Below are 144,179 nucleotides of genomic sequence, written 5' to 3' on the forward strand. Positions count from 1 at the left end.
GACTTCAGGACTAAGTATTATCTAGACTATTTCTGAGAGGTGTTTGTCTAGCCTGCTCTTAAAAATCTCCAATGATGGAGATTCCACAATCTCTCTAGGCAATTTATTCCACTGCTTAACTACCCTAACAATTAGGAAGCTTTTCCTAATGTCCAATCTAAATCTCTGTTGCTGCAGTTTAAGCCCATTGCTTCTTGTACTGTCCTCAGGGGTTAAGAAGAACAATTCTTCTGCCTCTTCCCTGTAACAACCTTTTATATATTGAAAACTGTTATCCCCTCTCAGTCTTCTCTTTTCCAAACTAAACAAACCTATTTTTTTCCCAATCTTCTCTCATAAGTTGTGTTTTCTAGACCTTTAATCATTTTTGTTGCTCTTCTCTGGACTTTCTCCAATTTGTCCACATCTTTCCTGAAATGTAGTGCCGAGAACTGGACACAATATTCCAGCTGAGGCCTAATCAGCGCAGAGTAGACCGGAAAAATTACTTCTTGTGTCTTGCTTACAGCACTCCTGCTTATACATCCCAGAATGATGTTCACTTTTTTCTCCCACCAGTGTTACACTGGTGACTCATATTTAGCTTGTGGTCCGCTATGACCCCCAGATCTCTTTCTGCAGTACTCCTTCCTAGGCAGTCATTTCCCATTTTGTATGTGTGCAACTGATAGTTTCTTCCTAAATGGAGTACTTTGCATTTATCCTTATTGAATTTCAGCCTATTGAGACCATTTCTCCAGTTTGTCCAGATGATTTTGAATTCTAATCCTATCCTCCAAAGCACTTGCAACCCCTCCCAGTTTGGTATCATCTGCAAACTTTATAAGTATACTCTCTATGCCATAATCTAAGTCATTGATGAAGATATTGATGAAGCAGCTGTAACTTAGGCCATCAAGGCTGTGTGAGTTCCATCAGGGGCAAAGCAGCCCAGGATCAGGAGGGCATAAGGTGGTTTAAACTTGCCTTAGCCCCCACTCACCCTGGGCTGTGAATTACGTGCTGCCCCTCTTTGAAGATGAAGATATTGAACAGAACTGAACCTGGAGATGATCCCTGTGGGACTCCATTCATTATGCCCTTCCAGCATGACTGTGAACCACTGGTGTCATGGTATAATTCCCCACTCTGAACCTTAGCGTCCAAAAGATGGGGTACCCCAGCATGAATTCCTCTAAGCTCAATTACCAGCTTAGTACTTGTAGCGCTGCCACCAACCAGGAATTCCAGTGCCTGGTACACTCTGGTCCCCCCAAAACCTTGCCCGGGGACCCACAAGACCCAGATCCTTTGGATCTTAACACAAGGAAAGTAAACCCTTTCCCTCACCGTTGCCTCTCCCAGGCTTCCTCTCCCTGGGTTACCCTGGAAGATTACTGTGTTTCAAACTCCTTGAATCTTAAAACAGAGAGGAAAATTCACCTTCCCCCCTCCATCTCTCTCTCCCCCTCCCAGACTCTCCCTGAGAGAGAAAGTAATCCTGACACAGAGAGAAAATTAACCTTTTCTTCCCACCAATTTCCTGGTGAATCCAGACCCAGCCCCCTGGGGTCTCACCAGAATTAAAAAAAAATCAGGTTCTTAAACAATAAAAGCTTTTAATTAAAGAAAGAAAAAACAGTAAAAATTATCTTTGTAAATATAAAATGGAATAGGTACAGGGTCTTTCAGCTATAGACACTGGGAATACCCTCCCAGCCTAAGTATACAAGTACAAATTAAAATCCTTTCAGCAAAATACAAATTTGAACTCCTTCCAGCCAAATACACATTTGAACTCCTCCCAGCCAAATACACATTTGCAAATAAAGAAAACAAACATAAGCCTAACTCGCTTTATCTACCTAGTACTTACTATTCTGGACATATAAGAGACTGTATCAGAGAGATTGGAGAGAAACCTGGTTGCACGTCTGGTCACTCTCAGAACCCAGAGAGAACAATCACCAAACACTAACAGCACACACAAAAACTTCCCTCCCTCAAGATTTGAAAGTATCCTGTCCCCTGATTGATCCTCTGGTCCAGTGACAGCCAGGCTCACTGATCTTGTTAACCCTTTACAGGCAAAAGAGATACAAAGTACTTCTTTCTATTAACTCTTACTTATCTGTTTATGACAACTGGGAATGGTTTTCTCACTAGTTTTGCACCCACCTTATACTAACTCCATCTAGGTTGCATTTGCCTAGTTTGTTTATGAGAAGGTCATGCGAGACAGTATCAAAAGCTTTACTAAAGTCAAGGTATACCACGTCTTCCACTTCCCCCCATCCATAAGTCTTGTTACCCAGTGAAAGAAAGCTTGGTTGGTCTGACACAATTTGTTCTTGACAGATCCATGCTAACTGTTACTTATCACCTTTTTATCTTCTAGATGTTTGCAAATTGCTTAATTATTTTCTTCATTATCTTTTCAGGTACAGAAGTTAAGCTGACTGGTCTGTAATTCCCCAGGTTGTCCTTATTTCCATTTTTATAGATTGACACTATATATGCCTTTTTCCAGTCTTCTGGAATCTCTCTTGTCTTCCGCAACTTTTCAAAGATAATCACTAATGCTCAGATATCCTCTCAGAGAGCTCCTTGAGTATTCTAGAAGCATTTTATCAGGCCCCAGTGACTTGAACACATCCAATTTTCTCAGTAATTTTAACTTGTTCTATTCCTATTTTAGCCTCTGATCCTACCTCATTTTCACTGGCATTCATTATGTTAGATGTCTAATCACCAACAACCTTCTTGGTGAAAGCCAAAACAAATAAATCATTTAGCACTTCTGCCATTTTCACATTTTCTGTTATCCCCTTCCCCCTTCACTGAGTAATGGGCCTACTCTGTCCTTGGTCTTCCTCTAGCTTCTAATGTATTTGTAGAATATTTTCTTCATATCCTTTATGTCTCTAGCTAGTTTGATCTAGTTTTGTGCCTTGGCCTTTCTAATTTTGTCCCTACATACTTCTGTTATTTGTTTATATTCATCTTTTGTAATTTGACCTCATTTCCACTTTTTGTAAGACTCTTGATTTTTAGATCATTGAAGATCTCCTGTTTAAGCCAGGGTGGTCTCTTTCCAGACTTCCTATTTTTCCTGCACAGTGGAATAGTTTGCTCTTGTGTCTTTAATAATATCTCTTTGAAAAACTGCCAACTGTCTTCAATTGTTTTTCCCCTCTGACTTGCTTTCCATGGAATCTTATCTACAATTCCCTGAGTTTGCTAAAATCTGCCTTCTTGAAATCCATTGTCTTTATTTTGCTACTCTCCCTCCTACCATTCCTTAGAGTCATAAACGGTATCATTTCATGATCACTTTCACCCAAGCTCCCTTCCACTTTCAAATTCTCAAAGAGTTCCTCCCTATTTGTCAAAATCAAATCTAGAACAGCCTCTCCCCATGTAGCTTATTGCACCTTCTGAAATAAAAAAAAATTGTCTCCAATACATGCCAAGAACTTGTTGGATAATCTGTGCCCTGCTGTGTTATTTTCCCAACAGATATCTGAGTAGTTGAAGTCCCCATCACCACCAAGCCCTGTGTTTTGGATGATTTTGTTAGTTATTCAAAAAAAGCCTCATCCACCTCTTCTTCCTGGTTAGGTGGTCTGTAGTAGACTCCTACCATGACATCACCCTTGTTTTTCCCCTTTTATCTTTACCCTTATATTTTACCCCTTTTATCCTTATCCTTCAATAAGTCTGTCTCCTATTTCCATCTCAGCCTCAGTCCAAACGCACCCATTTTTAATATATAAAGCAACACTTCCTCCCTTTTTTCCCCTCCTTGTCCTTCCCAAGGAAGGTCAAAGCTATAGAAGAAGACAAAGGAAATGTTGTTCAAATTCCAATTCAGGAAATTACATTCTGCTTTCTTACATTCACTATCTATTTCAAGTGGATAAGTTATTCACTTTCATATATTTATTTAGATAAATTATTCACTTCCTCTTCAAGTGTCCTCCCATGATGTTCTCCCCCATTGTAAGTGTCCTCCCTTTCCAGCTAATGCTTATCTGTCTTCTTCTCCAAACAATTTGAGTGTGCCATCTACAATCACTGCCTTGAGTCCTTGTCCATCCTAGACCTTCTCCAAACTGGTTTCTGCACTTTCTGTACTCCAATGAAATGTCTATCAAGTTCTCCAAATATTTCTTCCTGGTCAGATCTCTCCAGACTTCTATTCCAGCCTCATCCTCCTTGACTACCATCCTTGAAATCTAGTCCTCCTTTGGTTTTTGCAACTATTTTCTTTACTGGTTCTCCTATAATCTCTTCAATTATTTCTTTAGAGTCTCATTTTGGTGTATCCTCCTTTTCTCTCTCACACTTTCAGTTGGAGTTCCACAGGATGCCTCATTTTCTCCTGCTACCTTATTGTGAACTGGTCTAATCTATTCATATGACCTCAGCTATCATCTTTATACTGACGATTTTCAAATCTCTCTATTCCTGACCCATAACCCTCTACCCAATCCCTCATCTAAGCCTGTCTGTCAAACATCTTCTTCACTTGAAATATCTCCTAATGTCTCAGTGCCAAGTTAATAAATTCCTTGTCTGCCCTGACCCTGACTGGGGCCTCTGGGCACTACAGAAATATAAATAATAATAATAATCTACCGCCTAAAAAAATTGTGGAGGAGTGGTGTTGGTTTAGAATGCCTGATGAACTCTTACCACAGAGATGGATATATTTTAATAGTGGGTAGTTTGATACCTATACAGCAGAGATGGGGCAGAGATTAAAGATAATCCAGATATGGTCCAACAACCATTTTTCAATAGGGATTATAAAATAGAAAGCAGGAATGGCTGTGTCCACATCCAAGATGGAAGCAAAATTCAAAGTTTAGTGCACTCAAGTCAGGGAGGGTTGGATAATCTCCATCCCAGAACACTGAAAGAACTGGAACATGAATTTGTAAATCCAGTGGTAAGAATTTGTAATAACACTGTCAAAATCAGGGATGAGGCATGCTATATGACTGGAGAACAGCAAATGTAGTACCTACATTTAAGAAAGGGAAAAAAGTAATCCAAGCAACTACAGACTTGTTAGTCTGACCACAGCTGACTGTCTTTTTGTTTTGAGTTTGTACAGCACCTAGCACAATGGGGTCTTGGTCTGTGACTGGGACTCTTAGATGCGGCAGTAATACAAATTAATAACAACAATACAAATCTTGAAGGAAAGAATAATGAAAGAGTTAGAGGTAAACAGAAAATAGGAGAAAATGCAACATAGGTTTACCAAAGGTAGATTGTGCCATACTAACCTGATACCGTTTTTTGATTAAAAAACTGAGTTTTTAGACAAAGGAAATGCAAGAACAAATAGGTATAAACTGGCCAAGAATTAATTTCTTGGAAATTAGAAGGTTTCTAACCATCAGAAGTGTGAGGTTCTGGCCACAGCTTCCTCTTTCTGTTTCCTATTCCCCTCTCCCTCTTTATAGTACACTTCTGTCCTCTATCAGGCTCAATCAAGGCTGTCAATGAAGCCTGGGGCAGAGAAGGCTGGAGCAGTTCCCTCATAAAGGGCCCAGTCCACCTTGTGACAATAAGATTATGAATGGGATTATATGCCTGGACTTGACAAAAGGGATAGCAGGGGACTGGACTTGATGGCCCAGAAAGTTGCCTTCTAACCCCACGTGCCATAATCCTGCATTGCCTGTGCTGTACATGGTCCATAAAGAGCATTGGAATGAAGTGCTATTAACTTTATCAACCATAAAAACAGCAACATAGAAAATCAGAGGAAAAACCTCAAAACAAAACTACCTAGAGAGTTGATACAGAGCTGGGAAGGGATGCTATATACATGGACTGGAACGAGGAACAAAAAAATACTAAAATAAGTAATGCAAAATATATCCATACAGTATATGAAATAGTGAAGAGAACTAAAAAGAAACATGACAAAATTGCAGCTGTAATTTTAAAAGCAATCCCATTTTAGAAGATCAGTTATGTCTCAGAGGGCTTATTCATTTACAAATTGCCACCAGGGCAAACACTACTGGAGTCAGTGGATTTTCTGGGCTCTGCTATGTCAAAAACAAAGCCTGGTTCCCTAAGAGAATCTTGAAAAATGTCCATCTTCAGAGGGGGCAAAATGTAGCATTAGCTATATTTACCTCCCATTTCTATTGCTATATATGGCATCTAAAGCAAATGCCAGTGACACCTGAAATATTTCCCAATTACACTACTATCCTTCTTATGAAAAAAGATTTGTATATTGTAGGTTTACAAAATGGACAGTACACATTATTTTTATATCCATTCATCTCCAGAGTGACCATCAGCATGGTACAATTCCTAAGCACTATTATAAAGTTACAAAACATCTTTTCCATGAAGCTAACAAAACTCTTAGCATTTTGCTGAGTTTATAGTCTAAACTGAGGGGGATAATGTTGGCAATTTGTCTAGGAGCTTGAAGCAAAGGTTGTCAGTAACTCCAATACTTGGGAAAGATTGAGCAAGGAGATTGGTCTCTCATAATGGCCTGAAAGTTGCAAAATTCAGGTTTATCCTGGACTTTGGTAGTAGGGAAATTCATCAAGAACTTGCTCCTTGGGGCCCAGGGAGCTTTATCTTGGAACTGTGAGTTTAATTTAATAGTTAGGGGTCAATTAGTTGAAGTGACTATAGTTGTTTCACTGGTTCATGGAGAGAGGGGTAATTCCTTACACCTAAATGTTTTAAAGATAAAGGCCAGTACCTTGAAAGGAATCTGGTATAGGACTGGGGACCAGTCCAGAGTGCAGAGCAGTGGCTGATGTTCAGTCTTCTTTCTCTCCCACTTTGGAGAAAGGCCATTGCATGATGGACTAGCATCAGCTTGTGAGACTTTTGCTTATAGTCAAAGATGAGGAAAACTGTAGTTGTCCAACCTGAAGGTGATGAAAATGTGGAACATCATGGCTAAACTCATAGTCAAAAAGAAAAGTGTAATTTAGGTAATTGAAAGAAGGTGAGGAGGTGGTTGTAGCAGAGGCAAGGAAGCTAGATCTTTGAGTGTGTTGTCATTGGCCGGGGGGCTCTGGTTCATGCTGATAGTAGGCAGGGTAAGGTGTGGGTGGCAGGGTTGTTTCTGCTGTCTGCATCTAGGGGCCAAGGTATATATACCAAGGGACCATAGTTTCTATCTGGAGTCCTTCAGTAACAAGACAGATGACTCCCTGCACTCTCTGAAGAGTTTACTCTCATCAAAGGGAGGTCCTTGATCATATTTTGGAACTGACTGGGGAAGCTAGAAGATGGTATCCATGAATCCCTGCACGTAACTACCCTGGCAGCTAAAGACTGAGAGGACATGTTGGCCACATCTACAGCTGTCTGGAGGGCCACCTTGGTGACCAATCTCCCTTTGTCTACCACAAAGTATCATCTCTCCACCCACTTAGGTGGGGTGACCACGAGGCCAGTGTGTGCCACAGAACCTGCACTGGTTCCAGGATGACCTCGTTGATATGGAGAGCCACATTGGACAGCACTTGGGGTTGAAGGATGTCCAGCAGTTGATGTTTGAGGGTTGTGAACCTCCTCTAATGGGATTCCCACGTCTGCAGCCACCTTCTGAAGCAAGTCCTGGTATTGCTGGTGATCATCTTGTGGAGAGTAGGAGGGGGATGATTGCCTCTTCCAAGGACAAAGATGCACTGGCCAGGACCAGCATAGCAGGCAGTACTGGTTCAATATCTTCCTCTTCTTCATACATCAATGATGCTGATGGGTGTAGAGGGGATGTCTGGTAGGATGCCTGAGATGATGCATGGCATCTGTGGTATGGATCCCAGGATCCCCAGTATAGCCAGAAGGAGGGGTCCATCAGATACTGTGGGCCCCAGAGCAAGTGGTGCCAGACCTCTTTTATTGTTTCATAGACCAGAGCACAGGGCAATCTAGATTGCATGCCGGAGTTCCAGCATGGCACTTGTGAAAATGATGGTTCCACCTCAGAGAATTCCTTGGAGTCAGAGAATGGTTCCAGGAATGGCAGGACCATTGGTACTGGAGGGCTGCAGTGCAGTGGCAAAGGGATGAGCTTATCTGGTAGAAGCAGCAGGGGTTCATCCTCTGGTGTATGGATGTCATGGGCGAGCTGAGGGCTTCAGAGAATACCCAACTATGGGTAGGAAACGTTTAACTCCTCCACCGTAAAAAATATGTCCATTTGGCCAGGAGTTCACGGAGCACTCATGAAAATCCTGGAGGGACCTGGTGGTGTCTGTATGGCTGCCCTGTCTGGGAAGGTGTGTAGGTACTAGTGGAGCAGGTGGTGTTGCGTGCACCAGTCAGCATTCTAGAGGCTTGAATACTAATATGATCATTGGTACCACTGGATCCCATTTGCACTTGACTTTACCCTCCATCCAGAGCATCCATCCAGATTCATACAACATCTCACCCAACCTGGCATGACTCAGGGAAGGAAACAAAGGGCTTGTGAGCAGTCCTTTGTGAGGACCTGCTCTTATGCCCGTAAGAGTGTGTTTTGCTTTTCTGCCAGGACTTGTCCTTGCATCTTGGTACCACTGGTTCTGAGCCATGCGAGGTGCTGGAGAGGTGTTAGTAGTGTCTGCCGTATAGGATGTCTCCTGAGCCAAGATCCGAGTGTGCCCAGGGGCCGCATTACCTCCTCTATAAGGTATTCCATCAGAGTGGAAAGGACTTACCTGAAGGTGATGAAAATGTGGAACACCATGCTCAATGTCTGCCAGGCACTAGAGGCATCACTGGAATTAGTGGCTCATGGAGAAGGAACACGGGCAGGAGATACAGTTTTTGAAGCCTGTGATCATGTACATAGTCCCTGGGGTTGCTGTCTCTGAATGGGGAAAGAGAACTACTAAATTAATTACACTATGCAAACTTACCTGTAAAACTATCTACAGACCATGTACAAACAAGAATAATTCTCTTAGCAGACTAAGAGCAGGAAGGAACAAGGGTTTCTGACTCAGGCCATGCGGCAGAAAAAGGGAACTGGAGGGATGTCAACTGGATGCATGAGGAGATGCACTATGCCAAGTCAGACACAGCTAAGAGAAACTTCTGGACTCAGGTGCATGGAATACACATAGGGACCATCACTTGAAGAAGAACATATGTTTCAGTAGAAAGTTTCAGTTTCACAAATCAGCATTTTGTGATGGAAAAAATGTTTCCAAACAGATCTATTAACACATTTTATTAATGTCAATACAACAGTACTTTTGGAAAAAAGATGGAGAATAAGTAACTTGCAGAATGGTGACAGCTGAACTGAGAGACTGAGAAGAAAACTGTTTTGTCCAGTTTGCAACTGATTCCTGAAAGCATTGCTCATCAGGGCTAGCTGCATGAATCCAGTTTCTTACACCAGCTTCTCTGTTCCTGCTGCCCAAGAAGCACTAAGGAGGCAAAGAAAACTATTTCCCAGCAAATCAATAAAAGCTATTTACATTTAGTGTTAAGTTCCAACCAGCAGAATAAAGACATTTTATAAAGTAGGGCCCTGCTGGAGGGTTGAGTTATATAAAGATGAACACTGGTTAAAACCAGAATTCAAAAAAACAATTAGTGTGCACAAAACAGTCTTCTTATTTGCAGCTCAATTTTTGACAGATTTTACTAGAATATTATTTTTCATATTCTTTCCTGCCTTCAATGAGTGAGTATAAATTGAAGACTATCCAGGGATATATAGCATGAATTTTAGCTACAGAAAAGATGCCATTTTTTACACAATTAAAGCTGATATGAATTTTTTAAAATATTTTATTTTGGGTGTTGACCTAAGTAAATTACCATCTTTTACAAAATGAAAGAATAATTTCATATATTTAAAAGAAAGAAGGATATTGGTTATATAGGAAATAGAAACTAGGAATAAGGAAATCTGGAACAACAAGAATGCTGATGAGAAAGTTTATCTTTTGCACGTGTTTTTTTAAAAGAATTATTGCTAGGATTAATGTGGCAATCTCATATGGACATATTGTTATTGGGACAGAATATATCAGTAAATAACAGGGTTGCTAATGTCTCAATTACCTTGGATTCTTTTGGTTCCTCCATGAAACAAATTGCCTAGGACAGTGACTCTCAACCTTTCCAGACTCCTGTATCCTTTTCAGGAGTCTGATTTGTCTTCCATATCCCAAATTTCACTCACTTAAAAACTTCTTGCTTACAAAATCAGACATAAAAATACAAAAAAGTGTCACAGCACACTATTACTGAAAAAAATCTTACTTTCTCATTTTTACCATATCATTATATAATAAATCAAATGGAATATGAATATTGTTCCCACAATTCAGTGTACAGTATATAGAGCAGAATAATCAAAATTGTCTGTATGCAATTTTAGTTTGCACTGACTTCGCTAGTACTTTTTATGTAGCCTGTAGTAAAACTAGGTAAATATCTAGATGAGTTGGTGTATCTCCTAGAAGGCCTCTGTATACACCCAGGGGTACATGAGAATCACTGGCCTAGGGAATCTATTAATTTCCTTTGGAGAACCTTTGAAGTCTTAAATTCTTCTACATTGCATTGTGTTATAGTTGCTACTAGAGAGGCAAGTACTCCCCAAAATATTTTTGCAATAGTTGCTAGAATTAAAAATGTATGGAATTTACTGCACACACCCTTCAGAGTTCATTTTCTATAAACATCTGATGTTGTAATAATGGGGGCATGAAGGATGTAACCCAACTGTGAGCTCAACTTGGGAATGTGGGTAAAGGTTCATAAAATGTCACAATAACCTTTGAACACTAAGTGGTGATTGGAAAAGATAAAAAAGGAAAACAGACTGCATGCATCCAAACAAAATGACCTATGGATATAACTGAAGGACTGTGTTAAGATGAACAGGAATACTTGTGGCACCTTAGAGACTAAAAAATTTGTTTGAGCATAAGCTTTCATGGGCTACAGCCCACTTCATCAGGTGCATGCAATGGAAAATACAGTAGGAAGATATATATATACATAGAGAACATGAAACAATGGGGGTTACCATACATACTATAAGAAAAGTGTTAGGATGGTAAACAAGAGGAGTGTGGGACTGGAAATCAGTGGTTGGTGTGTGTAATCAAAATTGGTGTGTGTAATGGGGTGCACTCACCTCTCATGAGTGCCCCCATCTCAGTGTGTGTGCCTGCACACTCTCTCTCCCTTTCTCTGTGGTGGGTCTTTGGTGACTCAACCTTCTGGCTGAGGTACAAAGTCTGTATGCGGGATAAAAATCAAAACTTATTTTAGGATATAGGTCACCTGTTGGAGATATCTGAATGCCCTCTGTAAGATCCCTTGATCTGCAGCCCTATCTTTGGGCTCGCTCCTCAATCAGTCCAGCAGGGCCTATCACAGTACCCTGGTTTGAAGTATCTCTCAGCCCCATTCTGGGCTCCCTCAAATTGTCCCTACTCTTCAAGCCGTTCCAGCCCTGGTGTGGGGCCATATCCCTAGGGCTGGTGGGAGGACCAGAGCTCATCTTCTACTCTGGATCCCAGCTTAGGGACCCTATACAGAGCAGCCACCTGCCATGTCCCTTTAAATAAACTGAAACAGTGCTACAATTCCCTGGGCCACTTCCCCATAGCCCCACTTCATTCTTTGCCCTTACCTCAGGACTTTGTCTGCGTTGAGTCCCAACAGCTAGCCCAAAACTCTATGTTCCCCGAGCCTCTGCCAGCAATGCTCTGTCCAGGGTCCTATAGCTCTTTCAGCCTGCCATTCACACCAGTCACACTCCTCCAGCTCCAGTAAGGAACTGATCTCACCCTTGCCCTGCAGTTGTTCTTATACTAGCCTGCTGGGCCCTGACTGGCTGCTTCCCATACAGCCACCCTAGACAGATTGGGTGAAATGAAAGAAGTGAGCTTCACCGTCATGGCTGCCATCCCACCTCTGACAATGGAACCTGGTGTCACAGGAGAGACCTCTATATTGTCCAAACCAAACTGGACCAGAGAGAGGAATCCAGATGAAATTGACACTTCCATCAGCTCCAGCTAAATCCCAAACATGACCTGGGATGTGAGACCTAAGTTCCTGCTGTCACCCTATTCCCTCTTACTTCCTTTTCCTTCCCCACTTTATTTTTCTCTTTCCTATCCCTCTACTTTTGCCTTCTGTTCAGTAGAAGGCTGGATCAACTGGGTAAGACTGCACATTTTGAAACACTGCTGTGAGCCTGCAAACAGAAAGGTTGGTAAAAGCAATGCTCTAAACAGCCTAGTGCTGGTACAAGTTTGCCTGGTCTTGGAGAGGCTGATAAGACCGTGTGCTGTGGCTATGGTTCTCCACCACTGAGGTTGCAAGTGAAAGTCAGTATCAAAGACAGAAGCTGTATTTTCTAATGTTGCTGTTCTTTTTCTCTCCCTTTTTGTATGTGTTTGTCTTTAGGCAAATAGGATCAGAGCAACATCAAAAGCTCCAGGCCATCTCAAATCATTTTTCTCTTTCCCACCCCCAAAAGGACAGCTGGAAGATGTAATTTCCAGCTCAGGTAGATATACTCACGATAGCTCTGATGAGCTAGCACATGAAAACTTAGTATAGCCATGATGGTGGTGCAAGCAGAAGGACGAGCTAGCTGCCCAAGTATTTACCTAAGATTTCAGATGAGACAATACTCAGGAAACTCTCACATCCTGCTGCTAACACCCTCATGGGTACGCTTCTAATTTAATGCAGTAGCATGATCAGAATTAGCATGGGTAGGATTACTCCAGCTCATGCAGACATGCTCTAAGAGTCTCTTAAACAGTTTTTTTTCTTTTTAAAAACTACAGCTAAAAGAAAAGGGAAAGAATATTGTTAAAATGAAAACCTTAATCCTTAACATTTTAAATGCTTCAACTCTTTTTCCTTTATTATCTTTAATGAAAGGTGAAAACAGATTTTTAATTGTGTGTTATACTAAGCAGGCAAAGGTCTTGGTATTGAAAACCCTGAATCTTAACTGTTTAGTGTTGTACTGTGTACTGTACTAGGGTTATGTTAACAACTTTGACTCTCTGGACCCTTTTATGCCATTAAAATTAATACAACTGTATGTGAGTTCTGTTTGCATAAATGAATGCTGAAGGCAAATCTAAAGCTTGCAAAGTGTATTTGCACTGAGGATAGAATACTTCCTATGAGATGAGAAACTGCTGGACACAGCATGAGGACAGGGTTTCCCATATACCTCGCCAGAGCCTGCTTCACAGGTAATTAAACAATCATTAAACTGACCTGATCAAAGTGTTCATAGCTAGTTCATGTACACATACAACTACATTGTGAGGACAGAATATTAAATGTAACTCTGTACTCAGCCAACACATCTTACAGCAGTTGAATCATTTCTAGTAATGATCCAAGAGCCGTATAGCCCCAAAAGAGATTTAAAATCTTCTAAAATTTCCTAATATCACATATCCACTTCTCTCTAAAGTGCTACCACCTCCTGAGAGACTCAAAGCCCCAGTGAGTTTTTCAAGCCCTCATTCTAATTAAGGGCAAGAAAGACATTTCATGTTTTATCCTCAGTAAGGGGCAGGGATATAGCTGCCTCATCTCAATAGTCACAATTCCTTGTGTAGTTCTCTCCCTGCGCCAGAGAGGAAATAATCTACTAGTGATCCACATGAGAAATACATTACTTCCCCAACTGTGCTGGATCTGCCAAGTCCCCACCCCTGTTGATTTCAGTGGGTATACTCAGCTGAGTAACCTTTTGCCAATGTGCATAAGGGATTCACAAACTGGTCCCAAGTGACAATTCACTGAGTGATATTCACTCAAATATCAAAAGCAAAAAGAAATACAGCAGACAGTAAAAAGTGATACATAGGTTACATTTATTTGCCCCACACATTCACTTAACAGTTTCAACTAGCAAATGGATGTGTAAAACAATCAGCCTGTTCAGGAACAATCTGAACAGGAAAAGGTGCCAGATTTACTAAATAAACTGTCCATTTGGAATCGCCATGGCAGAGTAACCTACTGTCACAGAATCATAGAAAATCAGGGTTGGAAGGGGCCTCAGGAGGTTAACTAGTCCAACCCCTGCTCAAAGCAGGACCAATTCCCAACAAAATCATGGATAGAGATCTCAGAATATTACAAGCGATGAAGAAACACAAAGTATTTTTAATTTAACAAAGATAGAAAGGACAGCATTGGGTAATTTGTCTAGGGATAGAGTAATCATTATATATCTGGCAGACACAGCTTGATCCACATTAATTATCTATCAGATAAAATAAAAGAACAAGATAATAAGAGGGTAAAATGATGACGTATACAGTCTGAGATTAACTATGGATCCACCTTTCAAATATAAGGGAGAAGAATTGCATCACATTTGGATTAACAAAGAGATATTTTCAACAGAAAAACTATCAAAAAATGGTATTTTATGGATGGCTGAAAAGGTTATCAGTTATTAGTTTTGATTAATGAGTACATTAGCACTAGTTTCCCTCAGTGAGTTTGCTGAGATAAGAGAAATAGATGTGAGATAATTTAGCTGAGTGCATTGAAGTCCATGGCAAAACATCCATGATGGCCCTGATGTACAATTTCATTGTTAGTGCTTTGCATGTGAAAGGCTTGCTACCACTCAACAATATTTGACATGAAGCTCATATGGGACCACAACTTAATTTTAGAGTTGACCTTGCCCGTTTGATTCTGAAGAAGAGATATTTCAAATTGGAAGGAACATTTTATCATCAGAATAGGAGTTAACAATGGACTTACTGCATGCTGGCTTATTGATATTTTAAAATCTCTGTTTTAGGTAACCCTAAGAGCCCTGATTCTGACCCACTGAATTCAATGGGAGCTTTGGGAATGAATGAAATGGGGGTAAGTTAGACATTATGTATGAAGAAAGCATAATAAATCCAAACAAACGTGTTTTCCTCTCTCCAGTGTCTAAGATTTATATAGGGCCCGAGGATCTGTTGCTACTAGTGTAGTTTCGTTTTTATGCTAAAAGATGTCTCTTAAGTTGCAGTCTAAAACAGTTAGGCTCAGGCTCATTTTATTTTTCTCTGGCATGGACTTTCATGACTGAGGACAAACTGCAAAGAGTGCTCTATCTCAGCATCCAGTACACTATACCTTGTTCTCTCCAGCTGCACAATGACTGCTCAACACAGCTGCTTTGGAAGACTGTAGAAGATGAGTGGTCTCTGAAATAGCTGAGTTTCAAATCACTTAGGACTTTATATTAGGACCAGGACTTGTAATTTTTTTCAGCCCAAATTAAAAGTGAAATTCACAACATGATGGTATACTATGTCCATGCCCATTAGGATAGTATTCATCTGAGGTGGTTACTGGACTGGGCAAAATTGTGTTCAGTTACAGTACAAGGGTAAAAACAGCTCTCTGGTTTTGTGTATGCTAATCTGATCTGGAGAATAATGAGGTAAATCGCTTAGCTTCTTCAGTTAAAGTGAACAGTGGAAAACACTGACTTTACTCAGCAGTGGGTTGACGCTCTGATCTGAGCAGGCAGGCAACCTATGCCATGACACACATTCCTTTTTACCAGTCAGCCCCCAGAAAGTTAATCTGCTCTTGTTAAACATAAATACTCTTAAATTTGTAAAACTTAATTCTTACAAAGGGTTAAATACTAGAATGTTAGCATGTGGTTAATCTCAGTGGGTTACTGGAACTGGCAGAGGTGTGGAAAATAGATGTTTTTGTAATCTTGTTGATATTTCAGTTCTAGCCTGTTGTATGGAAGCAAGCTACCAAGTCTGTTGTCTGGGAGCAGATACTGCTATGATAGGGACTATATAGGATATGGATGGACAGTATGCAGGAAATCTGCCTCTGTTGTTTTTAATGTGTTTCTCACTAGAGGTCATACATAGTTCCTGCTAACACTTTTCTCTACTGGTTTCTATTGCACTCTGTTAAGGCATGGTGGCCAGAAAGTCCTGATCTTTGTTGGTCAATACTGGACCAATTGCAGCCGTCCCATGTTAGCTGTGTTCAATTCAGGTGGAGTACTGAAGCCCACTGAAGTCACTATAGGGACATAATTTCAGTATTTTATTTTATTTTATTGAGAAGGAGCTTTCAGAATTAAAGGAATATACAGGATATATTCACCTTATATATGAGATTGTTACGGTGACTGTGGTTTGTAGTCCTGTGAAAATGGATTAACAGGATGCTACAGTGAGTGTAACGAAGAGGAGAATACAGCCCATACTATATAAGAAATAGAAAGAATTCTGTTTTGGTTTTTAGGTTCTATCAAAAATCTATTATTAGCGGTTTTCCCTATATTCAATTTTTGAGGATGAGGTATTTTGTAGTAGTAAAGACTGAGTATGCACTAGAAAAGGATGTATTATTTGAGTAGTTTAATGCAAGGAATATGTTGAAAAGATTCTGAATCATGTGGTAAAGCTACTGTATGCAAAGGGATAGATAGGAATCATTGGGGAATTAAAACTAAAGATATAATAAGAATCTAATTCCATTTATAATATCCTATATTTCTTCTTTTTTTTTTGATATTTATAGATACATACGTAAACACTGGTATATATATATCATTTGATATAAAGTATAAACGGACATTTATTGATCCTTTCCTGACATACTGAAGAGATGAATCTTAGCTCTTTGGATGTATATAGTGCAATGAAAACACAAACTCTAAAACATAAAGAAACTACTGTGTTTATAGTTGCACAACTATGAAAATGTCTGTGGAGTAAATTCAATTATCTGATCCACATGCTGATTTCTTGATTGTGGATCTTAGAAGCCCCAAAGCAAATTGGAGCTGCACTGTGCTAGGCACTGTACAAATGTATAGTAAGATGCCATTGATTTCAATCTAAATAGTCAGGAAAGGAAACAGAGGTGAAGTGATTTCTCCCCGTGTTACTTATACCTCAGGTTGGTGGCAGAACTGGGAAAAGAACTCAGGTCCCATTTTGTAGTCCTGTGCCTTATAAACTAGACTATGTTGTTTCTCTTATTAATCAAACCCCTTCCATACATGCATTGTGGACTTCAGTGCATTGATGTAAGTGAGGAAGGCTAAAATATATTCTGCTGTATCATGCTCCCATTGTAGTCAATGATAAAGTCTCTCTCGACTTCAATTGGTGCATGATTAAACACCAACAATGGACTCAATCAACAGCTACTGTAACTCTAATTTAGCTATATATGGCATTGGCTCCAATGTATTAGTTCCAGGTGCCAACCAGTGTCTCAGAATGGAGTAGGATTATTTATTGTGTGATATGCTTCATGGAGGGGTTTGGAATTTTGTAGGGATGCTCAACTATACAAGGTGAAGGTGGCTTCCAAAGATTGGGGTAATTTTGATGAGAATGTTGACATCCATTTTCAAATGCATAGAGGGGAATTAAGTACCTAGCTCCCACTAACTTTCAATTTTATTCCTACAGCCCTAGAAGCAGGGCAATAATTAGTAAGAGAAAAGGGGATTATTTTAGCTTGAATCAATCACAAGTGAGCAAAGCAAACTTGAAAAATGGAGAATACATTTTCTAATAATGCATAAAACCATTGAAAAAGCAAAACATGATGAAAGAGATTTTGACAAAGAGTCATTGGCTCAGCAAAAGAAAGAAAGAGAGACTTTGACTTTTAAAACACAATAAATTCAGTAAACAAACATAGTGAAAACAAGAAAATAAATTACAAATGACAAAGTAATTTCCCATCCCAAACAGTACTAGGTGCATTCAGCCCACTGCTCAATACATTGATCAAAATCGCTTATAAGAGTATAATATCTAAATGCCAAATGAAGGTGTAAAAATCACTAAAAAAAATCTAACTCCCCACCCAAAGAATATTAGCAGCTCCAGACCAAAACATTTACATTGTTGACTTTTACATTGTCTTTGATTGATCCACACTGAAGTTTACAAGGCATACCACAGATCTATTTGTGAACCTATACTTAATATTAAAAGATAAACAATAGGAGGAAAATCAAGGGACAATAATTGAAAAATACCCTGAAGTAAAACAAATAACGGCTGTAACCTGTAACATGTTAGAAACAAATGAAAAAAACAGTCTCCATGTCACAAAAAGGACACGACACAGAGTCAAATGATGCACAAACACATTTATGTCCATAATCCTATGAAGAATTCTCCATTGGAGTTCACCCATACTCTTTGCAGTTGGAGGCTTATATACAATTGGCCAGGCTGACTGGCTGGAGTGCATAACCAGAAGTTGTCTTCTCATACCATACTGGGATAATCAACAAGTGTCCAAAACTGACAAATCTTTAATACAAGCACATACAATGATTTATTGCCTAAGCTCTGAAAAGTAAATTCAGAAGACCCATTGAAGACAAGCAAGTTGCTAACATCACAATCCACAGCAGGAGGAACAGGCAAGGAACCATTAGGATAATTAGGAACGGCTTGCTCAAGAAGGCAGTTTTATAGACTGGCAATACCGACTCAGGCAGGAATGATTCCACCTCTGATAAAAACTGAGAAATCCAGCAAATGGAATGAAAACCAAGCTAGACAACCAAGATAGCCACTGAGACCCATGCAAAATTTGTATTATCAATTAAATAAACCAGTTTCGTTACACCTACTGCTACACGGGAAGCGGTAAGACTCTAGAAATAAGACTAGGAATCCTCACAGTAGAATTATAAACAAGGGATTCAGCAAGCAACCCTGGGAATTCCAGCTGCCTATCCTGCACCCTCAACGTAAAAAAAAAAGTGTTAAAAAGGGTTTGATAACATCTCTAAATTGAGCCACCCAGGGTCCAACAAAAAACGTTCCTGATTAAAACCCAAACCTTCTACCCAGTGAAGAAATGCAAAGGCTTTCAATGAACAGGGTCATCCACAAACAACAGCTGCTGCAGAGTCTGTAACTAAAAAGTAATGACTTTCTCCAAAGACTAATGATACCTTGAGTATGCACTAGAAGAGTGCATACCCTTTCCACAAGAGGCGGATACAAAATATTCTGCCTCAGCCAACGATGGACATGCCAGAAAAAGTCCAAAAGAGTCTCCTGAATTTTTTCTAAAACAAGAGAATGGGGATCTGAAACAATACACTTATGCACAACATAGTCATAAATAACTTAATTGCCTCTAACACCCGGCCTTGGAAGGAGAGTCGAGGCAAACATCACTTCCACCTCTGCAACTTCCCCTCCAACTTTTCCATATCTCCCTCCCAATACTGACCCAAAATATCAGCCAGTCACAGCATAATTCCCAGTATCTTAATGCCAGTTCAGCTTCACACTAGCCCCCGCAGCAAAATCAGGGGGCAGGAGATCACTGAAGCGCCCAGCAGGAGTATTGCCCTTCCCCCAATTTATGTGCCTTGAGGAAACCTGCTAAAAAAAAATGATGACATTCAGTCAAAACCTGGACATCATAAGCATGAGTAATAAACACAGTCAGATCATCAGCATATGCGGAGACTTTCACCCCAGCACAAGCTGGAAGAGGGAGAGAATGGCCAGAAAGGTGCTTTCAAACATGTATAACAGAGGCTTGATAGAAAGTGCATACAATAAGCCAGTCAGGGAACCATCCTGTCTGATTCCCATGAAAACTGGAAAGGGGTCATTCAAAATTCCATTAATATTATAAATATATATTATCATTATACAGTAACTGAATGCAGGAGACAAACCTGGGTCTGAACCCAAAAGCACAAAGGGTGTGAATCAAATAGCCATGAAAAACCTTCTCTTGATCAAGGGAAATCAACCTAATATACAAATCAAATATTTCTGAGGCTGAAATTACATTCCTCGTAGGAAAAGGTTATCAAAATGGATCTGTTGGGGATGCAATAGGTCTGATCAGGGTGAACAACTGAACCAATCACAGTTTTTGGTCTATTTGCTAAAGCTTTTGAAAAAAGTTTATAGTTGGAGCAAAGCAGGAACACTGGTCTTCAATTCTTCACCTTCCGAAGCTCCTCCTTCTTAAGCAGAAGGGTAAGAATTTCTGATGATTACTGAGTGGCAATATCTCCTCTTTGATGCTCTCCTGAAAAACCTAGAGCAACTCAGTTTCAAGAAGGATCCAAAAGGCCTTATACAACTTAATAGGCAAATTATCAATTCCTTGGATCAAAAACATTTAGGGGAGAAGTCAGTTCTGAGAGCATCAGATCTTGTTCAAGTCTGTTGTCATCCAACGTTTAGATCGTAGGAAGAGCCACAAGGAGCTGCCATTTCTTAGCTGGACATACCTACTCTGTGGTATACAGGTCTGAAAAGGAAATCATAGCAAAGTTCCTAATCCCCAGAAGATCCAAAAGGCCTTATACAACTTAATAGATGAATTATCAGTTCCTTGGATCAAAAACATTTAGGGGAGAAGTTAGTTCTTAGAGCATCAGATCTTGTTTAAGTCTGTCGTCATCCAACATTGAGATCGTAGGAAGAGCCTCAAGGAGCTGGACATACAGACTCTGTGGTATACAGGTCTGAGAAAGAAATCATAGCAAAGCTCCTAATCCACAGAGGATCTGAAAGCACTTGACCCAGAAATGTCTTGAAATGAACAATCATCTTTTGCTCTGCATGTTTCTTTTCCAGGCTGAACAAAACCTGAGTACGTGCATCCATTTGAGAAAGGACCTGAAGTTGAGCCCTAGCCAGTGCATCCTGAACTTTGCTATCTAACAGGCCCTAAAAGCTGATTTTTATATTTCAAGCTCTGATTAAACCCAGTATTCTAACTGCCATTAAAAGCTTTTTCAAGTTCCATAATCCTCAACTCTAGCAGGGTTGTCTGCTGACCAAAATATTTAATATGTAGACTTACCTCCCACCATTGCCTCAAGGAGGGAAAAATATCCTTTGAGGCAACCCAGGCTCCACAAAAATAATTGACAGAGTCCCAAAACTGAATATCTTGTAAAAGGTGAGCTTTAAAATTACAATCTGGATGATGGTCTTGAATAGAAGGAAGAAACAAAACAAATAAGACCAAACCATGATCTGAAATCCAGTAGGTACAATTCAGCTAGAAAGCAGATGAGACAAATGATGAGTAAAAATGTAAAAATGGTCCAAACATGATTAGAGAACTTGCTGGGACTAGCACTAAATCAGATGTAAAGCTGCTCATAAGGGTGTAAATGTCATCACACATCAGTGAGGTGAGAAGCCTGTAAACAAGTTGCAAGTCACTGAGTAGACAGTGGATATGGTTTCAAGCGGTTCCTCTCCAATTCTTCATTATCAGTAAAATTAAAATTGTCCCCCAAAATAAAAATATCACTTGTCAAACCATTCATCAAAAAAGCATCTAAGCTCTGGAAAAAAAATCCAACCCCCCCCCCATCTTTCCTTACAGGGGAAAACATAAACGTTATAAATAAACAAAAAATACCCCAAAACAAACAAACAAAACAAACAAACAAGACAGAGAAAAAGATATTGTGCAAGAATGGCTTGAACCATCACTAAACAGCCTGGAACAGCTTCCTGCACAACCACTGAATCAGCTTCACTCTGCCCACAAGGAGACAGGCAAGCCCTGTGCTTGCAGTGGAACCATGACTCAGGATAGCCTCCCCTCTCCAGACACAAGTTAGTTGGTTTGGTTGCCTGCATCTGCGTCTTGCCAAAATGAAATGTCCACCAGGTACTCAGGAAGAGGCATACACTTTTTAATGTCTCTTCACCCATTCACACTCAGAAATCCACATACAAAATTATCCATCAGCCCAGTACTCATCAGAAAAAATAAGAAAAAGATACAGAATAAACCCAAAGCTTCAAACAAAAACACCAAATTCCCTTATATCCAACAATTCCACTGGTCAGAAAGACATGCACTTTGGTCTTCATGATGAGGGGCATTTTTAGCAACCAGCCAGCTATGCAAGCCCAGTGGGGAATTAGCCACTGGGTCAATGGGGCTTGTGACCAGGGGCCCTGGCCAATTGTGGGGCTCCCAGAAAAATGGGCACCCCAGCACCCTGACCCACTCTGCCTGCCTGGAGCTCCTGCTGGGGAGCAGGGTCAGGGTGTGGGGTGGACAGGTCAGGATAAACCCCCGTACTCCAACCCTGCTCCCTGGCAGACGCTCCGGGAACAGGGATGGACTGTAGGCAGAAGAGGTAGGGAGGGGCCCCCAATTGCTCTAGCCCAGGGCCCCATAAACCTCTAATCTGCCTCTGCTCAAGCCACTGCCAGTTATTGCGGTGGAATATCGATTATTTTGCTTATTGTCAAGAGTAGCACCTGAAAAACCTTTGTACAGGCCTTAGTATCACTCAAGCAAAACCAGGAGAAAGTAGTGACAGCAATCACAAGGTGTGGGCTTAACTGTGTCCTCCCTGATATACTAGGGTAAGCACCTGTGAAAAATAGTAAGCCTACCTATATTTGACTTCTGGTGCTTATGTGCATCAGGGCCCTTGAGACTGTAGACTCTGCAAAAACACATCCGTATAACTAACTGCTTTAAAAGTGCTTAATTAATGGTTTTTCTTTGTTGTTGATGTAATTGTAGCAGTTACTAACATAAAAGGGGGACAGGTCTGAGGAATTTGGATTTGATCTTCTGGACAACTCTTGGAATCCCTGGTGGAAGGCAGATAGCTGGCCACTTGAACCTTATGCTAGCCGTGTAGAGGTGCTGCATCTCCTTTGGTTTGTTTCCTGATACCACCTTGCAGAGAGTAGTTACCAAGAGCTTTGGGTTTAGGGAACCTTGGGTAACAATCAGTTTTTTGACAAACAGGAGCAGTACAGATTGAAACTCAAACACAGTCACATCTCATAATATATTAAGCAGACGACAATAACAGATTAAGGTCAGGAAACTAATCTGTCACCTCTACTCCACATTTCCCTGTAGTCTCAACTAGAAACATATGACTAGTGTCTGGGGTAAACTCAGGGAGTTCAGGGCTATCCCCCTGCTCTCAGAGTCACTACGAACCTCAAGGGGGAGAACCTGACAGAGGCCGGAGGGAGGGGGCTTCTGGGATTAAGGGGGCAAAACTACCATCAGAAAGTTCTCCATGCCCCCAACCAAAGAACCTCCCTCAGCAGCACCCTCAAGAGTGAGTGCAGTGACCAAACTAGCTGCTTTGCCCTCAAAAACTGGCATCTCCTTCACTTTCAGTGGCCATTTTGACTTTGGGGTTTGCAGCAGGCCAGAACCCTCAGCCAAGGCTGTGGATTCCATAGCAACAGGCACAGCCGCCCTGTCACAGTCAGGTTCAGGCTGAGAGGCCACTGAGTCAGGAGCCATAGAACCAGTAATACCATTTCCCTAGTTTGTAAAGGGGGCACTAATCCCCTTGAACCAACATCCTGAGAGACATCTTGGGCCTGCTGAGAGTGTCTTCCACCGTCACCCCAACCTGTGCTTTACTCTCAAAAACCCCCGCATTCCTAGGCAAAGGGTCATATTCCCAGGGGCAGTCTGCCTCTTCTTAGGGCACTGATTAAACGTGTCAGACTCCCACAGTGAAAATGGGCCACATGCCCTCACTGGCAACAAACACACTGTAGTCATGCTTCCAAGTCCTATGCTTCAGGCAAACTTTTAACATTTTAGAAGCATTGTTTAATAGCATATATACCTGCTCACAAAAGGACAAGACTGACAAAGCTCTGGGGCTTTTAATCCCTAAGAAATCCTCCTAGTAAGGCTAGTGATCCACCATACCTCACCAGTTGCCTATTTCCTAAAAAAGGAGGAACACTACGGATAGTGACTTTAATAGCAAGTGTTGAGAGGGGCACTACAACCCTTTCCACAACCACCTGCTCAACAAAGCTAGGTGTGGCCACAAACACAACAGCCTTGCTTATGTGGGAGGCATACCTCACATTTTAAACCTCAATAATCTTCCCCACAGGTAGAACACAATTATCCACAAAGGCCGTGTCTGGAGGCAAAATCCATAACCCACAGCTATGTGTTAAACCTTCAGAATCAACAAACCAATGTCTCTGTTTCCCAGGGATAGAGATCCTGAACTTAATTCACAACCACCTAAAAAATAACCTAATTAAACACACAAAAACAGCCCCCCATTTACCCAACAGAAAGAAAAAAAGAGAACAGCAAAGCATGCCCATTCTTAGCCTCCCTCCCAAACACTCCCACAATCCTCTGAGAGAGAGAGATTCTTTAACCTGGTGTCTCCCTCCCATCTGGGAGGTGGGAGGCACAGGATCCAGTTCCTCTGCTTCAGTGACTATCCACAGTGAAACAGCTTCTACAGGAGAGATTGAGGGAGCCCCATATCACAATGATTTGAGCACCTCCGTCCTGAGAGGTGGAAGACTACTATTCAAATCCTCCCTGGCAGAGAGGTGAATTGAACATAGGTGTCTCACTTCCCAGTTAAGTGCTCTAATCACAGGGCTAAAAGTGATGTGAGCACAACCTTCTCTAGCCATTTTTTGACCTGAGTTTGTGAGCATGCCTACCGGATCAGGCACCACACATGAGATAGGTGTGCAAATGCCTGTCTCCCCAGTTCATAAATTGTTTTGGAGCTTAGGCAGGAGATTGGCATCTAAATCTGCTTGGAGGCAGAAACTTAGGCACTTAGGAAATTTTTACCCTGAAAATTTAGATACTGAGTAAGTTTAAGTACCTCTGGGGTTTGGCAGGAATTTTGTAGTGGATGCTAAAACAGGGACCTAGGCACCTGAACTCAGATTTCATTCCTAAGTTTGGGGTTTAGGTATGTAAGTACCTCTGTGCATCTAGCCCAAAGCATTTCAAAAACACCACCTGAAATTTGAGGCCCCCAAAATTAGTGGCCACTTTTTTAAAATATTGAAACTCAAAACTCAAATGTTCCTGACTCTCAGTCCTGTGCTTGCTTTTAATCAATGTATTTTTGTCTGTACAGTTATAGATTATTCATATTACAGAAGTGAGATGATCCAGTGCAACAGAAAGAAAGGAAGTGAAGAGAACATATATTGACCTTGTAGATCTGTTATGTGATTAATTATTAAATGGTTTGAAAATAGGAATACAGAAGGATAGTGTGTGAAGCATTTTATTTTTTTTTAAAAGAATCTGTAGAGTTTAGTATTTGTTTCTCTGCAGCTGTCATGATTCCCTGTACTGAACATACAGTGTGAAATTAGAATCTTATATTTGGCATTTCCTGAATGTGGCTGAGATTATAATGAATATGTATGTAAGCAGAGTCAGGATAAGCTCTACACTGACATCTGGTGGAAAGAAGTTCAGAGAGTGTATTTGCATAGGTACGCCCACCCTATCCCAGACTCCCAAGCTGTGGGATTGCTTGGTGACAAATTGCTCACCCTCAGTTGGATGGTACTGGCTAGACATGGGACATGGGTTCCAAAACCCAGAGAATTGAGAGAGGCTGGGTGTAGGTATTTGTGCCTGGTGGTGCAGTTGCCTTGTGGAGCCAAAAGCACCAGTTGCACCCCTTCCTCTCTCCACTGTGGAATGTCAGAGTTGATTTTTTTTATTCCCTTAAGAATTTAAATACAGGTTACTGAGCTGAAATCACTTTGGGCTAAAGGTGCACTTGCACTGGGGCTCCCCCACTAAGAGCTGAAATAACTGAGCTGAGAGCACTGAGTACTGTGCTAACTAGTGGGGGAGCCTGAAGATAGGCTGTGGAACAGAGCGGCCGGTGGAGTGGAGCAGTTGTGGGGATGGCTGGTGGCAGCAGAGCGGAGTAGCTGTGGGATGGGTGGAGCGGCCCACAGAGCGAGCGGAGCCGAGCAGTTTGCAGAGAGAACTGGAGCAGCTCGTGGAGCAGAGCAGTTTCTGAGGACGGCTGGAGGAGCAGCGTGGAGCGGCTGGTAAAGCGGAGCAGTTCGTGGAGAAGGCGGAAGCAGAACCCATGGAGAGGCAGGGCAGTTGGCCCTGGACCATGTAAGGTGCCCCTCTCTATCCAGGCTGGGGGGGAGGGACCTCTACAGATAAACTCTCGAACTCTGGGGTGGCATTGACCAGAGACTTTTGGGTTGTTGGACTTTGGGGTGATGGGACTAAAAACCCTAAGGGGAAAAAGGACAGTGCCAAACGTACTTGGAGGTGGGTTTTTGTTTATGGTTTGTGTTATAACCCTGTTTGTGGTGTTTCTCCAATGGGATGCCGCATTAATTCCTTCCTTTATTAAAAAGATTTTGCTACACTCAGACTCCGTGCTTGCGAGAGGGGAAGTATTGCCTCCTAGAGGCGCCCAGGGGGGTGTGGTATGTGAGTGTCCCAGGTCACTGGGTGGGGGCTCGAGCCGGTTATACATTGTGTTACTGAAATGGAACCCCTGGATACTGAACCCGGCCCTTGTTGCTGCCAACTCAGAGGGGCAGAAGGGTTACATGTATGAACTAATTTATTTATTATTTGCAAGCAGCAGTATTGGTGACATGAAGGAATGCAAGTAGTCATTCAAGGTAAAGAGAGATGATATCACCATTTTCCAGTTCAAGCACTAATATCTCAACACATTAAAGATGGCAACACAGTGTCAGCTCAGGCTGAAAAACTTAGGCAAACAGGGATAATACTAACTCTTCTACTTCACTAAGCAATTTTTTTTAAAGACAACCAAGGCCTATTGTAGACAAGACAAGAACTGAACAGCTTGCAGGTGGTGTTTGCATGAACGTTCACAGTCTGTGCTCAGCTAATTCGAGTCACACCGTGGTGTCTTTATTTAGAGCAGATTGGCACAAGTACCTTCATACACAGCAACTAACCTTTATCAGTTTTCTCCAATGGGCAAGAAAATTCACTTTTTGCCCGGTGTTTCATCCGAAAAAAAAAATCCTCATTGGCAAGAGATGCTTTTATCTCATGGAACAGTGAGACTGGGAAGAAAACTGTAATTCAAAGGTTAAGCGTACCTGCAGCATGATGGAGTAGCTTTCTGTATCTTGCTGAAGTTTTGCACTAGTAATCGGCGCTCTATCACAAAAGGACTACTCTAACTGGAACAAGTCCAGGAGACAAACAGTTACTTACAATGAACTAATTCAGAGCTCCTCATACATGTAGAAAATATGCACAATTGTACCAACATCCTGAACTAGAAGTGTTCAAAGTTCCCATACCTAGAGTTTCCCTTAAGCTCTCCCATCCAACTACTGACCCAGTTGAACCATGCTTACTTTTTCAGATCTGACAAGGTCACAGAGCAAGGAGGTAGAATAAGGTACTGTTCATACCTCTGGTGCTTTGAGTCTGGTGCTGCTTTAACAAGTTTAAAATGCCTTCTGCATACTTCGAAGTACATTTGTTTAATGTACAAAGACAATCTTATACTTTACTGTATATTTTGTATTCTCTGTGGTGTCCAATTTGAAAAGACTGTGTGTGTAAAAGACAATAAGTGCAATACTTAGCCTAGCAGACCATGCAGTGTATTATATGGTTTATAAGCAAGCTGTGTATATCAGGAAGCTTTAAAGAATGTCTAAATATTTTTTTATTTTACCCTTGAGGTAATGCACTCTTGATTTTTCAGGGAATACCCCTTTTAAAACATTTAAACCCAAAGCCACAAAGATACTTAGCTACCTAATCCCAGCCACTGTGATCCACACTAGTGCAGAGTAGAGTGGGACAATTTTTTTCCCCTGTGCCTTACATACAACACTCCTATTAATATACTCAACAATGATATTAGCCTTTTCCACAACTGCATCACATAGTTTACTCACATTCAATTTGTGATGCACTATAACCTCCAGATCCTTTTCAGCGGTACTACTGCCTTGCTATTGTGTAAGGATGCATTTGCTTTTTCCTTCCTAAGTGTAAGACTTTCCACTTGTCTTTATTGAATTTCAGCTTGTTGATTTCAGACCAATTCTCTAAGTTGTCAAAGTCATTTTGAATTCTAAAGCCTGCCCTCCAAAGCACTAGCAATCCCTCCCGTCTTGGTCTCATTTGCAAGTTTTATAAGCATACTTTGCACTCCATTATGTAAGTCATTAATAAAAATAGTGACTTGTACTGAACTCAGGATAGACTCCTACAGCACTCCAATAGATACACCCCCTCGGTATGACAGTGAACCATTGATTACTATCGCTTGAGTAGGGCTTGTCAAGCAGTTGTGCACCCACCTTATAATAATTTCATCTAGACTACATTTCCCTAGTTTCCTTATGATAATGTCAAGTGGGACTGTGATAATTGCCTTACAAAAATCAAGATGTACCATGTCTACTGATTTCCCCTATCAACTAGGCCAGTAACCTATCAAAGAAGGGAATTAGGTTGGTTTGGCATGCTTTGGTTCTTATAGCCTTAATATTCTCTAGGTGCTTACAAATTGATTGTTTAATAATTTGTTCTGTTAACTTTCCAGGAATTGAAGTTAGGTTGACTGGTCTATAATTCTTGGATCCTCTTTGTTCACCTTTTAAAAGATAGGTACTTTGTTTGCCCTTTCCCAGTCCTTTGGGAACCCACCTATTATTCACGAGTTCTCAAAGATAATGGGTAATGGTTCTAACAGGCTCAATGACAGCAATTCCAGGCCCCAGAGCACAACAGTCAGTGGACCCACACACACACACACACAAGCCACAGACACGGTCCACCTGACATTTGGGTGGTGCTGTGCCTGCACTGGCTGGTGCCCAGCAAGCTACCAGCTGCGTTGCTGGTCACGCTCTTCCGGCAGGGCCAGGGCTTCTACATGTCCATCCTGTAGGGTTGGCAACTGTCTAATCACTCAAACCCAAAGACCCTTGTCCTGCCCCCTTCTCCGAGACCATGCCCTTGTCCTTGCCCTCTCAGAGGCCCTGTCCCTTGCTCACTCCATCCCCCCTCTGTCCATCTCCTCCACCCTCACACACTTTCACTGGGCTGGGGCAGGTGGTTGGGGTGTGTGTGTGGGGGTGCAGGATGCAGGCTCTGGGGGGGAGTTTGGGTGCAGAAGCAGGCTGAGGGCTCTGGGAGAGAGTTTGGGTGTGGAGTGCAGGCTCTACGCTGGAGTACGGGGTTGGGGTGCAAGAGTTTGAGGTCAGGGGGCCGGCACTTACCTCAAGTGGCTCCCAAAAGTGATCGGCACACCCCTCTGGCATCAGCTCCTAGGCGGGGGACCCAGGAGGTCTCTGAGTGCTGCTGCCCACAGGTACCATCCCTGCAACTCCCACTGGCCACAGTTCAAGGACCCTTTTAAATTGCCTGGGCCCCTGGGCAATTGCCCCTTTGCCCCCAATGCCCTGTCGGTGAGCCTGAGTTCTGAATTGCTTAACTAGTTCCTTAAAAACCCTAAGATGAATTTCATCAAGCCCTACCAACTTGAAAACATCTATGTTATCTGAATGTTCTTTAACCTGTTCTTTCCCTATGCTGGCTTGTGTTCCATCTCCCTTGTTATTAATATTAATTGTGCTGAGTGTCTGGTCACCATTAACCTTTTTATAGAAGATGGAAGCAAAATAGGCATTAAACAACTCTGCCTTCTTGATGTCATCAGTTATTAGTTCTCCTTCTCTGCTAAGTAGAGGATCTACACATTTCTTCATCTTCCTCTTGCTCCTAATGTATTTAAAGAACCTTTTCTTATTGCCTTTTATGTATCTTACTAGGCGTAACTGGGTACGTCTACACTACCCATTGGATCGTCGGGTAGCGATCGATCTATCAGGGATCAATTTATCGCATGTAGTGTAAACACGATAAATCGATCCCCAATCTCTCTCCCGTCAACTGCTGAACTCCAGCAGTGCGCGAGGCAGAAGCAAAGTTGATGGGGGAGCCACAGCCGTTGATCTAGCGCCACGGGGATGCGAAGTAAGTAATTTTAATTCCATCTAAGATACATCAACTTCAGCTACACTATTCTGGTAGCTGAAGTTGCGTATCTTAGATTGATGCCTCCCACCTAGTGTAGACCAGGCCACTCAGTCTGTGCCTTAATCTTTCTAATTTTGTCCCTCCATGATTGTGGTATTCATGTGTACTCCTCCTTAGAATTTCATCCATGTTTCCAATTTTATAGGATTCCTTTTTGAATTTTAGATAATCAAAGACCTCCTGATGGAGCCCTATTGGTCTCTTACTATTCTTTCTATCTTTCCTTCACATCTGGATAGTTTGCATTTGTGCCTGTAATGTTGTCTCCTTGAGAAACTGCCAGCTTGCCTGAACATCTTTATCCCTAAGATTTTCTTCCCTTGGGACCTAACCTAGCAGATTTCTGAGTTTGTGAAAGTCAATTGTCCTTGTTCTGATGCTCTCACTTTCTCCTTTCCTTAGAACTATTAAATCTATCATTTCATGATCACTTTCAACCAAATTGTCTTCCACCTTCAGATTCATTTCCATTTCCTCTCTATTGATTAGAATCAAATCTAAAATAGCTGGGACCTGGGGTTACTTACTCCACTTTCTGAAACAAAAAGTTGTCCTCAAAAGCTTATTGCAAATTTTGTGTATTGCTGTATTACTTTTCCAACAGATGTCAGGGTAGTTAGAGTCCCCTATTAATACCAGGTCTTGTGTTATGGATATTTATGTTATTTGTTCTAGAAATGCCTCATCTACCTCCTCATCTTAATTTAGTGATTTATTGTAGACATCCTACAATGGCATCACCACTATTTTTTACCCCTTTTATTTACCCAGAGATTTTCAACTGGTCTGCCTCTCACCTCCTTCTGTACTCAGAACAGGTGTGCATATATATTCTTTATTTATAATGCAACAGCTCTTCCCTTTTATCCTATCTGTCCTTCCTAAACAAGCTATACTCATTTATACCAATGTTCCTGTCATGACACTTATCCCACCAAGTCTCTGTGATACCAATTAAGTTATAATTTAGGTTATGCGCTAATACTTCCAGTTCATTCTCCATACTCCTTGCATTTGTGTATAGACAAGAAGACTGAAGTGCCCCAGAGATACTCATCAGCTGACTAGCTCTCTTAGTCTCATTTTCCTAGCCATTAGTCGCCTTCATCTTACTAGTCCCTAGGCTAGGAGCCTGTGTGCTTTTTAAAGCCTGAGCCCTACACAGCTGGAATGGATGTCTCAACCTCTCTCACTCAGACACCTCTAATCACTGGCCTAGTTCAATCAAAGATGACACTGCTCTCACTCGGACACTTGACATTTGTTCTCGTTTGTTGCATCCTTCCATCCAGAATAAAAGACATTCTGAAAACATATGGAGAAAAATATAACTTGTAACTGGTTGCTGAGGAGCATGGTGGCTATTTCTTTTGATGCTGGCTGTTCCTCAACTGCACTCTGGAGTCTGAGCAGGCAGCAAGTTACTGGGCTCCAAGAGCCTATCCCATGAAGGATCATGAAGATGAATAGCTAGGATTTAATGCCTTGCTCTTGTTTGTCACTTGGACAATTTGCATATATTTAACTTTTTAAAAAAACTTTTCTTTATAAATCATTCCACATCCTGACTGTAGCAGGACTTTACCCAGTTTAACTTCAGGCCCTGTCACTGCCTCAGTTTCCCTTTCTTCCCCAGTTAAGTAAACTTCATACTGTGTGGGCTCTCAATACTGCTTTCCTTCTGGGCGTGGTTTATTAATATAAAACACTCAAACACTTGCAGGCCTTTCCCTTAGGGTTCATTAGTCAGTTTAGTAATTGGCTTCAGTAGACTGTCTGCCTCCAAGCTCACTGTACTTTGCTAGCTTAGCTCCTGAGCTAAAACATATCCCTTATAATGCTTTTATCTAGCACCTAAAAAAAGAGAGAGAGAATCAATTGTGCCCCAAATGACCACAAGCTGCCTTTTATCTTGCAGAAGCCTTGGTTTAGTCACATGTTCCCACCACATGACCCATGTCCTCTCATTCTCTTCACCTGTGGGCTACATCTGTCACTTGTCCAGCTGAGTCCCTACCACTTAAAGGGCCATCTCACCACGTGAAACTGATCATTTTTAGCAGCAAAGAGTCCTGTAGCACCTTACAGACTAACAGATGTATAGGAGCATGAGCTTTCATGGGTGAATACCCACTTCATTGGATGCATGTCGTGGAAATTTCCAGGGGCAGGTATATAAATGCAAGCAAGAAGCAGGCTGGAGATAACGAGGTTAGTTCAATCAGGGAGGATGAGGCCCTCTTCTAGCAGTTGAGGTGTGAAAACCAGTGGAGGAGAAACTGCTTTTGTAGTTGGTTAGTCATTCACAGTCTTTGTTTAATCCTGATTTTTACTATCTCTGAATTTCCTCCTTCCCTCATTAATTTCTTTCTTGCAACAAGATACCCAGAAAAGAACATAATGCTCCATGTATACTCACACCAGTGCTTTGTAGAGAGGGACTATTGCCACAATGCTCTGTTATGCTTACGTTCATTGGCCTTGTTTTCTGCCATGTCTCATTGTAATGCTTAAACATGTTTTCAACTATCTGCTATACTGAATTGAATCAATATGGAGTCAAATTAATGCGAAAGTATTTCTTATTCCACTAGATAAGAAAACCATATTCATTTGGGGATTACAAGATATGTTAAGATAATTGTTTCCATATGAGAGTTTTTTGTGCTAATTGGCACTAGATATTGTAAGAGCCAGCTGTCACCTCATCCAAAAAAACTAATGAAGCTTCAGAAGGTTACAGGTTAGATGGTGAAATGTATACTAAAAAAAAGAAAAAACTTGGAATCCATTTTTTTTTAAATAGCAAGCAGTGTTACAAGTACAGCCAGGACCAGATCAAAGGAAGATATTAGAAATGACAGGAAAGAATAGTAGAAATTGAAATTCTTTTGGAAAAATATGAGATTGACCCTGGGGAAAAGAAATGTATACAACAGAATAAATAGTTTCCTTGACACTGTTCTACCACATGGATCTTGCAGGATCTTCACTTCACTCTGTATCACTGCCTCAGCTGGTATATTATAGCAGAAAGCTTTAGGTAACAATGCTGCTGTTTCCTTCACTTTGTTTTGAAATGAGACTGGGGCTTGGATAAAGGCTAGGTGGCTGAGGCTCAACCCAGAAAAGAAAAACTGAGGTCATGCTTGCAACCAGGGGAACAGGCAGAGATGATGTCAGTCCCTGAGCTTGAGACAGTGCATCTGCTATTTGTTTCTCCTGCTCACAACCAAGAGGTGCTGCTCCTGGACAACCAAGTATCACTTTAACAGTTATGTGCATTTAGATAGCATGGTGATAGGTGCCTTGGAAGTACCGATAGAATGATTATAGACATCAGTGTTAAGACTGCATTTATTTGCACTTTTCATAAAGACTATGACCATTACTGTTGGCAGGGGTTACTATTTATGGTGGCTGAGTGGTTAAGGCACTTGTCTACAGTCCTGAAAGTCATAAGTTTGAGTCTTGCTCTATATCACATCAGAAGGCCACCTCCAGTTCACCCAGCTGCAAAATGCATACCTGAACTATCAAGGTCAGGTGGTCAAAGGTGGTTGGTATGCTTCCTGGGGTTCTGTCAGCTATGAACCTGATGCACCTTAACCAAATTAGTCCAATGAGATTGGCTTGGGGGAACTTTGATTATTATTTATGCCTTTGCCACAGCTCAGTTAGACTATTGTAATACACTTTGCATAGGGCTACATTCTTCAGTGTCATTTGGAAACTCCAGTTAGTGCAAAATACAGCTGTCAGCTTGTTAAGGTTTTGTGCAGAGAATATATTGCACCATTGCTCTGAACTACATGTTAATACTGGGCTGTAATTTAAGGTGTGATCTTTTACATATAAAGCCCTAACTTGTTTGGGCTTTGGCTATCAGAGTCTGATTCTATTCCTGAGTCATACCTGTCACGCTGCCTGGAGTGGCTCATGACTGTGTGTGCCTACCTCAGGGCAGACTGTCAAAAAGAGGGCAGACACCACAAACTGGTGGTGTGTTCTATAATTAGATTTCACCAAGCCACTAACAAATTTGAACTCCTGGATCACCTTAATAGTGTTACCATGGAATTGCATAGAGACTCCTTAGACTCTCCAGTCTATCTTGCCACACGGACAAACTGAACTTAGTGATAATTGGTTAGTTACATCAAAAATCACACAATATTCAAGTTGCTTCCAGTTCCAGGAGATCAGTCACTTACCCCAGATCAACTGGTACCCTGGATCTTACACCAAAGAGAATGCCTGTAGCCAATTCTGTAATAAACAATCTACATGTTTATTGACTAGAAAAAAGAAATGAGTTATTTACAGGTTAAAGCAAGCAAGTGTATACCCACAAATGAGTTATTACATAAATCCTAAGAGTGACAGAGTTGTAATGATCTGTCAGTTCAAAGGGTATTTTAGGCTGGACCCAGGGGTAAACCCTTGGCATCTCTGCCTCAGTTTAGAGTCTCTGGACCTGTCAGAGTTTACACAGTGAAGAGAGACGGAAATTTTTCCTGTGACTTTGTTTTATTTCTTTAATTCAGCTTCCAAGTCCACAGTATGAGCTTCCTTGCAGGTAGCATTTCAAAGGTGTGGTAGGGCAATTCACAAATTATTTGTATCGTGGTGTTCCTTGATGACCTTCTGATTTTAATAATCCTTTTGGATGGGTGTGGGGAAGAAGAGGGAAAAACGATGATTTCTGTGCCTTGGTTCACAAATTCAGAGCAAACATTTTCAAAGTTATAAAACAAAACTTACATATTTTCTATAACATGGAATACTGACATTACATGTGAGACTGATACATTCAGCAATTAATAAGCATTTCAAGCTATGAGTTTACTAGTTCTTAGCTAATGCCTGAAGTCTTGACAAGAGCTGGCACCTGGTTTGTCAGCATCACAATACTATGGCAGGTACCATCAGAGGTTCCTGAATTAATAACCCTCAATATAAACAAGGAGTTGCTGGCAGAATGTTCCATTCTAGAATCTTGATTCTGAAAGTCACTTCCCTCCTTAGGCTGACAGAAATACAGATTGGTTGACCTCAGGGCATGTTGGACAACTCATATTACATGGGCCTTTTTGGGCAGAGTGGGTTGAGGGCTTCAGTTTCCTTTACCGTGAGAATTTGTTCATATATTATGGACTAGAACGAACTGAAAGGCTCAGCCCCAAGTGATGGATAGTGCATAATTGTACCAATCCAAGACTCTTAATTCCTTCCCTACTTCCCTCCTGCACTTGGGGGAAACAAATTATTGCAGCTCATTATAGATTACAGTCTATTTTCCATCTTGGACAGGCCAGCTCCACTGGCTAATACATTAAAGTGGTGAACCATGGTTTTGTCTACTTTCCATGCTTCTCTACTTACTTGTTCATGATGGTGGCAATAGGGTAGAGAGATGGAGATGAATATCCACAGTGTAGGGGGGCTGTGCTCCACACCAGACCTGGACCCAAAATCTGGATAGATTTTACATGACTACATATGGCGGGAGCGGTGGCTTCACAGGACCTTATTCCCCCATAGTCCCAAGCATAACAATGCAGCCCTATACATTCTCAAACTGGAGGGGGGAGGGGGACTATGTATACTTTTTTTTTTTTACTCAATCTATCATTAACAGTGATCTTTTATGAAGGATAATTATCCTAAGATGTCACTTTTGTAGAAGGACCTAGAATCAAAATCAATTACTAAAAGTAGTACACTTCATAGTGTTTTCATTAGACTTACATTTGCCTTTCTTAAGATATAGATTTACAGAAAAGCTGAAATATTAAATATTGAGGCAATGCTCATATATATCCTGGCCCTTCTGAAGTCAAAAGGGCAGGATTTCCCTGTGCTGAATAAAATTAGAAATGTAAGGCTATTTAAGTGTCTGCCCCTCAAAACACTATATGTGATGAAAGCATGTCTACTTCTCACATGAAAGTTAAAGGTTGCTTATGAACGTACTTAGAGAATCTATTGGTAGCAATTAATTCATAAACTGGTATCCTTTTCTCTTTCATTACTTATCTGGGATTAGGCTTTTAGGTGTTTAACTATTGTTTTTGGTTCCTCATCTAAGATCAAAATTATTGGCCATGACTTATTGAAACTCATACAAAATGGATTACATCTAGTTCCATTCTTCAACCTGGAGCAAAACTCTTGTGAGGGATTCCTGTTTCCCATGAAAAATATTCCCAGAGGAAAAATATTTTCCTCCAGATTATTGGCTATTACACATTGAAAATAGAACAGATGCATGTTGCATTGGATAAAAACAGAAGCATGCATTTCCATCATGTATAGCTTACATTTCGAGCAACAGTAAATTATGATCTTCTTAAATTGGAATCCATAACAGATGGTTATATGTGAGTTAAAAGTGGTGTTCCTTTAATACAGCTTATACTGCTTAGTGATCTCTCACTATAACAGCTGTTTTATTCGCAGTATCAGTTTATTTGTTCCATTAAAACAGATTGAAGGAAATGGGAACTGAGGCATGTTTTACTACATAGATGGATTACCTGTAACAGGACTTCACTCTAAAATTCTTTCCTTGTCTACGAGAGAGAAGACTGCAAATGCAAGGTTCAAAATAATTCTCACGTTGCAATGACAAGAATGTTTTTTCCCCAAATCCCACGTCTTTGAATTTAAACTGGAATATATTTACATGTATATACATAGGGGTATATTGAGCTAAATCCATATCTCCTAGTAATCATTTGGGCTTAGAAAATGCAACAAAGGTTGCAAAGGTTTAGAAAACATGACCTACAAGAAAAGGTTTAAAAACTGTCTATGTTTAGTCTTGGGGGACAAAAAAAGACTAGGAGGGGACCGGATAACAATCTTCAAATATGTTAAGGGCTGTTATAAAAAGCACAGTCATCAATTGTTTTCCTTGTCCTAACTTCAGTGGACATGAAGTAATCAGCTTAATCTGCAGCAAGGAAGGTTTATTTTAGATATTAGGAAAAATGTTCTAACTATAAAAATGGTTAAGCACTGGAATAGGTGACCAAAGAAGGTTATGGAATTCCCCATTACTGAAGGCTTTTAAAAACAAGTTAGACAAACATCTGTGAGGGATAATCTAGATATACTTGGTCCTGCTTCAGTCTGGGTAGATGACTTCAGAGGCCTCTTGGGTGCGTTGAAGCCCGAAGTTTCTATGAAAAGTTGGATCTTTAAATCAAGCTAGATTTGGGATATTTACTAGCAAAAAGAAAACGTTTAGCAGAGAAATGCTAGTATTTTTGACATCCATACAGTATCATAAATAGTTGGTTGACTCCACATGAAGCCACATATGCAAAACAATCAGTTAAAAAAAAACTTTTCTTTTCTTTGCTTTAAGAAGATATACAATCAGAATTATAATGGCAATTTTAATTATTGTATCACAGTGTCCCATTCACCAGTGTAAAATGGAGTTGCACCAGCATAAAACTGCTGTAATGTAGTTTTGAATGGGGCATGATTTCTCTCTTCTTCTTTGCAAACAAAATACACCAGTGGTGAGATTCAGTGCTGTTCTTTTTAGAGGTGCAGCAAAGAATTTGCAACGCAGAAGTAGAGGAGGGTAACATGTCTTTCTGAATCTGAGCTGCTCCAATTATGCTCTGCTATAGCACTCTCCCCAGATAACCCTATGGGTAACAACATGGTGCAGAGTCTCTGCAGTGCTATATGCTGTACACCCATGCCCAGAACCTCCCTCTGTGCCAGGGGTCCTCAGTGTACAGCCTGCAACTTTCTCCCTCAATTTTTGCATCTGGAGAATTAACTCCCTACCACACCCAGGGCTTTTAGAACCACTTTCTGCCATTCCACCTTTTATCCAGTGGAAAGGGACCCTAACAGGGGAAGGAATCTCACCAAGTCTTCTTTTTCTGTTTCTCACATGGAAGCGCCTATGCCTCTAATAATTTTTCACTTCTTTGTACTTGTATCCATTTTTGCTACATTATTTTATTCTTAACAAGGTGGATAAAACTGAAGGCAGTAGTCAGAGGACATAATATACCATTCATTTGCCAAACTACATTATAACTTTATGTTATTCTTTATCCTTTTCTGAATACTTGATGGAAAGCCAATGTTCTTTCACACCAATGCCAGTGAGGGTAGTTATAAAAACTTTACTGTGATATTCCAACCTGTATCAGTCATCCAAAAGAATTAGCTCTTAAGACCCCTGTATTGCAATTCACTGCGTGAAGCTGACTGGCTGCACCTCCTTGTTGTAAACTGCAAGCAGCAGTAGCAGCTTCACATGGTTATGATATAGCCTCACTGGAATTCAGTATGGACTCCCATCTTGAATGGTCCCTTGCAAATTTTCTTTCTTCCACAAAAGTCACTATGGGAGGATTTAGGCTTCTTAAATCCCTCAAAATTGCATCTTTCTACCTCATTCATGGTCCTTTGACCTCAGCTCTATAAAACTTCTGTAAAAGTGTGCTTCCTTCTGCCTGTTAGACATGACCGCACCATTGCAGTCTTGCTATCAACTGGTGGAAGACTGCAACTTGCCAGGATCGTCTAAGTATTGACTTGTTTGTAACAAAATCAACACAAAGGATGTTATGAATATACTATAACTTTCAATATTGAAAACCAAAAATTTCCTCTTCTCAGCTGCTTTTAATGGATGGATTTCTTCCCCATATACAGAGCTGTCTTATATCTTAGTTGTCACACCAATATCCTGCTATCCAAACACAGGCCTTTGAATGTAATGAAATGCCATTGGTGCAAAACTGAGTCAACATGTGATTTCTGGAGTCATAGAATCTCCTTCTGTTAACCAGCTACCCAGATAGATAAAACTATTCACAATTCAATGCTTTTGCCATCTACATGCAGCATTGGCAGGTCATTCCTTTCCATTCTATAGAAGGCAGGCATAGCTTTGGTTTTATCCCCATTGGTCTTATGCTTTTGTCATCAGATAGTCTATTAGAACATTAAGCTATGTATGTAAGAGAATACAACAGCCCTGTCTCTTGCCGCAGCCGCTGACAGCTGAAGATGAAGTCATGCTAAAGTCATGGAATCTGTGACTTAATCATATTCTTTTTTATGAGCATTTTGTAAATTGCAAGACTAGGACCTAAATGTTTTATCGTTTACCTGAGTGTACCTAGAGAGTTAGAGAGAGACAAATAAGTTATGCAACTAAAATTTAAACTTCAGGCCATTACTTATAAGAGATATTAACAACATATCTTGCATTTTGTTTAAGAAACAATTATAAACATACTTTACATATATTGGTTTTAGTACTCAAATCTAAACACTTAGTCTTCTACATGCATATATTCCATCTGAAAGTAATTATCTGTCCACTTAAAAATAATTGTATACAGAATATTTTCTAACAATCAATACAATTATTAAAATTACTTTGACTAATGTTGACTTGCAGTGTGAATGTTTTAATTACAGAACATCTGCAATTAGATTAATTATGAATTTTCAAAGTTGACTTCATCATAGTAACTGACACTTAACAATAAAACTCATGCACTTAATAATACATTAATCAAAACAGCAAAATAAAATAAACAGTGTAGGGAGGCGCCCTGGCTCCCCGCCGCGCCTGAGAAGGATGGGCCAGAACTGATGCCGGAGTGGGCGGAGCCACCGCCACCTGTCCCTGCCCATCGGAAGTCCAGGGGCGGGACAGGAAGTATAAAGGCCCAGCCCCAGCGCTCAGTTAGGCACAGGCTGCCAGAGAGGACTGATGCTGGTGCTTGAGCTCCTGCCGGGCCCAGCCTGCCCTGTGCTCACTACCCTGAGGAGCACTGGCTGAGCCTGCCCCATGCCCGGTACCCAGAGGAACGGCCTGAGCTTCCCTACACCCGCTACCCAGAGGAGCGGCTTGAGCTTTCCTATGCCCGGTATCCAGAGGAGTTGCCTGAGCTTCCCTACGACCGGTATCCTGAGGAGCCCATGGTCTGGGACCCACCAGACGACGCCAGTGAGAGACAGATACCCAGAGAGGGGGAGGTCGGAAGTGGCCCGGGGTAGCCAACCCTGGTTTGGCTCCCAAAGAGCCTGAACCCATGTCAGTGTGTTGCAGCCAGGATCCCCACTGACAGCAGCGAGTCTTGGCTGCTGCTAGGGCCCCGGGCTGGATCGCAGTGGAGTGGGAGGGTCTTCGTTCCCCCTGCCACCCTTCCAAGGGTGGCAGACTCCCCCTCTCCCTGGCCTGAGGAGGCCTTCTTTATAGATTTACTGTGGAACTGCTGCTCAGCCTGCTGAAAGGCCTGAGCCTGAACTGTTTATTGCCCTGTCCTGAACCAGGGCTTAGGGCTCTATAGACTTCCTTGTGGAACTGCTGCTCAGCCCCCTTGCTGAAGAAGCTGAGCCTGAACTGCTCACTGCCCCGCCCTGCCCAAGGTCTGGGCTTATATACTGTGTTTGCTCAGCCTGGTGAAAGGCCTGAGCCTGAACGGCTTCCTGCCCTGCCCTGCCCAAGGGCCTGGGCTTATATACGGTGCTTGCTCAGCCCCTTGCTGAAGGAGCTGAGCCTGACTGCTTACTGCCCCGCCCTGCTTCAGGGCTTATAGACTCTGCGTTTACCTGACCCCTGCTGAAGGGCCGGGACTCTGCCTTGTTTAGAGACCATTTATTTGCTCAGCTCCTGCTGAGGGGTCTAGGCTCTGGACAGATTGCTGCCTGTAGGGAGGCGCCCTGGCTCCCCACCGTGCCTGAGAAGGATGGGCCGCAGCACCGGACTCTTACAACAGTTTTAATGAAAACTCCACCAATCAATTTGCAACATTTCTGGGCACTATTTACAGGAATAGAGTATCATGGTTATCAGTCAAACATGACAGCATTGGAAACATTGATTTATTGGCCCTGTAATGTCACTTGCGAAATGTCACCTTCTGACAATAGTGCTGCTAGGAATAGTATCATGCTACATTGAATCAGAAGGCACAGTGAACACTATTAAAAAGTAAACATTTGCAAGACAATCAGTTACCAGTTATTTCCTATTCTAGTTATGGGGGAAACAGTGGTATTGACTCTCAAAGGTCATATACTCAGCTCATGTAAATCAACATACCTTTGTTGAAGTCAGTACTGAGGATATCAGTATTGCCAACTCTTGCGTTATTATTCCCAGTCTCATAATATTTGGTTCCTTTTTAATGTATTTGCATGGATTTCTGAGTTTTGCCATTATTCCCATGGAGTTTTGCCCTTGCCCAAAATGGCCGCCCTCTGCCATTACTGTGAATGGGATTCAAGCCATAGATTGCAGCCACTTCACTGATGGCAATATCCCTTTATCTTTTAAAGTTGAATGTGATGCTCCCCAGCAAAGATGACCAGTCTTGCTATGGTTTTCAATGGAACTGAAGCCATGCTACTCCCAGAAAAAATGGCAGTCCCTTAATCATTGTGTTGAGGAGCTACTACGGGATAAGAAAATGCTGAGGTTCAGGTAATGAGATTATGGGAGCAACAGGAAGAGGGGATGTGTTAGAAAACTGTACAGAAAACTATTAGGATTCAAACCATGTGAGTAGCAGAGGCTGACTGAGGAATGCAGAAGAATGTGAGAATCAGGAAGCAGCAGACAAAGAAATGTAGGAAAGTGTAGGAAGCAGATGGAGGAGCTGTGGAGAAATGTGCCATGGCAGGGATGGAGAATATGGTGGGTAGGTGACTGTGGGGGTATATGGAGGGAGAATACAAGTGGGGCAGGTGTTTATCCTGTTTAGTTATAGAAGGGACTAGAGATGAATGGCAAGTCCCCACACCTCAGGGGACAGGAGAAGGTAAGAGGAAATATGTGTGAATTTCACTGAAGATTGAAGTTTGAATCTGAGACACATTGAGGTGGCCAGCCATATACCATGGTGAAAAAGCTGGTGGAAAAATTTTTTTTTTGTTTGCTTGTTTTTATTATTGACTTCTATGACCAACATGTCTTAATCATAGAGGGGATGAAAGGGAAGGGGAGTGATTAACCTGTACTTATGAGCAAGAATTTCATAGCTTTTTAATACCAGAAGAGATCATTTTATCATCTAGTCAGAATTCCTGCTTAACAGAGGCCGTATAATTTTAGCCAATAACTCCTGCATCAAGTTTATAATTTCTGGTTGAGCTAAGGTGAATCTTTAAACAATATATCCAGTCTTGATATCTCCGAGACAGAGAACACACCATAATCCTTGGCAAGTTGTTCCAGTGGTTAATTACCCTCATTTTATTTCTATTCTGAATTGTCTTACTTCAGTTCCTGCCTATTTGATCTTGTTATACCTTTGTCTTCCAGATTAAAGAGACAGCCACAATCAGAAATTGTCTCCCCATTTAGGTACTTGGTTGGTGATCAAGTCATCTCTTAACATTCTCTTCGATGTGCTCAATAGATTGAGCTTCTTAAGTACAAGACAGGTTTTTCCAGAATGATTCTGGATTTTTTTTTCTGAAATCTTTCCAATTTGTCCACATATTTCTTGAGGTGTTGAACGGACACAGAATTCCAGTAATACCTCACGTTGATCTGTATCTAAAACTGGATTCAGTGTCACATTGAAGTCTCCACAAATTCTTATGGAGCCATCCTTCTTGATCACTTGTATGATGGGTGTAGCCCACTCACTGAGTGAAACCAGTGACAAGACTCCAGTGTTCACTAAATGATCCAAATCAGCTTCTACCAGAAGTTTCAGAACATAAGGTACAACTCTGTACCTTATTTTATTTTAGCTGGCTGTCACACTTAAATGTGAGCTTCACTGACATGTAGCACTTCTGTCCAAGTTCTTTTTCAAAAACTTTGACATGTCTGTCCAGTATTCCTTGAAGATTTTGAGGGGCTTTGGTGATCACCTTGATCTTGGTCCAATTCACCTTCAGCTTCTCATGCCAATTCTTGCCAATTAATGGTGTATGATTTTCTTTAATCATGTCAGGATAAAATGACTGATTGTCCCTATGTTGGGATTCCCTCACAGACCTCTTCCATTCAGCTTTCCCAAGAATTTAGTTCAACTCCCAATTCTGTGACTCCAGTATCTTTATTAGGCATACAGCAAAGACTATGCAGAGTTGATCAGACTTTAACACAGGGTATAGGGCATACCAGAGATCCAAAGTAATGCAGCAAACCTTCTCCTTTTATGTACATTTACACAAACATTGCATTACTGCACATTACATCACATACTTCAGGACTGGCTGGGTTGCTTAACCAATCTTTGAACAGCATACTCTGCTTCTGCACTATGCGCAACTAATTTGCTCTCTTCCTCCCTATATTCTACAGTTCTCTCATCCAAGTATGTGGAACCAGGGTGTTCCCTCCTTACCTCAGCTAGTACTGCATTGCACATACATTTTGTCTCCAACTAAATGATCTAGTTATCACTCTAATTCTATCTCCAAGAAACAAGGCCCCTTCCATATCCAATTACTCAGGTTAAGAAAGCCCTATAATGTCAAGCACAGCTTACAACACACATACATAATTGAACTTTATTTGAGTATCGCTTTGGGGACTAACTTTTCTCTGGTATTGTCATAAACAGATAAGAAAAGTTAATGGCACAGAAGTACTTTATATCTCTTTGACTATAAAGGGTTAACAAGTTTAGTAAGCCTGGCTGTCACCTGACCAGAGGACCAATCAGAGGACAGGATACTTTCAGATCTTGAGGGAGGGAAGTTTTTGTGTTGTGCTGTTAGTTTTGGTTGTTGTTCACTCTGGGGGCTCAGAGGGAGCAGATGTGCAACCAGGTTTCTCTCCAATCTCTCCAATATAAGTTCAGACTAGTGAGTACTAGGTAGATAAAGCGAGTTAGGCTTATGGTTGTTTTCTTTATTTGCAAATGTGTGCAGAGCCATTGGCCATTATATTTAAAAAACTCATTGTGATCGGGGGAGATCCCGGATGACTGGAAAAAAGCTAATTTTTATATCCTTGGGGGCAGCCAGTTTAGGAAGAAATCACTTGAGGCCAGACAGCAGACAGCTAACAAAACTACCATTTATTTACAGACACAGAGCTCGCCTAACCGGCCAAAACTGGCTGGGCTATCCCCTAATAATCTAACTCAGTTGCCATAGGAACAAAAACCATGACAACCAAATACACAACATATTCCTCCCCCCTAATAAGAACATCCCCTAAATAAAACACACACTAGACTAGAGAAGGAGGGTAGACTGCCTCCATTCCCGGCTAAACGCTGGGGATTATTTTGCCCCATAACCGTGGGTTCACCCTAGCTAAAGATCCAGCCGATGAGGAGGCCTTCTGACTCTAGGTGGATTACAGCGAACTTCTGGTGTTGTTGCACCCAAAACTACCATGGGCTCAGGGTCCGCAGCATGAACAGGTGAGGAGACAGTATCAGCTAATGCTGGGCAAAGGGGTATCTCAGCCGCCGACAGTAATGGAGGAGAACAGTTGGGAATAGGTGATTCGTGATTCGGTGTCTCACCGGAAGAGGTGAAGTCAGACCACTCAACGGCAGATGTGTCCTGAGGACTGGCATGACCTGGCAACAGCTGATCTACATGTCGCCGCCAGGTAAGATTCTCTGCAGTCTGGACTGTGTAGGAAACAGATCCTGTTTGAGTGATGATCGTGGCAGGGACCCATTTAGCTCTGGAAGTATAATTCCGAGCCAAAACTGGCTGTCCCTGGCTAAAGGTTCGGTCTTTTGCTCTGGGTGCCCGTCTGATGACTTGATATTACTGCTGATGTTGCACAATTTGTCAGGGTTCAAAAGGTTTCAGCAGATCAAAGCAAGTGCGCCGCTGTCGTCCCATCATTAGAAAGGCCGGGGATGCCTGGGTCGTAGCATGAGGTGTGTTTCTGTAGGAAAGTAAGAAGGTATCCAGATGCTTTTGAATGGAGTGTTGTCCCCTTGCTGATTTCAAAGCGTGTTTCATTGTCTGCACAAATCTTTCAGCTAATACGTTGGTGGATGGATGATATGGTGCTGACGTGATGTGGTGTATCCCATTTGCCTTCATAAAATTTTGAAACTCCTGAGAGACAAACTGCTGTACGTTGTTGCTCACAAGTTGTTCTGGCAGGCCGAAACGACTAAAGAGTCCCCGCAGTTTTTGGATAGTACTCTCTGCAGTAGTGGACTGCATTATAGAGACTTCCGGCCATTTAGAATGGGCATCTACTGCCACCAAGAACATGCTTCCTTCAAGGGGGCCAGCAAAGTCAATGTGAATACATTGCCATGGGTTTTCAGGCTAGTCCCATGGGTGTAGGGGTTCCCATTGGGGTGCATTCCTCACACTCTGACATGACATACAAGCTTTTGCCTTCTCTTCAATAGCACTGTCCAATCCAGGCCACCAAAAATAGCTTCGTGCAATTTCCTTCATGCGCACTATTCCACAGTGACTGGAATGTAGCTGTTCTAACATCTGTGATCTCAGTGATGGAGGAATAATGACATGTCTCCCCCACAACAAACAACCAGATTGGACCGATAACTCCGTCCTGCTGGACATGTAAGTAATAAGGTTGGGTGAGACCAGAGAGGTTTGTCAAGATTTTCCATGCATCACCAGGTCCATAACTTGGGACAATACTGGGTCAATGCGAGTTGCTTTCTTTATCTGAATAGCAGTGATGGGTGTATTCTCTACCTGTTCAAAGTAGAATACTTCCTTTTGGGCACTATCTTGATGTTTCACTGGCAAAGGCAACCTTGAGAGGCCATCTGCATTGCCATGCAGAGTGGATTTCTGATATTTGATTTCATGTGTGCGTGCTGAAAGTAACAATGCCCAGCGTTGCATATGACTAGCAGCTAATGGGGGAATGCCTGTGTAGGGTCCAAAAATTGACGTAAGAGGTCGATGGTCTGTGAGAAGAGTGAACTTTCACCCAAACAGGTACTGATGAAACTTCCGAATTCCAAAAACAATTCCTAATGCCTCATGTTCGATTTGGGTGTAGTTAGTTTCTGCTTTGCTTAGAGTGCATGAAGCAAAAGCAATAGGTCTCTCTTTTTTCCCGAAGGCATAATGTGTGACACAACTGCTCCCACTCCATAAGGGGAGGCATCGCAGACCAATTGTAAAGGTAAGGATGGATCAAAGTGCGTTAGAACTTCAGAATTTAGCAATGCATCCTTAGCTTTGTTAAATGCAACATCACAGGCTTCAGTCCTCTTCCAGGCCTTGTTCTGCCCCAGGAGCTCATGAAGTGGTTTCAGCAGTGTGGCTAACTGTGAGATGAACTTTCCATAATAGTTCAGTAGTCCTAGAAACAAGCGCAGCTGGCTTACATTTTGAGGTGGGGGAGCCTCCACAATAGCTTTAACTTTTGCAGGGGCCTTATGAAGACCTGCAGAATCAATGACATGTCCCAAATAATCAACAGAGGGCTTGAAGAATTCACACTTGTCTTTGCGAACTCGTAGGCCATACTCTTCCAGTCTTTGTAGGGTAGCCTCTAAATTCTTTAAGTAATCCCCTTCATTCCTTCCAGTGACCAGGATACCATCCAGATAGCACTGAACTCCTGACAAGCCACACAAGATCTGGTCCACAGTCCTCTGGAACAGAGCGGGAGCAAACGTTATTCCGAAGGGTAGGTCACAGTATCGATAAAGCCCCTTATGAGTCATAATAGTCAACAGCTCTTGGGGCTTTTCATTGACGTGCATCTGTAAATATGCTTGACTCGGATCAATCTTACTGAACTTTTGTCCCCCAGCCAGGCCTGTGAAGAGGTCATCGATGCAGAGAAGCGGGTATTGCTCTGCACACAACACTGGGTTGACAGTCACTTTAAAATCACTGCAAATCTGGAGAGAGCCATCTTTCTTCACTGTTGGAACGATAGGAGTGGCCCATGAGCTACAGGTAACTGGTATTAGGACTCCATTGGTGACCAGGCATTCCAGGTCTGCTTCAACTTTTGGCCTGACGGCATATGGCACAGTTCGGGCTTTCAGATATTTTGGTGGACTGTCAGGTTTAATGTTCCATGTCACAGTGATTCCCTTCATACTTCCCAAATCATCTCCAAAAACAGCAGCATGTTTCCTTAGTATAGGGGTTAGACTGGTTTCTTCTTTAGTCATCCGGTGCACTTCTGCCCAGTTCAGCTGAATCTTCCCAAGCCAAGACCTACCCATTAAGGCTGGGTAGTTACCTCTCACCACAAACAGTGGCAATTTAGCAGCCTGTCCATTGAGCTCCACCTTAACATCAATAGTGCCCAACATGGGCACAGCTTCTCCCGTATACGTCTTCAGAACAGTTTTTGTTGCCTTAAGCGGAAGATGCTGTAGCTTTTCTTTATACACAGTCTCGGAGACCAGCGAGACGGCTGCACCGGTGTCCAGTTCCATGCGTATAGGTTTGCCATTCAACAACGGGGTTACCCAGTATTCATGTGAGCCCACCGCCAAAGACAAAACATGCAGTGGCACTTCCACTTGCGATGAGGTGTCACCTTGATCATCCTGGGTCTGCTCTAGGGTATGCAGGGTTCCTCTTTTTGTCGGCCAGACCACAGGCCTCTTTTTCTTTTGTTTACAGGCACACTTAATGTGTCCCTTTTTGCCACAGTGTCGACACACCAGGTCCTTACACCACCATTCTGATGCCTGGTGACCTGGCTTACCACAGCAGTAACATTCTTGACTCTGCAGCGTGGGGCATGGGTCACTTGCTGGTGGATTCTCTGCAGCTTGAGGTCTTCAAACCACAATTTGAAGACTTCAATAACTCAGACATAGGTTAGGGGTTTGTTATAGAAGTGGATGGGTAGGGTTCTGTGGCCTGCTTTGTGCAGGAGGTCAGACTAGATGATCATATTGGTCCCTTCTGACCCTAAAGTCTATGAGTCTATGAGGTTCTTGTGACACTTTTTGCACCCTAGGGGATGCACTGATGTATTGTGCCTCCCTTGTAGCCAGTTCCATGGAGACAGCAATATCAACAGCCTTCTGTAATGTAAGCTGAGCCTCTGTCAGTAGGCACTTCCATATAGCTTCACTGTAGAGGCCACACACTAACCTGTCATGCAGGGCATCATTTAACATCTCTTTAAATTCACAGTGTTCTGCTAGCTTTTTTAAAATTGCTACAAATTGTATAACTGTTTCATCTTCTTTTTGGTCTCTTTTGTGGAACCAATATCTTTCTGCAATTACCAGTGGTTTGGGGGAAAAATTTCCACGATGTCACTGTAAGATTTAGTCTCAGGCTTAACAGGGTGTAGTAAGCTGCATAGCAGAGAGTAGGTTTTAGCCCCTACAACACTAAGAGTATTGGCACCTTCTTCTCTTCTGTAATGTCATTTGCAATAACAAAAAGCTCAAAACGCTCAGTATACACATGCCACTGCACTATATTCTCATCAAAAGGTTCCAGTGGCCCGGTCAGAGTAGCCATGATTTTTAGTTTCACTTTCACAGTCAGTGCAAACAAGCAGTTTTTTTATTTGTTTGTTCTTTACCTTGACTTCTACTTCCTTCTGTTACTGGAGCAGCACTGGAATCCCACCCTTATCGCCACTTGTTATATCCTTGGGGGCAGCAGGTTTAGGAAGAAATCACTTGAGGGCAGACAGCTAACAAAACTACCATTTATTTACAGACACAGAGCTCGCCTAACCGGCCGAAACTGGCTGGGCTATCCCCTAATAATCTAACTCAGTTGCCATACGAACAAAAACCATGACAACCAAATACATAACACTAATGTAGTGCCCATCTTTTAAAAAGGGAAGAAGGAGGAACCAGGGAATTACAGTTCAGTCAGCCTCGCTTCAGTCCCTGGAAAAATCATGGAGCAGGTCCTCAAGGAATCAATTCTGAAGCACTTAGAGGAGAGGAAAGTGATCAGAAACAGTCAGCATGGATTCACCAAGGGCAAGTCATGCCTGACTAATCTAATTGCCTTCTATGATGAGATAACTGGCTCTGTGGATGAGGGGAAAGCAGTGGATGTGTTATTTCTTGTCTTTAGCAAAGGTTTTGATATGGTCTCCCACAGTGTTCTTGTCAGCAAGTTAAAGAAGTATGGGCTGGATGAATGGACTTTTAAGGTGGATGGAAAGCTGGCTAGATCATCGAGTTCAACAGGTAGTGATCAATGGCTCCATGTCTAGTTGGCAGCTGGTTTCAAGCAGAGTGCCCCAAGGTCCTGGGGCCAATTTCGTTGAATATGATCATTAATGATCTGGAGGATAGTGTGGACTGCACCCTCAGCAAGTTTGCAGATGACAGTAAACTGGGAGGAGTGATAGATATGCTGGAGGGTAGGGATAGCATACAGAGGGACCTAGACAAATTAGAGGATTGGGCCAAAAGAAATCTGAGGTTGAACAAGGACAAATGCAGAGTCCTGAACTTAGGACAGAAGAATCCCATGCATTGCTACTGACTAGAGACCGAATGACTAGGCAACAGTTCTGCAGAAAAGGACGTAGGGGTTACAGTGGACAAGAAGCTGGATATGAGTCAACAGTGTGCCCTTGTTGTCATGAAGGCTACTAGCATTTTGAGCTGTATAAGTAGGGGCACTGCCAGCAGATCGAGGGACGTGATCATTCCCCTCTATTTGGCATTGGTGAGGCCTCATCTGGAGTACTGTATTCAGTTTTGGGCTCCACACTACAAGAAGGATGTGGAAAAATTGGAAAGAGTCTGGTGGAGGGCAACAAAATCAGGATCAGGAGGCTGAAGTGCATGACTTATAAGGAGAGGCTGAGGGAACTGGGATTGTTTAGTCTGCAGAAGAGAAGAATGAGGAGGGATTTGATAGCTGCTTTCAACTACCTGAAAGGTGGTTCAAAAGAGGATGGAGCTCGGCTGTTCTCAGTGGTAGCAGATAACAGAACAAGGAGTAATGGTCTCAGGTTGCAGTGGGGGGGGGGGGTTTAGGCTGGCTTTTAGGAAAAAACTTTTTCACTAGGAGAGTGGTGAAGCACTGGAATGGGTTACCTAGGGAGATGGTGGAATCTCCTTCCTTAGAGTTTTTAAGTTCAGGCTTGACAAAGCCCTGGCTGGGAAGATTTAGTTGGGGATTGGTCCTGCTTCGAGCAGGGGGTTGGACTAGATGACCTCCTGAGGTCCCTTCCAACCCTGATAGTCTCTGATTCCTTGATTGATGGCTACTTCCTCAGCTACAATGCTTGACATAGCAGAGCCTGAGCAGGGGAAAAGAGGCAAAAATAATTATATAACTTTTCCATTCTCCCCCTGTCAAGGTATTATTCCCACTTTGAACTTTAGCGTCCAGAAAATGGGGACCTGCATGTACCCCTCTAAACTTAACTCCTAGCTTAGATCTGATAGCGCTGCCACCAACCAGAAATTCCAGTGTCTGGTACACTCCCTGTCCACCCAAAATCTTCCCTGGGGGACCCAGGGCCCAAATCCCTTGGGTCTTAAAACAAAGGGAAATAAATCATTTTCCCTCCTTTCCCCCCTCCCAGACTTCCCCTCCCTGGGTTACCCTGAGAGAGACACTGATCCAAACTCCTTGGATCCTAAAACAGAGAGGAATTAAGCTTTTACCTCCTTCTCTCCCCCCACCACTCCCTGGTGAGTTCAGACCCAATCCCCTTGGGTCTTACACAAGAAAAAAAAATCAATCAGGTTCTTAAAAAGGAAAGCTTTTAATTAAAGAAAGAAAAAATAAAAATTCTCTGTAAAACCAGGATGGAAAATGTTTATAGGGCTTCAGCTTTACATAGACTAGAGGGACTCCTTCCCCCCTAGCCTAAGTACAAGTTACAGCAAACAGAGGTAAAATATCCTTCCAGCAAAATACACATTTGCAAATTAAGAAAACAAACAAAAACTAATCTGTCTTTTCTAGCTAGTACTTACTATTATGAACATGAGAGACTGTGTTAGAAAGAATGGAGACAGATCTGGTTGCACGTCTGGTCCCTCTTAGTCCCAAGAGAGAACAAAGAACAAAAAAAACAGCACAAAACAAAGACTTCCCTCCACCAAGATTTGAAAGTATCTTGTCCCCCGATTGGTCCTTTGGTCAGGTGTTAGCCAGGTTCACTGAGCTTGTTAACCCTTTACAGGTAAAAGAGACATTAACCCTTAACTATCTGTTTATGACACCCCCATCTACTTGTGGTCTTGGGGCTAACCTGAGATCAAACAGGGCCCTGGCATAAGTTAGAGCAGCCACATGGCTGCTTTGAATTGTACTGAGTAGGATCCTTGGATCATAACATACTCTAGCCCAGGCCTGCACAACATGCAGCCCGGGGGCCGCATGCAGCCCGCATGGGCTCACTGTGCAGGCCGCGAGGGGTGAGTAGGTGGGATCACTGTGTGGCCCATGAGGGGTGAGTAGGCAAGTGACGGGTGAGGGAGGGGGGGTGAAGAGGCGGGAGGTGAGGAAGGAAGTTGGGGGAGTGGTGAGCTGAGGTGAGTGGGCGGGCAGTGGCGGCAGCTGGGCAGGCAGTGGCAGGGGCTGAGTAGGCGAGCCACAGGGGAGGTGGGGCTGAGGAGGCGAGCTACGAGTCAGTGGCTGACCTGTTCTACTGATCTAGTCTGGCTCCCATCGCTTCTCCAAGTGTTGCAGCTGTCTGGAGGTGCCTGCCTTCCACGCCATCCTCATTCACGCCTCATTCATTCAACAGGGCAATTGATTACAAAGTTGGGGGAAGGTCTTATTCTACTTCTAGCAAAAAGACATTTTTCTTTTACCTTAATTATACTACCTTAGGGGCCCGCTATAACATATTAACAAGGTTCAATACCGCTGTTTCCATGGGGCAGCACTGGGGAAGGAGGGTTTGATTCCGCGAAGCAGGTGGTGCTGAGGGGGGAGTATTTCAGGGAGGCTGGGCGTCACTGTGGGGGATTTGTGTTTCAAGGGGGCTTGGCAGTGCTGAGGGAGGGGGTCGGCCCTCAGGTGTTTTCTTTGGAGTAATATGGCCCTCGCCGCTTTACGAGTTGTGCAGGCCTGATCTAGCCTCATCTATTTATCCCTGTTACACACTCTGCCAGACCTGACAAACCTTTAGAGTGGATGGAATAAAGTCCATATATCAGTGGAATTACCAGCTACTACTTTAGGACAGCTTTAAGTCCTCTATATGCTACTGCATCCGTAGAAATGCTATTTAATCAAGACAAAACTAATTTGGTCATGAATACATTTTCCAGGAGGAAGAATTATTCCCACAATCCTAGAATGTTTGAAGCATCCCTTCAAGTTCTGAAGATCCCTGTCGTTCTACTGGTGCACTGCAGGCTCAGGACCAACGTTCTTTTTACATTTAGTACAGGTAGGTACATCATACAAGCAATTAATTTGAAATCTATTTTTTCTACAAAGCAAAGATATTATGCAACAGCTCTGTCTCCTCCCATCTAGCCGACCGATGGGATCAAAGGAAATAACTCTGCTTTTGCAATGTGATCTTCCTACTTCAGTTAAAGGAACAAAATCTATGTGTCTGATCTGTTTGCAAGCATTCACAGAAAGGGTTTCTTTTAAATCCTATAATGGTGTGTGTTATGTTACTGACCGTTCTGGTATTTGGTGTTATCTATCTTTGATATTACAAGTTTGTTCCCAATAAAACTGGAGAAAAATTTCTCTGTAAGTTGCTCTAACAGAGCACACATCCTTATTCAGTTGGTATATGAGTTTACTAGTAAAAGGCAAGCCCTAAAAGTTTCAAGGTTGTTTTAATAATCCCAGGAACATCAACATTGTTAATTACAGTCTATCTGAATTTAGCCAAACACTCGTTTTTTTTTCTGCCACCGTATCTCATCCTTTAGTTCATCTGCCTACAAGTTCTACCCACACCCTGAACGCCAGTCTTTAATCATCTTAAATTTGGGGTGGGTGTAGGAAAGTCTTTTGTCTACCACCTCTCTCTTCTTGGCTCTGAATGCAAATTCTTCAAACACCTTTCTAGTCCCCCCAGCATGTATAGTCCCATTTTAACTAGAAAAGCATGCAGCTAGAAAATAACAGCCAGAACAAAAAAGGTTGCCCAATATGCATAGCTCTCAGATAGCCATTTTGAAGATTGGGTAGAGGGGTGTAGTATTTGTCAGAACTCTTTATTTGATCTTAAAATAGGATATGTTTCAGTATGTGATGCCCAGTGGTTATTTAAGGCCATATAGAACAAAATGATCTCTGGATTTCACTTGGTCAGATGTTGTAAGAATTAAATAGAGAATTAATTCCTTACACTCATTCTTGGTAGCACATTGTATCACAGGTGGATTTGGTGCAATGATACTACTACAACGCTCATTATAAGTATAGCAAACACAGTTAATAAGTTATTGGATATAGATCACTATAATCTTTTGTTCATATTCAGAATGTGCAGTGAGCAACGTTGTCTGGATTTCTACCAGAAAACTATATCTCATAGGTTTTTTAGCACTGAAACAGAAACAAGTACTAGATTTAAACTGTTTTAAGAGTAATTCATGCATTGTATTTGAAGATCTGTTTTCCTTTCCTGCATTTCTTCTTCTCTTTTTATCCCACTTTAGATAAAACCTAGATATTTGTATGTGCATGAGCATAGGAATCTAAAAGAATGAATATTAATCAGTAACTGCTAAACCTTAAATTAATAGTTGTAGCTAACTGAAAAATAAGACCCATAATTATGACAAATCTCTTCCATGATGGTAATTCTGTAACCTCTTGGCATCTTCTTTCCATGGCCTAAATTGTTTTATATAGTCTCTCCCCACTCTTGTTATTGTATAATCTACGTTTTCCTTGATGTAATGTAGAACCATTATTGTTCTGTTCTTTTCTCACTGAATTATCAGAATACATGATCCCTGTCTTTAAAACATCCCTTTTTGGATTTGTAGAGCAATGTTTGCCTAAACATATTTTCTCTAGATTGAATATGCCCAAATCCTTAATTCTTTCCACGTGGGTCTTATCTCCTTTTGTTTACCTCTTTTGCACTTTTCCCAATTTGTCTATGCTAGTTTTAAATATAGCGACTAACCCACAAAACAGTGCATGAACTGAGGCCTAACTCATAACTAGTGCTGCAGAGCGAGTGGAATAATCTTGCCTATTTTACCTGTGCTACTTGCACTGATAAAACTAATTTCACTGACCTCCCTCGAGTCACATTAATTTATTCAATTTGTCCTAACTTTCAGGTCTTTCTCAATGGATAAGTCTACACTGTAATGCTTCTTTTGGCAGCGTAAACTGGACATACCAACATAGCCCCCAGCATGGGCAAAAATAGCAGTGTAGCTGGTGAAGCATGGCTTAGACCAGTAGAGTAAAGACACACCTGAGGGGGGCGGGTATATACTCGAGCACATACCTAACATGCTGTCTATTCACCCAAGCATTGCCTCCCCAGCCACACTTCTCTTTTTAACGATCTAGTGTCCTGTAGCCTCCCTCTTACTGGAACCTTTTCCCTCCACAGGAAAAGACTCCTCCAGCAAGGAAAGGCTGCAGGGAAAGGATCTAGAAGCTCCCTGCTGCTGCAGCCTTTCCTGGATGCAGGGAAAAGGTCTGGAAGCCAGTAAAGGCTCTGACAACAGGAAAGCAGTGGGGAAAGGAGCCTTTCCTTACTTCAAAGGAAGGCTGTGACAGTGGGGAGCTGCTGAAGCCTTTCCCTGCTGCCTCCCCTCTGCCAGAGCCTTTCACTGACAGGTGTTTCTACATGCCGCAATGTGGACGTAGCCTGCTTTTCAGTGCAGCATGTAGCTACACATACAATACACATTGCCACCAATGGTGAGTAGCGGAGACATATCTTTGAATGCTCTGGCATAATTGGCCTCCTTCCATTCTGTATGCCTTCCTATACTTTACATTTGTCTTTCCTGAATCACTTCATATGGAAATTTACCTCTCTCTTTCATTTAATTCTAACGCTTTCCATTTTTATATTATCTGAGTTAGAGTATTCTCCATTCCCTTCTCTGATTATCAGATTGCAATCCCCTTACCCAGGTAGACTTGTACATCACTGGAAAGTAATCTCAGTGAAGTCAGTTTTTTAATGTAACATTATTCTGCATGAGTAATGGATCATAATTTGGCTCAGAGTGAGACTACTCATAATTAAATCACTGAGGGACTCCACAGAACATCTTATTAATTGCAAATATATTTGACATCTAGGGAAGGCCTGTCCTGCCTTGTGGTGGGCAACTGAGACCTAAAAGTACTAATCCAGTCAATATGGAATCTTAAGTGAAGGTATGTCTTTTTGGGGGGAGGGTGGGGGGGGCTTTCCCCTGCCTATTATTCCCTCAGTTTACCATTTCCCCCTTAGCTCTTTATTCACTACCCCTTTTCTCTCATTACACACCAAAGCTTTTTTCTTTCCAAAAAGCAATAATTTAATCCTGTGCCTTGAATGTGAATTAGGAAAGGGAAGTCTACATTCTCCCAGTATAAACAAAATATTAAAGTTATCACTTGCTAACATGGAGGGAGGAAGCTAGACGCATGAGGCGGCAAATTAGCCAGAGGATTTCTTAACATTTTAAAACAGATATTTTCTTTTCAGCACTGTGGCAGCCCCATTTCTCTGCTTCTTAGGGACTCCCCCCTCCCAACATATCTCCCACCACACTTTCATAGAAAATGTGGAGTTTTTCCTTTCTCATGAATAAGCAGGAAATAGCTGGGGTGGCCATATTTCTGGCTTCTGCAGTTTGAAAGTTGCACGGAGGAGCCAATAAGAGCAGAGGAATTATAGCAGCCGTTTAGAAGAGAGATTTGTATACACACAGTGCAACTCCTGAGTAATAGCCATAGTGTGATCATAAAAACCAAACAGCCACAACCACAGTGAAGGGATTTGCATAGATTCAGACTTTAATGTCAGAAGAGACTATCATTATCATTCAGTCTGACCTCCTGCACATTGCAGGCCACAGAATCTCCCCCACCCATCCCTGTAATAGACCCCCTAACCTCTGGCTGAGTTACTGAAGTCCTTAAATAGCAGAAAAGCTATACAGCACAGTTCTTCCTGAGAAATTGGCAGCATTACTGCACTTTGGCTGAGTAGTACATTTCAGTATAATTTTACTGTAGTTTCTACTGCAATATTTATTTACAATTTCTTATTGGATCAGAGTTTAATAACTACATGTACTGTAGATGTACTTTCTGTAACATGTAACGTTTCTTATTTGCTATGATTTTTATTTCACTTTCTGTAATAAGTCTTCAATAATAATTATACTGTATATTGTGAGTATAAGGGCCAAATCTTCAGCTTGTGCAAATCAGTGTATGGCATAGTGCTTTGTATGGGACTAGATTATTCTCTTCTATGGAGAACACTACAATTTTTAAAATCACACACAAAAACTGTTAAAAGAACATTAATTCTTGCAAAGACAAATACTTAAGTTTTGTGTATATCTGTATTGTGATAGACTTTAATTTCATAATCACAAACTGTTTTTTCCAAAGAACTCCTGCCTTATTCAATGCACCAGGTGGATGGTGCTCATCTAATGAGCAGCTATTAAGTAGTTTATTTTCTCCTTATTGTTCAATGTGTGGCTCAGGCTTTATTTACAGCACACTATTCAAACACTGCTCTGAAGACAGTGGTGTTGATTTCCTCCTGGGCTTTTCTGTGTTGCTCTTCACTACAGTATCTGTGTCCTTCTCAAACATTAATGAATTTATTTTCACAACAGCCCTGTGAGGGTCTGAGGCACTACTATTCCCGTTTTACAGATGGGAAACTGAGACACGGTGAATTAAGGTCAAAAGTCTGAACTAATTTTGGGTGCCCAGTTTGAGACACCTGGGACTTGATTTTTCAGAATATGTAGTATTATATAGCACTCTCTATGTTCAAAGCACAGCTTTCACTGACTTCCCTTTCAGCTGTGAGTTCTCAGCACTTCTGCAAATCACATTCTAAGGTCAGGTGCCCAAGTAAATGAGCACACAATTAGTGACCACCTGTGGAAATTTTGGTTCAGGTGATTTGGCCAGAATCATGTAGGAACTCTGTGACAGAGGCAGGGATAGAATCCAGTACAACATTCAAGTGCCTTGCCCATGGGACCATTATTTCTATTTTCATAATCTCTTGCCTCATTCACTACACTCCTTCCTGATGGTGGGGTGCATTGCGACTGTTGGGCAGTTCTGAGTGGCATTCACTGGCTCCTAGGACTCTTTTGAGGAGCAGTGAGCACTGATTGAGGATCTCTGCTTGGTGACCACCCTCTGAATCACTTGTTGTGGCACTATGTTATGACCCCTTCCTCTTTGTTTCTCTGTGTTCATTTGTTGTCCCCATGATCATTTGCCTAGTGGTCTCAGTGGGCTGGCCTTTTGTTTCAGATGGGCCTAGATTCAGTACCAGCAATAGGTACACTTCCAACTTCTGCAACAAATGAAGCGGGAATCCTATAGCCCACAGTCTCCTTCACTACACAGCCCTTCATGATCTCCAGACCAACTCCATCCTGTGGAATGAGTAAGCCAGGAGTCCTGTGATAAAAACACCATATGATCAATGTAATTAAAGACTGTATCAAAACACATATACTTAAGGGGGTTGAGTTAAGACTGCAGAGGTAACCTTACTTTTGAGTGCATGATTCTGCAAACTTTGTAATGCTTTTTAACGGTATTTTATACGTTTTTAGAAAAGTAAACTAAAAAAAATCAATGAAATTCCATCATGTGATAACAATATCCAAGGATCAGCAAGGTAGGAACCTTTAGATCCACCACAAAAATGTCTGCCACATACAGGAATGGAGTAACTGATAGCAGTAGTAGGCTATCATTCTGTGTGTGGATCAGCCCTAGAGAGGGATGGGAAAATTTGCCAGTTTAGGTTAACAGAATGTAGCTAACAGAGGAATAGTGAGTCAGAATCTTAGGTTCCATTCCAGGCTCTGGAAGAGAGTGTGCTCTGGCGGGCACAGATTCTTCTGCCTGTTCCTCCCAAGCCTGATCACATTTGCCCCTTCTCCTTCAACCACTTCCTGTTGCAGTCATTTCTCTTCCCTACTCTGGCTCCTTATCCCAGGCCCATTTTCCTCACCCATCCAGTCACTGTCTTCATTACTCAGGCATCTCATACTAGGCCTAATCTCTTTGTTAAGTCCCAGTCTCCACACCCCAGCTCCCAATCTCCATGCCCAGCCACTCTCAGTCTCCCCCAACTCCCAGTTCCAGGTTCCCTCTCCTTGCCCCACTCCTCAATTCTCAGTCTCTCTGCCCACCCACCTAGCTGCTTCTCCAATCTAATCCCCCTACTCTCCATGTCCTGATCTTGTCTCTTCCGCATTTGAATAAGGCAGCTTCCTCCTCCATATTCAGCACTGTGGGCATTGAGAGCACAGGAGAGAGAGTCTCCTTGCAATCAGTTCTAGTCTCTGGATCTGACCCAGTCTGCAGCAGCCTCAAGCAGCAATTGCAGAGAAAGTCATGCTCGGCCCCATGTTGAAGATGCTCAGTGCAAATGGACTTTTCAAGTAATTTAGCTGTGGAAGGTCTAGGAAGTTTCTACTGAGTCTGTGCATACAGAAAATTTTCAACTAGGCCAAATTTGGGTAGACATTCACAGGGACACCTAAAGAAATCCCTGATTCAAAGGCCACCACCCTGCCAAGTTTCAAATCCCTGCTCCAAAGCAGAGGGATGCTAGAGCTGTTAAAAAAGGTCACTGGCACTAATTCAATATGGGCAAACAATGTATTTTTCCCTAGCCTTGTTCTTTGAAATAGCTGAACTGTTTTGGCTGAAGGCTTCCAAAACTATTCAGCCTGAGGGAGACACCTGGCATGAGACCATATAATTAAGTTTGTTAAAGATATAATTAGAGCCGGTGAGAAATTTTTTGACTGAACAATTTTTCAACAGAAAATACTGACTTGTAGACAAGGCCGGCTCCAGCTTTTTTGCCATCACAAGCGGCATAAAAAAAAGAAAAAGAAAAAGATAAAGCCGCGATTGCTTTATTCTTCGGCAGCAATTCAGAGGCTGGTCCTTCCCTCCGAGAGGGACTGAGGGACCCGCCACCAAAGACCCGGAAGTGCCGCCTCTTTCCATTGGCCGCCCCAAGCACCTGCTTCCCGCCTGGTGCCTGGAGCCGGCCCTGCTTGTAGAAACCAAAACTTTCATAGGTTTTGGTGAATTTCCCAAAAAGTTTCCAAGTTATCAAAACAGGACATTTTAACATTTTCTAAACAGAAAAGCTCCATTTTTTGTTTGTTTGAAATGATTTTTTGTTCAAAATTTGTTATAGTAAAAAATTATAAAGGTTGAAGTCTAAATAAAGCATTTTGATTGACCCAATATGATTTTTTAAACAAATTTTCAATTTGTGAAAAGTTCCAAGATTGATTTTTCATCTTGATTCAGAAGGTCAAGAAACTTTTTTTTGAAATCTCAAAAATTCTCGCATGATGGGAAAACACTCTCCCACCCAGCTTCAAGTGTAAGCAGATAAATAGAGGAGTCTTACATTAAGTATTGGGCAAGTATTTGACAATACTAAGTCAGTACTACCAGCCCTGTCTATAATAATAAATGTAAGTTTGGTATAATTACTATGGCACTATTACAACATTGAAACAGAGTACACTCTTAATACTATAATTAGAAGGCACTGAACCCTAATAATTCACAATGGAGGCTACAGGTAGTCAGCGTCTCTGAATACAAGTCCTTCATATAGTGCCTAGGTATAGGCACTTGAGGTTGAAAGTTCTGGCCTAGAATTGTACTTTAAATTTTTTTCCTCCATGGGCTACCCCTACATATGCTTATCAGACCTAGAAGAAATCCTCTGAGCCAAGGACTTAGACAGGCATTCCATTTCCTCCCATTAAGGATGGAAAGTTTGATTGCTTTGAATACTGCTTGAATTTGACTCTCATGATTTTAAAAAACAAAGATTGATAATACAGCCAAGATTTTAACTCGGACAGCCATAGCTCCCAAACCCCCACCTACCCACCCAGGAAATGCCATACCCCAAGCAGAGGTATTTAACCCCAAAAGAAAAAAGAACCAAAGATCACTAGGGGCTTTGCTATTGCTACTGATTTTAGATGGAAGGTATGCCTATACTATGGTGATGGGGTGGTGGTGTAAATCCCACAGAAGATAGACTGATTTTAAAAAGTGACTAGCTCTTTTGGATATTCAACTTTGGGTGACCAACCTGAGACACCTTTAAGAGAGTATTACATTTTACAGGAAGGGGCTCAGCACCTTCTGAAAATTAGGTCACCCAGGCCCACTAGCCACTTTTGAAAATTTTGGCCTTTCTACATCAGCCCCTTTGAAGATATAAAACAATTATTCTTTCAGTAATAGATACTCAGTTAAAAAACTTGTGATGTTCCACGAGCCCTATCCTCCAAAATCCTTGAGTAACATAATGTCCCTGATGACCTTCCAGATGGTGCAGCTTTCTGTATGGCACTCAGATGAACAACATCAAAATGTGTGTCACTCTTTTAAAATGTTGAGGTGGCCACACACGCATGAATGGTCATGTTGCTTCTCTCAGCCAGGTAATCCCCTTTGAGTGACCTATGAGGATGTTTGAAAAGCATTTGGTGGACAGGGAGGTTAGCCACATTGAAAAGTCTTTGCATAAACTATACTAAGATCAGAGGCACACATTATTCCTACAGTTTTAAAACTTTAAAAAGATACCCGTCTGTTTCTCTCCCACAGGGTGAGGCTACTACAAGAAGAAAAAAAAAGATTCTTAATTAGGTTGCCAACTCTGTGTCGGCAAGGATTACCGAGACAGAAAAAAGATAGAATAACCTTTTTCATTGACAGAGTTCCCAATAGTAAAGTAGGCAAAAAGAAAAATGCATTAGGAAAAATGGCTTAGTCAAAGCATGTGGACCCCAGTTCAACAAGGTCCTTAAGCACATGTCTAACTCTTTGCGCAAGTAGGTCTCATTGAAGTCAATGCTTAAAATTAGGCACATCCTCTGGTACCCTGTTGAGAAAGTGCCATTGGTGGGAGACAAAACTATGATGTTATCATAGCAGCATTACTTTGAACATATAACAATTAAATCTACCATCAGAAGGTGAACATCTGCTAGAGTTGACAGAACTTGATGTACTCTTGCTTGAGTGTAGCATGTTACAGGCCACATTCTGACCTCAATTACATCTGTGCAAAACCATTCAAATCACAAGTCTAACCAAAAACAGAATTTGGCCCTTCATTTTTAAATACAGATGTGAAAGGTCCTCCTGCTCTGGAAAAAGTGTGATGGTGGCTGATGGAAAAATCCTCCAGTGGGAGCATGGAAACACCAGAGTATATTTTCTTATTCATTTATATTTTTAAATGTGCCTGTTCAACACTCTGAGAAACCAAAATAGACTTCACCTTTTGCAAATGTAAATGAAACTGCAATTAGCTGGAACAGTGTAATGAGGGCCCTACACTGAATAGACAAGAATATATATACAGTAGCAAACATTTTAGAAGTTCTTTTTTTTAGTGGGCATGCTTGAAAATTTATTCTAATAGCAAAGATTTTGAACATATTCTTTATACTTAAAACAGAGCATACCACTACAACTAGTAACATCTCTAAAATCCCAGTGATTTTATTGTAAGTGCACCAACTGTACCTCTTTACAGATGGGTAATTTTACTGTTGGGGGAAGTGTTGCCATATTCTTATAATGATGAGTACTCTCAGAACTGATAATTTCTTCTCTACTAGTAAAAAAAAGAAATATTTTTAACTTCACTCATTTTACTTTAGACATCTACAACGGTAAACATTTTCAGAAAAAAGTGTCCACTAGTTAAGGGTGCCACAATTTTGGAGAATTCCTCTTGAAGGTCCTCTAGATCCTCAGTGGGGTGTGACGTACTGGTGTAACTCCATTGTTTTCTATGGAGTTACAGTATTATAGTTTACACTCCCTGAATATCAGGCTCCTTGCAACTGATTTTTAGCAGCGCTGAACACCACCCAAAATTCCAGCTGAAGACAGTGGGAGCTATAGGTGGTTAGGATCTCTGAGAATGAGGTGCAAGGTGTCTCAGCCTAGGAACCTAAAATTAAGGCATCCAAAATCAGTGGACACTTTTGAAAGTTTAGCTGAATAGATTTAGTCCTAGGGAGTTACAATTGAGTGCACTATTATTTTCCAGGAAACAGTCCCATTTTTAGTAACAAGCTCTAATCAGTAAAAAGCATGCCCAGAGCAAAAGTACAGTTTCTAAACTTTTTAACTTCAACTCTTCATCTACTTTTGAAGGATTACATGACAAAAGATCTTAAGGAATTACTTCATTCGTTATTATCCTATAATTAAGCCACAGCTTCTGATATCACCAACCTCAGTGACCTTGTGAATTGTTACTCCTGTTCGTCTCTTCTCTGTCTTTGTAGTATCATTCAGTTGAATGAAGGAGATGAATCTGTGGGCAGATATGTAATATAAGACAATACTACTGGTTCCTAATTTCCTGTACCTTTTTAGAGAAAATATTTGGGGGAATGTTTTCCATTGCATTTTCTTGTTTTGTTGTTGTTGCCAGCTGCTCCTCTGTTTACCCTTTCTCATTCAAAGAAGTTTTATAAGTTTGCCATAAAGTTGTTTCCCTGGAAACAATGTTTATGGCCCAGTTTTCTTTTCCTTGCCTCTTCAGTCGCTGAGAAAAGAAAACATTGCTCAGTGATTTTAACAGTACAGATTGTTGAATTAGAAAAGGATTTCTTTGTTTCAGTGAATCAGGACTTATGACTCTTTATACCTCTATTCCAAAGGACAATATATGGCAGCTGCCTATCCTATGAAATGAGATTCCATCTAAGGCCAAATGATGTCACAGCCAATACTGTTGTCTGATAGCATCAGATCTTGGATCAGCATACCAGAACAGTGTTAATGAGATCTCAAACAATACCCTGTTTTTTAAGTAAATGTAAAATCACGGTCCTACTCCTGCTATTAATTATTTGTGAGTATTAAGCATCCTATGGCACCTTCTGCCATGAGACAACATGTTAATGTCAAGGCCAAATCCTAACTTGGACAGTTACATTCTGCCTACCAACCCACCATCTCCCTCCCTCTGCCACCAATCCCATAGTAGTTCCAAATGAATATAGCATTCTTTGGATCCTGTACTAAACTACTGTGTAGTATTACTGTGTGCTCTTACACAGCTGAAGTATTTTTCATCAGGGTTCTTATCATTCACTGGTGGATGAATTAGTCTTTTGCATCCAGTTTATAAGTCAGTTGGTAAAGCACTTGGGATAAAGGAATTATATACATTTAAGACATCATTTTAACAAGCTAAATTTAAATCTGAACTTTCCTCCCTACTATGTCGTTTCCCCTCTGCTATATATCTTTTGATTTGATGGAATAAACTTTTCTGTTACAGCAACATTTCCAGTACTGCCATAGACTAAAATGTGTCATCTCTTTCTGTAAATGTTTCTTTTCATTCACCTTCTTTTCTACTTTAGTACTGTCACTTGTCAAACACTGCCAAATTGATCTCACTTCCATAATGTGGCTTTGTCACTGAAAATGTGAGCACATTTTCTTGGTCAGTAACATGCAAAACCTTAGGCATGGTATCCTTCCAAAAGCAAAATTTAAAACAAACAAAAAGTCCGACTGCTAAGTCAGTGCTTTACATCTCTAAATGACTGACAAAGAAAGACTGAGGTGAACATGAGTGCTTCAGTAATAAGAGTTTGATAAAATGTCATATAAATAAATGATTTGGGGGCTTTGGAGTGCATACGGTCTTTTTGTGTGGCATGCTAGTAATTTAAAGATGTTGAATGTAAATGGAATTGTCAGTTCCACCCGCTGAGAGCACATGCTTTGGACATCAAGGATGAAGAATTCTGAAAAGATTTAACAACTGCACTTGTTATTTTAAATATTGCAACTAAGCATTCTTAAAAAGAAAAAGACTTAACGAAAAGGAAAAGTCCTTCTTTTACCTTTAAAAAGAAGAGGAACATTATTTGTGTCATCCCTACTATAAATTCAAGCTTTCTGATTGGCTTTGTTTTGCATTTCTATTCCATGAAAAGGAAAAGAAACATTTAACAAACTTCACAAGCTGTGTAGCATGATTAAATCAGAAAAGACAACTTCAAAGAAAATGTTTTATGTTTTGGAGGTCATTATTTCTTAATTAGTTTTGTTAAGGGCGCACGTTTTAGAAGATGCACTTGGCCTTACCTAGGCTTACTTGTGCCATTGGAAGCACTATACAATCATTTTTTGAATGAAAGACTATTTGAAAGACTCATGAATATGTAAGTTCTCTATATTGGAGATCAGAATGAGCCCAAATCTTGGCCATTTTTAAGAATACCAGTAACAAAATACTGTCTACAAACATCTTCCTTTAGAAATACACAAGTCCAGACTACAGTCTGAGGATATTTCTCACAAAAGCAGACAACCATAGGAAACTGCAGGTTATAGTCAAATTTGCAGTGAGGGAGGGATAAAGATTGTCTTTGGAGACAAACTGTATGTATTTTTAAATGATTGCAAATGGCTAAATTGACTAATGCAACTTTCATACTGAGCTATACTTTCATACTGCTACTATACCTTAGCATGTTTATTTATTAGGAGTAGGTTTTGTAGATTTATTTATTTATAAATTTCAATGGCTAATACTGATGTTTGTTTTTAAGTTATAAAAGGAGTAGGACCTATCTTATAGCAAGCACTCCTTCCTACCAGACCAGTCTTTCTTTGCTCTTGCTAACTCAGCTCACTCCCTGGGCTAATTCTGTCTGAGCGCTCTGAAGGAACCTAGGGAATCAGTTTCCAGCAAGGTTAATTGTTTTACTTAATCCTTCTTAACAAACAAAATAAAAACCTTGCAGATTATTCCCTCAAGAGTCTGTACAGGCCAAATAGTCCCTTCCTCAAGTCTGTTTCTCATGCCAGTAACTCCAGTAACCAAAATTTCCTGCGTTTTTCCTCAGTCTCATCAATAAAGGACTCCACACAGTTTCTCCTTCTGTATGTTTGGTTTCTGGAGCAGTTCCTCTCTGCAGTAGTTCCAGCAGCAGTCCACTGGGTGCACTGACTCTAATCTTTCCAGAGGGTTTTGCACTCCACCCCCTTCATTTGCTGCTGCCTTCTTTGATAAAGATCAACTAATTAAGTTCTAGGTCTTTCTCAGGTGCAGTGGGAAGGGTAATCAGCCAGCCAACTCAGGCCTCTGTCCCTGAAGTACTAGTATTCCTTATACATTCACATAAGCAACTTTTTTCGATTTTTTTTAAATCTAAATTGTCACAGTGTTGCAAAATTATGGGTTTTAAGCATTTTTTCAGTTTTTAATCCAGTTAAATTTTCACAGTGGTAGTAAAATTATGGGAGGCAATTATTTAATGAGAATAGATGTTGAGATTCAAATAGCTAAAACTTTATAACCATTAAAACACAAAATGTCAATATCATGTCAAAATATGCTAAATCAAACTGTAGTTCTCAAGCAGCATTTTTCTCACTTTCCTTTTCTGTAAATTTTGATTATCATCCAGGGAACTATGTTTTTCATTGGTTTGTGGTACAGTGAAATCAAAGTTTACCAATATTTACAGAATAAAATCTAATTTTTTCAGGCCTCATTATGAGCTTGGATATGCTGGGGAACAAATCCTACTTTTGACCTTTCTATCGGAGGTTATCTAAAAGTCATCTGTCTTCCTTATCAGATTTCAGCTATTCAAGTACCCTTTCGAGATACATTCTTGAAATTTAGTACACATTACATGTGGATTGTTGGCTACAAAAGAGAATGAACATGACATTTGACATTTCTATCATAGGTCACTAAAGGTCATTTTAACAATTTACCAACAAAAAAAATCCAAACAGGAAATGGTCATAAGTGTGAAGCCTTCATCTCACATCGCCAGCTCTATTTAATGGATTTTAGCCAAGAAAATTGTCAGATAAACAAGTGTGTCAAAGATGCCAATGTTGATAGCTATGTCCACCCAACCCTACAAGCTGTCATATACTAGTTTAATTGCATCTACAGCAACTTTATACTGTGGTGATTGGTGCTTTATAAGTACAGATGAAATTTACCACTGAATGTTCAGATGCTCAGTTTACATATGCAATTTAGGTGTTTATGTTTGAAAATATAGCTCTGTCAATTGGACATGTTATGAAATTGATTTTGGGGTAGGTTAAGACAAAACCTGGCTTCTAAGATCTTCAAAGAAACATAAAATTATTTAATCCCTCGTAGGGTGGTCTTGGCCCATGAGGCTAATATTCCAAAATATGTTGTCCTGATTCTTCTGGCTGTTGTACATGGACAGATGACTCTGCCCATGCAGAGTCTTACTGACTTCAGATGGTCTCCGTGTTTTGTGCAGGAGGCCAGCAACACAGACCAGCTTCTAGAAGTGGGGCTTTGTAACAATATGATGTAATTCAACACCACCTATCTCCATCTCAAAGCAATACAAATTCATCAGACTGTAAGTATATCTTTTTAAGGAATCACATGATTTTGCTGCTGTAATCTTGTCCTGCTTTTGCTTGTTTTGTATTTTCTTGTTCTGTCATGTCTATTTAGATAGCAAGCTATGTGGAGCAATGACTGCAACATTTACATCTTCTAACAAATAGCCCACTATTAGGAGCTAAATATTTTAATAATTATTGTAAGCTTTGATTCCCATTAGAGATTAGAAAACACAACTAATGTTGCCTTTTACATACGTAATTAAGAAATGCAACAACACTCTTTATGAACTCATTATTAAGGATGTTACAAAATGTATTAGGAATGCAGAAGATGATAGTCTAGCAAGCATTCTTAATATAGGATGTTAAGTTTTATAAAGTATGCTATTAATTATTTGTATTACAGTAGCAGCCAAATGCCTTCATCAGCATTGGAGCCCTGTTGTGTGAGCCATTATACATGAACATAGGAAGAAACACACTCTACTCTGAAGATCTCACAAGCTAAATAGAAAAGACAGAAAAAAATGTGGGAGAAAGGTAACATTATTATCCTCGTTTTCCAGATGAGGGTATAAACCATGAGGAGATTAAGCAATTTACCCAGTCACACAGGAAGGTCACACAGGAAATTGGTGACAGAGTTTGGAAATGAATCTCAGTCTCTTGAATTGTAGTTCAGTGCCTTAACTATAAGATCAGCCTTCTTTTCTGATGTAGGAAACAGCATTCAGAAAAGTCGCTATCCCAACTCAGACAGGAGAAAAACACCAGTAGAAGGTGCTATAAGGTGCAGCTAACAGTGAATATTTATAAAGAAAACCTTGGGAAAGTGGTAACAGAAAAGTAATCCTAATGGCATATTAGCAGTACTGAACTCTAGGATATCACCTGTTTGTCATTGGCTCAAATGGAGTTATTCCATGAAACAGTATTGCAAACCGGTGATTATTCCCTCATAATCTGGGATTGCTGTAAATACATGGAATTTTCTATTGAGATTTTAAAAGCTCCTGCTCCTCATAGAAGATCCTTTTCCTGATGTTATAAATAACACTAGATTACCCTTGGAGATTTATTATATAAATTTTGGGTTAACAAATGCTGGTGTGTTTACAGTTTGAATGCCCTCAAAAGATATTCCTACTAAAGAAAAAAAAAGTATAAGTAAATTGTTCTTTTTTCTGCTCTGTAAAGAAGTGTTCTGGAAGAAAAAACAAACAAACAAAAAAACTTGTGTCACTGTCTTCATTTGTGATGAAAGGGCAGAGCTAAAAAGGTGCAGTGACATTCAGGAAAGTGCACAATAAGGCCTGTTTTTTAAATGTGGCACTTAGAGCTCATTCCAAAGCTCACTGAAATTACATGAAACTTCCATTTGTTTTCAACAGGCTTCGGATCAGGGCTTTAAGTCAGAACATTCACTTCCATATAAATACAGTAACTCCTCACTTAAAGTTGTCCCGGTTATGTTGTTTCATGGCTGATCAATTAGGGAACTTGATTGTTTAAAGTTGTGCAATGCTCCCTTGTAACTTTGTTTGGCAGCTGCTTGCTTTGTCTACTGCTTGCAGAAAAAGCAGCCTGTAAACGGGCGGACTCACCCCCGCGGAGCCTCCTGCTGGTCACTTTAGGAATTAGCTCAGGATCCAGTGGAGCACCCTCTGAAGGCCAGTGATGCGCCTTGTTTCCTGCTACAGGCCCTGTGTCCCTCCCTGGACCCCAGTGCCCCTTTTACATGGGTTTCTGCCCCCTGGCAGCAACCCCTTTTTCCTTGGAGGTTTCCCCTCCCTGGGAAACCCCCACCCTCTATCCCACTTTGCTTCAGTGTAGGCTACTGCCAGTCATTGTCTAGCCCCACGCCCTGGGGCAGACTGCAGTATCAGCCACTCATCATCAGTAAAGGGGTTTGGACCTGCTGCCTTAGCCTACCCCTGGGTTACACCCTACAACCCCAGTACCTCCTGGCCTAATTCTAGGCTGCAGCCTGGGACTTTCCAGGCAGGAGCTCCCCAGCTCCTCTGCCTTTCTCCAGCACTGCTTTACTATAGGTACCTTGTCAGTTCTATACAACCAGACCCTTCTCCCTCTGAGACAGAGCGGGAGACTATCTGCCCTTGGCTTCCCTGGCCTTCTTATTAGGCCCTGTCGCTCAGTCTGGGGCGTGGCTCCCAGCTGCAGCCACTTCCCCAATCAGCCCAGCCTAAAAGGGCTGCTTTCTCCAGCCCCAGCCCCTTTCCCGGGCTGTTTTTAACCCTTTCAGGGCAGGAACAGGGATCCACCCTGCTACACAGCCCATTTGAGCTAGCTGGTGGAGGCTTGGAATCAGGGTGGACCAGCAGCCCCCCCGTCAGCTCCCCACTCCCCTAAGTTCCCTGTGTGACAGCTGCACAGCAGGCTACCAATTGCTGGCAGTTCAGCTGTCCCTCCCCCCACTGCCATAGGCTGCCTCTCCCCCTGCCTTGGAGCTGCTCCCAGGAGCCTCCTGCTTGCTGTGCAAGGCTGGGGGGAGGATGGGTGCTAATGTCAGGGTGTGTCTCCTCCACCTTTATCCCATCCAGAGAGTAGCGGGGACACAGGACTCAGAACTGAGGGAGCTTCCTGGCAGCAGCTGCTGTCTCAACTTGCTGATCTACTTAAAAAGGCAATGTACTTAGAGTGGGGTCAGCGTACTTACAGGGGCAATGCATGTCTCTTTCTCACACACATGCTGTGTGTCTCCATCTCTTTCTGCCATGCTGTCTCCCCTCCCTCCATTTGTGAGGCTACAATAACAACATGTTAATCTCTGAGAGCTCAGCTGAATACTAGTTCATCATTTAGCAGTAAGGCATTCCCTGGGAAATATCCCACCCTAATCCATCCTCTGACTCAACCAAGCTTCACAATCATCATTGCTGTGTAAAGTATTAAAATTGTTTGTTTAAAACTTATACTGTGTATATGTGTATATATAAGAGAGAGTCTTTTGTCTGGTGAAAAAAAAATTCCCTGGTACCTAACCCCCCCTATTTACATTAATTCTTATGGGGAAATTTGATTTACTTAACATCATTCCACATAAAGTCACATTTTTCAGGAACATAACTACAATGTTAAGCATGAAGTTACTGTACACATATTGTTGCACCAGTGCCCCTCTTTGAGCACACTCCATTTGATCTGGAGGGTCAGCAGAAGGCATTTTAACATGATTTCAGAGAGACGAAATCTCTGCTTAGCTGCTCTTTCTAGTACAGTTTAATGAAAGCATGATTTTTAAAGTCCCTTTTGAAAAGTGACTACACACAGAAGAATCACAGTTTGTGTAGTTAAGGAGGAACTGGAGGGATGGAAAGTAGTTTTGTTGTTTTTCGTTTGGCAAAATTTTCACTCCAAATGCAAAAATTGTATTATTATATTTGATAGGGCACAGACCTCACAAAGGAATAGTGCAGTAACTTCAGCATCAGCAGAAGGCTAAGCCTGTGGAAGTGGCAGTGGTTTTGTATTATCTCTATCAATCAGTGTGTGAACCGTCACATTGTGATAACTATTTTAACCTCATGAAGTATTATTTTGGTCATGTCTATTCTTACTGTGCTGCTGCATAGAAACTCCTCATGATAGTTAATTGTATGATAATTGCGAATTTGAAGCACAGGGGTTGTAGAAGAGTAGGTCTTCTGCCTAGACTGTCACTCCCGAGGCTCTGAACATGACAATTTGGCACCTTCTGCTCTTTCCTCTGCTACTATGACTACCAGTGCCCCCCATTTAAAATGTATAATAGTTATATAGCTATAAATAAGACCTCTGTAGAAAGAATCATAACAATGTAGTCCTGGAAGGGATCTCAAGAGGCTATGTAGTTCACCCACCTGAACTGAGGTAGGATTAAGTAAACCAGCCCTGCCAGGGTCAGCTTTAGGAAGTGCGGGGCCCAATTTGAACAATTTCGGAGGGACCCTGGCAGGGATGACTTAAAAAAAAATAAAGTGGAAAAAAAAGCCTTTCATTTCTTTCATGTATTATTTACTTACCATAACTATATAAATAATAAAATTATATATTATGTAACAACAAAACATTAATAACCAACCAATCATATATGCTATTGGTTGGTTATTAATGACCACTGTTTCACATGTGTGGGTCCCCGCCACTCCCTGGGGGTGTGCATATGTGTGGTAGGGTCTGGCTGCAGGCAGGGCAAGGGGTGCAGGGCTAGTTGGAGACAGGGGGGGTGTTGGGCAGGCTGGCTTCAGGCAGGGCCCCAAGGGGGTGCAGCAGAGGTAGGTTGGCAGGGCTGGAGATAGAGGAGTGCAGGACTGGCTGGCTTCAGGCAGGGGGGGTACAGCAGGGGCTGACTAGAGACAGGGCAAGGGGTGTGGGCAGGGCAGGGTGTGCAGGGCTGGTGCGGGCAGCAGTGTGTGTGGGTCTGGAGGGCTTTGGGCAAGGCCGCAGGGGTGTGTGGCAGGGGTTGGCTGGAGACAGGGCAGGGGGTTTGGCAGGGGCTGGCTGTGGGCACGGAGTGCAGAGCTGGCTGCAGGAAGGGGGAGCGGGGCTGGAGTGGGCAGGAGGTGCAGCAGAGGCAGCTGGAGCCCCAACCCTTTAAATAGCCCCCAAGTCCCCTACTATCCCAGGGCTTAGGGGGCTATTTAAAGGGCCTGGGGCTCCCCAACTTTTACCCCACCCCGGACCTTTTAAAAAGCCACGGTAGCGCTGGGGAATGCATGGGGGTGGTGGGGCTCCAGTGGCTATTTAAAGGACCAGGGTGGCAGAGGCAGCTGAAGCCCCTCGCTACTCCAGGGCTTTGGGGGCTATTTAAAGGGCCCAGAGCTCCAGCCAGGAGAGCGGAGCTCCAGCCGGGGCTGGGGGGCTTGCCGCGCTCCTGCCAGAGCTCCAGCTGGGGCTGTGGAGCTTGCCGTGCTCCAGCAAGAGCTCCAGCAGGGAGAGAGGGGCCGCAGGGCTTGCTACGCTCCAGCCAGTGCTTTGGTCAAGGGAGTGGGACCACGGAAGATCCCGGAACAGACCCCAGCCGCAGCCGGGGTAAGTTAAAAAAATTTTTTTGAAAAGGTACCTAAGGCACGGGGCCCTCTTAGGCGCAGGGCTCGATTCCCAGGCAGGGGCGGCTCCAGGCCCCAGCACGCCAAGCCCGTGCTTGGGGCGGCAAGCTGAGGCGGGCGCTTTGCTGGCTGCCGGGAGGGCAGCAGGCAGGCTGCCTTTGGCGGCATGCCTGCGGAGGATCCGCTGGTCCCGCAGTTTTGATGGACCTCTCATGGGCGTGTCTGCGGAGGGTTCGCTGGTCCCGCAGTTTCGGTGGAAGGGAGGTCCACTGGAGCCGCGGGACTGGCGACCGGCAGTGCGCCCCCCATGGCATGCTGCCATGCTTGGGGCGGCAAAATGTCTAGAGCCGCCCCTGTTCCCAGGAATCGGGCAAATGGGCCTAAAGCTGGCCCTGAGCCCTGCCACAGCACCTGGTAGTAGCAATCAGCTTTTTGGCCACATAGAGCTTCAAAACCAGGGAGAACTATAAACCCTTGGCAGGTTCAAGAAGACCTTCATTAACAGGCAGAACAATTTTACTCTCTTCATGAGATAGGGGCCTCATCCAAAGCCCACCAAAGTCAAAATGGGAGTTTTTCCATAGACTTCAGTAGGCTTCAAATCACCCTCTTGGGTCTTCATTGTAGCAATACTAGAAAACCAAAAGCACATCACAAGTAGGTCTGTGCAGCAGTAGTCACATCATGTGGAAATAAGAGAGATCCACTCACACTTCCTTTCCATTAAGGGGGACAAAATTCTGTTTTTTAAAGACATGATTTTTGTGTTTTGTTCTGCCACTTTTGTCAGGAAAGATGTTCAGGTGTTTCTGTGAATAAGGGAATATAGAAGAGAATGAAAATGATCAGATTTAAAATAAATGAAGTGGCTGGGTGTTAGTGGCTTGGTTGATTGAGTGCACTGTATCGTAGAAACACTTACACCATTGAAGTAAGGCTCAATGTGATTTTAGTTGTTTTAGCTAAAGTTAGTTAAGCCCTGAAATGAACAAACTAGAGAATGTAAGGAGAACACTGCAACTCCTAAATAATGGCAGTAATCCTGCTAAAGTATTTGCTCACCTCTTGAAGAGGGTATTCCAAAGAGGTAATAATATGGCAGGTCTGATGGGACACTGCAAAAAAACATAGAGCTTGTCCCACTAATTCACAAAACCTTTTGGCATCTCTATTTGGCATTGTAGTTAATTATGTGCCTAATTTTAAGCATTGCCTTTAATGAGACTACTCATGTGACTGAAGTTAGACATGTGCTTAATCACCTTGCTGAATTGGGTCCTATATGTACCTGGTAATGCACTGTTTCAAATAGGAAAGGTAGATGAGAAATATCTTAGGTAGACCCAGGTTACTCAAGGTGGTTCTAAGTAAGTAGTAGCAAGTTTATTACTTTAAACTTAGAAGTTTTTGAATCACAAATCACCTTCAAAGCACTAATAATAAATGCTCTTGCATTGGTTCTTAGCACCCAGAAGCTTATGCTTCTGGAGACAAAGTGTTATTCTGAAAGGCCTTTTCAGATTTTAATTGCACTTGGTAGTGAAAACATTTTTTCCTAAACTTCCAAGACTTCTTGACTTATTAAAATATGCAAATTGCTATAACACTTTAATTGCTGTTTCCTTAAACCTATGAAATCTTCTTAATTAAGGATAAAGGAGAGAGGTATTAACACCCATTCCCTATTGGCTAAATGTAACCCAAAAGTCCAAGGCTGGTGAAATCCCCAGCTTATTAAACCTAACTGCAATAATGATTAGCAACAATCAGTAAAATATTTATGTAAAGAAAGCATAAAGACATCTAAGTAACATTTCAGAAATACTAGCCATTCATTTCTAGGTGTTTACCTGTCACTTCATACTTTGGTTTCAGAAGATGCAGTGCTGTTTTGACTACTTTAACCATTTTGTCTAAGTAGAAACATGGCATAAATTGAAATAACTAGCATTCAATATCTTTTTGTGCATTACAAAAATAATACCAGTTTGTGTCATGCACCACACAGACCAGCATTATATGCTGCTAAGGCAAATACTGTAGAGAGCTTTTTATAAGAGCATGAAAATAACTAATATTTTAATGCAACAAAACAGGTGTTTATGTGCTGCGTGGAAATGATCAGATATCTTGGGTAATTCCAGCCAGGGATCATGTTGTATTTCCATTTATTATATTTTGAACAAAAAACATTTTCACACAGCACTTTTCTATAGTCTTTGCACATCTTTCATTTCATAGGCTTCAGTGGGAGATTGGGTGCATGAAGAATTCAGAGTTGGACCTTTGATTAGCATTTTGCAGGCTAAATACACACAAAATAAAATGAAAAACAAAAGGAATCTGTGCTGCCACATGAGTTCACCTGAGGGGTGATTCTAGCTTGTCCTACTAAAGAGAACAATATCTCTCAGCTCCGTAAATCAAGAATATGGAATGGATTTAATGATCAGTATGAAGTTGTGCAGCATCCTTACAATGCTAATGAATTAATGTCAGTTTTAGATACATCTAATAATCATTTTCTGTCATAAATATCTGGACGCCTAATTGAAGTTCTATGGAATCACTGTTCAGTGACTCTGAGACTGGCTGAACATTATTGCAAAAAATTGTTCAGTTGAGTCATATGCACAGACCCTTGATACTATATTGCCCTTTGAAAGAGCACCAGGAGACACTGGATATGTATACACAGCAATTGGATGTCCATGGTTGCCCCATGCCAGCTGACTCAGGTTTGCTGGGCTCTAGCTAAGAAGCTTTTTAATTACAGTGTATGTGTTTGGGCTTGGGCACAGTCCTGGAAGCTCTGGAACATTCCTACCCCACAAGGTGCTAAAACCTGGGTTCCAGCCTACCCTGAATATCTACATCACAATTAAACAACTCCTAAGCCTGAGCCCCTGTGAACCTGAATCAGCTGGTATGGGCCAGTCCCGCGAGTCTTACTGCAGTGCAGACATACCTGTTATGTCAGAGAAGTTTAGAGGGCAGAAGTTCACTCTGTCAGACAGGAGGATAGCATAGGTTTCTTCTCACAGTACTCTAGCTCCACTCCACAGGCTGGGAGATGAGGGGGCAAAATTCCCTGCTCCTCCTTGTCCCTCTTCTTTCTAGGAGATTTTCTCCCCAAAGGGATCAAGGACCCATTTGGTCATTTCTCACAGAAACTGATATTGTGCTCTAGATCTCAGTCAGCATTAATAAATGTAACTCCAGTGAAGTCAGTGGAACTATGATGATTAACTGTTGGGAATCTGGCCCAGGGAATTTTAAGAAGGGGAATCTGACTAGTTTTAAGAGCTTCACTGCACACTTGTTGACTCCTTAGGTTGCCCAATAACTAATGAGTAAAGATGAGCTGGTTGCATTTTTTTATATTATTTTGCACAAGTATAAGTAGAATATTTGGTTAACTTTTGTAAATGTTTAGCAGATCGGTTAGTAGCTCCAGAATAAGAATCCTGAGAACTATTTTGTACTGTGTCCTTTTAGTAGATACAATGTTGAAGAATTCTAAGTTCTTCTGCACTTTTTTGTATGTTCTCCCACCTACTCCTCTTTTCTTGATAAAGGTATCCTAGATTAAAGGCACAGTGCCATATATACTCAAAGTTATGGATGCAGATAGTGAATAAAGGGCAGGAAGGACAGTAGTTAAGCAAGATACAGAGTAGCTGGAGCAGGACTGATGTAGACATTTAGAACTGTGAAAGCAATACAGTTTTTCAGATGTGTTATGCCTAAATATATTGCTTCGACCAACACAAAATTAAACAGTGGCTAACAAAACGGTCTCAGTCTGCATTTGTACTCTGGATACATTTAATCTGATCAGACATGAATAATGTTACAGTATATCTTGACAGTCACAAGCCAGAGGCCAAGTATGGAAAGAACAGAAGGAAAGAGAATGTGACAGAGTCAGAGAGAATCTAAAGATGGAATTAAACAGCATCACTTTTCTGACTATGCACACCTTTCAGAAGCACACTGCTGTTGGAGAATTAATCCTTTTTCCCCTTAAATGTCTTCAAAACCAGAAAATGTGACAAGCCTAATTCTCACACAGTTATTATGAAATTGGATACATATTGAAAAAAAAAGAACATGGTAATTAAACAGAATTTGAACTTGGAATTTACAGACTATGAGGTTCTTGTGACTCAAGTTTGTTCCAATTCAGATACAGGGAATGCTAATCAAACTAGATTTGAGCCTGAGGGTAGAAGAGATCCTTTTATCACTCTCCTTTGGTAACTGTTAAGATTCATTGCTGTTGGTTTAAAAAAAAATTAGGCTCTAGGAAAGGTAATTTAAGTTTTTCTTTCCTGGTTCAAGATTATACAGATGAGCTGAAGAGCCTAACTTTTAATTACAACAGAATTATTTTAAAATTATGAATTTTCATATGAAGAAACTGTGAAATTTGTATTGCAGCTAAAGGCAATACATTATGACCAACTTGTAGTGCTCGGGGCTGCCTTAATGCAGCCATCAACTTTTCCACTATCTCCAGTCTTCCACAATGATGTATTCTGAGAGGTTTCTAGCACTGATTTATTTCTACTGTGGCCTCAACTCAGCCAGCCATATCTGCAGGATTTTATTTTATTTGTTTAAAAGGTGAAGTTTAAACTAATGTGCTGAATTTCTATAGCCCACTTTCTGGGGTTATTCAATGCTTATTTCTGTGCTTAAGCAACTTTCAGTAGCATAGGAATCCCCATACTCAATCAGATTAGTGGTCCAACTAGTCCAGTATCCTGTACCATAGGTGATATCTACACTGCACACCACTGCTGCATGTAGGATATGTGCAGTTCCACACTGCAGTGAAAAGACAACACTGAACCACTTGTAAATGAAAAGGAACACTATGAGAGTGAGGTGATTGCCCTGTCTTTGAATACAGACAAAAGACTGATTTGGGATATCTCAAGGTGAAGAAAGCACTTTGGGCACATTCCTTGAGGGAGTACCTTGATGAGCTGGGTGCCTCATGAAAGATTGGGTCCTAGCTTCTTGGGGCTAGCAAGTACTGCCAAAGACTGAACTTGGGGGTGATAATCTACTTTATTAGATAGGAAAGGTTTCTGTTAATAAGACTAGGCTCAGGTTTGCATTTGACATGTAACCATTTGTTTCCATCACTGACAATTGTTTCTATTTTAATCTCTATTCTTTGTTAAATACATTACCTGTTGTTTTACTACAGTTGAACTCAAGTGCTGTGTGTGTGAATACAGGAGTAGTGAGCTAAGGTAAACCTGACGTACACTGTTCCTTTGGGAATCAGGCTCTGGGATTTCTGTGGACTTCAGAGTAATTGTCTCTCTCTTGCTCTCTTTGGCCCAGTGACTGTTCCACTGTGGGTAAATACTTAAATAATTGTTGGGACAGAGAGAGAGTGGTTAGGACATCTATGTAGGAGGTGGGAGAGCCTGGCTCCAGTGAAATAGCTTCAGCAGGAGAGATTGAGGGAGCCCCACATTAGGCTATCCCATAGCTCAGTGGCTAGAGCATGCTGGCAGAGAAGGGGGAATTTGAATGTGGATCTCCCACATCCCAGCTAAGTGCCCATATTCACTGAGATGAAAGTTCCAAAGTGGGCAGCATCACCTGCTCTCCTCCTCCAACCATTTTGTGTGGAGGTAGGGTTGCTAGGTGTCCTTTTTTTTTTACTGGAACACCTAGTCGAAAAGGGATCCTGGTGGCTCCAATAGGCACTACTGACCTGGCTGTTAAAAGTCCAGTCCTGCCTGACCTGTCTCTGCGCAGCTCCTGGAAGCGGCTGGCATGTCCCTGCAGCCCCTAGGCACAGGTGCAACCAGGGAAGTTCTGTGCACTGAGCCTGTCTTGAGCACTGGCTCTGCAGCCCCCATGCCTGTCTTGAGCACTGGCTCTGCAGCCCCCATTGGGTGGGAACCGTGCTCAATAGGAGCTGTGGGGGCAGCACCTGTGGGTGCAGGCAGTGTGCACCACACACAGCCACCTGGCTGTGCCTGTGCCTAGAAGCGAGACATGCCAGCCACTTTCGGGAGCAGGGCAGAGCCAGAACAGGTGGACAGGCAGGCAGCCTGTCTTAGTGCCACTGTGCCACTGCCTTAGGCAAGGGCCTCCTGGCTGGAGCCCACCCCTACCCCAACCCCCTGCCCCAGGTCACAATCCCTTCCCTCACCCTAACTCCCTCTCAGAGCCTGCACCCAGCACCCCCTCCCACACTCCAACCTCTTGCCCCAGCCCTGAGTCTGCTCCCGCACTCCAAAGGCCTTGGCTCCAGCCCAAAGTCCCCTCCTACACCCCAAACACCCATCCCCAGGCCCACTCCATAACCTACTTCCCCCAGCCAGAGCCCTCACTGCCCCCACACCCCAACCCACTGCTTCAGCCTGGAGCCCCCTCCTGCACCCTGAACCCCTCATTTGTAGCCCCACCCGAGAGCCTGCACCCCCAGCTAGAGCCCTCACCCCCTCCTGCACTCTAAGCCCCAGCCCAGCCCAGAGCCCCCTCCTGCACTCCAAGCCCCTCATTTCTGGCCCCACCCTGGAGCCCGAACCCCCAGCTGGAGCCCTCACCCTCTCCTGCACCCCAGCCCCCTGCTCCAGCCCAGTGAAAGTGAGTGAAGGTGGAGGAGAGCAAGTGATGGAGGGCAGGGAGGGGGCTGGGCTGGAATGAGTGGGGTATCATAAACAGATAGTTAAGGGTTAATGTCTCTTTTACCTGTAAAGGGTTAAGAAGCTCAGTAAACCTGGCTGATACCTGACCAGAGGACCAATCGGAGGACAAGATACTTTCAAATCTTGGTGGAGGGAAGTCTTTGTTTGTGCTGTTTGTTTTTGTTCTTTGTTCACTCTTGGGGCTAAGAGGGACCAGACGAGCTGTCATAGTATCTTTCCCCAATCTGAACCTTAGAGTCCAAAAGTTGGGGTACCAGCATGAATTCCTCTAAGCTTAATTACCTGCTTAGATTTGATAAGCTGCCACCAATCAGGAATTCCAGTGCCTGATACACTCTGGTCCCCCCAAAACCTTCCCTGGGGACCTCCAAGACCCAGACCCCCTGGATCTTAACACAAGGAAAGTAAACTCTTTCCCTCACTGGTGCCTCTCCTAGGATTTCCCTCCCTCGGTTACCCTGGAAGACTACCATGATTCAAAGTCCTTGAATCTTAAAACAGAGAGGAATGTCCCTTCCCCCCCTCCCCTTTCTCCCTCACTCCGAGGCAATACAGATTCAAGCTCCGTGAATCTAAAACAAAGGGATTCCCCGTTTTCCCCTCCCTTCCCCTTCCCTGTTAAGTACAGACTCAATTCCCTTGAGCCTCAACAAGGGGAAAAAATCAAACAGGTCTTAAAAACAAAACTTTTAATAAAAAAAAGGAAGAAAAAGGTAAAAGTTATCTCTGTAATTTAGATGGTAAAAGTTACAGGGTCTGTCAGCTTATAGAAACTGGAGAAAAAGCCTCCTCCAGCAGAAATACAATTTAAAATACTTCCAGCAAACTACACATTTGCAAATACAGAAAACAATCAAAAGACTATAACCGCCTTCTTTACTAAATACTCACTATTCTGAATATATAAGAGGCTGTAGCAGGGAGATTGGCAAGAAACCGGGTTGCACGTCTCGTCCCTTCCAGGACCCAGAGAGAACAAAGCAAAACCCAACAAACACAAACAAAGGCTTCCCTCCACGACATCTGAAAGTATCTTGTCTCCTCATTGGTCCCCTGGTCAGGTGTTTGGTTCCCTGTTTGTTAACCCTTTACAAGTAAAAGAGACATTAACCCTTAACTATCTGTTTATGACACATGCAACCCAGGTTTCTCCAATCTTTCTGAAACAGTCTCTCATGTTCAAAATAGGAAGTGCTAGCTAGAAAAGGCGGATTAGTCTTATGTTTGTTTTCTTAACTTGCAAATGTGTATTTTCCTGGAAGGAGTTTTACCTCTGTTTGCTGTAACTTGGAATATCAAGTTAGGGGGGAGGGAGTCCCTCTAGGCTATATAAATCTGACTACCCTGTAAACATTTTCCATCCTAATTTTACAGAGATAATTTTTACTTTTTTCTTTCTTTTATTAAAGCTTTCTTTTTTAAGAACCTGATTGATTTTTCCCCCCTTGTTTAAGACCCAAGGGGATTGGGTCTGAATTTACCAGGGATTGGTGGGGGGGAAAAGAGTGGGGGGGAAGGTTAATTCCTCTCTGTTTTAAGATCCAAGGAGTTTGGATCAGTGGAGCCTCTCAGGGTAGCCCAGGGAGGGGAAAGTCTGGGAGCGGGGATGGTTTATTTCTCCTGGTTTTAAGACCCAAGAGGTTTGGGTCTTGGGTTCCCCAGGGAAGGTTTTGGGGGAACAGAAAGTGTGCCAAATACTATATTTTGGCTGGTGGCGGCGCTATCAGGTCTAAGCTAGGAATTAAGCTTAGAAGTGTCCATGCAGGTCCCCACTTTTGGACGCTAAAGTTCAAACTGGGGGAAAAATACCTTGACAGGAGTGCAGGGCTGTCATAAACAGATAGCTAAGGGTTAATGTCTCTTTTACCTGGAAAGGAGTAACCTGAAACACCTGACCAGAGGACCAATCAGGAAACAAGACTTTTTCAATCTGGGTGGAGGGAAGTTTGTGTGTGAGTTCTTTGTCTTGTCTGGTGTCTGTCCTTCTCAGCTATGGGAAGGATTTTTCTGTCTCCTGCTTTCTAATCTTCTGTTTCCAAGTTGTGAGTACAGAGATCATAAAACAATAGGGGTTATTGTTTTTTTCTTTTGTATTTACATGTGTCTAGTTGCTGGAGTGTTTTGAATTGTGTTCTTTTGAATAAGGCTGTTTATTCATATTTCTTTTAAGCAATTGACCCTGTATTTATCACCTTAATACAGAGAGACCATTTTTATGTATTTTTTTCTTTTTACGTAAAGCTGTCTTTTTAAGACCTGTTGGAGTTTTTCTTTAGTGGGGAACTCCAGGGAACTGAGTTTGTGCTCACCGGTGGGAGGAAGAAGTCAGGGGGAAATCTGTGCGTGTTAGATTTACTAGCCTGACTTTGCATTCCCTCTGGGTGAAGAGGGAAGTACTTGTGTTTCCAGGACTGGAAATAGGAGAGGGTGGAGTCCCTCTGTTTAGATTCACGGAGCTTGCTTCTGTGTATCTCTCCAGGAACCCAGGGAGGGAACACCTGGAGGGCGGAAGGGAAATGGTTTATTCCCCTTTGTTGTGAGACTCAAGGGATTTGGGTCTTGGGGTCCCCAGGGAAGGTTTTTTGGGGGACCAGAGTGCCCCAAAACACTCTAATTTTTTGGGTGGTGGCAGCTTTACCAGGTCCAAGCTGGTAACTAAGCTTGGAGGTTTTCATGCTAACCCCCATATTTTGGACACTAAGGTCCAAATCTGGGAATAGGTTATGACATGAGTGGCAGCGTTTGTGGGAAAGATACAATCCAGAAGCCAGTAGGAATATTATATTTTTTCTTTTCTCTGCTAGGGGCTTTTAAGCAGAGACAGTTTGGTTTTAAAGGGAACCAGAGAGAATTTTTTTTTCTCTGCTCTCTCTTGCAGTTTTTGGCTTGCATATTAAGCAAGGAACCATTAAGCTGAGACAAACAGGTCTTTTGTCAGACAATAGCACTCCCATTAGGGGGCAATTACCAGCACAATACACATGCAAATAAAGTGTTTTTTCTGGTTTACTTTACATTGAAAATATTAGTTAAAGGAAGAAAGGGGAAAAGGCACTGTTGCTAGGCAGACCCAGGAGGCAACAAAGAGCCTCCAGTTCAAACAATAAACACCGGAGGGCACCCCAACACAAGAAAACAGGAACCATGGCTACCAAGACAAAAATGGAGGCCAACGCACAAATCAAAGACACAGAGCACAAGCGAGATATGGAAAAAAAATATAGGAACTAGAAATAAAACAAAAAGAGATGGAGCTAAGGGAAAGAGAAAAAGAGGCTACCCACAGGAGAGAGTTGGAACTCCTGAGAGAAACCCACCGACAGGCCATGGAATTAGAAAAGGCTAAGCAACAGGCTCCAGCCAATCCTAACAACCCTTCACCAATTATGGTTCCACATCACAGGAAATTTCCCACCTACAAGGCAGGTGATGACACCGAGGCCTTCTTGGAAAATTTTGAAAGAGCTTGTTTTGGGTACAGCATCCCTGAAGACCAGTACATGGTAGAATTGAGACCACAGCTCAGTGGACCTTTAGCAGAGGTGGCGGCTGAAATGCCTAAGGAGCAAATGAACGACTATAAACTTTTTCAAACCAAGGCCAGATACAGAATGGGGATAACCCCGGATCATGCCCGTCGGCGTTTCAGAACCCGAAAGTGGAAACCAGATGTGTCATTTCCCAAACACGCCTACTACGCTGGGAAAAATTATGAGGCCTGGATATCAGGACACAATGTTAAATCCTTGGAAGAACTGCACCTCCTCATACAAATGGAGCAGTTCTTGGACGGTGTTCCTGAGGACATAACACGGTACATACAAGATGGAAAACCCCAAAATCTCACCGAGGTGGGAGAGATTGGAGCCAGATAGATGGAAGTGGCAGAAAGCAAGAAAGCTACTGTCAAGGGGAACGAATACCCCAGGGGGCACACAGACCATAAACCCTACAACCGGAGACAGCCAAAGACCCCACATACAACCCAAGTAAAGCCACAGACGCCCTATTCTTCCACGTCACCAGTCTCCAGTAACTCACCTCGGCCCAGTGACCAGTAAGATGGAAGATGCTTTAAGTGTAATCAACTGGGACATATCAAGGCCAACTGCCCAAAGACCGCCAACCGAGTGCAGTTCATTACACCACCATCACACCAAAGATCCCCAGGCCCAGATGCCTCTCAAATACCCTTGGAGCGAAGGGAAACTTTGAGAGTGGGCGGAAAGAAGGTTACTGCGTAGAGAAACACGGGGGCACAAGTGTCAGCTATCCACCAATCCTTCGTAGACCCTCATCAACCCAAAGGCCTAAGTTACAATTTACCCCTTCATGTCACAAGCTGTAGACTTGCCTACAGCTGAACTGCCTGTCCAGTACAAAGGCTGATCAGGAATGTGGACTTTTGCAGTCTGACAATTATCCTATCCCCATGCTACTGGGGGAAGACTTGGCCAACCAGGTGAAGTGGGCCAAGCGAGTGGGAATGGTTACACGTAGCCAAACCAGGCAAGCTTCCAAACCCATTCCTGTTCCTGAGCCGTCCACAGGTGCCCCGTCTGTGTTACCAGAGACCCAGACAGAGGTAGTGGACCCGGATACCATGCTAACCACTGAAACCGCCACAGCACTTCCAGTCCCAGGCCCGGAACTGGAACAGCAACCAGCACCAGCAATTGCAACCACATCTTCAAACTCAACGCCAGTGGGCGCCAGCGAGCCAGAACTGACAGAAGCAACAGACAGCCATACCCAAACGGCTCAGCCAGAGCCTGAAATACCCTCAGGTGCACCAGTGGAGAGCGGTTCACCAGCAACGGAAACAACTCCATCACCTACATCGCTTCCAGAGGGACCAAGCCCAAGTCCCTAGTCTGAGGAAGAACGGGTGACCCCAGCCTCAAGGGAACAGTTCCAGACTGAGCAGGAAGCAGATGACAGTCTTCAGAAAGCTTGGGCGGTGGCACGGAGCACCCCACCGCCTCTCAGCTCTTCTAATCGATCCCGGTTTGTTATAGACCAAGGACTTTTATACAAGGAGATTCTTTCTGGTGGACACCGGGAAGAATGGCAGCCACAAAAACAGTTGGTGGTTCCAACTAAGTACTGGGGGAAGCTCTTAAGCTTAGCCCATGATCATCCCAGTGGCCATGCTGGGGTGAACAGAACCAAGGACCGGTTGGGGAAGTCCTTCCACTGGGAGGGGATGGGCAAGGATGTTGCCAAGTATGTCCGGTCTTGTGAGGTATGCCAAAGAGTGGGAAAACCCCAAGACCAGGTCAAGGCCCCTCTCCAGCCACTCCCCATAATTGAGGTCCCATTTCAGTGAGTAGCTGTAGATATTCTGGGTCCTTTCCTAAAAAAGACGCCCAGAGGAAAGCAGTACGTACTGACTTTCGTGGACTTTGCTACCAGATGGCCGGAAGCAGTAGCTCTAGGCAACACCAGGCCTGGCCCTAACAGACATTTTTGCCAGGGTAGGTTGGCCCTCCGACATCCTTACAGATTCAGGATGTAATTTCCTGGCAGGGACCATGAAAGAACTGTGGGAAACTCATGGGGTGAACCACTTGGTTGCCACCCCGTACCACCATCAAACCAATGGCCTGGTGGAAAGGTTTAATGGAACTTTGGGGGCCATGATACGTAAATTTGTCAACAAACACTCCAATAATTGGGATCTAGTGTTGCAGCAGTTGCTGTTTGCCTACAGGGCTGTACCACATCCCAGTTTAGGGTTTTCACCGTTTGAACTTGTGTATGGTCACGAGGTTAAGGGGCCATTACAGTTGGTAAAGCAGCAATGGGAGGGGTTTACGCCTTCTCCAGGAACTAACATTCTGGACTTTGTAAGCAACCTACAAAGCACCCTCCGACACTCTTTAGCCCTTGCTAGAGAAAACCTAAAGGATGCTCAGGAAGAGCAAAAGGCCTGGTATGACAGACATACCAGAGAACGTTCCTTCAAGGTAGGAGATCAGGTTATGGTCTTGAAGGCGCAACAGGCCCATAAGATGGAAGCATCATGGGAAGGGCCATTCACGGTCCAAAAGCACCTGGGAACTGTGAACTACCTCATAGCATTTCCCAATTCCTCACTAAAGCCCAGAGTGTACCATGTTAATTCTCTCAAGCCCTTTTATTCCAGAGATTTACAGGTTTGTCAGTTTACAGTCCAAGGAGATGATGCTGAGTGGCCTGACAGTGTCTACTAAGAAGGGAAAAAAGACGGTGGCGTGGAAGAGGTGAACCTCTCAACCACCCTGAAATGTCTACAGCGGCGACAAATCAAGGAGCTGTGCACTAGCTTCGCCTCATTGTTCTCAGCCACCCCAGGACGGACTGAACGGGCATACCACTCCATTGACACAGGTAATGCTCACCCCATTAGAACCCCACCCTACCGGGTGTTTCCTCATGCCCAAGCTGCTATAGAACGGGAGATCCAGAACATGCTACAGATGGGTATAATCCGCTCATCTACCAGTGCATGGGCATCTCCCGTGGCTCTGGTACCCAAACCAGATGGGGAAATACGCTTTTGCGTGGACTACCGTAAGCTAAATGCGGTAACTCGTCCGGACAACTATCCAATGCCACGCACCAATGAGCTATTGTTGAAGTTGGGACGTGCCCAGTTCATCTCTACAATAGACTTAACCAAGGGGTACTGGCAAGTACCGCTAGATGAACCTGCCAAGGAGAGGTCAGCATTCGTCACCCATGTGGGGGTGTATGAATTTAATGTCCTTCCTTTCGGCCTTCGAAATGCACCCGCCACCTTCCAGAGGTTGGTAGATGGTCTACAAGCAGGACTGGGAGAATATCTAAGCTAGGAAAAATACCTTGACAGGAGTGCAGGACTTCAAAGAAGGATCAGGGCAGGGGTGAGATCTCGGAGCAGGGGCAGGGGGCGGGGCAAGGGTGTTTGGTTTTGTGCGATTAGGAAGTCGGCACCACATTTGGAGCAAGTCTGGTGCCTAACTCATCTCTAAAGCCTACTACACTAGCTTATGTGGCTCACATTCTTTGACCCTATTTCTCCCCATTCTTTGTACAGGGAAGATAGACTCCTAACTTGGGTTTGTGGATCACAGCGTTGTTCCTGTGATTTTCATAGGCACCTAAGTTAGGTATCACTACATTCAGCATTTCAATAACTAAGTCCCTTTGTGGATACCACCCTAAGAGACTCTAAATCACAGAGTAATTCTTTAATTGAATATTTAAGTATTTTTAACAAAAGCCTCTTACAGACCATTGTTTTAGTTCTCTTTCTATAGGTAGGTCTTCGCAGCAAAAAACCAAACAAACCACAGTGGGGATAATACTGGAAAAGGGACATTCTGTGAGTATCTGATGAGATGTTACTTATCAGACACAGAAGAATAATAAAACACAGAGCCAAGCTGGATTCTCAAAACAACAACAACAGACCCGTCTATTTATGCACTGACAGCTTTATTTGCAGAGTCAGTAATGGTTAAAAGAAATGCTTACAATGGCTTTAATTTAATTAGGGCAACACCATTAAATTTGTCAAGGTATTAATGATAAGTATATTATAGTACACTGGGCTGGTCTTAAAATTTATGAACCATCATTTTCAGTGATTAATCAGCATTTTAATGCCAGTTAATTGGATAATACAAGCATTTGTCAGATATTTTAATATAGCAACCACTCTTAATGCCAGAAAAAAAGTTTCTGAAATAAATTAATACCAGTTTCTTACACTTGAAGATATACGTCAAGGAATTAGCGTATTTGTTTTGTCTACACTGTAATGATCCATGTCAAATGGAAATGCTAGGGCACTGGTAAAAGAAGTTAATGCAACAACCTATGAATCCTCCTCTCCAGTCAGATAGTCTCAGTACAATCAATGGATCATTTATTTGTGGGAGAGCAAAATAATTTAAGTGTTTAGCAAATGGACCCTTTGAAGAACAAAAATGTTTTCTATTCCTGGAGGCTAGTGGTTTTTACTCTTGATTCCTCTTTAAACATTGAATACCTTGCTTCGACTGTGGCCAACATTAACTATATTCCTTATTACATTAATAGAGTTATTTACATTTAACTATTCCCACTAGGTCAGGAAACAAATAAAGTATGAAATGTATTTAGAACATTAAACTAATTCTGGGATTCTTACAGAAACACAATTATCAACACCAACCATAATATTAATATTATAAGAACTGATGCTTAAAGTACAAATACAGAGGGAAAAAAACAAAAACAAAGAAAAAAAAACCAATCCAACAGCCACCATGCCTTAGGATAGTCTATAAAGATGAAGTATTTCCTTATCTGAGTTCCTAATTTTAAGAATATTTTCTTTTATCTTTCTTTGAGTTAAATTTGGAGATAGGTATTACCAGTCTCTACCTCCTAGAACTGGAAAGGACCTTGAAAGGTTATTGAGTCCAGCCCCCTACCTTCGCTAGCAGGACCAGTTTTTGCCCCAGATCCCTAAGTAGCCCCCAACAAGGATTGAACTCACAACCCTAGGTTTAGCAGGCCAATGCTCAAACCACTAAGCTATCCCTCCCTAGGCACTAACAATTATAAATGCGGCTTAATTTGCCTTTTGGTCTCAGTTGTCCCTTCTAGAGCCCTTTTAGGGTACTTCCACACTGGAATAAAAGACTTTGTCCAGCTCTTCATTGTAGCCACTGTCATATCATTGTGCCCTATTGTAGTAAAAGGATAGAGCGTAAGGTTAAAACTCCATGCCCTGGGAGTTGGTTTTCCTATATATTGTACAGGGCTGAGCACACATTAGCATTTACCTATTAATGTGTTATCAAGTATTATATTTCAGCACTTTTTACTTGTAATTAACCGCAATATTATTATGTAACCAACACTGGCATGACAATTAATACATTGTGTTACCAGTGTCCCACTGTGCTTAAAAATGAGTTTCCATTATTTTCTTTGATTAAAAGGATGATGGATTTTGTATACTGTTATTCTCAATAGACTCTTGAAAGAAGACTGATAAACGACTAGAGCAAGACAGTATTCCTGATCATTTTAACATTTTTAGGAAAAGAAATTTGGGATATAAGGGTTCAGTGTGATTGAAAAATGCCCAAACATTTGGACATTTTTTTTTATCTATACACTAAGATGAAATATTAATTTGGCTGGGGGGGGGAAACAGGTGAAGCAATATTTAAGAGTGAAAGCTTATGCAAATCACCTAGTCCAGATGAGATGAATCCTAAAATGTACAGAGAATTGGCAAACAATGTGACTGAACCGCTGGAAATTATTTTTGAAAAACTATTGACAAATGGGAGCACACTGAAAGAAAGCATATGCTCTACCTATAATCAGGAAAAAATGAGTGTTTATGGCAGTTACCATTCTGCAAGTGTCATATCTATCTCCAGTAAATTATCATAGCTTAAGAAAGCAAAACCAACCACTAAGTATGAAGGATGTGATAGATCAATATGTGATAAATATATTGGATGGAAATTTCCAAAGCAGTTTTGCCATGGACTTCAAACAGGAGCACAGAATTAAGGCAATGCTAAGTGCTTTGTGTTTATAAATATGAAATCTTGCAACAACAAAAAACATACAGCGTTTTGATAAGATTACAAATGGAATGGATAATGGGAGGACAATATTGTACAGCTGGGCAAATTTTTGTCCAAAACTTCCTCCCATTAAAAAAAAAAGTACATTAGAGTCAGAAACATTTGCTGAGATGTTGCATTTGAAAACAGATTTTTTTAGAAATCAGAATGTTTCATTTTGACATGTTCAAAATTAACACTTAAATTTTTCAAATCAAAATGGCTGCTTTCAAATGTGCATCAATTTGTTTAAAAGAGAAAAATATTAAAACAAATGAAATGAAACATTTACTTCTGGGTTGAACAATATATTTTGTTTAAAAAAAATTGAAATGAAGAATGTTGTACCTGGTCAGACGGAATGTTTTGTATTGACCCAAAAAATGAACTTAAAAAAAAGTGTTGGTTTACTGAAAATTTTTAAAAAAAAGTTGATCACTATGTAACAAAAATGTTTTAATTTTACAGACCTGCCAATGAATCAGTTATTTGCATACCCTGTAGTCTCCCAAAATCCATGTTGAAATTTGATCAAACTATTATCATGTGAACTGGCGTGAACAAAATAGAGTAACAATAAGTACAATATAGTTTTTCCAGATTTTCTTGTGGGAACCCTGCACACACTGGACTATGGGAGAAATTAGCTACTTCTACAGCACCATTCCTCCTTACTCAGGCCAAGAAATCTCCATGCATGGAGAGGAGATAGATAAGCTGGCCAGTAATGAGCGGGGTGGCATACAAATCACTTTTCTTCCCCCTGACTGACAACAACCAGAAGGGAATACACTGGAAGGCTAATAGAGCTTGAGGATATATTAACTTTGTGTTGTGGTGGAGCCGCATATACTGTGGAACTCCTTAAGGGGGCTTAGGGCAATAGCAGCAGCATCTTACTGATGAGCAGGCCACTTTCAAGATAAACTCCTTATTATGTACAAGAACTATGTATAGAAATGAGGTAACCAAACTACAATTACTCTGTGTAGCCCGTTCTGGGCTTCTTTGTTTATGACTCAGCAGAAAGTCAGTCAGGAAACCCAAGACTGCATCTGGAATGTACAGGAAGTGTGGCATCTCCACAACTTCCTCAAGGACTTTCTCTATAGCATAGCTGCAGGCAAATAAATCTGAAAAGGGTCAGGGTACCCCAGAAATAGCATGGTAGCATAATGGCCATGGTCAGCAGCCAATCAAGTTCCAGATCCTCTGATATCACCTGAACAGCTGTGCAAGAGGGACAAAGCTTGCTCCATTCAATTAAATAATCTGGGGCCTCACCAGTGGCTCCTTCTTGCATTTTTCCACCAACAGGATGGGGCAAGTTGGCCCCCAAAAGTTCACAATGCAAATTGGTATTTATTTTAACAAATACATACAAATTTAGCACAACAATCACATCCAATAAGGGTTTTTGCCATGTGTTAGTTACTATACATCCTTATATACAAATGCATATTTGTAGCATAGGGATTTTTTTTTAAATCTATTGTTATTGTATGTACAATATTAACAATTTCCATAACACCTTTATATGCCAAAATAATAACATAATTTATAACAAAGGTTGATGCATGTTTAAGTATAAGAATGAATACCATGACTATAATCAAACCTCAAAAAACTGTCTAATTGCCTCTGAAGCTTTAAACTACTTAAATATTGCGCTTTAGATTCATATTAAATGTAAAAGTGAGGCTAACATTCCCTATTACAGGTCCAACATATAGAATATATTTTAATATTTAGCTAAGTTGTATATTTTACTATGCAGGTTGCATATAAAATTGGGCTGCAAAATTTGTCAGTCTGTGCATACTTTATTTTCCTAGTTTATTTCCTGTCTTAATGTGGGAGATCTTCAAGCAGTACCAGATTTTAATTAACATGAGCTATAGCCTGTTTTTGATCCACATATTGATGATACCTGTGTAGGGACTGAAGGCCAGATTTTCAAATGTATTTAGGTGACTAGTGGTATTATCAAAAGTACTTAGAAACCTTACTCCCAATGCGAGTTAAAAAAAATAAATCTGTCCTTGACAGCTTAATATGAAACTATATTTTGTACTTAGATATAATAGAGTTGATTTCAACAATGAAAGGGTTTTTTGATTTTCTTTTCTTTTAAGCTTGTTAACGAGCTGAATCCAGGGAGCTACAGTTCTCTTGCAGGCACTGTAAGTAATTCATTTCCTATGTTTTGGTAGGTATTTCTATGTTCCAACCTATTTCTTTTCTGAGATCTGGTGAGCTCATTTCTTAAGGTGGCAGGACTACAGTTCTTGGTTTAAGGGAAGAGCTGATAATTCCTCCATAATTTCCTTTTATTTGATTATGTATCACTGCTTTACTAATTCTAACTAATAGAATGCAAAGCAGCTTATTTTTAACCAAACCTATGCTTTAAACCCATAACTCTATATTCAGTGTGTACACTTCTAAATATGGGACAAAATGAATTCAGTCGCTTAAAAGTAACAACTGTTTCAAATTATTTTTTGCATTGTCAAAACAAAGATTAAGCTCTCATCTGTGGCAGTGACCCTGCCCCCCATACAAGTGTATGTGGAGGAAGATTAAACTTGTGTAAGCACAGTCAGGATAAGCTCTACCCTGACATCTGGTGAAAAGAATTTCAGAGAATGTATTTGCATAGGCACGCCTACCCTATCCCAGACTGCTGAGCTGTGGGACTGCTTGGTGACAAATGATTCACCCTCAGTTGGGTGGTACTTGCTAGACAAGGGACATGGGTTCCAAAACACAGTGAATTGAGAGAGGCTGGGGACAGGTATCTGTCCCTGGTGGTGCAGTTCCCTTGTGGAGTCAGCGGCACCATTTCCATCCCCTCCTCTCCACTGTGGAATGTCAGAGTTGATTTTTTTATTCCCTCAAGAATTTAGATACAGGTTACTGAGCTGAACTCACTTTGGGCTAATGGTGCACTAGCACTGGGGCTCCCCCACTAAGAGCTGAGATCATTGAGAGTTGAAATCACTAAAGAGCTGAAATTACTGAGCTGAGAGCACTGAATACTGTGCTAACTAGTAGGGGAGCCTGAAGCTATACTGTGGAACCGAGCAGCTGGTGGAGTGGAGCAGTTGTGGGGATGGCTGGAGCGGATCACAGGACAGCTGGTGGCAGCAGAGCGGCTGGCAGAGCGAGTAGCTGTGGGATGGGTGGAGTGGCCCACAGAGCGAACGGAGCTGAGCAGTATGCAGGGAGAACTAGAGCAGCTCATGGAGCAGAGCAACTGGTGGAGCGGAGCAGTTTCTGAGGATGGCTGGAGGAGCAGAGTGGAGCGGCTGGTAAAGCGGAGCAGTTCGTGGAGAAGGCGGAAGCAGAACCCACGGAGAGGCAGGGCAGTTGGCCCTGGACCACGTAAGGTGCCTCTTTCTACCCAGGCTGGGGGGAGGGACCTCTACAGATAAACTCTCGAACTCTGGGGTGGCATTGACCAGAGACTTTTGGGTTGTTGGACTTCGGGGTGATTGGACTTAAAACCCTAAGGGGAAAAAGGACAGTGCCAAACGTACTTGGAGGTGGGTTTTTGTTTATGGTTTGTGTTATAACCCTGTTTGTGGTGTTTCTCCAATGGGATGCCGCATTGATTCCTTCCTTTATTAAAAAGATTTTGCTACACTCAGACTCCGTGCTTGCGAGAGGGGAAGTATTGCCTCCTAGAGGTGCCCAGGGGGTGTATGTGAGTGTCCCAGGTTACTGGGTGGGGGCTCGAGCCGGTTATGCATTGTGTTACTGAAACGGAACCCCTGGATACTGAACCCGGCCCTTGTTGCTGCCAGCTCAGAGGGGCAGAAGGGTTACATTTTTGGGGGCTCGTTCGGGATGCCTGGGTCAGTACCCCTCGCAAGCACCAGTTGAGTGTTCCACTGTATTGGGAAATAATTGTGTTTATATTTTGAGGAAACTACTGTTTGTATAATGGCTAATATGTCGGGTTTGTTGGGCCCCAGTCCTGCACCCTCTAGCTCAGGGGCAGCAGACTCAGCCTATGATTGGGCAAAAGCACTGGGGCATATATTGGAAAATATTGTGTTGGCCTATGCTACGTCAAATTCTTGTCGTAAGTTAAGGTTATTTGATGGGGAAGAGGAGTTTGAACTCTTGTCGGAGCATACTACTGAAACGCTGCGGGAGTGGGCCGTACTCGATGTAGAAAAGCGACGATGTCTAATAGAGAGCCTTAGTGGCCCAGCATTAGATGTAATTCACACCCTGAAGCTCACTGACCCTGAGGTCAGTGTGAAGAACTGCCTAGAGGCCCTTGATAATACCTTTGGGAGCGTAGAGGGCCTGAGGACAGTTACTGTAAATTCATTAATTCCCGACAGCAAAGGGGTGAGAAAATTTCAGCCTATATACAGAGGCTGGAGAGACTACTTCAGAGAGCTGTTATGAGAGGAGCAGTGATTGCTGAGCAGATGGATCAGACCAGACTGGCTCAAGTTGTAAGAGGGACTCAGTATCAGAACCCAATCCTACTTCATCTCCGACTAAGAGAACGGCAGGAACATCCCCCAAGTTACTCCCAGCTGATAAAGGAGGTCAGGGAAGAAGAAGAAAGGCAGGCAGCCAGCGAGTGTTGGGAAGCCCAAACATTGGAACCACCCAGCACGACACCACCGCCAATGGCCAGTGTACTGATGGTGAGCACCACAGAGGAACTTGCCCAACAAATGCAGGTCCTGACAGAACGGATAGCTGAGCTGCAAAGCATCATTGACCGAGCTAAGATTTCCAGGAATAAGGAGCCTCAGACTGTGACGATAGAGAAGTCAGTATCTAGAGTCACCGTCCCACCTCGCCGAATGGGGAAAGGACAATTCTTTTGCTACCGGTGTGGTCAGGATGGGCACAGTGCTGCTAACTGCCATAAGGAAGAGAACCCCTCCTTAGTGTATGAAAAGCTGAGGATTAGTTGGAAGAGATCCAGTAGCTGCCAGAAGGTCTGGGGACAGAGACCACCTAGGCCAAGAGGATTTGAAGATTCCCCCAGAAGAGACCATCCAGCTGGGATCCCTGCAGGACTGATAGGGCCTCGAGCAGAGGTCATGGTGAGGATTGAAGGGGCGGAGTGTAAAGCCGTGCTTGACACTGGATCTCAAGTGACTATTATATTTCAGTCATTCTACCAACAGATGCTTAGGCACCTGCCCATACAGCCACTGACTGGCATTGGTCTGTGTGGCCTCAGCATGGATGAATACCCTTATCAAGAGTATGTCATAGTGCACCTGGAATTCCCAGAGGAGGTTGCTGGGGTAAAGCAAGAGGTAGACACCGCTGCTTTAATATGCCCTGACCCCAAAGGAGCCTCTGATGTGTCTGTGCTAATAGGGACCAACTCCAGCCTCTTTAGGATACTGGCCGATTACTGCAGACAGCAAGCAGGAGACCAATATCTGAACACCTTGGTGATACACACACACTGTGCCGCGACTTACAGAAAAATTGAGGACACAAGAAAAGTGATGCCTGATTTGCCAGTAGGAGCACTGAGGTATGCGGGCCCGGTCCCTTTAGTGGTGCCTGCCATGTCAGAAAAGGAGGTGATTGTCAGGAGTACCTGCCTAAAAGGAAATCAGGGAACATTAGCTGTGGTAGAGCAGCCAACCAAGGGAGGGCTCTCAGAAGGAGTGCTGGTTCTCAGTGGAGTCATAACCCTACCTGCTGAAGCCCAGGAGGAGGTGACGATACTAGTTGCTAATGAAACACGCCGTGATGTGTTTGTAAAACCAGGGCAGAAGATTGCAGACATCTTTGAGCCTGAAAGCGTTGTGAGACCCCAGTGTGAAGCTGAAGTTCCAATGATAGATCCTGCGAAGTTTGACTTCGGGGACTCACCGCTGTCTGAGGAGTGGAAGGATCGCCTGAGGAAGAAGCTTTGCGAGAGATCCAAGGTGTTCTCACTACATGAGTGGGACGTGGGATGTGCAAAGGGAGTGGAACGCCATATCAGGCTACAAGATCCCCGACCCTTCAGGGAGAGGTCTAGGAGGATTGCCCTCTCTGAGATGGAAGATGTGCACCATCATCTTCAAGAGCTGATCGCGAATGGTATCATCACAGAGTCACGAAGCCCCTATGCCTCACCCATTGTGGTCGTTCGTAAGAAGAGTGGAAAAATCTGGATGTGTATTGACTACCGCACCCTAAACAGGCGCACTACAGTTGATCAATACACCATGCCTCGAGTACAAGATGCCTTGGACTGTTTGCTGGGTAGTCAGTGGTTCTCTGTGTTGGATCTTTGGAGTGGATACTACCAGATCCCTCTGGGAGAAGAGGATAAGGAGAAGACAGCCTTCATCTGCCCGTTAGGGTTCTACCAGTTCGAACGCATGCCACAAGGGATTTCTGGGGCCCCTGCCACATTTCAACGACTTATGGAAAAAGTCGTGGGAGACATGAATTTACTGCACGTGTTAGTTTACTTGGATGACCTGATTGTGTTTGGAAGAACCCTGGAGGAACATGAAGAAAGACTTCTTAAAGTGCTCGATAGGTTGGAGGCATACGGTTTGAAGCTTTCAATCGATAAATGCCAGTTCTGCCAAACCTCAGTGAAGTATGTAGGTCACATCGTGTCCCAAGAGGGTGTGAGTACTGACCCCGATAAAATAGAAGCACTCATTAACTGGCCACGTCCCAGTAACTACAGAGAACTCAAGACGTTTCTTGGATTTAGTGGCTACTACCGCAGATTTGTGAAGAACTATGCTACGATTGTAAAACCTCTGAATGATCTTACCAGGGGATACCAGTCCAACAAGAACAAATCTAAGACCCAGAATAAGCGGAGGCCTCCAAAGCCTCCTTTGCAAAGACACTATGGCCCCTTCGAACCATTTGGGCCACGGTGGGATGAAAGATGTGAGAGGGCTTTTCGGGAAATCATTACTTGCCTAACTCATGCTCCCATCCTAGTCTTTGCTGACCCAAGCAAACCGTTTGTCCTGCATACTGATGCCAGTTTGGAGGGTCTGGGAGCAGTACTGTATCAGGAAGTGGAAGGCAAACACAAACCGGTAGCCTTTGCCAGCCGAGGACTGTCTGACAGTGAAACTCGCTACCCCATCCACAAGCTGGAGTTCTTGGCCTTGAAATGGGCCATCACTGAGAAATTTCGAGACTACTTGTATGGTGCTCGGTTCCAGGTGTGGACAGACAACAACCCACTGACCTATGTGTTAACAAGTGCTAAATTGGATGCTACAGGCCAGAGATGGGTGGCCGCCGTGGCTAGCTATGAGTTCAGCATTCAATACCGATCAGGGAGGAGCAATGTAGATGCAGATGCCTTGTCCAGACGTCCGCAGGCACCTGACGTTGCTGTGATACCCACGGATGGCGTGAGAGCTATCTGCAGTGTGAGTCGCCGAGAGCCGGAGGCCCCTGAGAGCCTTGATGGATGTGTTGCTGAAGCTTTGGGCCTGCCCCCTGAATGCATGCCTTCTGCTTCAGTGAACTATATTGCTTGAGACCAATCTCCTTTGCCCATGCTCAATGCAGCTGACTGGCAGGAAGCCCAGCTGCAAGATGTGATACACTTGTGATACACTACTTGCCAAAAGAGAGGGGCAAGGCCCAGCTGCGGTTGTCCCACTTACCCCAGAGGGTAAACTACTATTGAGAGAATGGACCAAACTGAGACTGATTCAGGGAGTGCTACATCGCGTGACCACAGACCCTCTACAAAAGCAACGGAATCAACTAGTGCTGCCAAAAGAGTACAGAGCCCTGGCCATGAGGGCCCTGCATGATGACTTTGGACATTTAGGGATGGAGAGGACCCTGGAACTTATCCGCAGTAGATTCTATTGGCCTCGGATGGCCGAAGATGTTCGCAGAAAATGTGACACCTGCGCTCGATGTGTTCAAAGGAAAACTCTGCATATCTGAAGAACATCACCAGCAACAAACCCATGGAGCTGGTTTGCATTGATTTCTTGTCCTTAGAAGTAGATAAGAGGAATATTGGGAACATTCTAGTAGTGACCGTCCATTATACGCGATATGCGCAGGCATACCCCACACGTGATCAGAAGGCCACTACCGTCACTCGAGTACTGTGGGAAAAATATTTCTCAGTTTATGGATTCCCAGCCCGGATACACTCGGATCAGGGACGAGACTTTGAGAGTCACCTTCTGAAGGAGGTGCTGAGGATAGCAGGAATTAAAAAGTCAAGGACAACGCCTTATCACCCACAGGGTGATCCTCAGCCAGAGAGGTTCAACCGAACCCTGTTAGATATGTTAGGGACTTTGCGGCCAGAGCAGAAGGCAACCTGGAGCCAACATGTCACATTTCTAGTGCACGCCTACAACGCCACAAAGAACGACGCTACGGGAGTCACCCCATATCTCTTAAAGTTTGGGCGAGAACCAAGATTACCCATAGACCTGTGCTTTGGTGTATCCGAGGATGGAGATAGCTATGAAACTCACCAGCAATATCTATCCCGACTACGAGAAAAGCTGCGGGATGCTTATCACTTAGCTACATCTGCAGCTCAGAAGAATGCAGGCCGCAACAAACATCGATATGATGCTAGGGTACGTCTGCAAGAGCTCCAGCCAGGGGACAGAGTCCTGCTGTGAAATTTGGGTATTGCTGGCAAACACAAGATAGCTGACAGGTGGAAGGCAATACCTTACCTAGTGATGGAAAAGCTAGGAGACTTGCCGGTTTATAAGATCAAACCTGAAGAGGGTACAGGGCAGACGAAGACCATGCACAGAAACCTTTTGCTCCCTGTGGGGGAATTGGAAGGCAGCCCTTATGAGATTGGCCACAACTGGGCAACTGGGCAGAACGAAGGTGCTGTGCCAAAGCCGCCTTCCAACGTGGACAGCCGGCTCCCTGCAGCTAACCTACCCTTACTCAGCACATCTGAGAGTGAGTCTGAGGAGGAAGACACAACCATGGTGTATCCTGGGATGAAGACAAGATTTCAGTCTCGATCCGCTGAATCAGAAGAGAGCACATCCTCTTCCGCCCTAAACTATATGGCAGAAGTATTTAGGCCCATTCCTGACATCCCTGAGCCACTGGTGGGACCCCCATGTAATGACTTACACAGGCTATTGGACAGTGGTTACATACAGATGGAAGATGTCCAGAGCACCTGCGACCCTCCACTGTTAGAACTAGAAATGCAGGGGCCTATGCCATTATCTGAGGGGAACTCACAGGAAACCTCCCCATCCTTCACTCAAGAGGATGTCCCCCTGACCATAGCAACAGAGATTCTCAATAGGCAAGACAGGGTAATAAGACCAGTGAAACGGTTAACTTACGATGCACCTGGGGTGATTAGTGAGGAGCCTATACACTTAGTACACAGATTTGTGAAAGCTAAAGTGGGCTATCTAATGCCTTTTGGAGGGGACCAATAAGTTGGTATAGTAGGGAATGTGATTTGTCGGGAGACAAATTCTTGGCTGGGGGGAGGATGTAAGCAGAGTCAGGATAAACTCTACCCTGACATCTGGTGGAAAGAATTTCAGAGAATGTATTTGCATAGGCACGCCTACCCTATCCCAGACTGCTGAGCTGTGGGACTGCTTGGTGACAAATGACTCACCCTCAGTTGGGTGGTACTTGCTAGACAAAGGACATGGGTTCCAAAACCCAGTGAATTGAGAGGGGCTGGGGACAGGTATCTGTGCCTGGTGGTGCAGTCTCCTTGTGGAGCCAGCAGCACCATTTCTACCCCCTCCTCTCTCCACTGTGGAATGTCAGAGTTGATTTTTTTATTCCCTCAAGAATCTAAATACAGGTTACTGAGCTGAACTCACTTTGGGCTAATGGTGCACTAGCAGTGGGGCTCCCCTACTAAGAGCTGAGATCGCTGAGAGTTGAAATCACTAAAGAGCTGAAATTACTGAGCTGAGAGCACTGAGTACTGTGCTAACTAACTAGTAGGGGAGACTGAAGCTATACCGTGGAACTGAGCAGCTGGTGGAGTGGAGCAGTTGTGGGGATGGCTGGAGCGGATTATGGGACAGCTGGTGGCAGCGGAGCGGCTGGCAGAGCGAGTAGCTGTGGGACGGGTGGAGTGGCCCACAGAGCGAACGGAGCTGAGCAGTTTGCAGGGAGAACTAGAGCAGCTAATGGAGCAGAGCAACTGGTGGAGCAGAGCAGTTTCTGAGGACGGCTGGAGGAGCAGAGCAGAGTGGAGTGGCTGGTAAAGCGGAGCAGTTCATGGAGAAGGCGGAAGCAGAACCCATGGAGAGACAGGGCAGTTGGCCCCGGACCACGTAAGGTGCCCCTTTCTACCCAGGCTGGGGGGAGGGACCTCTACAGATAAACTCTCGAACTCTGGGGTGGCATTGACCAGAGACTTTTGGGTTGTTGGACTTCGGGGTGATTGGACTTAAAACCCTAAGGGGAAAAAGGACAGTGCCAAACGTACTTGGAGGTGGGTTTTTGTTTATGGTTTGTGTTATAACCCTGTTTGTGGTGTTTCTCCAATGGGATGCCGCATTGATTCCTTCCTTTATTAAAAAGATTTTGCTACACTCAGACTCCGTGCTTGCGAGAGGGGAAGTAGTGCCTCCTAGAGGTGCCCAGGGGTGTGTGGTATGTGAGTATCCCAGGTCACTGGGTGGGGGCTCAAGCCGGTTATGCATTGTGTTACTGAAACGGAACCCCTGGATACTGAACCCGGACCTTGTTGCTGCCAACTCAGAGGGGCAGAAGGGTTACACTTGTATGACTGTGCTGTTCAGTTCACAGGTTGGGTGAGTACAGGCTGTTTTTTCTGCCTCACCCCCCTCCCCTCCAACGTGGAGGGGGATTGGACTATGGCCCCATCTTTAGCCTATTCACATTGGGGCAACGTGTGCCTTGGGAGCATGTAGTGGGAACACTCGCTGCATTCTCCTCAGTACAGGGATGGAGAAGAAGCTACTTGCATCCTTTCCCATTTGAGCACACCCACAAGGACTAAGATACAAATTTAGTGCTTGAAAAAGTTCTGTTCCTTCCCTTTCCCTCATCTTGTCCTATCCTTCGGCTACCATCAGGACACCTTTGAAGACAGAAAGACATGGAGCTTACATTCTTCTGATGTCACCAAGAGCACTGTTCATTGGCCAGAAGATACACTGAATACACGTCCAGCAGCAAGACCTTTCCTATATACTTTAGCTTTCAGAGTAAACTATAATGGACAAAAGGAAGAGAACTTTTCTATGCAGTACTACAAAGTACTATAAATCTTCTAGTTAGTTACATTAATGCGGAGTAATCACACATACACATTAGGTCTGTCAAGTGATTAAAAAATAAATTGCATGATTAATAAAAAACTAAACATAAAATACCATTTATTTTAATATTTTGGATATTTTCTACATTTTCAAATATATTGATTTCAATTACAACACGGAATACAAAGTGTATATGCTTACTTATTTATTTTTTGATTAAATATTTCCATTGTAAAAAAATGAGAGTAGCATTTTTCAGTTTACTTCCTACAAGCACTGTAGCGCAAGCTCTTTATCATGAAAGTTGAACTTAATTACACTGCTCTACAGCCAAAATGCTTCTGAAATAAATGTAGTCCAACTTTACTAATTCTGGGTCACTGAGAACGAAAATGATGCTTAAAATTGTTGATTGGCTCTAGTTTTCAAGATATGCTATTGGGTCAGTATATATGACCCTTGACTTGGGAATGGCGGAGGATAAGTGAGTTATAAAGGGAAGGGATCTCAATTTAAACCAGAAATGACTAAAATACATCCTTGACTGGATCTATGAATAAATCCATGACTGGGTTTGGACAGTACTTGCTTTTTAGGCAAAACAATGAATGATGCAATCTGAAGCTGGTATTGCGTCATACATGATATAAATTGCATCATGTTATTCCTAGAAGTCATGGATGATGCAATCATAACGAAGCTTACATCACTCTGCTGAACAAATTGCCCTATATCAGCTCTAGAAATCATACAGTGTCGTGCTCTCTTATTTGTCAGTGTTTGATTTTGCAAAGGGACACATTTCTGTTTAGCCAAAGTGAGCAGAGATGCCTCGTACTTGTGTGAACAGTGCAGATAACTTCTGCTATGTTTGCGGTGAAGTGACTTTTGCATCACAAAAGAGCAGTATAACCACTATGGTTAAGAAAGCCTATCACCTTTATTTTGGATGCAAAATTGGAGATCAGGACAAGAGGTGGGCCCCACACATATGCTGCAAGACTTGTGCAATAAATCTTCGCCAGTGGTGAACAGGAAAAGGAAATCTATGCCTTTTGCAGTGCCAATGGTTTGGAGAGAGCCAACAGATCATACCAGCAATTGTTACTTCTGCATGGTGCCTCCAGTTGGGAAAGGTGTGTCAAAGAAGAAAAAGTGGACTGTGCATTATCCAAATATTCCATCAGCTATACGCCCAGTACCCCACGGAGAAGGACTGCCGAGTCCTGATGCACCAGACTCCTTCTCACTTGAGTCAGACGAGGACGAGGAAGAGGATGAAACTTCTGGTCCTGAACCATCAATGTCACAGGACCCACATTTTCTCCCATCCTCCTCCTCTGAACCACACCTCCTAACACAAGGTGAACTGAATGACCTTGTCAGGGATTTGGAACTACCCAAGAGTAAGGCAGAGCTGTTGGGCTCCAGACTACAGCAGCGGAATCTCCTGGCAGGCTGTCAGGGCAAATGGAGCCTATCAATGCTTGCAGACTATTGCTGGACAGTGACAAGAGATGCTCCATTTAATGAATACAAGAGACAAGCCAAGAAGCGCCGAGTAGACACTGAATAGGACTAAACTATGTACATAATAGTTTTTTGCCTTTTCTTTCATAATAAATTTTATTTATAGAACTCTTTTGCTGATTTTTCAAGTGTTACATAAACAGGACAGGTGAAATATTATCATGTAAAGCAACGATAAACATATGAAAAGACCTAGGTTTACAATTTATGATTACAACTCTACTATCTACACAATATACATAGATATAAAATGTAAAAACTTAAATATTTTACAAACAGTAGCCAATCAGTTGTTTTAATTGTCATATTTGAATTCAGCACATCAAAATACATAATAAATATCACATTTTATCTCTGAAGCAGATGACTTCTCAAAAATTGTAGACCAGTGTTATCTACCAAAAAACTGCATTAAAAAATAAAACAATGTAAAATTTTAGAGCCTACAAGTCCACTCAATCCTTTTTCTTGTTCAACCAATTACTCAGACAAACAAGTTTGTTTACATTTGCAGGAGATAATGCTGCCTACTTCTTGTTCACAATGTCACCTGAAAGTGAGAACAGGTGTTCTCATCGCACTGTTGTAGCCAGTGTCGCAAGATATTTACATGCCAGATATGCTAAAGATTCATATGACTCTTCATGCTTCAACCACCATTCCAGAGAACAAAATCTACATTTGTAAATTGCACTTACATGAGAAAGAGACTGCACTACAGTGTTTGTATGAGGTGAATTGAAAATTACTGTCTCTTTTGTTTATCATTTGCAAATATTTGTAATCAAAAATATAGAGTGAGCAGTATACCCTTTGTATTCTATGTTGTAATTGAAATCAATATATTTAAGAATGTAGAATGTAGAAAAACATCCAAAAATTTAATAAATTTCAATTGGTATTCTATTGTTTAACAATGCAATTAAAATGGAGATTAATTGCAATTTATTTTTTAATTGCAATTAATTTTTTTGAGTTAACCGCGTGAGTTAACTGCGATTAATCAACAGCTCTAATACATACATATTATTATACTTTATTTTTATGATACTGTCCACAATTACCAGTGCATAATTTGTTGCCTTTCCATTTCACTTTATATTTTAAGTCTAGAGTATACAGAGATCTTACATAAAATGAGCAAATGAAACAGTACTGTCATTTTATACTCTAAGGGGCATACTGCTGTATTCAGCTTCCCTAATTCTCTGCCCTAGAACAAGTTAGAGCTGCCTGTGGGCAACTAACTTCCGCCAGTAGTGCATGATCCATTCCCTCTCCCCACCACCAGTCCCCTGCTTTCAGGTCATCATTGCAAGCTGTAAGGAAGGAAACATGGGCTCTGGCTGGGCTAACTCCACCTGAACATCAGTCCCCCAGAACAGATTTAGTTAGTTAAATTTGGAAGTTACAGTTACCACTAGACTACATAATTTTATTTTTGTTACCCTCATTCACCTTTCTCTTTCTGTATGCCATACTCTTGTTTCAAGTTAGACTGGAAACTTGCCAAGATCTCTTATTATATGTTAGCACTACACTTACCGCTATAGTGAACCCAATCTTGAATGGGGCCTTTAGGTGCTACTGCATATGGGAAAGATTAATACAATCAGCTGTTCTTGATGACTTTATGAAAGATATTTCCTTTTTGTTGACTTTTCTGTAGTCTCCCCTCCAAAAACAGACCAATGTGGACAATCAGAACATTCCAATACTTATTTTCTAGACCAGGCGTGGGCAAACTATGGCCTGCGGGCCACATCCAGCCTGCGGGACTATCCTGCCCAGCCCCCAAGCTCCTGGCCCAGAAGGCTAGCCATCATTGTCAATCTAAGGATGTCATCAAATTTGTCAAGGGTTTTTTCCCTACTTTGAACTTTAGCATCCAAAAAGTGGGGACCTACATGATCACTTTTAAGCTTAATTACCAGCTTAAATTTGGTACGCGGCCACCAGCCAGAAGTCTGTGTCTGGCACACTTCTCTTCCCCCAAAAACCTTCCCTGGGGAACCCAAGACCCAAACTCCTTGGGTCTTAAAACAAGGAGAAATAAACCATCCTCCCTCCTTTCCCCCCCCCCCCAGACTTTCCCCTCCCTGAGTTGCCTTGGAAAGCTACACAGATCCAAACTCCTTGGATCTTAAAACAAAGAGGAATTAACCATTCCCTTCCTTTCCCCCCCACCAATCCCTTGTGAGTTTAGACTCAATCCCTTGGATTCCAAAACAAGGAAAAATCAGATTCTTAAAAAAAAAAAAAAAAAAGCTTTTAATTAAAAAAAGAAAAAGGTAAAAATTATCTCTGTAAAATCAGAATGGAAAATGCTTACAGGGTACTCAGATTCATATAGCCTAGAGGGACTCTCCTCCCCAGCCTAAGATTCAAAGTTACAGCAAACAGAGGGAAAAATCCTTCCAGCAAAAGACACATTTACAAGTTAAGAAAACAAACATAAGACTAATCTGCCTTGCCTGGCTATACTTACAAGTTTGAAACATGAAAGACTGATTCAGAAAAATTGGGAACACCTGGGTGTACGTCTGGTTCCTCTTAGCCCCAACAGCGAACAACGAATAAAACAAACAAACACAAACAAAGACGTCCCTCCACCAAGATTTGAAAGTATCTTGTCCCCACATTGGTCCTCTGGTCAAGTGTCAGCCAGGTTCACTGAGCTTCTTAACCCTTTACAGGTAAAAGAAACATTAACCCTTAACCATCTGTTTATGACAAAATTAATGTGATTTATATGGCCAGATCTGCCAGGAAATTTGAAGGACCAGAGGATATTTGTCAATGCTGAACTGTCTTACCCTGCCCAGCAGCAAGCCACTAGATTACTCTGTGATCCTGTGATAAGTGATGGCTGGAGAGATTTTCTTATCTTAAGCACATGGGGAAAGATGTGTGTGTCCCTGATAGCCAGTGTCAGTCATAATAAAAACATCCAGCAGTCATTTTTAACCCCAAGGCCTATATGATAGATCACCGTAACCATTAAATAATTTGCTTATTCTCTACTTATCATCAGTCGGTGAGTTTAAAGGCAACTGAAAGGATAGAATATTACCTGGGGTGTTATGTCTGGAACATCTGAAATTCACCTGAGTGCCCAGATCTCCAGATGCCTGGGAACTTCTCCAAACCTCATTAGAACTTTTCAGAATATAGAATTTCCATCCTACAGGAAATTACAATATTTCAACATTTGTTTTTGTGCTGAAAGGAGAAGGAAAGGTGAAACACCAAAAGTTTTCACAGAAATAAAGATTTCCTTTACACATATTGGCATTTCTGATGAAAACAAAATGTTTCTTTTTTAATGTTGGTATTTTCTACATTTTTGAATTTCAAAATATTGAAGTGTCTATTTGAAAGTATATGTTTTTATATAGGCTACCAAATTGCTATTGACATGATAGCAACTTTTAGCTGTTACTGACTTAAATTGGATTTGAACCAGTACCCTGAGATGGAAGGCTCTGTGTACTTTTATCAGTCTCCTACACAATGGAATCTGTAGCCTTGCCTTCAAGAGGGAGGAAAAAGCCTGATTTTGATCTCATTAACAATGGTTTCACATCAATATAACCATGTCAATGTATTAACTCCTGATCTGCACTGGAGTAAGTAAAATCAGAATTACATGCAAAATTATTGGAGGTTTTAATCTTAGTTTTTAAACCTTGAAAAAGATTTTCCAAGTTTGGGGAAGTTTTAATCCTTTTCTTATTTTATCTAGACTATTTGACTCATTTCTAGTTACTTTCAGAATTTAGGTTAAGCACATAGAGTAAGTTGTGACATCCATTCTATACCATCTAAGTAAAACTAAAACAAGAAGATGCCAGCCTAAACAATCCAGTATACAGAACATAACTACAGTAACTTAAATGAGTGAGCTGGAGGCCTTTTAAACACTGGCAGCATTTTCTCCAGCTAAACAACTCCCTCTCTTTTTGTTTGTCTACTCTTAGCTTTGCAATTCTTGCACTCTCACTGTGAAGATCTCCATTGTTTTTAGGGTGCTTATGGTCCCAGACATTACATTCATTATCTTCAGATCAGTACATTTCAGCAGATAAAAAAAATGAATTTGGTAGGTAAACATCACATTCTCCAGCATGTAATAGCTGAAGCCTGGTTTGGGTATATGCAGGGTCAGCTCTTGGCACCAGCAAAGCAAGCACCTCCTTGGGGCAGCCCATTTGCAGGGGCGGCAGGGAAGCTGAGAACCAACATGGGGCTCTGGGAGCTGTAGTTCCTTGGTTAGCTCCCTTCCTATAGAGCCAGCCCTGGAGCAGGGAAAGAACTACATTTCCCAGCATTCCCTTGGCCACTACCAACAGGAAAGGAAGGGGGAGGGAGAGAGGTAGCTAAAACCTCATGCTGCAGCCTGCTGTGAATGGAGAGTTGCACTGTGAAGGGTAGTGAACCATATTTTAACATTCAAAAAACAGGACACTCCACAGGGAGGGAGGGTAGCCCCACCCTGCCACCATCCACTCCCTCCGACTGCCCCCCACAGAAACCCTAATGCATCAAACCCCCCTCCCCGCTCCCCTGATCACCCTCTTCTGGGACCCCTGCCCCTAACTGCCCTTTGGGACCCACTCCCTATCTAAGCCTCCCTTCTCCTTGTCCCTAACTGCCCCCTCGAGATCCCTACCACTTCCCCCCTAGGACCCCACCCCCTACCTGTTCCCTGACAAACCCCGGGACTCCCATGCCTATCCAACCACTGCCTGTCCCTTGACTGCCCCCCCCCAGCCCCTGACCCATCTAACTCCCCTTCTCCCTTCCCCTGACTGCCCCCCTGAACCTCCGCCCCATCCAACCCCCCCTGCTCCCTGTCCCTTGACTGCCCCCCCCGGAACTCCCTACCCCTTCTCCAACCCCCTAGCCCCCTTACCGTGCCACTCAGACCAGCATGTCTGGCTCCGCGCAGTGCCAGACACACTGCTGCATACATGCTGCCATGCTCCCCCGTGGAACCCACAGCCCCCCCCACACACACCCAGCACCTGCCTTCCAGATTTGAACACTCAAAATTCAGGAGTGCTCAAGCTCAATTTGGGCACCTGTTAACTTCATTTCTCCCAAATCAAATATACTGATCCACTGTAACTTGCTGTAGAACAACTAGGATAAAATTGAGCAAGAAATGCTTCCCAGTGGTTATTAGGACTGGAATTGCTATTTTCAACAGCCATTGCCTTTTTTTTGTTTGTTTGTTTAAAAGGAAGACAGTGATATTGCATTGGCAAATTCCCCATAGAAAGAATGAGTGGAACAAAAGAATAATAAAGGCACCTCAACTTTTCCTCATTTAAGTAGGACAGTCTTATAATATGCATCCAGATATCCTCCAATCACACAAGCTGAAAATTGTTCCACTTTATTGCAGCTCTGTAACCATATGGGACCCAATCCTGTCTGTGTTCTGTGCACATCCAAAATTCCTGTTGAATGACCCGCCCTGGGAGCAAGTTACCAGTGACCCAGGGCTGGGGCAGAAGGAGGATGCAGGTGTGTGTGGGGGGAGAGCCCAGGGCTGGGGTGGCAGAGGGGTGGAGGAAGGGCACTGGTGGGAGGGAAAGGATGGAGCCCAGCACTGGGGCAGGGGGTGGGGAGGGAGAGCCCAGGACTGGGACGGGGGGGCAGCCAAATTTTTTTTTTGCTTGGGGCGGCAAAAAACCTAGAGCTGGCCCTGGGTATATGAAGAACCTATTAGGTTTGTGTATTTGTGGGAAGGGGATGTATTATTTCTAAAGCTCTGTATGATAGCAATTGCTTTCAATTCATTCATTATTTCTTATATTTCCTTTTACAAATAGCAGAACAATTCCTCTCCCCCAAAATCCAGCCCTCAAAACTTGCTTGAATCACTATGCTTTCAATAGTAAAATAACTGAAATGTCCAAGCTGGACAGACTTTTTTTCCTTAAAGCAAAACTTGCTAGTAGCATGCACCTGGGTGTAAATTGTGATCTTCTGGGAATACTAACAGCTAGTTCAGCTCTTAGCTAAAAATAATACCACCCCCCAAATAGCAGTAGTGTATCAATACAGATAATATACAAAATGAAACAACTACAGTAATGAATGTTGAATCCCATGTTTGAAGTTAATGCAAAAGGTTGAAGGCAATTTATAAGCCCTACAGGATCCAGACACTTTAGGAAATTAGAGTACATGATTTAGTATCTTCTACCTTGATTACTACTGAAAATAAAATAGTTTGAATGTGGCCTGTGGTTCAAGATTAGTAAGCAAGTTGATGAAAGAGAAGCCGCTCTACTACAAGAGTCCGATCATATCGGAAATGAAACATGAACTACGGTTTTGGTGTTTGGGTAATGAAATTGGCTATGTAAAGGTGCCCTAGACTTTTATCCCTATTTTGTGATAATACCCAAAGCTAACTTTCTAGAAATGCTGCATCCCTACAGAGTACTTTTGGAAATCATATTTCAGTCTCAGGAGAATGCTACTGAAATCATCTTTCACAAGTGGAGTTTCCAAGGGGCCAATATTTCTAGACATGATCATTTAGTGTGCTAAGGAATATTGTTTGGGTATTAGTGGGGTGAATTATTAATACTTATTCTTGTGTAAACAAGTTCTCCACATTTATAATGAGTTAAATCTTCCAGCAAAACAGACATTGGTTATAAATATTGATTTCACCAACAAACTTAGAAGTGAATCAGAATAAAAATATCTAGACTTTTTTTTTAATAAAGTAGGCTTTTTTGGCAGATCACTCACAGGATTAAAAACAAAACTCTTTTGTTGTTGTTGTTGTTGTTGTTGGAATGGCTGGGAGACAGTAAAGTGTCCAGTCCACCTTATCACTTCCACAATTTCATTTCTACCTTTGTTATGCAATCTTATATTGATTTCCTTCTTTACTATCTTTCAGGATGATGATACTTACCTTATGCCTGGTTGATATAAGAGGCATCTTTATTTTAATGAAGACAAATTATAAATCCAAACAGAAATAAATTAAAACTCTTAACTAAAAAAAACCCAACAACAACAAAAAACCCAACTAGTATAACCTTTTTTACTAGAAAATAGTTCAGGTGGCCTTTCATCTTGTCAGCATTGCTCTTATAGTATATGTTCCTGTACTCCAATCTCTTAATTTACATTTAAATATTCTCTAAGAAGATTGATTAGTTCACATATAAACATGTACTGTTCAGAGAGCTGCTATGGAGACCAGAAAACTGGAGGAGTATGTGCCATATGAGCTGCTCAACTTGGTGATGATGCTGTCTTCATTCACCCACCCCACTGTACTCCTGTGTAGCTTTGAGACTTTGCAGAAGTATGTTGATTTACAGACTCCGTTTCAGCTTGCAGCTGGTCTTTCCCCATAGTTTGCAATCTCCCAAAGAGAAGAACAGCCAGGTCCAGAAAGCACATGATGCTTGTGATGTCCATGCTGGACCAGAACACCATGCAGAGCTTGCACATTCTACCTGCTTCTGCAGAAGCATATAGGAGGAGTATTGTGGGGATGGAGCACACAGAACTCCTCCTCACATTCCTAGAAGGTTGAGCATCCCTGTTGAAAAAGACGGTTACTCACCTCTGTAACTGTTGTTCTTCGAGATGTGTTGCTCATATCCATTCCAATTAGGTGTGCGTGCGCCACGTGCACGTTCATCGGAAGATTTTTACCCTACCAAAACTCGGTGGGTCGGCTGGGTGCCCCAGGCGTGGCGCCACTATGGCACCGAATATATACCTCTGCCGACCCATCCACTCCTCAGTTCCTTCTTGCCAGCTACTCCGACAGTGGGGAAGGAGGGCAGGTTTTGGAATGGATATGAGCAACACATCTCAAAGAACAACAGTTACAAAGGTGAGTAACCGTCTTTTCTTCTTCGAGTGCTTGCTCATATCGATTCTAATTAGGTGAATCCCAAGCCTTACGTAGGCAGTGGGGTCAGAGTGAGATAGTGCAGAATGCAAAACTGCTGAGCCCGAAGGCTGCATTATTTCTGGATTGTTGCACCAGGGCATAATGGGAAGCAAAGGTGTGTACTGAAGACCAAGTAGCTGCTCGACATATCTCCTGGATAGGTACTCGAGCTAAGAAGGCAGCCAACGAGGCCTGAGCCCTAGTAGAATGTGCGGTAATATGACCCAGAGAAACATGAGCTAGATCATAGCAAGTACGGATGCACGCCGTTACCCAGGACGAAATCCTCTGAGAAGAGATGGGTAGGCCTTTCATCCAGTCTGCCATTGCAACAAGGGGTGGGGCATTTTGCAGAAGGGCTTTGTCTAGTCAATATAAAAGGCGAGCGCCCTATGGACATCGAGGGAATGTAACTGCTGTTCCCGACGAGATGCATGCAGTTTGGGAAAGAAAACCGGGAGGAATATGTCTTGATTGAGATGGAAGGCCGACACTATTTTGGGGAGGAACACTGGATGTGGCCACAACTGCACCTTGTCTTTGTGGAACACCGTATATGGTGGGTCCACCATCAGAGCCCGAAGCTCAGAGACTCTTCTAGTGGACGTGATGACTACAAGGAAGGCTGTCTTCCGTGACAGATATAGAAGAGAGCAGGTTGCTAATGGCTCGAATGGAGGAGACGTAAGTCTTGTCAGGACCATGTTGAGGTCCCAGGAAGGGGCGGGGCGGCGTATTAGGGGGTATAGATGCTCCAAACCCTTGAGGAACCTCGAAACCATAGGGTGGGAGAAGACAGAGTGACTACCTTCTCCTGGGTGGAAAGCAGAAATAGCCACCAAGTGCACTCGCAATGATGAGCTAGTGAGGCCTTGCTGTTTAAAATACCAGAGGTAGTCCAGTATAGTGGGGATGGGAACCTCCGTGGGCGTGGCATTCAGTGTTTGACACCAGTAGGAAAATCGCTTCCACTTGGCCAAGTATGTAGACCTAGTGGAAGGTTTTCTGCTACCCAGGAGTACTTCCTGCACTGGGGCAGAGCAGTGTAACTCCGATTGGGTTAACCATGCAGGAGCCACGCTGTGAGATGAAGGGATTGCAGGTCTGGGTGGTGAAGCCTGCCATGGTCTTGAGTTATAAGATCTTGAAGAAGAGGCAGGGAGATTGGGTTGGCTATCGAGAGGTCGAGCAAAGTAGTGTACCAGTGTTGTCGGGGCCACGCAGGGGTGACCAGGATCAGGCGAGCCCTGTCCCTGCGGAGCTTTAGGAGAACCTTGTGCACCAGTGGAAAGGCATAAAGCAGCTGGCTCTTCCATGGGATTAGGAAGGCGTCCAATATCGAGCCCGGGGCGAGACCTTGGAAGGAGCAGAACCTCTGGTATTTCCTGTTCTCGCGAGAAGTGAAGAGGTCTATGTGGGGAAAGCCCCACTTCCGAATGACAGAATGTATAATGTCTGGGCGAATCGACCACTCGTGATACAGAAAAGATCTGCTGAGTTGGTCTGCCAGAGTGTTCCGAACCCCCGGGAGAAAAGATGCTACAAGGTCTATTGAGTGGGCTATGCAAAATTCCCACAGTTGGATCGCCTCCTGACAAAGAGAGGAGGATCAAGTTCCTCCCTGTTTGTTTATGTAGTGCATGGCCATTGTGTTGTCCATAAGCACTGAAACACAACAAACCTGCAGATGTTGCTGGAATGTCTGACATGCCAGGCGGACTGCTCTCAGTTCTCGGATGTTTATGTGCAATGCTAGCTCTTGAGATGACCAGAGACCTTGCATGTGAAGATGGCTTAGGTGAGCCCCCCAGCTGAGAGATGACGCGTCCGTCCTTAGGGACACTGAAGGCTGCATCGGATGGAATGGCAGTCCTGCACACACCAGGGAGGGTGTTAGCCACCAGTTGAGGGAGCCTAAAATGCTCTGAGGAATGGTGACCACCATGTCTATGGAATCTCTGCCTGGGCAGTAAACTGAGGCGAGCCAGGTCTGAAGAGGTTGTAGGCATAGCTTGGCGTGCTTGGTTACAAAGGTGCATGCGGCCATGTGACCGAGGAGGCTGAGACAGGTGTGAGCCGAGGTCATCGGAAAGCTTTGGAGGCTTTTTATAATTGAAATTAATGCCTGAAAGTGGGGTAGTGGCAGGCAGGCTCTTGCGAGTTTGGAGTCTAGAATGGCCCCAATGAACTCTATTCTTTGTGTGGGCACTAGAGTAGATTTGTCTAGATTGATCATCAAGCCCAATCGCCTAAATATGTCCGTGACGATGCCTACATGTCTGGTGACTTGGTCCTCGGAGGTCCCTCGAATAAGCCAGTCGTCTAGGTAAGGAAAGACATGTATTCGCCGACAACGGAGGAAAGTGGCCACTACAGCCATACACTTCGTGAACACACGAGGGGCTGTTGAGAGGCCAAACAGAAGGACCGCAAATTGAAAATGTTGGCAGCGCACCATAAACCGTAGGTACCGTCTGTGCGGGGGATAAATGGCGATGTGAAAATATGCGTCCTTCATGTCGAGAGCAGCGTACCAGTCTCCGGGATCCAGGGATGGGATGATGGTCCCCAGGGATACCATGCAGAACTTCAACTTTTTTAAGAACATGTTGAGTCCTCGCAGGTCCAGGATGGGTCGGAGACCTCCTTTTGTCTTGGGGATTAGGAAATATCGGGAATAAAATCCCTTGCCCCTTAATTCCTCCGGTACCTCTTCTGTAGCCCCGATCGAGAGGAGCGTACGAACCTCTTGCCAGAGGAATTGCTCGTGAGAGGGGTCCCTGAAGAAGGATGGGGAAGGGGGGTGAGGGAGAGGGGGCGAAATAAATTGGAGATGGTATCCAAATTCTACCGTGCGTAGGACCCAACGATCCGAGGTTAATTGGGTCCACGCAGGGAGGAAGGAGGAAAGGCGGTTGGAAAACTGAAGGGGATCCTGGGGAAGGATTGGTGCTCTGCTCTCGGGAGCACCTTCGAAAGTTTGGTTTAGGGCCCATCGCTGGTTTAGTGGGACCGTTATTGTGGCCCCCTTGGGGTCCAGACTGCCGCCTGCGGTTACCGCGACCGCGCCTTCTGCCAAAGTCTTGTCGTGGTCTGGGTGGGGGGAAGGGACGCTGAGGCTGGCTACGGAAGGACCATCGTTGGGCCTGTGGGGTATGCATCCTGAGGGAAAGCATAATCACCCGATTGTCCTTGAGACTCTGCAGCCTAGGGTCCGTTTTCTGAGAGAAGAGGGCCTGGCCTTCAAATGGCAGGTCTTGGATGGTGTGCTGCAGTACAGGAGGTAGGCCTGACGCTTGCAGCCATGAAATCCGTCTCATCGTGATTCCAGAAGCCACGGTTCTGGCTACCAAATCGGCAGCATCGAGTGAGGCCTGGAGGGGGGTCTGTGCAACTTTCTTTCCTTCCTCCAGAAGGGTCTGGAATTCCTGGCGGGAGTCCTGTGGGACCAGTTCAGTGAACTTGCCCACCACCTGCCAGGTATTATAATTATATCTGCTAAGTAGGACCTGTTGGTTCGCCACCCTGAGTTGGAGGCCCCCCACAGAGTAGACTGTAAATCCCAACAGGTCCATACATCTAGCCTCCCTTGATTTTGGGACGGGGGCTTGCTGGCCAGGGCGCTCTCGTTCATTCACAGATTGGATCACCAGAGAGCATGGAGGAGGGTGGGTTTATAAGTACTCATACCCTTTGGAGGGCACCATGTACTTTCGCTCCACCCCTCTGGCCGTGGGAGGGATAGACGCCGGGGATTGCCAGATGGTGTCCGCTTTGGCCTGTATGGAGCGGATGAATGGTAAAGTGACATGAGTTGGCGCATCCGCTGACAGTATGTCTATTACTGGGTCTTCAACCTCTGGGACTTCCTCGACCTGTAGATTGATATTTAAGGCAACTCGCCTCAGAAGGTCCTGGTGAGCTCGGAGGTCAATAGGAGGTGGGCCGGATGAGGATGTCCCGGCTACCGCCTCATCTGGGGAAGAGGAAGAAGACAGACCAGCGACGAGTGGCTCATGTATGGACTCGTGGTCAGGAGGCACATCAGGGTCTGGGAGGACCTGAGGGTCTGGTGCCAAAGGAGATTCGTCTGTACCCGCTGGAGGGGGGTGGCTAACAGTGGCCTCCGGTGTGTGATGTTCCAATGGGGCGGAGCATGATGGTACCGTGGGTTCGCCTTGGGCCTGGTGATATGCCCAAGGCGTCCAGAAGGACCACTGTTGAGGACCTTGGTCTGGACCTTGAGCCTCATGGAGAACCCGGCTGTATACCTCCGAATCCCCGTAGGAGGCACTATTGGCATGCGATGAGACAGACGCATGCCGTGATGGCCATGGTGGAGCGGAGACCACTTGGGGAGGACCCCTGCGTCCAGTGAACTGTTCTCCATGCCACATCAGAGAGTGGTACCGGGTTCCATACCGGTACCGGGAGTGGGACTGGGACCTGCGACCGGCGCGGTGCCGGGAGGTCGACCGGGATCTTGAAGCTCTATGATGAGAGTGGCTGCGGCACGAACAGTGCCGGGAGCTGGATCGGCATCTGGAGTATCGGGCCGGTGAGTGGGATCTCGAGTGGTGCTGCGAGTACGACCAGTACCGAGAAGGAGATCAGTACCGGGACTGCAAGCGGCGTTGGGATCGGGATTGGTGCCGAGATCGAGAACGCTGGTGGGACCTTGATCTTGAGTAGTGCCTCTCGGTAGTGCCGATTGAGGGTGGTCTCACCATGGCAGGCTTGCCTGTTGACTGAATAACCCACACCAGCAGTGCCGAGGGTTGAGGCAGGGTGGGCTCCGTTAATGCAATCAGTTCCCTCGCCGTAGAAAATGTCTCTGGCGTTGTGGGAACGATGAGCTCTACCAAGGCATGCGCCGGGGAGCTGTCAGGCACTGGACTCAACAGCCCTTGTGAAGCCGGAATCAACGGTGCTGAGATTGTCGGTGCCGCGGCAGTTACTGGTGCCAGGCGGCTCTCCTTAGGCTGCTGCTCAGACTGCGGTGTAGATCATGAAGCCGCAGGAGCTTTGAGCTTCTTGGCTCATGGGGAGAGGGAGCGGTGCCGGTTTCTGGGCCGGTGCTGGCTGGTGCCGAGATATCTTTGTGGTGCCAGGGCACTCCGGTGTTGACAAGGCACTTCTCCCCGGTGCGGACTGTCTGGCACCTGGTGCTGAAGGCGGAGGAGTGAGGGCTGCCTCCCTTAGGAGCTGCTTGAGGCGAAAGTCCCGCTCCTTTTTCATCCACGGCTTGAAAGATTTGCAGATCTGGCACTTGTCTGTGAGGTGGGATTCCCCCAAGCACTTGAGGCAGGAGTCGTGAGGGTCTCCTGTGGGCATCGGCCTGCAGCAAGCCGAGCATGGTTTGAAACCCGGTGAGCCAGGCATGGGCCTGGGCATCGGGTGAGGGAAAGGGCTAATCCCCAACCCTCTGAACTATATACACTAACTATGAAAAATTATTAAAAGTATTAAGTAGAACTATAGAGAATAAATTATATACACAATAAGTATTAGAACGGGAGGAAAGAAAGAACTGAGGAGTGGACGGGTTGGCAGGAGTATATATTCAGTGCCATAGTGGCGCCACACCAGGGGGTGCCCAGCCGACCTACCGAGTGTTGCTAGGGTAAAAATCTTCCAACGAACGTGCACGTGGTGCGCGCACACCTAATTGGAATCGATATGAGCAAGCACTAGAAGAACTTGCTGTTCCCTGATTCCCTTGTGCTCCTCTTAGTTGGCACCTTCACCTGGGCACCTCAGGTAGGACTTTCATGTAGTTGAGCAGCAATGATTGTATTTTTGCTCCTCTCAGAATTGGAAACAAGAAAAAGGCTGTTTTCTTATATTTCCTGCTCAATGAGAAATCAGTATTACTGGCAACAATGTAGAAGTCCCTCTTGTAGACATAAACATGTAAGCGAGTGCGGTTATCTGTGGGTTGCTTTCTAGGAGGTTTGTGTTTCAAACAAATCTCCAGATGTTAGCTTACTGCCAGCCCCTCTGAACTGACCCTGCAGGGGTTTGCACAGACTTAGTCATCTCATTACTTGAACGCATCCTTCTTCTACAGTTTCTCAGTGTCTACTGGTTACATGTTGGCAGTGTCCTTGTGATATAGTATGGGAGTCTTCTAGTTAAAAATATCCCTATTCTGATTTTATAAACCATTTCCCATTTTAGAAATTGCCTTATCTTATTATGTTTGGTAACAAGATGATGCTTAGATAAACAAAGCAGCATACACAGTGAGACCATGGGTCTTAACCTAGCCTATGTGTTTTGCATTATTCACCAGACCGGCATGCTGCATAGTGAAAGTGTGAATTTGAGGGCCATTGAATGCTGGATTTTTTCAGTATATCACAGTTACAGAAACACCTGTGCTTCAGCACTTTAATCTAATCAACTGTGAAACATTCACAATGTTCAACAGACCTAAAAATTTCTGATTTCTTACCTATGGTGTGATGGTCTAATGGCTTCATGTTGGGCTGCAATATGAAGAATCTCTGGAAACTGTTCCAAGAGCTATTAGATTCACCCCTTCCCTCTTTACACTGCCTGCAAAGTACACCTGTTAGTTTTTAATCACCAAATATATCTTTGGTTCTGAATTTATATTTAGCACAGTTAATGTGGCTTTAAACAAAAGTGATTAAAACAACATGCGGAACATGGAACTGCAACAAGAAACCTGAAGCATTAACATGAGGTGAAATTATAGATAAAATGCGAATTTTAAGCACAAAGTCTCCTCTATATGTTTCCTACTAAAATGAAATTGCTACATACCTCAAGGAACATAATAACCAAATTTACTTATTCAACAGTCATCAAAATGTGTATTTCAGAATCTATTCTGTGTTTTGCTGTTTTAACTAAAAATTGCAATTACAGGACAGTGGCACCCCAGGACTCTAGCATATCCCAATGATAAAAATATTGTGTAGTTTCATTAGGCCAATAGAAGGGTCCTGCCCCATGTACGCAAGTATGGGGGAGACTGAGCTGGAGAGGGAAGGAGTGTTTGTATAGCCATCTGGAGAGGAGTCAGGTGAGCTACTGTGCCTGGGCAGGAAGTTCTCTTTGCTTCCTTGGACTCCCTTTCTGGTCTTCTTGGACTCTCTAAACCTTGTCTCAAGCTTGGTGAAGAATGAGCTGGCATCTCTCGCAACCAATAGCCGGAAGTGGTTTCACATAGGAGGCTGTCAGTGGAAGAGATAATTTAGGGAGCAGGAACTATATGGGCCCTTTTTAAGTTCCCGAGAGAGATGTGTACAGGGCCATTAGTGTAAGAGGTTTCTTTAGCAGTTAGGAAGGAGAGGTGGAGGAAGAGCTGATAAAGAGAGGTGGAGGAAAGAAACGGGAGCTGAGTTTTCATTGATTCTGTCCTTAAACGTAGAGCCTTTAATGCAAGTATAGATTTCTCTGGGATTCTAACAAGTGATGAGGTAAAGAAAGCAGTCTTTGGAGATAATTACAGTTTGAGAACCATGGTTTTTTAAATTAAAAATGCAAAGATATATTTGATAGGAAAAAAATAGATTACACTGCTCTACAGCCAAAATGCTTCTGAAATAAATGTAGTCCAACTTTACTAATTCTGGGTCACTGAGAACGACAATGATGCTTAAAATTGTTGATTGGCTCTAGTTTTCAAGATATGCTATTGGGTCAGTATTTACGACCCTTGACTTGGGAATGGCGGAGGATAAGTGAGTTATAAAGGGAAGGGATCTCAATTTAAACCAGAAATGACAAAAATACATCTTTGACTGGATATATGAATAAATCTATGACTGGGTTTGGACAGTACTTGCTTTTTAGGCAAAACAATGAATGATGCAATCTGAAGCTGGTATTGTGTCATACATGATATGAATTGCATCATGTTATTCCTAGAAGTCATGGATGATGCAATCATAACGAAGCTTACATCACTCTGCTGAACAAATTGCCCTATATCAGCTCTAGAAATCATACAGTGTTGTGCTCTCTTATTTGTCTGTTTGATTTTGCAAACGTTTCTGTTTAGCCAAAGTGAGCAGAGATGCCTCGTACTTGTGTGAACAGTGCAGATAACTTCTGCTATGTTTGCGGTGAAGTGACTTTTGCATCACAAAAGCGCAGTCTAACCACTATGATTAAGAAAGCCTATCACCTTTATTTTGGCTGCAAAATTGGAGATCAGGACAAGAGGTGGGCCCCACACATATGCTGCAAGACTTGTGCAACAAATCTTCACCAGTGGTTGAACAGGAATAGGAAATCTATGCCTTTTGCAGTGCCAATGATTTGGAGAGAGCCAACAGATCATACCAGCAATTGTTACTTCTGCATGGTGCCTCCAGTTGGGAAAGGTGTGTCCAAGAAGAAAAAGTGGACTGTGCATTATACAAACATTCCATCAGCTATACGCCCAGTACCCCATGGAGAAGGACTGCCAGTTCCTGATGCACCAGAATCCTTCTCACTTGAGTCAGACGAGGACGAGGAAGAGGATGAAACTTCTGGTCCTGAACCATCAATGTCACAGGACCCACATTTTCTCCCATCCTCCTCCTCTGAACCACACCTCCTAACACAAGGTGAACTGAATGACCTTGTCAGGGATTTGGAACTACCCAAGAGTAAGGCAGAGCTGTTGGGCTCCAGACTACAGCAGCGGAATCTCCTGGCAGGCTGTCAGGGCAAATGGAGCCCATCAATGCTTGCAGACTATTGCTGGACAGTGACAAGAGATGCTCCATTTAATGAATACAAGAGACAAGCCAAGAAGCACCGAGTAGACACTGAATAGGACTAAACTATGTACATAATAGTTTTTTGCCTTTTCTTTCATAATACATTTTCTTTATAGAAACCTTTTGCTGATTTTTCAAGTGTTACATAAACAGGACAGGTGAAATATTATCATGTAAAGCAACCACAAACACATGAAAAGACCTAGGTTTACAATTTATGATTAAAACTCTACTATCTACACAACATACATAGACATAAAATGTAAAAACTTAAATATCTTAGAAACAGTAGCCAATCAGTTGTTTTAATTGTCATATTTGAATTCAGCACATCAAAATACATAATAAATATCACATTTTATCTCTGAAGCAGACGACTTCTCAAAAATTGTAGACCAGTGTTATTATTAAGGCTAGGATTTTCCTCTACTCCATTTCTTAGGCATGGTCTACACTAGGGGGTAAGGGTGGGAAGAAATCAATCTAAGTAATGCAACTTCAGCTATGTGAATAACGTAGCTGAGTCAACTGCTGCTGCTCCCCCGTCAAGTCTGCCTGCGCCTTTCGTAGTGGTGGACTACAGGAGTCAACAGGAGAGCGCTCAGGGTCAATTTATTGAGTCTAGACTAGATGTGATAAATCAACCCCTGCTGGATCAATCGCTGCCCATCGATCTGGTGGGTAGTGTAGACATACCCTTAGATAGTGCAGCTCTGACTCAGTATATTGCAAAGGTTTAAAAGTTCTCACTGGGTGTCCTGGTAAGGTGTACGGCCTTATCTTGTCATTACTGAACACGATGACAGGATATGGGTCTATGTAAGCAACTGAGATGAACCTTTTATTTTTCAGTCAATTACCTCAATGCTGTCTCATTAATTTATTATATCTATTTATAAGTATGTCTATGGATTACAAGCATCACAGAAACTAAGCACCTCAGAATAATTAATTACTCCAAAACATTCATTCAAAAGGATACATTGTAGCAACAGGAGAGAATCTCATGCCTAAAATTGTAGAGTACCAGTAACTCATTCTCTTCTTCCTTATCACTAAATCACTTATCCCACCTCCGCAAAAAAACCTTAATTTTAAAATTGTTCCTTTTCATGACAAATGGTACCTTCCCCAAGGAGAGTATTACATAAGAATTGCAAAAGCAAATAAAAAGATTCAGCATCAGTATTGGACAAAGTCAATAACTTTTCATTGAAAAAAGTGTTTTGACCAAAAATAAAATAATTGATGAAAGTTATGTATTGGTTGAAATTTTCCAGTTGTTTTATGAGGGGGAAATCAGAAAACTTTTTTTTTTGGTAAGTTGTCAATAAAAATGTTTACTGAAAACTATTACTGAAAACCAAAAGATTTCACTGATAGGCATTTCAGGTTGAAAACTGGATTTTTAAAAACTGAATTTTGAGATTTAATTTATTTTTTGTTGAAAAACCAAGATCATTTTGTGGGAAACTTAGAAGAATTTATGAAAATTATTTCCTGTGACAAGTATTTGGCATTCTTTTACCAGAACTAATATATATGCTATATTGGTGGTCTACACTCAGCTTTCAGGTTGAACCCCACCTATGGAAGTAGAATGCCCTTACCTCTTATTCCCAGATAGCGACATTTGCTAACTTGGGAAAAATAATTCTGAAAAGGAGAGAACATTGTGTAAATATATCTTTTTTGTTTGTTTCAAACTATATGGCTTCATCAACCTTTTCTCCCCCCACTTCTGCCCTAAAGGTTTTTGCACTGAGTTTTGGGTTTCAGGAAATTAAAAGTGAAACTTAGTAAAAAAAAAACAGGATCATGTCAAAATTGTACAAATCCCAGAAACCTACCAGTGTTGGAGATCTACAACATAAATCAGTCCACTTCCCTTTCAATGCATGCTTACAGGAGGTAAGTGATAACGCCAAAGTCACCTAGTATTTGGTTCAAGTTGGGCCTTAACAAAACTTTCTAACCTAATTTCTGAATTTGGGACACTAGCTAAAGTCAGACAATTTAAGGTTTTTCTTTCTGCAACTTATCTAAACAACTTTTTCTTTACCACCTAGAGTCATCTGTCCTTCTTCTAACAGGAGACCTTCCCAACCTTGAGATTTCCCAGAAAATAAGGTTTTTATTATCTTTTAAAATAGATCGTGACAGTAGTATAGTAGAGCTGCTGAACTGCACTGTCTAAACCACCTACAAGGAATTCAAACTGCAGAAGCACTTTAAAAGAGTGACCCTGCCAAAGTGCAATTTTCTTTTCAAACAAAATACACCTTCTTTGGGGCTGGGGGGACACAAAGGCAAGGAAGAGAAAAGAGGAGAATTCTAGTCAGCAAGAGATATAAAGGAAAAAGGAAGATATTCTGCCAGGTAAGGAAATACTCCAGAGAGCAAGAGTGAAAATAAACAAAGAATTTTTCTATTTCCTTCTGAGCATTGCCCAAGGGGAGTGCTTTGACACAGAAGTAGTGTGTAGATAACTAAAGGTGTCTTTTCCTTATAGGCACTGTAAACAGGGAGAGTCATCATCTGTATTCCAAGGAATGTTAACCTTAATTCAGCAATTCTGTTTTCTTGAGGACCTGCCTAAATTATATGGAAAGAATGGCTACCTACAGTGGCAAATATGTTCTTTGAGAATGTTATCTCTGTATATTTGTACTTCAGAGATGCGGTTTCCCCTCTGTCTACATGATCAACTTTTGCAGATCTTCTGGAAAGAGGTGCCCATTGGGACCACATGTAACTTCTTATGGTACAAAGCATAAAGAGCTGAGGTTATAAAAAGGGTTGTGCAGCCCCACTTCCCTCAGTTCCCTTCCCCTGAGCTCAAGAGTCTTATCGCAGCAGAACTGTGAGGAAGGAAGAAAAGGTGGTAGAGCAGTATAAATAAGCAGATGGAGCTCTCTTGAACACCACAGGTAACTAACTTATTTTCTGTTTGAGGTGTCCTCTGGCTAAGGTCACTTGTGGAAGTCTAGCTACCAGTACAACTCTCAATATCATGGGATGAGAAGTATTAATTAAACAAGGAAACTTCATCTTCTGGGATCATGCTCAGACCCCAGCACTAAAAACTTCTCAGTGTTTCTATTTTCTTCCTGCCTTTGTGTTTTAGGGCAGCATCAATACACTCTCAAAGTGAAAGTGCTGCATGCTGCTTAGGATACAGTGCTGAAGAGCCCTACCTGGATGGTCTGGTGCTATGGGACTGAACTTTTGCTGCCTAGTAAAATACAAAAGGGAGAGTCTGCACTGGGCATGTCCCAATGGAACAAAGCACATTTGTACTGAAGGAGTCTCCAGGATTGATAGAACAGTAGATGACAGGACTAGCACTGGATTTCTTTTGTATCTGAGAAGCTTTGGTCATCAACAAACACCTATACTGGTGGGTTCCTTACTGGCCTTCCTACTGATATGTTTCCAGCATGAGAAGGATCACTTCTTGAAGCCTATGTTTCCAGTTCCCATTGAAGTCATACAAATACAGCTATGGATCCCAGTCTATCTGGCATCAACCTCTTAGTTGCCGGGTTTGTCCCCAGCTTTTCTGGCTTTGAAACCAAAGACTGCGTACTATGTCTGGATGCTTGATCTCGGGATCAGGCTTTTAAGGGATTAAAAAACCTAAAATGACATAACATGAACATTACATTAAATGTATTAAAAACTGGATAACTGATAGGTCTCAAAAATGTAACAGTCATTGAGCAGCAGGGTCCCAAAGGCATCACTTCTTTGCTCTACATTTTTATCAGTGACCTAGAACAAAACAAAAAAACATGACTGATAAAGTTTGCAGATGACACAAAAACTGGGGGAGTGGTAAACAGAGACAGGTCAGGACTTCCAAATGATATTTATTGCTTTGTAAACTGGGTGTACGCAAACAATATGTATTTTAATACTTGTGGAATGGAAACAGTGACTCTGAAAAAGATTTGGGAGTTGTAATGAAAAATCAACTTAAAATGAGCTCCCAATGTAACACTGTGCCAAAAGAGCTGAGGTTATCCTGGGATGCATAAATAGGGGACTCTCAAATATAGTTGGAGAAGTTATTTTACCTCTGTATTTCGCACTTGTGCAACCAATGTTGAAATACTGTGTCCAGTTCTAGTGCCCAAAGTTCAAGAAGGCAGATAGTAAATTGGAGAGGTTTCAGAGAAGGACCACAAAAATAATTAGAGGATTAGAAAATATGCCTTATTTGTGATAGATTCAAAAAGAGTCTAACCTATTTATCTTAAAGAGAAGATTAAGGGGTGACAATTAATTAGTCTGTATGTATGTATGTGTGGAACAAATGTTTAATAACAGGGCTTTTCACCAGAAAGTATGTGCACCATAAAATGTTGCACCAGAAGTTGAAACTAGGCAAACTAGAAAAACAAGATCGCAGAAAAGAAGTGCTAATGCCCTTGAATATAAGGATTAAAATCCACTAAGACTTGTAAGTGAAGTAAACAGAATTCAGTTCAATTTCAAACATTGTAGTAGTATGTTCATAAATGTTCAGAATCTTAGATATAGAATTACCAGCTTGTGTAATACTTACTCATTTGAGGCCTGATCCAAATCTTATTGAAGTCAATGTGAGTCTTTCCAGCAACTTCAATAGATTTATATTATTTATCAACATTTGCAGTGAATATGCTAATATCATCATCTAGATAATTGTTATAGGCTCTTTTTAAAATAATGTGAGGCCATTTTATTAGTAGCTTTATAAATATACATAGCAAAGCAAAGACTCACCAGTGCAGCGCCTCCTGCTGGTTATCCTGGGAATTAGCTCAATTCCAGCTCAGAGCACCCTCTGCTGGCCAGTGACTCACCTGCCACTGGCACCTATATCCCTCCCAGACCCTGGTGCCCTTTACCTTGGGCTGCTGCCCCCTCAGTACCCCTTACTCTGGGTTTCCCCTCCCAGGGGAACCCCCAACCCTCTAAACCCACCTTGCCTCAGAGGCTACTACCAGTTATCATCTATCCCCCGCTCACTGGGGCAGACTGCAGTTTGTAATGGTCATTCATCATTGGCAAGGGGTTAGGACCAGCTGCCTCTGCCTATTCACAGGCTGTATCTCTACAACCCCGGTACCTGTTTTGGACCTTTCTCAAGGCCTGAAGCCTTGAGCTCCCCAGCTCCTCTTGCCTTTCCCCAGCCCTGCTCTGTTCCCTAGCTCCCAGGCAGGCAAGTTCTTCTCTCTCCAGAGCAAGAGAGAGACTGCTCCAGCACTTGGCCCCCCAGCCCTCTTATCAGAGTCAGCTGGGCCCTAATTGATCTGGCCACAGCTCTGGTCAGCTACTCAGTCAGCTTCCTGAGCTGTTCTCGTTCCTTTTTCCCAGTTGCAGCCCTCTCCAGGGCTGCTTTTAACCCCTGCCTACTGGAATGGGGTAGCTGCCCCACTACAATATATATGCAGATTATCTGTATAGGAAATGTATTCAAATGAGAAAATTATAGGCACAAGTACAGTAGAACCCATCCTAGATAAGAGTGGTGAGGATTCAAATATGTGTTGTATCGTCGTAGATCTTAAACTTGCAAATTATCTCTAAGACAAATAGATGATGTTACCTCAGTGTCTGTACTACTCATATTCTTCTGTATACAATTTTGTAAATTGAGTCTTAATTTTTTTCAGGTTCTTTCTCTCACACATTTCTCCCTATTTATTCTGAGCTTTGTAAATTAAACCAAACTGCTCAATAAGTAACAGAAGGAGGGAGTGAAATACACACAATCCCTATGAATATATAGACATTACTATGCTTTAAAGTACCTAACCTTTGTCCATCTCTAATACAGTTACATAGTCTTGTGATAATATGCTGCCCTGCAGAAAGTAGACTTTGACTGGGCTTGTAATCTTTAACCTTTCAAGTCAAACAGAAGATGCACTTGTCAAATGTCAGTATGCAATTTTCAGTACATCTGCAAAAAGAAGCAGGGCAGATAGAGTATATTAGAATATACTCTAATAGGTCTTTTACTAGAGAATACAAATCTTCTATTGAGGTGTTAACTTCATTTTATATCAATATAAACATATATGTAAGAGTGCATGTTTTCTTTTACATTCTCTACAGAACACTTTGATTCCAGATTCCAACTGGATCATCTCTTGGAAACGCAGAGGCTTCTATTTTATGACATTTCATATCCTCATGCACCCTTTAACTCATATTTTCTGGTGCACAGTATTTGAAGACGCCTTTCTCTTGCCCTCTCCCCAATGCTCGGTATTTCTACATTAAAGAAAGTAATAAAAAAATTTGTATATAGGTGTTTTTACTGATCATCTAGATCTTATTCAGGGATAGTAAAAATGCCCCATCTTCAAATACTGGTACAGTATTCCTAAATATGTGTCCACCCCACCCCACCCCACCCCAGTTGTCCAGTATAAATTCAGCTAAGGACATTCAAGAACAATCTGTCAACCTATATACGGTGGATGTATTTATTTCCCCACAATTTCTGAGCCAGTTTTGCAAACTTCAGCCATCCAATAAATCTTACACATGCAAATAGCCCCATTGAAGCCAATTTGACTGCTCAAGAAAGAATGGATTACTTACATAAATGGAAGTCATAGTCAGGATTGGGATTTTTATCCTCCTCAGACAGTAGAGTACGCTGTCCCATCTTGCATCTGATAAGAGAATTACTACCAGCATTGCTTTCCATTGCTAATTGCACTCTATCATTGCACTCTATCATTGTCTAAGTCTGGAAAGGGGGAAGTAGGAGAGTGGAGGAGAAGAGTAGAGGGAACGAGAATGTGGGGAGGGAAACTGTGGCACTGAAAAGTGCACTGAAAAGTGAGAAGTTAGGTGGCAAAGGCAGTTGGGTAAGAGGAAAGTGCTAGTCATTCTGAATTCTAGATTCCTATTTGAATCTAAATATCTTGCTATATATAAACACAGGCAATCAGCCAAATGGGTCAGGGGGTACAGCCTTTTTCACCATCTCCATGACATATCTCCCAAAGCCTGGTTGCTTCAGAGTCTGTGACTTCAACCTCTGGGCAAGGAAAGGAGCTGGGTAGTATTGATTAATTACATGTTAACCTATGAGAAGGTTTCCCCTCCCCACAGGGTATATTTAAGGTTGTCTCAATGCACAAATTGGTTAGACTCCACCATTTTGGCCAGGCTCCAATTAGTAGTTGAACCAGGGCCACAATTTTACCCTGTGGCACTTTACATAAATAAAACTAAGTAGATGACACATCCAGCACATGTGATATATTCCCCTACATGCTTCATAAATGAAATGCTATAGCTGAATGTTACAGTGTATTAAACATTCATAAAACAGGAACTTGTGTTTGACATTGTAATTGTCCCTGCCTGCAGGTATATGGGATCTTGAGGTGCAATTACCACACAGGTGGGGTGCCAATTAATTTCTTTATTAAAGGAAAAAGGGAAGTGGTGGGAATTTAACAATGAAATAGGATGGGATGGGGTGTATAGAGTGTTTACAATAGACGATGGGGAGGTTCTTTTTGAACAGTGTAGGGAGTTCTAACAGTGGGGTACAGTAAGTGTGGTTCAGTACAATGGGGTACAGTACAGTCAATAAGCGTATCAAAAAGAAATGCAAAATAAAATGGTAGCTTCTACATAAAATGGTCAACAATCTTAGATAGAATGTATTAAGTGGTTGGTGGCCTTATACACAATGTAACACAATGGTATCAATGCAAATACAAAGTATATTAGAAAAGTGGAAGCAACCAATGGGGTGTTATAATTACAAGTAAAATGTGAATATAAGTGAATTTATGCAATGTAACAGTATAAAAGAAAAGTAATGACTTAATTTGTGAGGCTGGGATAGCAGATAATCTGTCAAGGAACAAGAGGGGGGAGGGGAGTGAATGATTAGTGGCAACTGATGAGAGGAGAGTGCGGCTGGAAGCAGCGAGGGACTCTGAAGCCCTGCAAGGTAAGGACAATGGAGCAGCGTGATGGTGATCTTCGGTAGGGGAGTGGCAGCAGAGAAGGGCTAGAGAGAGGTTTAAGCAACAAGCAGATGCCAAAAACAAAGGAAAAAAAGTGGCCAAGGGTTTGGGAAGTTTCACAGGGAGAGAAGCAGCAAGGGGTTTGGGAGGTTCGGAGGGTGATGCAGATGCGGGGGGGGGGAGCAGCAAGGAGTTGGGAGGTTCGGAGAGAGTGCAGATGCGGGGAAAAAAGCAGCAAAGGGTTATAACAGGGAGACACGGAGAAGCACACAGAAGGGGAGATTGGAGCGGGATAAAAACAGATACGGGAAAGTTCAGGGAGAGATCGGGACAGCGGGAAGATGAATTTAAGCAGCAAAAACCTTATCTATCTTAACCAACGACTAGGCAAAACAACAAATATCACAATTCTAAGCAAAACTATAACAAGCAACTATACGGAGCAACAAAACAGTAAACTATAACAAGGCAGGTGAACTTACAAGCTCTACAATCTTAACAAACTATGACTTATTAAAATAAAAAAACAAAACCTATGGTGTACCTTATGCTATGGGGAAGTTACAGAGGGCAGAGTGGTATGTGCCCAGGATCCAGCTCCCAAGGAAGCCAAGGGATGGTGGCTACAGCAATGGATACAGCTGGAAGCAGGGAGCCCCGAGGCAAAGCCCCCAGGAGCAAAGCTTAGCAGCGGCACAAACTTATTTTTAGTGGCAAAGCGCCACAGAATTTAAGAGAGGCTTTAAAGACACAGACCAAGGTTTAGCTTGAGTCTGTGTGCTGGGGAAACAGAGCCAGCAGCTAAAATAATAAAATAAAAGTAGGGAAAGTTTTACAGATGGATTCTTTGCAAAGGCAGAAGCAGCAGCAACATCAGAAGAAGCAAGGAGGGCTCAGTACAGTCTCAATAATCAGGAGATCTCTCAAGTAGCAATTCATTCTCCGTGGGAGGGATTTCAAAAAACAGGGGTATGCTCAAAAATAAAACGAGAGCGGAGAAAGGACCCCCCAGAACCCCTGGCTGATCAGACCAGGCAGCAATGCAGGAACCTTTCCGATGTTGGTTTCAAAAAGGTCTGTTTTTAAAGGCAAACTCAGGCAGTTTCCCGCCAGTAATCCTGATAGGCTCCCTCTGTCACAGGGTAGGAGGCACAGGGAAAAACCAGGCAGGTGAGCACAGAAACATGTCTGGGCAGAGTCCTGTGCAATAGGTGACTCAAAAGCACATGAGGCCTATGACTCATGCCCAGGATCTTAAAAACACAATAGGTCTTGCAGCTCTGGACATTGCCTGCCCTACACCGAGCCCAGGTTCAACGAGGTGATAACAGGACTAACCCTTTGAACAGGGCAGTGGTCCCATTTAGCACGCAGCACAAGTGGCCATCCCTTTGAGAAGGGCAATTGCTCTTGTTAAACAACTCAAGGGGCCCTGGTAAGCAACTTAACAGCCAGGTAAGGGCGGCCACAGGAGGAGAACAAAAACAAAATAGATTATGGGGAAATAGGGGGATAGCTGTAACAGACAGTTATAAGTTTTCTAATAGCTTTGAGCAGTATGCAACTGCATGATTACTGTTTTTCTAAGAAACACAGAAAGTTTGTACAAATACTTCTTATATAACTGTCATAAACAAATGGTTAAGGGTTAATGTCTCTTTTACCTGTAAAGGGTTAAGAAGCTCAGTAAACCTGGCTGACACCTGACCAGAGAACCAATAGGGTGACAAGATACTTTCAAATATTGGTGGAGGGAAGTCTTTGTTTGTGCTTTTTTTTTTTGTTCGTTGTTCGCTCTCGGGACTGAGAGGGACGGGACATCATTCCAGGCTTTCGCAATCTTTCTGAATCAGTCTTTTATGTTTCAAAATTGTAAGTAATAGCCAGGCAAGGCGGATTAGTCTTATGTTTGTTTTCTCAACTTGTAAAGGTTTCTTTTGCTGGAAGGAATTTTCACCTCTGTTTGCTGTAACTTTGAATCTAAGGCTAAGGGTGGGGACTCCCTCTAGTCTATATGAATTTGAGTACCCTGTAAAGCATTTTCCATCCTGATTTTACAGAGATAATTTTTACCTTTTCTTTCCTTAATTAAAAGCTTTCTTTTTAAGAACCTGATTGATTTTTCCTTGTTTTAAGATCCAAGGGATTGGGTCTGAACTCACCAGGGACTTGTGGGGGGAAAAGGAGGGGGATGGTTAATTTCTCCTTGTTTTAAGACCCAAGAGGTTTGAGTCTGGGTTCCCCAGGAAAGGTTTTGGGGGAACAGAAAGTGTGCCAGACACTAAATTCTGGCTGGTGGCAGCGTACCAGACCTAAGCTAGTAATTAAGCTTAGAAGTGTTCATGCAGGTCCCCACTTCTTCTACTCTAAAGTTTAAAGTGGGGAAAAAACTTTGACAATAACATTTTCAGAAATGTTCCTTAAATATTTACTATATGCTTAAAATGACAATATACTTTTTATTTTACCGTGTGCAATACTTCATAAGGACAGACTGCTACTAGACTGAACCAACTGTATAACTTATATATGATACTCCATAAAAAAATCAATATTATTCATATACCATAAACACACCAAATCAATACAAAAATTAAAATAATCTTCTTATGGCCAATATCTTAGCACTAAGAAACCATGCAAGACTTATGACACATAGGTGTTATCTAACTAATGTTAACTAACATGGAACTGGATACATCATTAGCCACTCCCACGCTCCACTAAACCTGCCCCACTCAGCTGCATGCCCGAATGTCAGGAAAAAGCCATGGAGAACATTTTTTTTTTTAATAAAACAGTCACTCCATGACTCCATTCTCAGGGCTGGTCTACACTACCGCTTAAGTTGATAGAAATTATATCACTCGGAGGTGTGACAAAGGTACTCCCTTGAACGATGTAAGTAACATTGACCTAAGCGCTATCCGCACTGGTGCTATGTCAGTGGGAGAGTGTCTCCCGCCAACATGGCTTCCGCCTCTCACAGAGGTGGAGTGATCAGGCTGAGGGGAGAGCACCCTTCCCTCAGCATAGTGCATCTTCACCATCTCAGCTGCATCAGTGCAATTGTGCTGATGTCATGCGGTAGTGTAGATTTGCCCTCAGTCTTTGTTCTCAAAGGAAACCTGTTCAATACCTTCAAAGATGAGTTTGAAAGCTGAAATTCATAACTCTGATTGATACTAAAAATCATGGTCTTAACAAAGATACTGGATTTAGGGTTCATTTCAACAATCTGTAACACACTAACAGACCCATCTTGTACTACGACTGCAGGGATGTTAATGGGCCACTTCATCTTGAGTGGCCCTTAGAATATATGTTAGCTACTTTTGCTGGTGTCCCTAGCCTCTGTTTGCCAGAAGCTGGGCATGAGTGACAATGGATGGATTACTTGATGATTACGTGTTCTGTTCATTCCCTCTGGGGCACCTGGCATTAGCCACTGTCAGCAGACATGATACCGGGCTAGATGGACCTTTGGTCTGACCCAATGTGGCCCTTCTTATGTTCTTATGCTAAACAATCTGTTCCACCTTGTATTTATCTGTGAGACTCTGAGTATCTTTCCCAGACCTGAGGAAGAGCTCTGTGAAGATTGAAAGCTTGTCTCTCCCATCAGCAGTTGGTCCAATAAACAATATTACCTCACCCACCTTGACTCAGGAAAAAAATGGCTAAATTAAATGTATTTCAATGCATACTAAGGATCACCAGACTTCAGCTCTGCACTTACTGGTCTTCACATGGTGCAGCAATACCACCTTATTCAGCCTGGCTATAGGTTAGCTACTACCTCAGTTTCCCCTCTGTCATGTTGGATCACCAACCTTTCAAGGAAGGACTCACAGTTTTAATCCTTAACATAAAATGTAGGCAAAATATCAAAACAAAAAAGCACTTCATCTGTTGTCATAAACAGATAAGAAAAGTTAATAGCACAGAAGTGCTTTATATCTCTTTGACTGTAAAGGGTTAACAAGTTCAGTAAGCCTGGCTGTCACCTGACCAGAGGACCAATCAGAGGACAGGATACTTTCAAATCTTGAGGGAGGGAAGTTTTTGTGCTGTGCTGTTAGTTTTGGTTGTTGTTCACTCTGGGGGCTCAGAGGGACCAGACGTGCAACCAGGTGTCTCTCCAATCTCTCCGATACAGGGTCTTATAGATTCAAAACAGGGAGTACTAGGTAGACAAAGCGAGTAGGCTTATGTTTGTTTTCTTTATTTGCAAATGTGTATTTGGTTGGAAGGAGTTCAAATTGGTATTTTGCTGAAAAGATTCTAATTTGTACTTGTATACTTAGACTGGGAGGGTATTCCCAGTGTCTATAGCTGAAAAACCCTGTACCTAATTCATCTTAAATTTACAAAGATAATTTTTACCATTTTTGTCTCTTTAATTGAAAGTTTCTTGTTTAAGAACCTGATTGTTTTTTTATTCTAGTGAGACCCCAGGGGACGGGGTCTGGATCCACCAGGGAATTGGTGGGGAGAAAGGAGGGAAGGGGGAGAGAGAGGCTAATTTCTCTCTGTGTTAGAATTACTGTCTCTCTCAGGGAAAATCTGGGAGGGGAAGAGAGAAGGTGCATTTTCCTCTCTGTTTTAAATTCAAGGAGTTTGAAGTGATCTTTCAGGGTCACCCAGGGAAGGGAAGGCTGGGAGAGGCAACGGTGAAGGAAAGGGTTTACTTTCCTTGTGTTAAGATCCAGAGGGACTGGGTCTTGGGGGTCCCTGGGCAAGGTTTTGGGGGGACCAGAGTGTACCAGGCACTGGAATTCCTGGTTGGTGGCAGCGCTACAGGTTCTAAGCTGGTAATTAAGCTTAGAGGAATTCATGCTGGTACCCCATCTTTTGGACGCTAAGGTTCAGAGTGGGGAATTGTATCATGACATCTGTCTACTGCTTCCAGAAACTTTTTTTCCCTTGCCTCTCAATGCTGAAGGGATGACATGACAGGACACATTCCTTCCCCCCGCTCCAGGCCCTAACGTAATTCCATCTCTCACTGCAACTCCTTTTTCAGCTCTTTAAAGGGATTATCTGACCTTTCCCAGCTGGATGTGATAGCTGAACAGGGCTGGCTGGACCCAGAGCCCCCAGCCCATAGTGAGACAGACCACCCGTTACATGTGGGTTCAATCTTTTGGATACATACAGTACAGTGTGGAAAATATCCACATCTACAAAAGCCCTGGCCCTGATTTAGATGGGTAAATGCAAGCATGATAACTGAGTACTTAGATGAGTCATTCTTTAAATCAGAAATGTCTTCTCAACCTTAACTAATAGGAGAGTACCAGCTCCACTATAATGAAAGAAACCATCACTAGTATTACAAAGACACAAGGCTCCAAAATAAAAACTGGAGTTCCAGCTAGAGAAGATTCAGATTTTTGATAAATCCATCTGAATGATTTTACCAAATGAATGACTTTCTGTGCTGTATGTAAGCTAACATTTATAGCACTCTCTTACTTCTGAGGTCAAAATTCAGTTAGTGCCCCCTGGTCTTCTGGGATATTTTAATTGTATTCTCTTTGGTATGAGTTGTAGGAGTTCAGTGGGGGATTTTACCACCATTTTGTAGCATTAATACTGTGAACTCATCTACAGATCTGTAATTTCAGAATCCATTTCTGGTTCTGCTTTCCTATAATTTTTACTCAAACTTTGTTATTATACCTGGAGGCAACAATAATTAGTCTGGAAGACTTAACTCCAATAATGCTGGTTTAACGCCTGGGGTGCTGCACTTAAAGTATATCCAACTACATAGACATGCAAAGGAACAGACGATCAAATTCTGTGTGACCCCAGTGAAACTAACGGAGTCACACAAGGTGCAAGTCTGCAAAGAATTTGGCTCACATACTCTGTCATGAGATGAGATGACAACAGGTAGAGACACCACATCCAATATAAACACAAACTTCCCCATTAAATAGAAATAACAATTTAAAAGTAGAACACTAGTTATCCTTTAGGGCAGTTGCTAAGACTGTTCTTTATTATGAATGACATCAGAGTCTAGTTCCGGCTTCACTGCATTCTTTGTGGTAATTTGTGTTGTAATAATTGCTGCTTTAGCACATTTGTAGGTCAGACATAATCTGCTGAATTTGTGTTATCCAATATTCACATAATCAATATGAAGCGCTAACACATACATACAAGATGCATCAAAGATGTACTCCTATTGAACTTTTTTTAATTACTGACATTTCTAAAACTGCCCCTTCATTTTCCCCAGATTTTCAGATAAATTGGGTTGCTGCCTGTTTGCAACAGCAATGACATTTTGAGCACATTCAGATTAAGATTTCGTAAATCAAATGGTTTAATGATCCTTTTCTATTGAAGTCACCTTCCTTATTTATGAGTTTCTTAAGAGCACAATCACACAAATGGTAATGTTAAACACGAAGAGGTTTCCTGACTTGCCTGTTGTGCAGTGTTGTGACAGGAAGGGAATAGCATGCTAATCTTTTGCATTAAAGTGGTTTTAATTTATGGGCATTTATTTAGGCACAAAGGGCATGAATCTGCTCCATGGAAGTCAATGGGAGTTTTGTCATTGACTTCAAAGATATCAGGATTAAGCTTACATATGGTATTATCATTGAGAATAGCAATAGTGGCTGAGGGCACTTAGAGTAATCTGTAATGGCTGTCCCTGCTTTGAAACCAGAGGCAAAGATTAGTAGGCACTAATGTGGTAAATGTCAACAAAACAGTTTTAGGGGCTTATATTACTCTGCACATTAATTAGGATGCTATTCTGAACTCTCCACTGGGTAGTTTAGAGCTGTAACTGGAAGGCACTAGGATCTGATAGTGTTTTTTATCTTAAAATTGATATCAAAATATTTCCATTAGATCCCAGCTGTAGAAAAAGTGTCCATTAAATACTATAGCATTCAAATGGCAAGCATCTATGCACATTCAGTACATACAATATCCAAAGAATACCTAATGAATACATTATGATCAGTATTATTAGATCAAATTCATAATGAATAATTAAAGATTAAAACTTAAAATCAATGGTGTCATTATTTTAAGTGGCCATCATTATGAATTCATTCAATATTATTGCAACAGCAGTTATCATAGTGCTTTGTGACAAAAACTAAGTAAAGCTTTGAAAAATGCTTTTAATTTCTTACACTATGAAATATTATTGTGGACTAATAAACCTGCTAACAGCTTCAATGTACTGCACACCACAGTCTTCAGAGAACGAGAGGGTTGATGATGAAAATCTACTGCATACATGATCTAAAACAAAAGCAAAACAATCTGTTAAATGAATACTACCACCATTACATCCCACGCAGTGGAGCCCATTTTACAAGAGGAGCTGGTAGTGCCACCTAGAGAGACAGTTGCCCAACACTTTCCATTTTAAGACCCCATTTGCAATTTGTTACTTTGCCAGACTTTAGCCATTTGGTCTGAAATTTCTTGGCAGTATTTTTTACAATTTTAAAAAATATTCCAGCTAAATATTTCTGTCCCCCCTTATTTGTTTTATGTCATATAATTTGTTGTTTGAGCTGATTAACACCCCTTCATCACTTTTAAATTATTTGGTTCCATAACTGCACCCAGATTACATCCCCACTAGTACATTTGCAAGCAGTCAAGCTACACAGAAATCCCTATACCCTTTTTAGCTATTTTGACTACATTGTCCATAGTCCAATAATTTAAATTGTTTTTGTACCTGCAGCAGCCAGCACAATTATTTACAGACATATTTATTAGGAAGGGCTCATTTTGTTCAGGCTGTAAAGGCTTCTTGGAGATAAATGCGTATAGTGGTGGTAGTTGTTACTCGATCTCCCTTTTGCATAATTAGTTTTATTATAAAGGTTTTTACTGAGCATGATTGCACCAAGTTACACGACTGTAACTGGGTTTCATTATTAACCCAAGCATTCGCTTTTTAACATTTTAACTTTAACACTGAAACATTTTTGCAACCCCCAACTGTTTAATTCCCTCTCAACTTTGCTGTGTTCATTTGTGCAAAGGCTTTTTTTTTTAACTCGTCACTTTCCTACCTTCAATTTATTTATTAAAACAGATACATTTTTCAGTTGATTGTTTCAGCTTCTGTAAGCTTCTTTTTTACAGTTATTTCTTAACTTGGTACACTTTGCCTGAAAAGCCATATTCTCTAATTACAGCCCTTGCAGGATGGCTGCTTTTTACTTTGGATTTATGCCAATAACAGACATTTTCTTTCAGAAGTTTTAAAATTTTTTTTGTTTTTTTACATTCATTCTTCATGGTGGCATGTTTAGTTTGTAAAGTTTTAGCCACCAGAAATAATCCTTGTGAAATTGATGCTTTAATTTGAGCTTTCTTTGCTTTAAGGGGGAAAAAAGCTAAATTTTTTTTTCTTGGCTGCCCATTTTTGGAGAATTTCAGTGACATTTCACAGACCTTTCCTGTGCTCTGACAAGCATTTTTTAATTTAAGCCTAATACCACTCTCTGGAGTTCCTTTTTCATCTGGTCCCAGCCTATTTTAGATACTTCCTTGAGAAATCCATAGGTTCAGCCCTAGATTTAACCATACTTCCCCAGTATGGTACTAACTTCCTCATATTTAAACCCTTCCAATGCCATTTCCTTAATGCTAGGTTGCAACTAAAGGATATATACATTACCTGCTTCAGATGAGCAACTGAGGCCACGTCCAGACTAGGAATTAAAATCGATTTTAGATACGCAACTTCAGCTACGAGAATAACGTAGCTGAAGTCGAATTTCTAAAATCGAGGTACTCACCAGTCTGGACGGGGCTCCATCGATGTCCGCGGCTCTCCGTGTCGATTCCGGAACTCTGTTCGGATTGATGGAGTTCCGGAATCGATGTAAGCGCGCTCGGGGATCGATACACCGCGTCCAGACTAGACGCGATATATCGATCCCCGAGCAATCGATTTTAACCCGCCGATGCCGCGGGTTAGTCTGGACGAGGGCTCAGAGTCATGGGCATCAGTATGTTAGTGATCCCTCAAGGCCTATTCCACTCAATTCCCCAATAACTCAGTTTGACTCCCATCTTGTCACTCAGGTTTCTTTATTGACATACGATCAAACTACACATGAGTTGATCAAGCTCAAGTGTAGGGGGGTGAGTATAGGGCAGGGGTTCTCAAACTGGGATAGTGACCCCCTCAGGGGGCCACAAGGTTATTACATGTGGGGGTCACAAGCTGTCAGCCTCCATCCCAAATCCTGTCTTGCCACCAGCATTTATAATGATGTTAAATATATAAAAAAGTATTTTTAATTTATAGGGAGGGTTGCACTCAGAGGCTTGCTATGTGAAAGTGGTCACCAGTACAAAAGTTTGAGAACCACTGGTATAGGATGTACCGCACATTCAGAGCTACACAACAAACCTCTTCCTTTGTATACATTTCTGCATTACATGCTTTGGGATTGGCTTGGTTACGTTTTAGGAACCAATCTTGGTACAGAGTACTCTGTCGACATATGATTTACTCTTTATGTCATCTTTACATTCTTGGCTTATTTTATCCATTGTAAATGGTTCCCTGTGCATTCCCCCTTATCTTAGCTAGTACAGACATCCTGTTTCCAGCCTGCTGATCCATTCACCCCCCCAATTCTCTCCCCCAAGAAATAAGGCCTCACCCATGTCCAATTATTCATATCAAGCTAAATCTATGGTTACTGTATAGCATTTTGGAGTAAAATAAGGGCACTTTTTCCAGTGAAGTCATAGACTCCTGAAGTAGATACCTTTGTACTTATGTTCAATTTTCTCTTCTCAATTTTACCATGTGTGTTCAAACTTTCTTCAAATATTACGGTGGGTTTCTGTCAAAAATATTGTCCACCCTGAATGGGAAAATGGATAGGACCATTTCCCTATACACTGTTACCCTAGGGCCACTTGGCACTAGCCTAGCTGGTGAAAAGAAGCCATAGGGCATAGACAGAACAACCTCTTGCCTCCACCTGGTGATTACTCCCTGTACAAGAGAATATGTACACATGATACAGAGCCAGTCCACCAGTTCTTCACCAATTACAGAGCAGCCCCACACAATGGTGGTGATCCAGGGTGAGCATGGCTTGGGCAGAGGAGAGGGATGAAGTTTGGGATAGCAGGAGTCTTGGCTGGGGTGTATTCTTACAGTCCATCAGAGCCCTACAGGTGCCACTGACATAAAAACATCACCTTCACTAGGACAAAACCAACCCCAGAGCTGCTGAACAGTAGAGATACACGCTGTTTCCTCGATATCTCTGCACCTAGGGGAACCAGACAGCATGTGTGAAAAATCAGGACGGAGGGTAATAGGAACCTATATAAGAAAAATCCCCAAATATCAGGACTGTACATTTAAAATCTGGACATCTTGATCTTCTCTCCCTCTTTCCAAAGGTGTGGAGAAGACAGGATGTGGTAGCAGCAGAAATCAGCTCTGCTGGTCCTAGGGTGTCCAGACAGCAAATGTGAAAATTCAGGACGAAGGTGGGGGGTAATAGGAGCCTATCTAAGAAAAAGACCCAAAAATTGGGACTGTCTCTATAAAATTGGGACATGTGGTCACCCTAGCTGGTCCTATACAACATAGGAGTCTCACTCTACGCATCCTGCTGGTCTTTCCCTCCGAGGCAGGCAGGTTTTTTTCTCCACTCTCATCTCATGTTGCCTACGTCAAGTATGTGCACACAGTAGGGAATTCAGTCAGCCTGCTAGATTGCCAGAGTTTTTACTAGACACTTCCACTTCTCTGCCCTGGGCCAGGAAGAGTGGGAAACACCTGAGGAGCCTGATTTGAGTTGATGTCAGGCACCCATTGCTACTGTTTGTGGGTACTAGAAGTAGCTGAAGAAAGCAAACTCTGTCCCTTGTTGTAATAATTAGTCCTACAAATATACCCTAATTTTGATCTCAACTGTGGGAAAGTGGATTAAAGTTTATGAAATGTTCTAATCACGTATAAGGATAAATGCTGATGGGAAAAGGTGCAGAAGGCAGAGACAAAAACTGAATTAGTCCAAACAAAGAGGTCCACTGATATGACTAAAGGACTGAACAAAAATAAATGAACCAGAATTAGGATATCAGAATTAATTGGTGGACAAAATAAGGGGATGAGCTATTCAATCCATTTCTCCCTTTTGGCATTCTCAAAAGAAAAGACTTTTGCGGGGGAGCGGACAGGGGACAAGAAGAACATTGATATTGACTGATTTTAAGACAAGAGAATAGGGAAGCTTGAACTTCACCATCATGGCTGCCACCTCCACCATCTCTGAAGACCCTGAGATCTGCCATGTCACTGTTGGGCCTGATTCTGATCCTGAGAGGTCCTGACCAGATTGGGCCAAGAGAAGGACTCAGATGACATCACCAACACTACTAGCTCTCGCTGAATCACAAATACTACCTGGGTTATGAATTTTTCCCTCCATGCCCACCCTTTCCTTTCCCCACCTTAATTTTTTTCTTTTCTATCCCTCTTCTTTTTTTCCTGACTATCTCTACTGAACATAGCCAGCTCCTGCTCAGCCTACATCTGCCTCTGCATCAGCTCACCATCTCGTCATTCTGACAATGTCTAATAGGAGTTTTCTGACTTAGCTGGTCAAGACTATATTTTGCAATACTGCCATGAGTCTGTGATCAAAGATGCTGCTAAAGGCAGTGTCTGGAGCAGCTGGTTCAAGTTTGCCAGGTCTCCCAGTGGCTTATAAGACCCTATGCCATGCCTGTGGTTTTCGCGCAGTGAGACTGCAAGTGAACGTTAATACCAGAGAAAGAAGCTGCAGTTTTTAATCTTTGCTGCTCTTTTCTTTCTCCTTTTGTGTGTTTGTTTTTTCTTCCAAGAAAGGGAAATGAACTTGACAACACCAACACCACCAGCCTATCTTCGTTAACGTCTTCTCTTTTTCCCTTTTAACAGGCTGGCTTGCCTGTGGGCTGGAGAACCTGGGGCTAAATCAGCCCTGATTATAAAATGATCCACTCCTCAGAGAAATCAGGTGATTCTAATATAAAAGGCAGCAGGACATTCCAAGGGGTGGAGTCGCTGAGAGAGTAGTTGGACTGGCAGAGGCAATAAGGGGGGGTGGGATGCTTAGGAGAATGTGGAGCTGGTAGAAGAAGCACTTGCGAGAAGCAAATCAGCCCTTGCAGAGCCCTAGCCAGCTGAAGCCTCTGAGTGGGAGTTAAAAAAGGGACGATAAGATGAAAATTTGGGTGTTTGTTTTGGACTTTTGAGCAGTTATTTTGAGTAAAATAAGTGAATTAAGGGACTGAGCTTAGATCATTAGAGGCTGAGTTCTTAAAGGGCACCAAGGGGGATGTCCACAGAGGCAGCTCAGGAGGCAGTAAAAAGCAAATGTGCAACATCCCCAAAATGGATATATTACTACCTTTGATACCATTGAAAACACTGTCAAACAGGGTTGTTGTTTGTTTTTTTTCCTTTTAGCAACTCTCTCCAGCTAAAGGGAAAGAAAACAAGGGATGCTGTTACAACAAAAGCCTCACCGAATACTTCATATTTCAAATATTTTAACTTTTTCCCTTATTGTTAATAAAAGGTTACAAATATTTTTAAATGTTTGCCATGAGGTCTCTGTATATAAAATATGAACCTTCTTTGAAACTGCTCAATGTTGGACATTTTCTGGATCATGTTACACCTTTGAGCCTATATATTTAGGGCCTACCAAATTCACGGTCCATTTTGGTCAATTTCTCGGTCATAGAATTTTTAAAATAATAAATGTCATGATTTCAGCTATTTAAATCTGAAATTTCATGGTATTATAATTTTAGAGGTCCTGACCCCAAAAGGAGTTATGTTTGGGGGAGTTCACAAGGTTATTGTAATACAAGGTATTGTGTTATTCTTACTAATGCACTGCTGCTGGTGGCGATGCTGTCTTCAGAGCCAGAGAGCAGCAGCTGCTGGCTGGGAGTCCAGCTCTGAAGGCAGACCTGTCAGCAGCAGCAGCAGCACACAAGTAAGGATGCCATGGTATGGTATTGCCACTCTTTCTTCTGAGTTGCAACCTGCGGTGCTGGGCCCTCAGTCAGCAGCTGCCACTCTCTAGCCGTCCAGCTCTGAAGACAGCAGTGCAGAAGTAAGGATGACATGGTATGTATAAGCAGGGCGTTGCCAGGGCTCAACCCTCCCGGATGAGGAGGGGAGCCACACTGGCCTCGACCTGTCGTCTGAGGGTCTAGGTCCTTGGAACTGTAGCCCGCCGTCCGGGTGGCTCGGTCTCTGGGGATAGAACCGGGTGGCGGCACAGTCAAAGGGGGCCCAGTCCTTGGTTCGGGCGGGGCACGAACACACAGTTATCTCAGCTCCGGCCCTCTTCAGGCCTGGGGGGGGGGGTCTGCCACTCGTGGATGGGTGGCAGGGGGAACGCAGGCCCACCCACTCCACTGCGTTCCAGCCCGGAGCCCTAGAAGTGGTGATCACCGCTGCAGGTGGTCAGTGGGGATCCTGACCGCAACACACTGCCATGGGTATCGGGAAATCTGCAGCCTGACTCGGGTCGGCTGCCCCCAGGCTACTTCCAGTATCCCCCTCCGAGCCTACCTGGTTCGTGGGACCCACTTCGGGGACGTCCCACCATGGAGGCTCCTCACGGCCAGGGCTGGGCGGCAAGTCCGGCAGGTCCTCCAGGAAGTCCGGCCAGGCCTGTTCCGGGGTGTCCTCAGGGCCGCAGCGGGGGTGGGGCGGTTCCGGCTGCTCCTCATTGTAGCGCGCAGGGAAGCTCTGGCAGCTCCTCGTTATAGCGAGCGCAGGGAAGTTCTGGCAGCTCCTCAGTATAGCGAGCGTCGGGGGTCCCGGCCAGTCCGGACATGGGCCTGTGGCCTCAGCAGCTTCCCAGTCAGGAGCTCCCGCTGACAGGGCTGCTCCTGAGGGTAGCTGGGGCCCAACTGAGGGCTGAGGGCCGGCTTTTATCCTTCCAGGTCGCCGCTTGACCCTTTGAGGGGCGGGACTTCCACTTAGTGGCCCCGCCCCTGTGGGTGAGTGATGGGGCTCGACCCTCCCGGATGAGGAGGGGAGCCACACCGCCTTGTTACACGCCCCCCGCTCAAGCCCGGCTCCCGCTTGTCGGGGCCGGGCGGTTCCATCTCCTCGAAGCGGGAGAGGAAGTCCGCGTTAGCATGGTCCTTTCCAGCCCGATGCTGGATGGTGAACGCATAGGGCTGCAAGGCCAAGTACCAGCGCATGATGTGGGCATTGTTGTCCTTCATACGCATGAGCCATTGAAAGAGGGCGTGGTCTGTGATGAGAGTGAAAAGGGAGCCCAGGAGGAAGAACCGAAGGGCCTCGCAGGCCTACTTCACTGTGAGGGCCTCCCTTTCAATCACTGCGTAGTTCCACTCTCGGGGGTGGTCTTCTCCGTCCCCTTCCTGAGACAAGACCGCCCCTAGGCTGACATCAGACGCATCCGTCTGGAGGATAAATGGTCTATCAAAATCGGGACCATACAAGACGGATTCCTGGCACAAGCAGCCTTGGAGCATTTTAAAGGCTGCCTCACACTCGGGGGTCCATTGTATCTGTCGAGGGCTGTTCTTGGTCAGCAGCCCAGTCAACAGTGCGGCAATGGATGCAAATTGCAAGATAAACCGCCGGTAATACCCCACGAGTCCCAGGAAGCGTCGTTACCTGTCGTTTGGTTGTCGGGGGGGGGCACTCTGCGAGGGTTTGTACTTTCCCCACGAGGGGTTTTACTTGCCCCTGCCCGACGGTATAGCAGAGGTAGGTGGTCTCCTGCCAGGCTATCTGGCATTTCTTGGGGTTCGCCGTCAACCCCGCCTGCGGCAGGGCTCTGAGAACCGCCGCGACCTGGTTTAGATGGTCTTCCCAGCAGCGACTGTAGATCATGACGTCATCTAGGTATGCGGCTGCATACTCCTGATGCAGCCGCAAGAGGTGGTCCATGAACCGCTGAAAGGTCGCGGGGGCCCTATGGAGACCGAAGGGCATCCGTGTGAATTGATAAAGTCCCGACGGGGTGGCGAAGGCAGCCTTCTCCTTGGAGGCCTCCTCGAGCGGGATTTGCCAGTAACCTTTGCTCAGGTCCAGCGTGGTGATAAATCAGGCCTCCCCGAGGCGGCTCAGCAGCTTGTCGACCCGGGGCATCGGGTAGGCATCGAAGCGTGATATGGCGTTGACTTTCCGGAAGTCTATGCAGAACTGCCGGGAGCTGTCTGGCTTAGGCACCAGGACCACCGGACTGCGCCATTCGCTCCGAGATGGTTCGACGACCCCCAGGGCCAACATGGCCTGGACCTCTTCCTCGACCTCCTGGCGCATTCGATACGGTACCAGCCGGGCAGTTTCCCGTATGACCTTCCCGGGCTTGGTTTGGATCGTGTGGCAGGTTAAGGTCGTGTAGCCCGGTAGCGCCGTGAAGGTGTGCCATAACGCCCGCAGGAGGCATTGAGCCTGTTTACGCTGTTCGTCCGTCAGGGAACACCTCAGAGAGGGCTCCGCCAAGTCTTTCATTTGGACCACCTCCGGGCCTAGCTCCTATTCCGGCAGGCATGGGTTGATCAAGAGGCCCTCCCGGTCACGCCAGGGCTTCAGCAGGTTGATGTTTCTCCTTCCGGCGGCCTGGTTGGTGAATCTCATAATTAACGGGGCCCACTTTCCGAGTTACCTCGTAGGGGCCCTGCCAACGGGCCAATAGTTTTGATTCCTTGGAGGGTAGGAGCAGCAGAACCCGGTCTCTGGGGGGAAACTCTCGCACCTGCGCTTCTTGATTATAACTCTGCTCCTGCCTCTCTTGGGCTACCTTCAGGTTTTCCCGCGCCAAGGTCCCCACCTGAGTAAGGTGTTCCAGCAGTCAGAGAACGTACTGGAGGAAGCCCTGGGTTGGGGAAGCCGACCGCTCCCATGTCTCCTTCATTAAGTCCAGGAGGCCCCATGGCCTCCGCCCCTACTAGAGTTCGAAGGGGGAAAATTTGGTCGACGCCTGGGGGACTTCCCGGATGGCTAGTAGCAGAGGTGGTAGGAGTTGGTCCCAGTGGCGTAGGTCGTCCGGCGGGAACCATCTCAGCATGTCCTCAAGGGTTCGATTGAACCATTCTACCAACCCATCCGTCTGGGGGTGATAGACGGAGCTGTGGAGTTGTTTTACCCCCAGGAGTTGGCAGACCTGCTTCAGTAGCCGGGAGGTGAAGTTAGTGCCCTGGTCGGTCAGGATTTCTTTAGGCAATCCTACGCAGGAAAACACCTTCACTAGTTCGTCCGCAATGGTTCGAGCCGTGATGCTCTGCAGGGGGATAGCCTCCGGGAACCGGGAGGCATAGTCGACAAGGACCAGGATATACTGAAAACCAGCTGCACTTGGGGGCAGTGGGCCTACCAGGTCCATGGCGACGCAGTCAAACGGCGTTTCGACCAATGGCATGGGGACCAAGGGCACCCGAGGCAGGGCGGCCAACTGACACTCCGGGCAAGAGTTACAGTATCACTTTACGTCCCCATCAAGCCCCGGCCAGTAGAACCGGGTCCGAATTCGGGCCAGGGTTTTCTCGTGCCTCAGGTGTCCTGCTGCTGGTACATCGTGAGCCAGGCTCATCACGGCACGTCGGTGGCAGCGGGGCACAAGAAGTTGCATCCGTGGCTCCCATGTGCGGGGGTCCTGCTCGACCCGATAAAGTCTGTCCCGCCGAAGCTCAAAGTGTGGCCACTGCGTGGCCTGGTGGGGGTCGACAACTGACCCATCGACTGCCGCGAGTTGCTCGTAGGCCCGGCTGAGAGTGGGGTCGGCCCGTCGGTCCAGATAGAAGTCCGTGTCAAAGCGAGGCCTGGCGGGGGGTTCCTCCCCCTGGCCTTCAGCCTCCGGGTTTCCTGCCCCAACCTCCTCGGCGTCCTCTTCTGTCTCCAACGGGGGCTCTAGGGGCTCAGCCTCTAAGGCCGGTATGGACAGGAGGAGCCCCTCAAAGGCGGGCCAATCGCGTCCCAGGATCACGGGGTAGGCTAGTCGGGGAGCCAAGCCAACTACCAATGACCGAGTGAGGCCATTGACCGTCAATCGGGCCAGGCGCTCGGGTAGGGTTGGACATCCCCATGGATGCACTGCAAATGGATGGGCCCCAGACCGGGGTCGATCAGGGCCCCAGAGCCCGGTAGACCAGCGTTTGCCCACAGCCCGAGTCTACTAGGGCTGTTGTGGCATGGTCCCCTATGACCACCGGGATCATGAGTTTGGGGGGTTGGGGCCGTCGAGCCCGGCCTTCTCTGGCACAGACCTGCCCAAAGTCACATTCCATCTTGGGACAGTCCCGTTGTAAGTGGCCGGCCCTCCTTTATCCGAAGCAGGGTCCGATTTCCGGGCATCCGCCCCGGGGACTGGCGGCTCGAGGGCTGCGGGGGGGGGGGGGGGGGCTTCGGCAGGGCCCCGAGTGGTCCCCGGGGAGGCCCTCGGGGCCAGCCCTTGAGACCGAGTGTGGGGCAGGGTCCGGGTGTTGGGCCCGGAAGGCCGACGCGGGGTCCGGCCCGTGGTTCGGGCACTGCGGCCCGGGCGAGGTGGATGCCCTCGTCTCCCCACGGAGTTGGTTGGGCCCCGGGGTGGGTGGCCGAACGGCGGCCGCCATAGAAGCCTCCGTGGCCAGGAAGTCCTCCATCAGGGAGACCACCACCCGCAGGGTGGCTGGCCGGTGGCAGAGTACCCAAGTCCTTACCCGGGCAGGCAAAATATGCACAAATTGTTCTAAGACTACCTGCTCGGTTACATCCTCCGCCGTACGGATTTCAGGTTGGAGCCAGCGGCAGCAGGCCTCCTTCAAGCCTTGGGCAATCAGCCGGGGCCGGGCGCCTGTCGGGTAGGTCTGGCCCCGAAACCGTTGCCTGAAGGTTTTGGGGCTAACATCCAAAGCGTCCAGGACCGCTGCCTTTACCCGATCGTAGTCTTTGGCCTCTTCCATCGCCAGCCCACGATAGGCAAGCTGGGCTGGTCCGGTTAGGTTCAGAGCCAACAGAGTGGCCCATTGGTGCCGCGCCCACCCCACGACAAGGGCCACGCGGTCGAACGTGACCAAGAAGGCCTCAGGGTCATCCCCTGGGCCCATCTTGGTCAGGTGCAGGGGAACCGACGGGCAGAAGCCCCCGACATCTTCTCCCGTGGCCCCATCGAGGAGCAGCTGCAGCTGGCCTCCGAGTTGCTGTATCAGCTGTTGCTGATGCTCCAGTTGAGCAGCATGTTGCTGCTGTTGCTGCTGGAGGTGCGCGGCATCCCTATGTTGCTGCTGTTCGGGATGGGCGGCCTGCTGCTGTTTCTGATGCAGCAGTTGCGCCGCCTGCTGGCGCTCCTGGCTCTCCGCCAGCAGCTGGAACAGCCATTCGATATCCATGTCTCCGGTTAAGGAGGGCTGGTCGCACTAATGCCCTCCTGCCAGCCCCTTCTCACAGGAGCTAGGGTTCAGGTCCCTGGTCAGGTGCCAATTGTAAGCGGGACGTTGTCGGGGCTCAACCCTTCCGGATGAGGAGGGGAGCCACACCGGCCTCGACCTGTCGTCTGAGGGTCTAGGTCCTTGGAACTGTAGCCTGCCGTCCGGGTGGCTCGGTCTCTGGGAATAGAACCGGGTGGCGGCACAGTCAAAGGGGGCCCAGCCCTTGGTTTGGGCTGGGCACCAACACACAGTTATCTCAGCTCCGGCCCTCTTGGTTCAGGGATGGGCTGGCAAGGGTGCGGGTCGCTCGGGCCCTTTGGGACAGGACCGAGCAGTGGCACAGTCAAAGGGGGCCCAGCCCTTGGTTCGGGCGGGACACCAACACACAGTTATCTCAGCTCCAGCCCTCTTGGTTCAGGGACGGGCTGGCAAGGGTGCGGGTCACTCGGGCCCTTTGGGATAGGACCGAGCAGTGGCACAGTCAAAGGGGACCCAGCCCTTGGTTCGGGCGGGGCACCAACACACAGTTATCTCAGCTCCAGCCCTCTTCAGGCCAGGGGAGAGGGGGATTCTG

Source organism: Gopherus evgoodei, chromosome 1, assembly GCF_007399415.2.
Source record: "Gopherus evgoodei ecotype Sinaloan lineage chromosome 1, rGopEvg1_v1.p, whole genome shotgun sequence".
Lineage (NCBI taxonomy): Eukaryota > Metazoa > Chordata > Testudines > Testudinidae > Gopherus > Gopherus evgoodei.